The following is a 144,179-nucleotide window of genomic DNA, read 5'->3' on the forward strand; positions in this document are numbered from 1 at the left end:
TATGTGTTCTTCCCAGGTAGGAGTTGCTGTTAACAGATCATCTATGTAGACTGTGATTTTATTAATTAAGGCTGGTCCTAAAACATGGCACATCACACGTACGAAGGCACAAACAGAGATATTAAGTCCGAAAGGTACCACACGGTATTGGTAACAAACTCCTTCGTACAAGAAAGCTGAGTACTTCCTTGAACTTTCCGCTAGTGGCAAATTCCAATATCCACACGTGATGTCCATAGAAGTTAAGAATTTTACACCCCGGAACTTTTGCAATAACTCGTCCATGTTCTGCGGTCTATCACTTTCCCTAACCACTATTTCATTCAACCAACGAGCGTCCAAAACCAATCTGACACTCCCGTCTCTTTTTGGTACAACAACAAGAGGATTATTGTACTCACTGATCGCTTTTTCAATCACACCGCACTCTAGCATTCTCTGTATCTCCTTTCGAACTGCCTCCTTCCTAGCTACATGTATTTGGTATGGCTTCCTGAAAAACACTTGGCCAGGTTTCACCTTTAATTGACATTCATAACCTTTGACCACGCCAGGTCGATTTGAAAATACCATACATAGGTAGGAATGATCATAAAAATAAAATAAGAGAAATCAGAGCTCGAACAGAAAGGTTTAGGTGTTCGTTTTTCCCGCGCGCTGTTCGGGAGTGGAATGGTAGAGAGATAGTATGATTGTGGTTCGATGAACCCTCTGCCAAGCACTTAAATGTGAATTGCAGAGTAGTCATGTAGATGTAGATGTAGATGTATGATGCCTTTTTAAAACCTGTCTCAGTTCTTCCTTCTGATTAGCTGAAATTTTATCGATTTCCTGCAATTTAGCTTCTATCTTGTCCAAATTAATTGCTTCTTCTTCTTCTGTGTTTAGCTTACTTTTACTAAGATTAGCACCTTCGTCCCAATATCTCCTATTTTTCAGAACTCGTATAAACAGCTCCCAAGTTTCATCATTAGTTACTACATGTTTATCAGTAAAATGTACCGTAATTACTCCGGTTATTGGCAAGACCAATTTTAACTGGCTTCTTTCAAAGTCAACAACACTCTGATATTTCGACTAGAAATCTATGCCAATTAAAACCTCAATACTGAGATTGTTTACAATTAAGCATGGATGATCAATTAAATTACCATTAATGTTAAAGGGCAGCAAAGCCTCTTGTTTTACCGTTTTTGACACCTTGCCAGTAGCACCAATTATTCTTAGTCCTGATACCCTCATTACGGTGAGCTTGTCTTTACTAGGTAATGCATCAAAGAAGGACTCAAATATCGCACTCACCTCACTTCCACTGTCTAAGAGACAACGTACATTGATACCCAACATATTCACTATTATTATAGGGTGGCTTATTCTAGGTTGTACAGGTGGTTCCTCAAACTCATCCAATAGTTCCTTTTGGATTTGTCTCCAACTAAAGTGATCGACATCTGTCTTCATTACATTTAGGTCAAAGTGTGTAGGGGTTTCCTGAACTACATTTTCAGCTGCCTTTTCCAGTCGGTCTATTAATTTCGAATCGAAACACCGCACGACTTCATCGCATTTAGTTTGCTGAACATGACCCAAATTACTGTAGTCTGAGCAATTCTTCGACTCCATACCGCACATAACACTAGTTACAGCTAAACCACTTTCACTATTATCGTCGGTTTCCTTCTCCAGTGACAACTGGTCACAGCTATTGGGTTCATCGACCACCAACAGGCTATCCTCTACATTCTCACTTACCTCCTGTCCTAAATCTATTAGTACAGTATCAACATCCTGCACAGGCACTTTAGATAAGAGCACATCATCCTCATCGTAAATATAAGCATGAATTTCTTCTGCTTCTTCACCTGACAATTCAGTATTTTGTAGCTCTTCCCTACCGTTACACTGCTGCGCCTTCTCTTTCTCTTCCCACTTAGAAAGCGTCTCTAACACGGTATCTATCAAATACTTTGAGTGGTTTAATATTTCTGTAGTATCATTGGATGCTACCGACCCATCATCCGAATCCTCAGTTTGAGTATTCTGATCTGTCATACTAATTACTGTAATTACTGGCTTAGGAAAAGCAACCGCCTGGTGAGCGCCAGTATCCTCAAAGACGGGAACTAGTTTTCCAGCCTCTGCCTACTACTGTTACCTTTATTTGCATAATAGTTAACTGGCACAGCATTGCTTTCAACACTGTTGTTTACTTGCATAATTTTGTTCAGAACAAAATTACTATCATTTGGATGCCATTGTTGGTTCTGATAATTATTTCTCCAATTCCTACCTCTCTTACGAGGCGAACACCTACTGTTCTGCTGTTTACATTGCCATTCTGCTCGTTCTTAAAATTACTACTAGTGTTATTACCATTTCTGTTATTACGTGCTTGCTCCTCATTGGCAGCAACACGCTCTACCCGTTCCAAATACTCAATGAAACGATCAAGATTGTCTCTAGGGGCAGATATAATTCTAGTTTGCCAATACCATGGTAGTTTGGCTTCAAGACCTAGTATTATCATTTCAGGTTACAGCTTTTCCGCCAAATGTGACAAACGTGAAATCCATGACCTAGCAAACTCTTTAATAGATTCCTTGCCTGCATTGAAGCGTTTTCCACTCCAAAATTCTCTCAACACTTCATTTTGCTTATTGCTGGACCAATACTCATTAATGAAAGCTGTTTTAAAGTCCGCTAATATTTTACATTTCAACATAACATCAGCTGACCAACGCATGGCGTCACCTGCTAAATGGCTTCTGATAAACGAGATTTTCTCTCGTTCAGACCAAGTTGGTGGAATCACATCTTCAAAATCGTTCCAGAAATCTAGCGGGTGGATATTTTTATCTGGAATGAACCGCAAGAACTGCTGACATCCGATAAATGCGGCGTTTGCAGCTACAACTTGTTGTATACTACCATTACCAGAAGTTACTGAAGCTACTTTACTCTCAATGTTAGCAATGTTAGTACTAATACTTTCTACTCTCATTTCAACATTATCTACTCTTTGCACAATATGAGTAGTATCAGTTTTGATTGCATCTACTTCCGCTTGACATATGTTTACTTTTATATTAACATCTTTAAACCTATCTGAGCACAGTTCAGATTCCGCCTCGATCTTTTCTGTTAACTTGTGCTCCAGCTTCGCATCTTCCATTTCGAAGTCTTTGCGAACCTCAGCAACTTCGGATTTTACTGTTTTATACATTTCAGAAAACTGTTGAGCAACCTTTTTCTTAATATCCTCATGATTGTAATCAATTTTATAATTCAAACTGTCCAGATCCTCTTTCAACTTATTGCAACCAGCCTTGAAGGTATTGTCCATTACCTCCAATCGTTTATTAAAATTAGTTTGGCTGGCCACAATCTCATACTTTAATTCAGCATTACTGCTTTTGACCTCAGTTATTTCAGACTTTAATTCAGCTGTCATTTTAGCATTACTGGTAGCTATTGATTGTAATATAACATTTAAATCAATAGCCCCAGTATCCCTGGGTTGCTCACTAGCTGGTTTTCTATCACACTCAGGTGACGAAAAACTAGCCCCAATACCAGAATCATCAAAACGAAATGAAACATCTGATTGATCAGTCATATCTAACTTATCCTTTTTAAACTCTACCACCTCTGATGACTGTTTCGTTTTTAACTCATCAGATAAACTATCATCCAATAAATTAACAAATTCTGATTTTTGCTTTACTACAGGGGTCTCTATTATCGAATCATTGCGTCTTTTCACACTACTGTCAGGAGACAATACTTCATATTTCACTTTAACATTACTATTTTCATGCATATTTACACTTGAACCGTTGTCTGGATTTACAGTTCCCTCAACAGACATAGGTTCTGATTTAAGTTTAACCTCAGTTTCTTCTGGCGGTTCCATCGTCGACAGTCTTTTAGAGCAGGTTAGTAAAAATTTTAACAGCTTTTCACTTAACTTACTTCCTTCTGCACGACGTATGGCGTTGCCGGCGCGGCGTACCAGGATTACTGATGCGACGCGGCGCATTGAATTGCAGACGGCACTTCGACGGCTGCTGTGTGTTTGCGTGGCCCGCAACTGCCGGCACGGCTCCGGCGGACGACTGTGGTGAGGCGAAACTGGCTTCTCGCAATGTCGGCAGCGCCGCTAGACTCAGTGCCAGCTCTGTCAATCCAGATGCGTTGTTAATCCAATTGCGTCGTCCACATGCACACGTAACACTATCACTGTTCTATCACTCAGTTGTGTGTCGCATTTCACTCCCGAATCCGAATATTTAAAAATCACTTTCACTTTTACTCAGTTTGATTCCCGGCCGATGCACCATATGTGGGGCGGCGGGTGGAATAATAGAATATACGTTCTGTATTTATGCTGTTTGCTTTTCTCAACACTGGCTCTCTAACTACAATATTGGCAACCAGAAAGTGATTAGCAAAACGTGAAGCCTGTAATTAGAATTCCTAGTGCCCACTGTATAATATACAGAAGAATGGAAAAGAAAATTGAGAGTGCGCTAGGTGACGATCAGTTTGGCTTTAGGAAAAGTAAAGGGACGAGAGAGGCAATTCTGACGTTACGGCTAATAATGGAAGGAAGGCTAAAGAAAAATCAATACACTTTCATAGGATTTGTCGACCTGGAAAAAGCGTTCAACAGTATAAAATGGAGCAAGCTGTTCGAGATTCTGAAAAAAGTAGGGGTAAGCAATAGGGAGAGACGGGTCATATACAATATGTACAACAACCAAGAGGGAATAATAAGAGTGGACGATCAGGAACGAAGTGCTCGTATTAAGAAGGGTGTAAGACAAGGCTGTAGCCTTTCGCCCCTACTCTTCAATCTGTACATCGAGGAAGCAATGATGGAAATAAAAGAATGGTTCAGGAGTGGAATTAAAATACAAGGTGAAAGGATATCAATGATACGATTCGCTGATGACATTGTTATCCTGAGTGAAAGTGAAGAAGAATTAAATGATCTGCTGAATGGAATGAACAGTCTAATGAGTACACAGTATGGTTTGAGAGTAAATCGGAGAAAGTCGAAGGTAATGAGAAGTAGTAGAAATCAGAACAGCGAGAAACTTAACATCAGGATTGATGGTCACGAAGTCAATGAAGTTAAGGAATTCTGCTACCTAGGCAGTAAAATAACCAATGACGGACGGAGCAAGGAGGACATCAAAAGCAGACTCGCTATGGCAAAAAAGGAATTTCTGGCCGAGAGAAGTCTACTAATATCAAATACCGGTCTTAATTTGAGGAAGAAATTTCTGAGGATGTACGTCTGGAGTACAGCATTGTATGGTAGTGAAACATGGACTGTGGGAAAACCAGAACAGAAGAGAATCGAAGCATTTGAGATGTGGTGCTATAGACGAATGTTGAAAATTAGGTGGACTGATAAGGTAAGGAATGAGGAGGTTCTACGCAGAATCGGAGAGGAAAGGAATATGGGGAAAACACTGATAAGGAGAAGGGGCAGGATGATAGGACATCTGCTAAGACATGAGGGAATGACTTCCATGGTACTAGAGGGAGCTGTAGAGGGCAAAAACTGTAGAGGAAGACAGAGATTGGAATACGTCAAACAAATAATTGAGGACGTAGGTTGCAAGTGCTACTCTGAGATGAAGAGGTTAGCGCAGGAAAGGAATTCGTGGCGGGCCGCATCAAACCAGTCAGTAGACTGATGACCAAAAAAAAAGTGCCCACTTCAATTGAGAAATACATTTATAGCTACAGCTTATAGCTCTGAGGAATTAGGAGATTGTCTGAGATTCATAATCAAAAACCATTCTCTCTAAAATGTTCACTGTAGATAGATCATTAAAGTCATCCCAGAATTAACACTTCACTCGAAAACGATTTCATGGTTATGCGTCTGCCGAGTAACTTATTACGGCATCCGAGGCTGTTTATATCAACGATACCGACGCGACGCGACTCTCAGCACAGGTGGTGCGCTAATCAGCGTCTGGAGAGAACTGGGGCCTTCCTTTTCTCGCCCAGCGTTCTTACATATAAAGCCACGGGGCGGACGACTAAGGGAACACCTGATCAAATCTGCTCTCCCGACTAGCCGCTGGGCTAGTAATGCACCACCTTAAGTTATCGAATAAATAATTGCTTCCTTTGCTGATGGCCAATGAAGCTTTCAATTTAATTGTGCAATCAGCACACAAGTAAGTAATCATAATAAAAGTGTGACGTGGCTAAGTCGAATATTTTGGGCGAGAGAATTAATTTAATTACACTACATGCAGTAGACGAGCTCTGAACTTTCTCTTTGGAGATACGGTATAGCTATAGTTTTATAGTTATTCTATTGAAACTTCTCACATTTTTATGATTATAGCGGATCTCCCTTCTACTTAAATTCAAACATCCTAGCTTTACTTATTCGCCTACTTAATCTATCTTGCTTCCTTAATTTCTAAGACAAAAACCAGAAAATCATGAGTTTCATCTAAAATTTTAATTTGTGAGATCCAGAATACTGTTTCTACTAAATTACTATGCAAAAGGAATGTAAATATAATTTTTTAAGTTTCTAGCTCTTTTCTGTTGCGCCAATGATTTTTACAGAAAAACATCCAAATTTCGAAAATGGTTAAAGTTACTGAACTGATATCCAACACATATTGATTTTGTATTACTCCTGACATGCTAGAAACGTTTCAGGTTATTTACTTCATTTTAAAGTATTGCGCAACATTTATGACGTCAGAGCTAGTTACAGCGGACTGGCTGGCACACAATGGAAAGATTGATGTGAATTTTATAAGGCGTGAGTAGGCTGCTTCCCTACAAGTTCAGTATCGGCTTCGGTCTGCGGTGACCATCTTCAGGTGGTTTCCAAAATAAAGTAGGTGTTCCATCTTTAGTTGGTGTCTGCCCATATACACGCAGTTATTTAGCTACAGGCTGCATTATACGTCAATAAATGGGAGTGCGGACGCTCACCGGGGTTTGTGATCTATATGTATGAAAACGTGTGTCGAAATATCATGTGGAACGAACAGCAGCAACTCTTGCAGAGCACAAAGGCCACAATTCATTGCTTCAGCAAGGCGTGTATCGTAAAGCGGAAAATTTTAAAGTGATTCGATCTCCAGTCTTATTTTATATTCAAATGGAACTTTTCTGGACCTGAATTCCTTATCAAAGAAGTCTTTGAAAGGAATTTATAACCCTCCTACCTCTCCGACTAATTAGGCTGTTCTATATGCCCGTGTACGTTAAAGTCCCTAATCTGAGGGGAAAAGTCATCTACTCCGAAGAATAACGCAAAACCGAAAGAAGTAGATGAAGTTATAAGTGAAACGCCACTGTTCATTACTTTATCAATTACGATTAGAAACAAAGTACGGTTAACTTTATATATTTTTATTACGTTAGCTAATTTTTACTTAACAGTAGCTGATGGAAAATTTGGAATAAAGGTTTTCAAAGTATGTATTAATGAAAATAACCAACAGTCGCCAGTTCCTCACGGGAGAGAGAATAATTAAATTGAAACTGAACGTTATACTCGTAAGCAATCTTACGAAAGAATAGTTACCGGCGTCATTACGGAGAATCAGTACCTAGCGCACATTTTCAATTACTTCACACCACACATGTCACAGTAGTCAGATAATAATCAAATAGCAAACACATACAACATATTATATTAATGTTCAAACATCAATTAATGTAAGATTGTTTACTGGCTGTGGACAGAAATTTTTTGTTACATTACTTACCGTAATACTGACTGTCGTAATTGTAGAAAGCAGAAAGATTGTTTTAATTTACTCATTGGTAAGGACTATAATTTGCCTAGCAGTTACTCTGATATATCTTTGTAATATAAGCTATAAATTGTGCCACAACCTGTAAATTAGAAGCTGTGCCTTGACAGTGAAATTCAGTGTCCAAGTTACATAAAGTATTACTACCAATTCTTTATTATCAGAGTTACTCTATTTTAAGCAAATGAATTAATAGTGGCTTTTGCATCATTTTTTTTGACATTATACATACTACGGCCAAAGATTTCATTATTACGTAATTGTCCAAAGTTGGGAAAATTATGTTTTGTTTTAATCTTATAAATTAATGTTCACTTTATTTTCAGTTCATTTTCTGATTATCTCGGTTCGTACAAAGGGATGGATGGATACTACTTGGATAAAGACTTAGGAAAATTATTTACGTGACAATATGCACGAAAACAATGTTATTTGAGCAATAAATTTCCAGCTACGCTGGTCTGTCTATTACGCTTCTAGTTATAAAAAGTCTAGATCTTACTTGACATTATGATGCCGTTGGTTTGTCGAGCGGCTTCATTTAGCGATAAAATAGGGCGCGGGTTGATCATCTTGCCGTACCATAGCCAAGAACAGGGGCCAAAGGTACTCTTAATGTTTACTGTATTACTCTTGCTGTATTTGTGCTGTGCCCAATAAATGCCATACGCATAGCTTGCCCATATTAAACATCCTCCAAAACAACCATTTCAGTTTACACTGCTCCGCACTTCGGAAACAGACTTTTTATCTCCGCACTTTTGCATAGCCACACAACCAACGACAACAACCATCTGCTCGCGACTCCGAACAGCTACATTTTTGGCGCGCTCTCACGCCCAGCGATAATGCATTTACAATTTATTATACTCTTTGACAATAGCTGTTCTCTGACTAGGCCAGCTACTTACAAAATGTTAACATTACACACGTATTCTCTTTCCCAAATAACAAATAGCATTTCTAACTTGACAACATATTTATAAAAATAATATTCAGTACAATTAATAAAACAGACTTCGTAAAACACGTAGAAAATGTATGTTCACCCAAAGAGTTGTGGTGTTAGAAATTTTAAAACACCATGTATACTCCGCCAGCAACCTTACACTGTGTAGTAGAGGGTACGAGTGGTGGTCACTTCTCGAGACGAATGGAAGTGTAAGTAGTATGTTGTTCGACTCTTCTTGCAATATATGCAATGTAATTGCATTAGTAAAACTCTCGGTCATACACAACGCCCCTCTTTTAACTTTAGCCACGGGAGTTTGTTGAGCATCTCTGTAAACCTATCGTGTCCAGTAAACGACCCATGACGAAATGTGGTGGTCATCTTTGGATCTTCTCTATCCCTTCTACTAATCCAACATGGTAAGAGCTGAGACTAATGGGCAGTACTCTAGAATCGGTTGCTTCCTCTGTGGGTCCACAGCCTCTACGCTATTTATCAATGATAAAACCATTTTAAATATTCGCCGCAGGCTACGGTGTTAGGGGTGTTTTGAAGGTACTTCTTTCGTAATGGATAACACCTTCTTAAGATTCTTCCAATTAATCTCAGGCTGGCATTTTCTTTTCCTACTATTAGCCCGTTCCGGATGGTAGCTCCTGTGTATTTTACGGTCGTTACTGTTTCTAGTGATTTACCAGGCGTAATCGAATACTAGCTCATCTCCTCGCCTAGCAATGTGGAAACGTTACATTTATCTTATTATTTTCAGGGTTAACTGCCATTTCTTGTACCATTCTTCCAGCTTTGGAAGGTATTCCTGCAGTTCGATAAAGTCTTTTGGAATTGGAACCTTGTTATAGACTACAGAGTCGTCTGTGACCAACCTCATTGAACTTCCAACCTTATTCACTAGATTCTCGTATTTAGTAAACAGTAAAGAAGGTTGTATACCTGGAAGAATCCTGGCGATACTAAAAGGTATCAGATAGATTATATAATGGTAAGACAGAGATTTAGGAACCAGGTTTTAAACTGTAAGACATTTCCAGGGGCAGATGTGGATTCTGACCACAATCTATTGGTTATGAACTGCAGATTGAAACTGAAGAAACTGCAAAAAGGTGGGAATCTAAGGCGATGGGACCTGGATAAACTGAAAAAACCAGAGGTTGCAGAGAGTTTGAGGGAGAGCATAAGGGAACAATTGACAGGAATGGGGGAAAGAAACACAGTAGAAGAAGAATGGGTAGCTTTGAGGGATGAAGTAGTAAAGGCAGCAGAGGATCAAATAGGTAAAAAGACGAGGGCTAGTAGAAATCCTTGGGTAACAGAAGAAATATTGAATTTAATTGATGAAAGGAGAAAATATAAAAAATGCAGTAAATGAAGCAGGCAAAAAGGAATACAAACGTCTCAAAAATGAGATCGACAGGAAGTGCAAAATGGCTAAGCAGGGATGGCTGGAGGACAAATGTAAGGATGTAGAGGCTTGTCTCACTAGGGGTAAGATAGATACTGCCTACAGGAAAATTAAAGAGACCTTTGGAGAGAAGAGAACCACTTGTATGAATATCAAGAGCTCAGATGGCAACCCAGTTCTAAGCAAAGAAGGGAAGGCAGAAAGGTGGAAGGAGTATATAGAGGGTTTATACAAGGGCGATGTACTTGAGGACAATATTATGGAAATGGAAGAGGATGTAGATGAAGACGAAATGGGAGATAAGATACTGCGTCAAGAGTTTGACAGAGCACTGAATGACCTGAGTCGAAACAAGGCCCCGGGAGTAGACAACATTCCATTAGAACTACTGATGGCCAGTCATGACAAAACTCTACCATCTGTTGAGCAAGATGTATGAGACAGGCGAAATACCTTCAGACTTCAAGAAGAATATAATAATTCCAATCCCAAAGAAAGCAGGTGTTGACAGATGTGAAAATTACCGAACTATCAGTTTAATAAGTCACAGCTGCAAAATACTAACGCGAATTCTTTACAGACGAATGGAAAAACTGGTAGAAGCGGACCTCGGGGAAGATCAGTTTGGATTCCGTAGAAATGTTGGAACACGTGAGGCAATACTAACCTTACGACTTATCTTAGAAGAAAGATTAAGAAAAGGCAAACCTACGTTTCTAGCATTTGTAGACTTAGAGAAAGCTTTTGACAATGTTAACTGGAATACTCTCTTTCAAATTCTGAAGGTGGCAGGTATAAAATACAGGGAGCGAAAGGCTATTTACAATTTGTACAGAAATCAGATGGCAGTTATAAGAGTCGAGGGGCATGAAAGGGAGGCAGTGGTTGGGAAAGGAGTGAGACAGGGTTGTAGCCTCTCCCCGATGTTATTCAATCTGTATATTGAGCAAGCAGTAAAGGAAACAAAAGAAAAATTCGGAGTAGGTATTAAAATTCATGGAGAAGAAGTAAAAACTTTGGGGTTCGCCGATGACATTGTAATTCTGTCAGAGACAGCAAAGGACTTGGAAGAGCAGTTGAACGGAATGGACAGTGTCTTGAAAGGAGGATATAAGATGAATATCAACAAAAGCAAAACGAGGATAATGGAATGTAGTCAAATTAAATCGGGTGATGCTGATGGAATTAGATTAGGAAATGAAACACTTAAAGTAGTAAAGGAGTTTTGCTATTTAGGGAGTAAAATAAATGATGATGGTCGAAGTAGAGAGGATATAAAATGTAGACTGGCAATGGCAAGGAAATCGTTTCTGAAGAAGAGAAATTTGTTAACATCGAGTATAGATTTAAGTGTCGGGAAGTCGTTTCTGAAAGCATTTGTATGGAGTGTAGCCATGTATGGAAGTGAAACATGGACGACAACTAGTTTGGACAAGAAGAGAATAGAAGCTTTCGAAATGTGGTGCTACAGAAGAATGCTGAAGATAAGGTGGGTAGATCACGTAACTAATGAGGAGGTATTGAATAGGATTGGGGGGAAGAGAAGTTTGTGGCACAACTTGACTAGAAGAAGGGATCGGTTGGTAGGGCATGTTTTGAGGCATCAAGGGATTACAAATTTAGCATTGGAGGGCAGCATGGAGGGGAAAAATCGTAGAGGGAGACCAAGAGATGAATACACTAAGCAGTTTCAGAAGGATGTAGGTTGCAGTAGGTACTGGGAAATGAAGAAGCTTGCACAGGATAGAGTAGCATGGAGAGCTGCATCAAACCAGTCTCAGAACTGAAGACCATTACAACAAAGGATTCCCAAGCGGATTAGTGTCGAGGTCCAGTGTGCTGGCGGGCCGGTGGATGGTTTTTAAGGCGGTTTTCCGTCTGCCTCGGTGAATGCGGGCTGTTCCTCTTATCCCGCCTCAGTTACACTATGTCGGGGATTGCTGCACAAACACTGTCCCATGTACATGTACACCGTAATTACTCTACCACCCAAAGATTTGGGGTTACACTCGTCTGGTATGAGACGTTCTCGGAGAGGGGTCCACTTAGGTGTGGAGCGGCGGTGGGGCGAGTGGAGTGCTGTGGCCTGTTGTGGGGTTGTGAACCACTGAGAGCTACGGCGGGACGAAGCCTCTCCGTCGTTTCTAGGTCCCTGGTTCAAAACACACACACACACACACACACACACACACAGTACAAACAGTAAGGCCCTATAATACTGTCTTGGGGTACTCTAGGCAATATCTTTCCATCTACCGGTTTCATCCTTTTAACCGCAATGTATTACGACTGGTTGGTCTGTTTATCCAATGCTTTGTAATCTCGTGTTTTGTTTACTAAAGGAAAGTTCAGAATTGTATCGAATACCTTCCTTAAGTCAAAGATCATGGCAACTACAGAACGCCTTTGTCTACGGCGCTCTGGTTTCTTAGACAAAGATTTTTACTTACAGAATACATGTTGATTCTTATAGAGCAGAATTTCGTTCTTCAGAAACGTCATACTGTGAGAGCAAACATCATGTTCCATATTTCTTAAACAGACTGAAGTCGGCGATATAGGCCTATAATTGTATCCACCATTCGTTGTCTGCCTGTGTGCTGTGCAGTTGCACTCAGTGAGTTAGTGTTTATGTGGCAATATGCGCTTTTAATTTTGAGACTTTGATTGTTATTATCGCTTTCGCATCCATATGAAAGACACAGAAGCTAGTTTTTGTTTCCTTGCATGTGTTTCTGTCGCGTAGGTAGTGTAGATTTAGACTGCCTGCAGCGCCACAATCGAGTAGTTTGCACATTTACAGCAACCAGTTGATAGCCTCAGCCCGTTGTCTGCCAGAGTGCTCTGCAGTTGTGTTCAGTGATTTACTGTTTACATAGCAGCTTGAGCTTTTACCCTCAGAAAGCCATAGTCGAATAATTTCTCTTTTGAATTGGTCTATTTGTACTTTTACAGTTACTCCTCACGGCGTTGTTGATGTTTTTATACTATTATACAATTTTTAGACAGTACGGTTCGAATAGAGACTGTGTTTGTTGTGAGGGACACAGGAATTGTCTTCTGGCTGTAAAGAGCAGTTGGCGGTATTAGCCACAGTCAAAAGACTTCTGGATACTGCCGAAATCTGCGCCGGCCGGAGTGGCCGTGCGGTTCTAGACGCTACAGTCTGGAACAGAGCGACCGCTACGGTCGCATGTTCGAATCCTGCCTCGGGCATGGATGTTTGTGACGTCCTTAGGTTAGTTAGGTTTCAGTAGTTGTAAGTTCTAGGCGACTGATGACCTCAGAAGTTAAGTCGCGTAGTGCTCAGAGCCATTTGAACCATTTGAACCGAAATCTGCAACGACAACAGGGCGCCGGTGACGAAACCTGCGACACCCCTGATGCCTTTGGAGTCTCCCGGTGCCCTGTTGTCGCTGCGTCTTGTGATATGCAACACCTCAGCAGTTTGTGTTCAGTTGAAATTGAGTTCATGACAATGGTGCTTCACGTGTCACTGGCGAGAAGGCGTAAGAAGGAATGGGTCGCATTACTGGCTTATTACTCTGCAGCCATTGTTGATAATACTTCTGAACTGCCACTGGTTGCCTCTCCTGAAGGGCCAGCGGCATACTGTTCTGCACAGTACGGAGAAGTGCACAGGGCGGTAGCCATTGGGAGCTCTAACGTTAAGTGGGTGATGGAGCCCCTTAGGGAAACAGCGTGCAGAAATCCAGCGTGCAATCGGTATGTTCGCTGGGGGTCTCGTCCATGGCGTGGAGGAGTCTCTGCTTGCGGTTGTCGAACGCACTGGGTGCAATCGCCTGCACTAAAGACTCCGGCCATCCTTGCTTCTTTTCGACAGATGGCTGATTTGCTAAAAGCAAGTACCATTGTACGTGAGGCTGAGCGGACTATTTGTAGCATCGTACCCACGGTTGATCGTGGTCTTTTGGTTTGGAACGCAGTGGAAGACCTAAACCAGAGGTTTAGACATCTCTGCGGTGATATCGGATTCGAATTTCGATAGTTTAGTATAGTTGGTATCATAGTATCATAATGAAATTGGTTTCTACTAACGAGTTGATAGTTCAATAATCTACCTACCTCTGCACCGGAGTGCTTAAGAATTTCCAATTCTTCAAAAAGATTTAGCTTTCTTCCTTTGGGGGGGGGGGGGGGGGGGGCGGGGCGGCGTGGATTCCACGTCTGGGGCCGGAGGCCACAAGATTTCAGCTGCTCAGCGAAAGCCGAATGACGTTTAATCTGTCCTTGCTTGTTAAGTAAATTTCAGTAAATCTTGTTCGACATTTCCTACCAGTGTAGTCCACATATGAAGCTTCACTCAATTCTATAAACCCCGGAGGCAGAGGATCTGTCTTTCGTAAGTAGTTAATTGTGGATGTAGTATGCTGGACCTCATTTGTGGATGAAAAGACGACTTACACACCTTATTTTCTAAATAGCTTTGCGAGGTCATGCATTATAATTCCTACAAAAGGGGTTTTGAAAAACCTGTTGCAAGAGGGTAAAATATCTAGTGGAAATTTAGATTCATCGGGATTGGTAAGACTGGCTGAGGGGAAGTTTTTGATACGGTGGATCATTGATTTGAAACAGCTCATCTTGTGACGATATGAGTGACAAGAAGAGGAGTGAATGATGGAATCGCTTGTTGTAGGTTTGCGAATGATGTCAGAGCTGACACTACCTCCCTCTAGTCGTAATTGGAGATGTAAATGATTGAGAATCTTGTTGTCATCTATTAGCTTGTGAGTGAAGGCAGTGTCAGGGTGTAGCGAATTAAAACCTGCAACTAGCCTCGGTACATCCTCCACAGTACCATCAAAAATAATAAAAATGACGTCGACGTAACGCTTATAGAAAAGGATCAGCTTGGATCTATCTGCACCGTTCTTAAAATAACCACATTATAAATGATTAGCAAAAACATCGGCAATGAAGATGACCCTTTATATTGGTTAAAAAACTGACTATTAAAGGAAAAATAATTATATGAAGTGATTAATTTAAGAAGTGAAACGGTTCCAATGACCTTTTCCACAATGAGCTGTTTTCGGCAAGGATAATAGTCTCACTAATGCGGATTTTTGTATGTAGAGTTTTAATATCCAAAGACAATAGGAAACAGTCGGAAGGAAAGATTTTGTCACACAATGGATGAAGCAGTACTTTCCTGTTACGAATCGCAAATTTTTCTTAAAAAACAACATGTTATTTCAACAACTGTAATCAGTATTCAGAAATCTGTTCTCCTGGTTTTCCTATCCAATTGGAAAGTTGGTGAATCGGGTAGGCTGGTTTATGAGTGTTTCACAAGTAGTGTAGTGGCTTTAGGGATCGTGACATCTTTCCAGGCCTCGAGACAAGTTTTTAACTCTTTAGTATATGCCTCAGTTGGGTCACCTTCTATTCCTTGAATGTTATTATCTTAAAAAAAAAGTAGAGTATTTTAGATTTTTTTATAAAGAACAACTGAAGGATTACCCTTATCAACACGTACTACCATTACGTGATCCGATTTTAGCTAATCATTGATGGTACTGAGTGCAAGATATTGCTTATTTTTAGAACTATTGCGAGTAGCCTTTTGGATTAATTGTCTTGCTCTACACGTTATTTTTATTTCTCAGGCCTTACTGCAAAGGGTGACATCAAGCGCGATTTTCAAGTCCGCAGGGGCATTTTTGCCTATAGTGGTCTTATTATTAAGTCTCGGTTGCATGCAATAGTTTAAATATTTATTCAATAGCTACATTTCTTGTGTACTGAACTCTGTCTTAGTTAGGTTTACCACCCGTTCGGCAAGGGGAAAATGTTGTGCTGTACTGGCATGTTGCTTCTTAGTGCTGTGGTACCCAATTTATAGTAGTTTATGCAACCTCTGAGCATGTGTCTGAGGTATCGATTGGCTAGCTTCCCGTAAAACATAATTAAGAATTATAAGTAATTTATCTGAAGGATCACAAGCTAACATCTTTACAGCAATAAATAGGCCTTGCACAACAAAAGATTAAGTTTTTCTCTTCTTTATAAAGCTGCTGGATTTCACTGGAAATAAGGGTCCTACTACATTTCACTAAGTCTTCTTCATTTCACTGGGGCACTTATCCTTGCTTATATACAAATGTTCACGAATTTATACAGGTAGTTAACTCCCATGGATGTACCGTTTGTTCAGTTGTATATTCACATAAGTCTTCATTATTTTTAGCTAATATTTTCATATTATTGTCACAGACAGCTTGGATGCCAGACAAGATAAATTCAAGTAAAACTGGTTCTATTTCATACTGGGCGCCTGGTACAGTAACAGGTTGGGAATTACTTGAAATATTCTTGGTTGGAAATGTTTTTTATCTTTTTGTTAGGAATGACGCATCTCTGCCTTGTGGGGAACCTTCAGATTAACCTAGGGGTGTAAAATACCATTGTGAGGCATAGGTACATTAAAAAGGGACGGATAGGGGTGTGTGTATTGTGCATTGTACTGGGGACCAACAAACGACGCAGAGGCTTCGTCCCACCGTAGCCCTCAGTGGTTCAAAATCCCACAACAGGCCACAGCAGTCCACCCACCCCACTGCCGCCCCACACCGAACCCAGAGTTACTGTACGGTTCGGCCCCCAGTGGACTCCTCCCCGGGAACGTCACATACCAGACGACTGTATCCCCAAATGTTTGCACGTTAGAGTAATTATGATGTACTCCTAAATGGAAACGGTGTTTGCACAGCAATCGCCGACATAGTGTAATTGAGGCGGAATAAGTGGAACCAGCCCACATTCGCCAGGGCAGAGGGAAAACCGCCTTAAACACCACCCACAGGCAGGCACGCCGGACCTCGACACTAATCCGTAGGGCGGATTCGTGCCGGGAACCGGCACGCCTTCCCGCTCGGGAAGCAGCGCATTAGACCGCGCGCCTAGACGGGCTGGCTACGGATGGGGGTAGTATGAGGCAAAGTTCCATGCTGTGTGGCCGTCAACTACCAATGAGTGTGAACCTACGTGAGAAGTAATGTGCTGAGCCAGCATCAGTCCTTTTATGCCAGCATCTGACATTAAGATAAAAATTATAAGAAAACATCGTCCTATCGCCATTAGGCAAATAAAAGCATAAGTGATCTGAAACAGGGAATAAAATGCCAAAGTATAATTATAGTATCTTCTGGAAAGAGGAACTATGGAAAACCAAGGAAAATATTTAAAAGAGCCAACCGTGTTCTGGCGCAGACAACATGCAGTGTAAAGGAGACGAAATGAAAATATAATTCGATCAAGAAAACAAGACGCGTCTGATCTCGAAGCCGGCAACATAAACGTAGACCCATATAATATTAATAAACTGCAGGAGCTTCCAAGGGAGGGACCCGAATTAGTCTCGTTAATTGAAGGGTATAAGCCTCAGGTAGTGTTAGGAATAGAAAGGTGGTGGAAACCAGAAACGATTAGCAATGAAATCCTAAGTTTATATTTAAATATTTATCGTAAGGACAGGCTAGTCGCCAGTGATAGTGGCATTTTAATTGCAATAAGGAAGTCGATAATATTCAGCGATATTGTCACGGATCTCGAACGTGAATTAATCTGGTTGAAGTTAAGCATCATAAGGTCGGTCATAAACTGTAATCGGACTCTTTTTGTAGACCTCCTGCGTTTGGAGCTGTAGTGGTAGAGCGGTTCAGAGGGAACCCACAGTATATCATTAGTAATTTTCCAGATTTATTTTGAATTTTGTGATCGGGGGTGACCTCAACTTGCCAGATATAGACTGGGAAAATCGTGCTGTCAAAACTGGTGCCTGACACAGGGATTCATTTAGATTATTCTGACTGTCTTGGGCGAAAATTTCATTGAGGAGATAAAGAACCAATACGTGGAGTTAGCGTCTTAGACTTCCTAACGACAAACAGATCTGACCGCATCGAATCAGGCAACGCAGAGGAAGGTACTGCTAATCGTAAAACTGGGACAGAAACTGTGACTACGGGACTTACAAAGAATGTTACGACTGGTAGGACTATATTTTTTGCTTAGCAAGAGAGGCAGGATACAAATTGCAGAGTATTCAGCATCAAATATTCAATCATGAAGACGAAAATGTGAAGCTCAAATGTGCAAAAATTCAAAAACATGATTAAATATGCTTTAGAGAGATATGTTCCGACCAAAGTCTTAAGGGATGGGGACGACCCACCGTGGTTGGAAAACTGCTACGTAAACAACGAGAGTTGCGTCACAGATTCAATATAAGTCAAAATCTGGCTGACAAACAAAAGCTGAAAGAAGCGAAAATGCGCGTAAGGAGAGTAAAGAGAAACACGTTCAGTGATTCTGAAGGTAAAATTTCGTCAACCCATATGAGTAAAAGCCCTAAGAGGTTCTGGTCTTGCGTAAAATTTGTGAGAGGTTAGAAATCCTCTATTCATTACTCAGTGACCACACTGGGACAGAAACGGAAGATGACAGAGAGAAGGCTAACATACTGAATTCGATCTCCCGGAATCATTTCACCGCGGAAAATCGTTACACGGTACCTCATTTCAATTTTTGTAAGAACGTCGAAATAACAGATACTGAGATAGCCGATCGGGCATAGAAAAGCAACTACGATCACTTAGTAGTCGAAAGGCATCAGTACCAGATGAGACTCCTGTAAGATTGTACAACTGGAAAAAAAAGGCACAGGTCACTGCCTTTCTCAAGAAAGGGTCGCAGGACAGATGCGCATAATTATAAGCCTATATCGATGACGTCAACATGTTTTATGCTTACGTATTGTGACATTTCTAGAGAACGAAAATCTCATCTCTGAAAATCAACGTGGATTCCGCAAAGAGAGATGTTGCGAAACTCAGCTCGCTCTGTTGCTCCATGAGATCCGCAGTGCTACAGACAACGACGCTCAGGTTGATGCCGTGTTCCTTGACTTTAGGAAGTCATTTAATACCGTCCCGCATTGCAGTTTTGTGAAAAAGACACGAGCTTATCGATTATCGGACCAGATATGCGACTGGATACAAGACGTCCTTACACACGGAGATCAACGCGTCGCTTAAACGATACAAAATCGATAGTTGTAAAGGGAATTTCCGCAGTACCAGGAGGAAGCGTGATAGGCCGTTTCTGTTTACAGTATAGGTAAAATATCTAGCAGAAGGCGACGGAAGCTCTATAAGACTGTTCGCAGATGATACGGCTATGAATGTAGCAACGGCAGAGGCAGTATCAGTTTATAGAAGGACCTGCGGGAGATTTATTAATGGTGCAGGCTCTGGCAGTTGACCGTGAACGTAAGTAAATGTAACATATTTCGCGTGCTTATGGAAAGAGATCCACTACTGCAGAACTACACTATTGCTGACAAATTTCTTGAAACATAATCAGCAGGAAGATATGTGGAACTAGCTATCATACGCGACCTTAAGTGGAATGACTATTTAAAGGAAATTGTAGAAAAAGCAAATGCGAGACTGTGCTTCGTAGGAAGTAGCTTAACTCATCCACGAAGCAAATGGCTTCAAAGGCGTTTGTTGGAAGGATTCCTGAGTATTGTTTATCAATCTGGGATCGAAATCAGGCAGGATTGATAGGAGACATAGAGAACATGACTCGCAGAGAGCTACGTTTCGTCACGGGATCGATCGATTGGCGTGAGAGCGTTACAGATAAGCTAAATAATCTACAGTGGCAGACGCTCTAAGACAGGCATTATATTTTGCGGAGTGGTTTACAACTGAAATTTCGAGGGACAACTTTGCGGGCAGAATAGGACAATATATTACTTCCTCCCACCATTTTTTTTTTTTTTTTTTTTTTTTTTTTTTTTTGTCATCAGTCTACTGACTGGTTTGATGCGGCTCGCCACGAATTCCTTTCCTGTGCTAACCTCTTCATCTCAGAGTAGCACTTGCAACCTACGTCCTCAATTATTTGCTTGACGTATTCCAATCTCTGCTTCCATTATTAGCCGTAACGTCAGAATTGCCTCTCTCGTCCCTTTGCTTTTCCTAAAGCCAAACTGATCGTCACCTAGCGCATTCTCAATTTTCTTTTCCATTCTTCTGTATATTATTCTTATAAGCAGCTTCGATACATGAGCTGTGAAGCTGATTGTGCGATAATTCTCGCACTTGTCAGCTCTTGCCGTCTTCGGAATTGTGTGGATGATGCTTTTCCGAAAGTCAGATGGTATATCGCCAGACTCATATATTCTACACACCAACGTGAATAGTCGTTTTGTTGCCACTTCCCCCAATGATTTTAGAAATTCTGATGGAATGTTATCTTTCCCTTCTGCCTTATTTGACCGTAAGTCCCCCAAAGCTCTTTTAAATTCCGATTCTAATACTGGATCCCCTATCTCTTCTAAATCGACTCCTGTTTCTTCTTCTATCACATCAGACAAATCTTCACCCTCATAGAGGCTTCCAATGTATTCTTTCCACCTATCTGCTCTCTCCTCTGCATTTAACAGTGGAATTCCCGTTGCACTCTTAATGTTACCACCGTTGCTTTTAATGTCACCAAAGGTTGTTTTGACTTTACTGTATGCTGAGTCTGTCCTTCCGACTATCATATCTTTTTCGATGTCTTCACATTTTTCCTGCAGCCATTTCGTCTTAGCTTCCCTGCACTTCCTATTTATTTCATTCCTCAGCGACTTGTATTTCTGTATTCCTGATTTTTCCGGAACATGTTTGTACTTCCTCCTTTCATCAATCAACTGAAGTATTTCTTCTGTTACCCATGGTTTCTTCGCAGCTACCTTATTTGTACCTTTGTTTTCCCTCCCAACTTCTGTGATGGCCCATTTTAGAGATATCCATTCCTCTTCAGTTGTTCTGCCTACTGCGCTATTCCTTATTGCTGTATCTATAGCGTTAGAGAACTTCAAACGTATCTCGAAATTCCTTAGTACTTCCGTATCCCACTTCTTTGGGTATTGATTCTTCCTGACTAATGTCTTGAACTTCAGCCTACTCTTCATCACTACTATATTGTGATCTGAGTCTATATCTGCTTCTGGGTACGCCTTACAATCCGGTATCTGATTTCGGAATCTCTGTCTGACCATGATGTAATCTAATTGAAATCTTCCCGTATCTCCCGGCCTTTTCCAAGTATACCTCCTCCTCTTGTGATTCTTGAACAGGGTATTGGCTATTACTAGCTGAAACTTGTTACAGAACTCAATTAGTCTTTCTCCTCTTTCATTCCTTGTCCCAAGCCCATATTCTCCTGTAACCTTTTCTTCTACTCCTTCCCCTACAACTGCATTCCAGTCGCCCCCCTTTACATACTGCATTACCCTTTCAATATCCTCATACACTTTCTCTATCTGTTCATCTTCAGCTTGCGACGTCGGCATGTATACCTGAACTATCGTTGTCGGTGTTGATCTGCTGTCGATTCTGATTAGAACAACCCGGTCACTGAACTGTTCACAGTAACACACCCTCTGCCCTACCTTCCTATTCATAACGAATCCTACACCTGTTATACCATTTTCTGCTGCTGTTGATATTACCCGATACTCATGTGACCAGAAATCCTTGTCTTTCTTCCACTTCACTTCACTGACCCCTACTATATCTAGATTGAGCCTTTGCATTTCCCTTTTCAGATTTTCTAGTTTCCCTACCACGTTCAAGCTTCTGACATTCCACGCCCCGACTCGTAGAACGTTATCCTTTCGTAGATTATTCAATCTGTTTACCATGGTAACCTCCCCCTTGGCAGTCCCCTCCCGGAGATCCGAATGGGAGACTACTCCGGAATCTTTTGCCAATGGAGAGATCATCATGACACTTCTTCAATTACAGGCCACATGTCCTGTGGATACACGTTACGTGTCTTTAATGCAGTGGTTTCCATTGCCTTCTGCATCCTCATGTCGTTGATCATTGCTGATTCTTCCGCCTTTAGGGGCAATTTCCCACCCCTAGGACAAGAGAGTGCCCTGAACCTCTATCCGCTCCTCCGCCCTCTTTGACAAGGCCGTTGGCAGAATGAGGGTGACTTCTTATGCCGGAAGTCTTCGGCCGCCAATGCCGATTATTTATCAAAATTTAGGCAGGGGCGGGGATGGAACCCGGGACCGAAGGCGTTTTGATTATGAATCAAAGACGCTACCCTTTTTTTTTTTTGCATTTTGTTCGTTGTGTTTGGTCGTTGCGGACGTCACATGACATCCAGTCAAGTTGGTTTTTTTTTTATCCTTCCACTCAGTTTTTTATTACAGAGGCCAACCAGCTCTCTGACTGAACACGCTGAGCTACCGTGCCAGCTACCCCTAGACCACGGGTATCCACCTGCCCACCTACATCTCACGAAAGGATCACGAAGAGAAAATTCCATATATTAAAGCTAATGCAAAGGCTTAATGACAATCATTTTTCCCACACGCCATTCACGAGTGGAACAGGGCAACTGGGATCAGTTAGCAGTACCAGAAATACCCTCCGCCACACATCGTCCGGTGACTTGCGGTGTATGATGTAGATATAAATCATTTCGACGATCCTTCTTGAAAAGGGGACTCCCCCGTGTTTTCGCAACCGTTAGTTCTTCCAGCGACCTACGAAACAGTGTTGGTAGAAGGGGAGAAAGTTCTTTCGCATAACCTCTTTATGCTTTGACAAGTACCTCATCCAGTCCAGATGACTTTTCATTACTGGCCGATTTTATTCCCCAATCATTTTTTTCCTTTATATAATAATTTATTATGACAAGGTCACCTAATAATTAGTTTCACATAACCGCTTTCGATAGTTTATTCTCGTCTTCATATGTGATTAATTTACTAAGAGCTTCGTCACGATTTGTAAAAATTCTAGTTAAACATACATATGATAAAGCTGTTACTCGATCACATCTGATGATGGGTGTAAGTTACCGAAACTGGTTAGGTGATAGTGTAGTTAATATAGGAGACGTTGTAATAATAAATTATTATATAAAGTTTCGTACTGTCGCATACTTCCATTTGATAATATGTCAGTTCTTAGAAAAAAAAAATTATCTCAATACCTATCACTCATGCGTTCGTGAGGTTGTTGTAGGGAGGAAATATATTAAGATCTTCTGCAACGAAAAGGTGAATACACTGATCTGAAAAACCTTTTTCCCACTTGCCATGGATAGTTTGGTTACTTTTTTTTTTACCGGTAAACTTCTTAATACGTTTTCGAACAAAGAAAATCGCTATGTAGAGCAATCTGTATAATAGAGATTATAGTAAATTTGCATTTGAAGTGCTGTACAATAGAGCACGCTATGTCGTCAAACTTGACAGGACACTGCTGCCTGTGTACAATGTTCATTCTCTCAATATTCCTCCAAAGGGGCAATTCAAGCTTAAACGGCAGACACATTGTCACTTTACGGCGAGAAGGGATGACAGCACTGGAGGTTACCTTTTCTTTTGCAGTACACCACAGAGACTTCATTCGAACACCCAGCTCCTAGTACGAGCAAGAAAACGTTGAATATCTATCTCGTGTTGTTGCCAGTGGTCAATAACAAACTATGGTTCACAAGTAATTTTAATTTTACTAACTGTATGAGGTATGCGTTATATGCGCTGCCTGCAATAGGCAAGGCATAGGAGAGTCTCTGACCAGAGAGCAGCATGTAGTTAGTTGTTGCTTGTCGTTAGTCTTCTGTGGTCTGCGTGAGTCGGCAGTAGTCTGCGTGAGTCGGCAGTAGTCGGTAGGAGTCTGCGCGTGTCTGCGCTTGTGTGCAGTCTGCTCTGGTCGGGAATCTGGAGGATGAATATTATTGTAGAAGGTAAAGAAGCAGCCTTGCGCATATCTAGTAATGTATGTTAACTATCATCCAATTTCTTTTAAAAAATGCCCCAATAACAATTTTTATAATATAATTATTTTTTTAAAAAAAGCATTCATTTCAATTTAAAAAATATATCCAATTGATAATTATTACTTTCATGAATCACAAAGCATAGGCCAGCATTGCACAGAGCTGTGCCGAAAATTTTTTAAGGTAAGAGCAGATATATTCGCAGTTTTTATTGAGGTAAGAATTTTTGCTTTTTTTATTCAGAATACAGGGCCGAGGCGCAGCGCTGCTGTCGTCATAAAATTTACCAGGTTACTGAATCTTTTTTTATTATTTTGGTGTTTAGGAATTTTTCTATTTCGAACTTAACATTAAATGCGAAAAGAATTTTGTGGGAACATTAAATGTGAATGCATTTCTGACAGAGGCTATAAATGGGAGGCAATTTTGTTCAGAGCTTACAATATTAAAAAAATTCACTTAATAATTATTTCTGTGGGGAGTTTATTCATGGTTCATTTTTAATTAATAATTTTGTGGGGAGGTTACTCATGGTTCATTTTCATTTTTATAATTTTGTGGGAAGGTTACACTTGGCGACCCTGCCAGGATCGTATTTCTTTCTGAATCTTCTGATAAGTAGTCATATATCTGCTCTTATGTACTTAAATGTAGTTTGCATCTGGTGCAACGCATTTACTAATTTGTCACTCTTTCTTTCACAGATCATCAGCAATTTGTTGCTCTTTGTTGTAACTGTGTTTGTTGCATTTTGCCCTGTCCTTGTTTCATTTGTGCTTAATTCTGATTTGTGAAAAATGCCGCGAAAAACTGGTAATGGTACATCGCAATGTGCAATGAATGAAATAGCCAATCCTAATATTTTGACTGATAATACTGGCGACACTCAGTGTCTTAATGATAGTCCTGCATTTACAGACAATCAGTGCCTACCGACCACTAGTAATGATTTTAATGCTAATGATGAGCAAACAAATTCAATTGTGTCCTCTGTTAATTTAACGACAATTGAAGACGCGGGACGTTCTGTTACAATGAACGTTACCCAGTTTAACACACCCTATTTGCAAAATTTGAATTGTGAACAGATAAATTTTTCTAACGAAAATGAACAGTGTACTCAAAGTACGGCAGATTTATTTGATTTGGCACAAGAATTAAATAATAGACATGCAGCTACAACTAAATTACTTAGAGACGAAATTAGTGCAGTCAGTAAACAATGCTCTGAAAAAGCAACACAGTTATGCGACGAGTTTAAATTAGTGTCAGCAGAACTTTCACGCACACTAGATGCAAAAGTAGACGCGAAATTTGACCAACAGAACAGTCAAATTGACGAACGTTTTAATCACCACCTACAAAACAGTGAAACGCGTTACCGTAAATTCATACAGGAACAGAATAAAGTAAAACGACAAGTCATAGAAACAATTACCGCACAGAGACAGGAAGATAAACGTAAATTGTTTACGAAAGCAAAACCATACGTAGACAACAATATTGCTACAGTATCAGACGAAATTAATACTATCAAACAGTTGTACACCGAGTTGCATGATGAGATTTCCGATCTTAAATCAAAAACAGACATACACACAGTAGACTTTCAGACAGTGACTGACAGACTTGAATAATTAGAACTAATATAGGATCCCGATGTCATCAAAGCGGACGTTAAAAAATTCAACAAAACCACACGTAAAATACAAAAACAGATTAATGCTTGTGACACTAAAAACGATGATCAGGTAAAAATACTGACTGAAAAATATGATGAATTGGCCAGTCGTATGGACGTTATTGAAAGTAATAATGACAGCAAATCAGACGATACTTCACCGACTTCGTTTAATCAAACACCTGAATTCCAAAATTTACAGCAGACGATCAGTGAGATAGATTCGTCCAATAATACATTACGTAGAAAATTGTCAACTTTACAGCAGGAAGTGACAGAGATGAAAAATGTTTCAGTCAATAACACGTCACAGCATACAGCACATTCCGAACATTTGTCACACTCACACTGCCAGTATAACTTAGGTAATTTACAGAGACCACGCGACTTAGAATCCGAAGTGACACAGACAAACAGATTCTTATGCAATCCTGAACCTGTTCACACATTCAGAGACGATAATGTTGATTATAAGCAATTTTTATCCGTAAAAAAAACTAAGGTATTTAAAAGTGACAGAGCACAGGTATACGCTTTGAACTGAATACGTCGATTTATTTTTGTACTTTCACCGCCATTGCATGTAATGCAAAAACTAGAATTGGGTTTGATACAATAACTTGCTTTTGAATTTTCACCGGCATTGCCTGTAACGCAGAAGCTAAAATTTATTTGTAGCGCGTAAAAGACCTCAGGGGATTCATTACGCTTTAATGAATATGTGCCGTAGCGTGCACAGGGCCCCGAGCTGTAGTAGTGCTATTTCATCTTTAGTTTTCTGCACTGCTGCCTTCTCTTCTACTATCCTTTGTATCTATCAAGACAGCTCTTCAACTATCAATCTATCTAGGATTAAGAATTAGTAAAGAAAACCTGATACGACAAATTTTACTGAAAGTGACAATTTTCATTAGACACTCCCGGAATGAAAAGAAATAACAGCGTAATTTTAATAACAGTCAAAATTCTAATCATCAGTATGTACAAAATTTTCAGCAGTCGCAAACACATTTTGGTAACAATAGAGTTTTTTTCCCAATAACAGCAACAAAACCAGCCGGTTAGCTTACCTAATCAACAATGTAATGTACAAGGTCAACCAAGCTTTAATGTTTCACCGCCTACACGTATAGCGTCAGCTCCAACAAATAGTAACGCACAGCAACAAGGGAATCAGTACGTACAGAAAACACACCACTTCAATTCCTATCGCAATGCACCGTATAGAAATGACTATCATGAAGACGTAAAAGTAATGAGCACAATTTTCAGCGTACGTTTAACAACAGTCGGTCTTATCAGCAGCAAAATCATCCACAACAACATATTATCATGAAGGAACCAGACAGTAGATATCATCCCGAACGTAATACGTCAGGACGAAATAACAGAACAGTACAGATAGTGGAAATGCCACAGCATCCTCCCGTAAATAATAGCACGTCAGATAGAATTTGACCAGATACAGTACAGGTTGCATCTTTCAACAACGTAAGCACTACTTTTGACACGCAGAATGTTGTTCACGAAAATGTTATTACTTTTGACGACATCCGATACACACTTTTTCATTAAAAGACAGAATCATAACGTATGTAGACGACATTCTTATTGCAGAAGCTAACTGGTCTGAACACAATCTGATTCTTGAACAACTGTTACGAACTTTTCGTGCACAAGGACTCACAGTTAATCTCAGTAAATCGCACTTTGGTAAAAATTCTATAAAATTTCTTGGACATGTAATTTCAGCAGAGGGCATTACGCCTGACCCAGAAAAACTTCAAGCTTTACGTGACATTACTGTTCCTACGACGAAGAAACAACTACGCAGTTTTTGGGTTTAATTAACTTTTTTCGTAAATTTATTCATTACTCTGCTTTAGACACCCCTAGATTATGTCAATTGACAGGTAAAAACACTATTTGGTCCTGGGATAAGCAAGCACATTCTGAATTTATGAACCTGAAACATGCTTTGTTGAATGCACCACTTTTATCGCACCCAGATCTTACTAGAAATTTTTCCATTGCCACCGACAGTTCTAACACCGCTGTAGGCGTACACATTTTTCAGGAAATTGAAGAAGATGGCACTACAGTAATTAAAAACATAGCCTTTGCGAGTCGCATTCTGTCAACTGCTGAACGCAATTATTCTGTTACAGAACTTGAAACATTATGTGTTGTATGGGCATTTACGAGATTTCGGCATTTCCTTTATGGAAGACATACGAACGTTTACACGGACCATAGAGCGGTACAGTTTTTACTTTCCGCTAAATTTACACACGACAGATTAAGCGGATGGAAACTTTATTTACAGGAATTTAATTTTACAATTGTTCACATTCCCGGTACACAAAATGTTGTAGCAGACGCACTGTCCCGTTCTCTCAGCAACAATCAGCAAGACATCGCAACCAACTTCTGCAAAGCAAATTTCAGCGTCATGTACATTCAACAAGTTGCATTTGCGAATTTCATTTCGTCGTCATTACAAGACATAGCACAAGAGCAGAGTAAGGACAACGTATTGAAATAAATTAAACACCTTTGGCAAGATAGGAATAATGTTACCATTAGAAACCATTACACTGTACGCAATGAAATTCTGTTTCGCCGCTCTCACCCTAACAGCAACAATTGGTTATTATGCATTCCTGACGAGCTTGTTAACAAATTAATCTGGAATACTCATTTAAGTCACGCACATCAGGGAGCCAGAAAATGTTTTCTTATACTGAGACAGAACAGTTATTTTACCAACATGGAGAAACGTATTCGACGAGTTTTAGCGTCATGTAAAATCTGCCAGAAAGCTAAGTCAGATACGACTTCACATATACCTCCATTACATCCCATTGTACCTGTTAAATTGAGACACATGGCCGCTGTAGACATTTTTGGTCCGATTACCCGAACTAATAGAGGTTTTTGCTACATCTTTGTCGCTGTTGAACTCACTTCAAAATTTGTTACCTTCACTCCGTTACGCAAAGCTACTGCTAAAACTGTTTCGAAAGCATTTGTAAAACATTTTCTATTTCATGTAGGGCATGTATTGAAAGTAATTTCCGACAATGGATCACAGTTTCGATCTGCTATATGGACACGTATGTTACGAGCTAGAAACATTTATCCGATCTACACTCCTGGAAATGGAAAAAAGAACACATTGACACCGGTGTGTCAGACCCACCATACTTGCTCCGGACACTGCGAGAGGGCTGTACAAGCAATGATCACACGCACGGCACAGCGGACACACCAGGAACCGCGGTGTTGGCCGTCGAATGGCGCTAGCTGCGCAGCATTTGTGCACCGCCGCCGTCAGTGTCAGCCAGTTTGCCGTGGCATACGGAGCTCCATCGTAGTCTTTAACACTGGTAGCATGCCGCGACAGCGTGGACGTGAACCGTATGTGCAGTTGACGGACTTTGAGCGAGGGCGTATAGTGGGCATGCGGGAGGCCGGGTGGACGTACCGCCGAATTGCTCAACACGTGGGACGTGAGGTCTCCACAGTACATCGATGCTGTCGCCAGTGGTCGGCGGAAGGTGCACGTGCCCGTCGACCTGGGACCGGACCGCAGCGACGCACGGATGCACGCCAAGACCGTAGGATCCTACGCAGTGCCGTAGGGGACCGCACCGCCACTTCCCAGCAAATTAGGGACACTGTTGCTCCTGGGGTATCGGCGAGGACCATTCGCAACCGTCTCCATGAAGCTGGGCTACGGTCACGCACACCGTTAGGCCGTCTTCCGCTCACGCTCCAACATCGTGCAGCCCGCCTCCAGTGGTGTCGCGACGGGCGTGAATGGAGGGACGAATGGAGACGTGTCGTCTTCAGCGATGAGAGTCGCTTCTGCCTTGGTGCCAATGATGGTCGTATGCGTGTTTGGCGCCGTGCAGGTGAGCGCCACAATCAGGACTGCATACGACCGAGGCACACAGGGCCAACACCCGGCATCATGGTGTGGGGAGCGATCTCCTACACTGGCCGTACACCACTGGTGATCGTCGAGGGGACACTGAATAGTGCACGGTACATCCAAACCGTCATCGAACCCATCGTTCTACCATTCCTAGACCGGCAAGGGAACTTGCTGTTCCAACAGGACAATGCACGTCTGCATGTATCCCGTGCCACCCAACGTGCTCTAGAAGGTGTAAGGCAACTACCCTGGCAGCAAGATCTCCGGATCTGTCCCCCATTGAGCATGTTTGGGACTGGATGAAGCGTCGTCTCACGCGGTCTGCACGTCCAGCACGAACGCTGGTCCAACTGAGGGGCCAGGTGGAAATGGCATGGCAAGCCGTTCCACAGGACTACATCCAGCATCTCTACGATCGTCTCCATGGGAGAATAGCAGCCTGCATTGCTGCGAAAGGTGGATATACACTGTACTAGTGCCGGCATTGTGCATGCTCTGTTGCCTGTGTCTATGTGCCTATGGTTCTGTCAGTGTGATCATGTGATGTATCTGACCCCAGGAATGTGTCAATAAAGTTTCCCCTTCCTAGGACAATGAATTCACGGTGTTCTTATTTCAATTTCCAGGAGTGTATATATCCAGGTACCATGCTTCTTCGAACCCTTGTGAACGATTAATGAAAGAAATTGGTAAACTGTGTAGAATATACTGCCATAAAAAACATATTGATTGGGACACACACACATTCTCATTCCAGAATGTAATTAATTCCATACCAAATGAATCTATTATGCTATCTCCGTCTGTTATACTGAAAAATGTTGAACCACCAAACAAAATTAAAGAATTAGTAATCTTTCCTACATCTCGTCGACTACGATACCATGAAATAATTGACATTGCGCTGAACAATATCAAACGTGCCGCAGAGCGCCGGAGAAGACAGCAAAAACAGGTTTCTACACGCCGTGACTTTCACATTGGACAGAAGATATTAGTACGCACACATTATTTGTCTAATAGAGGAAAAAGTAGATGTAGTAAATTTGAGCTTCTGTATGCAGGTCCATATCGAATTCGCAGCATTCCTCACCCCAATGTAGTACACGTCGAAACTCTGAGAACCAGAAAAACAAAAGGGAATCACCATATCTCCAACATCAAACCCTTTATTGAATGAACATACTTTATGATTTATCACACTGTAATGCTAATTCCTGATTTTTTTATGACCACTTATGCAATTATATTCACATGAACACTTACTGATGATTATCGTATATTTTCTTGGCAAGTGCCCGGCAAGGTAAGGTTAGCAGGTCGCTTTTGTTGTCGTTACACATCAGACTGTGCACATTTTCCATTTCTTATGTATGTATGATTGTTTTACTGTTTTGTTTGTATGCACTATGAAATATTTAAGATATAACAAACACCAGTTGACTTTGACATTTTACCTTATGATATCTCAACATCGTGACTATTTTTACATTTTTTTTTCTTTTTGCTGCTACATTGTGATACTCTGTGTACATTTTTGCATCTGAACACTGTCTATGTTTTTTGACATATTACGTTTTCTGTCATGCTATGCTGTAGGCTCAATTATATCGCTATAAACCAACTTTTATTTAGTGGGTATATGATTTAATTGCAAGATATTAATCATTGTTCTTCATTTTCAGAAAGAAATAACGTGTAAAGGAAATAAATTAAACAGAAATGGGAAATTCACCTTCGGAATGAACGAAAGAAGATGCAATACCTCGTCACGAAGAGTAAATGGATCAGAATTAACAAGCATTAACAAGAACATACTATACACATCGTATGATAGCAGTCTTAACTAATTTTTTCTTTCAGAATACGAGACGATTGATGCAGACTGTCAGACAGAACTACATGTCTTAGTTATGAATAGTTGTATAATGAAGTGACTTTTTTGCAGATGATAATGAATGGTGATGAATAATGATGAAAAATATAGTGATATGGATAATGAAGTTTTTCTTTACAGGTGATGATAATAATGGAGTTATGGTGATATGGATAAGGAAGTTTTTCTTTGCAGGTGAAAATAATGATGAAGTTTATATATTTACTTTTAGTTAAGAAATGCTATGTAGTTATGTAGGTATTTGTTGCAGTTCGTTCTGACAGTATGTCTTATGTCGCTTGGTATGATGACTGAAGGTTTTGGAAAAGACAGCTAGAGAACATATATATTTAACACACATTTCATTACCTGTTAATTCGAAGTTCACTACTTTTCAGCATAATATGCGTTTCTTCTTTCAGCTTATTAATCCATTTTGTATTTTTTGCAGGAGAAATTATTCATGAAATTAATGTGCTATAAGCAGTTGGTCATTAAACCTGTGTCATTCATGAATGTGATCACATATACTCTATTTGTTTCATAACCTTGCTACAGCTGACTCATGACGAATGACGTTACACATCTTCATTTGCAGCAATAAGTCAAATGCAAATATTATTATGCCCCAACAATTAATTATCGATCCCAACGCAATGCATTGCTAGCACAAAAAAATGTATTACCAGTCCCAAATAATGCTACCAATTTAAAAGAGTTATGAGTAATACTGAATAATGTTTTCTAATCACAGACTTTGAGTAATAGGTACAGAGTGTTACATTTTAATTATGTCTTATGTCACTTGAATGATGAGTTCTGAGTAATAGTGAATGATATTTTGTAATAATACATGCATGCTCTACACTCATTAACTCCTGTTTTGAATGATGACTTCTGATGATTTGTAACTGGCCACTGAGTGCCAATAATTATTTTTAAATATGTCGTATGTCACTTGAATGATGAAAAATTTTTTGCAATATTCAATACTTGCTGGCCAACGAACGCCCCTGTTTCTTATATTTTAAATTTATATTATGTCACTTACATGCTATATATATGAATACCAGTAGCTTGATGCTACACTCATTAGCTCCTGTTTTGACTGATGACTTCTGATGGTTTGTAACTGGCCAATGAGTGCCAATAACTATTTTTTAAATATGGCATATGTCACTTGAATGATGAAAAATGTATTGTAATATTCAATACTTGCTGACCAACGAATGCCACTGTGTCTTATATTTTAAATTTATATTATGTCACTTACATGCTATATATATGAATACCAGTAGCTTGATGCTACACTCATTAACTACTGTTTTGAATGATGGCTTCTGATGGTTTGTAACTGGTCAATGAGTGCCAATGTTCTCTGTAAACAGATTACTTATGAACATTATTCTGTAATACTTCATACATGGTACAGAAATGTTCAGTAACTGGGCGATGAGTGCCACGAATTACTCAAATTAGTTGTTAGACTAGTGTAATTATCAATGATGACTGGCAAAGACTTAATGTCCTTCACCTTCTGACCTAATTACCAGAAATTGCTACAATATCCGTTTGTCCCATCTATCCTCATGCTCATGGAGCACTATATTTGGTTTTTGCACTAATTCTACGTTGGTGTATCTTACAAGAACGTGGTGTTGACACGACCTGTTGTCCACCACCTTCAGCGATGGAGAGGTTATTATGGTCCCACTGTTTGGTGTACCTAATGTACTACCAAAATGATAACATGGAATATTACTACGACATTTCAGTGTCTTGGCTACACTGATTAATACTTCAGGGAAAAGAACTTCAGAATGTCTCACTTGGTGTTGTACTTCTGTAGAAAGATATGGACTTTCAGTGCAGCTGCGTGCAACCTAATGTGCTACAACCATGATGCAATCCTTCCCTTTCCTATCCTAGTTCTTGTAAAATAGTAAAAAAAACTGCAGTGCGAGTGCACTTTTGTCATTTGTTAATATGATTTGTACTCATTGCGTATACATTTTGTGATTTCCTGATATGTTCTGTACTACAGTGTGTGTGCACTTTTGCCATTTGTTAATATGTTTTGTACTCATTGTGTATACATTTTGTCATTGCTTGATATGTTCTGTACTCAGTGCATGTGCACTATATTTTATTTCATGTTCTGCACTTATATATATGTATATATTCTGTGATTGTAAACTTAGTTCATTAAGAAAAATTTGTTGCTCATGGCAAGTCCAATTGACTCACCATCGCTGCCAAATTTTTGCCCCCCCCCCCCCCTCCCCAGTGGAGGGTTATGTAAGAGGTATGCGCTATATGCGCTGCCTGCAATAGGCAAGGCATAGGAGAGTCTCTGACCAGAGAGCAGTATGTAGTTAGTTGTTGCTTGTCGTTAGTCTTCTGCAGTCTGCGTGAGTCGGCAGTAGTCTGCGTGAGTCGGCAGTAGTCGGTAGGAGTCTGCGCGTGTCTGCGCTTGTGTACAGTCTGCTCTGGTCGGGACTCTGGAGGATGAATATGATTGTAGAAGGTAAAGAAGCAGCCTTGCGCATATCTAGTAATGTATGTTAACTGTCATCCAATTTCTTTTAAAAAATGCTCCAATAACAATTTTTATAATATAAAGTAATTTTTTTAAAAAAAAAGCATTCATTTCAATTTAAAGAATATATCCAATGGATAATTATTACTCTCATGAATCACAAAGCATAGGCTAGCATTGCACGGAGCTGTGCCGAAAAATTTTTAGGTAAGAGCAGATATATTCGCAGTTTTTATTGAGGTAAGAATTTTTGCTTTTTTTATTCAGAACACAGGGCCGAGGCGCAGCGCTGCTGTCGTCATAAAATTTACCAGGTTACTGAATTTTTTTTTTTATTATTTTGGTGTTTAGGAATTTTTCTGTTTCGAACTTAACATTAAATGAGAAAAGAATTTTGTGGGAACATTAAATGTGAATGCATTTCTGCACAGAGATTATAAATGGGAGGCAATTTTGTTCAGAGCTTACAATATTAAAAAAATTCATTTAATTATTATTTCCGTGGGGAGTTTATTCATGGTTCATTTTTAATTAATAATTTTGTGGGGAGGTTATTCATGGTTCATTTTCATTTTTATATTTTTGTGGGGAGGTTACATAACTAAGAGCCTCAGTTGCACCGTTTACCTAGAATTTACGTAGGTTTCAGTCGGGATAACCCGACCTTCTTCATAATGAAAGAAACTACCCTTTGTCCATAGCGGACATAGTCAAGCTAAAACTACAAGTGCGTAAATTATCGTCAGACTGTAAAAACTTACCTGAAACCGCCTCGGCCCCACTTCGCTGTTTCAGATAAGTTTTTACAGTCTGACGATAATTTACGCACTTGTAGTTGTAGCTTGACTATGTCCGCTATGGACAAAGGGTAGTTTCTTTCATTGTGAAGAAGGTCGGGTTATCCCGACTGAAACCTAGGTAAGTTCTAAGTGAACAGTGTAACTGAGGCTGTTGGTTAGTAAAATTAAAATTAATATTCATACTGTTGCTGACAGGTCCGAGAAATGTTGAAAATATTTAATACGAGAACTATACAAGAGAACCACGCACTGCATTTTTGGTGGCGAATGGAACGAATGTGTCTAATCAGACAGCATGTGACCGTCCTCTCACAATTAATTAGGAATTTAGACGTTCATTATGGAAAACAGTACAATTGACCCAGCACTCTGGTGCGCAAAGAACGTATGCAGAGAAATATCTCGAGTGGAAATTATACCTGTGGCGTCAGTTTCCCTTCACTGACGAATGCACAATTTATCTGAAGAGTAGCAAGGCACGTCCTCTTAAATGACACGCGGCTAAGACGTTGCGGAGTGATTCAGTACACATGATATAGTTTCAGTAGCATACGGCTTTATGCAACACCTCATGACAGAATACTAACAAGTACACGGCCACTACCACCTGTGAGATTGCCATTACTGCACCTCTGTTTTTGGAGAACAAATGTAGTTTCTCTGAGATGCGGAAACGCGTGATTAGAACAGTGAGACTGATTTTTCTCGCTTTGAATGCGCAGGGCAGCAGTCGCGGTTCTCATTCAGAGCTGGCCAGAGTCGTTAAGAAACATCGTTAAAGTGGTCCCGTAATATGTGTTCGGCCACGTGCGCGAATAATATTTAACGTTAGCGTGAGTGTAGGGAATGTCGTCCTAAAATGGAAGATTTCTGAGTGGAAGTTATAACTAGAATTACCTGGCGTGGTTTCATTATTCTGATTTCATAACTGTTGAATAGAAAGGCATTAATAAATCAGTAGTAGCAATTTAGTCTGTTATACTTTCTGAACTTCACTTTGTTGTATCTAAATGTTTTTAATTAATCAATGATTTATCACGTCAAAAAGGAGAGATATTGTTCTCAGTTAAGTGAGGGAGGGGGAGTCATAAACCCTGCAGTCGAAGTGGCTTCGCTCTTCATTATGCTACAGAGACACTAGTTATTATTCCATCATTAGTTGTGGTATGAAACCGCGTGCTACGGAATATATTTTCGTGTCCACCAACGCACTGCCAAAGGCCTTAAGCAGCTGTCACCTAAGCAGATTCAATGCATGTAACCAGTAGTGGATATTAAAATATTTCTTAAAACCAGTAGGAGTATTTGTTTTCCTAGACGCTGTTTTATTCGTTTGTTGATATTTCTTTCGTGTCTTCCACAGACAGAAGTCATATAGCTTTTTCGTCCGTTTACGTTAGAGGGAACGCAAAGAATAAGGGGACTCACGATGGAGAGTTGCATCGGTGTTGTCGTTTTTTCCCGGCCACTCATCTTTGTCTGACCGGGAGCATTCTCGTTGTGGATGATTGGCAAGAATGCAAGCCATGTTCTTACTTTCTTTCGAAGTTGCTCCGATACCATCGTATCCAGACTTGAAGGAAACAATACTGGATTTGTATGATAACTTGAGTCATACTTAGTAGGTAGGCAAGTCCCTTCATAAGGTCTTCAGTTTCTTTTGATCAGTTTTGTTTTCCTCGACCCTGATAATAAAGAAGTCTCCTCTCGACTGGACTGTAGTGTGATTTCTGGAACATGTACACTGGTGGCCACGAAATGTGGAAAGCCATATAGGTGGTACGTAACAAAAGTCAAATTGTCGGGAAGTATTCTACATGCTTAGACTTGCTAATGATTAATATTCAGCACAACCACACAAAATAGCCAGGACTAATACCATATACATTCTTTGCACGGGGAAAGATTACGCAGGAGGTTATCATTCTGAGAGAGAATTTGAAGATGGTTGGTTGCTCATCAGAAGATGAGTCATATCTATGTGGGAAGAAATACCTGTCGGAAACCGACAGCTGGAAGCTTGTGATCGAGACTTCATTTCCACTATATTGCTGTTTCGTGAATTTGAAATCGATGTGTTCAGGAAGGCCATATAAACGACCATCTGCTCGATGCACCCGAGCTGAGAGTGATATTACTCAGCCGTGCAGGTCTGTACAGCCACGTCACATACCAGCAGTCAGGAAATTGACTTATTAACAGCAAGACACGTATCCGTACCGACAGTGCCACGATTCCTAGAGCACCACAACCAGTAGTGCGACCTTTCTCCCTTGACGCCGCGCGGAACGAGGCACGTCGAGAATTATACGCCCAACGACAACACTGGACACAAGAGTGGAATGAAGTTTTCTTTAAGGCGATTCCCGGTTCTGGGTACAGCATCTTGATGGACATATTGCAGGTGGAGCCCCAGAGGAGATCGAACGTTGCCATATTGCTTTCGTCATCGTCATACAGGCCCTGTTATCCATTTTATAGTGCGTTAACCCCTGATTTTGAGCTCATATTCTGACAACATTGCATAACGAATGTCGATACGTGATACATTGCTGGAATCGTGCAACCGTCTACTTTTATTTAGTGTATAAATGTTACAGCTTAATTGAAATATCGACGTCATACGCGGTAATATTTAAGAGAAGCCATGCTTTTCCTAGGTTTTTTCGGCGAGTCTCAACTTTAAGCTCGCATAAAAATCAATTGCCGTTGTGCACTGTTTAAAGGTACAACCTTGTCCTATTTACATGTGGATTTTCGTTATTTTCTGAGTGCTCATTTCATCTCTATAATGTCAAACGCAAGACTCTGCGATTGAGTTTATCATTGTAGCTATTGCGACGGAGAAGGCACTGGTAACATATCATGTTGGAGGTGAATACAGACATAGAGAGCGTTTTTGATTCTAACGGACAGGTCGCTATGTTAGGAACGTGGAGAGAAGCAGCCTGTCGGGTGAAGGCAGTTTGTGACTTGAGGAAACAACTTGCAATGGATGAAAATATTCAGACTGCCTGCAGTGGTCTGGATTGCTCGGCATCCTGTTTTTAGAATGGACTATATTAAAACAATGACAGAAATGAATTCACTTTTTCGGCAAATCTGTTGTTGGAACCAGAATGTCGTGCGAGTTCTGTAAACTACAAACCGTGGCGGAGTGTAAGTCGCCAAATGTTACGTGACCGTTGGTGTCTTCTGTCCGAATAGGAAATCGTTTCAAAGAATTACAATTCACCTTGTTTCTTGTTGCTAAGCGACACTTGTTTCTCTGACGAGGCGATAGTATTCTGAATCCGGTACCCGCTACTGTTCGGAGAGCCAAAATCAGGATCTTCCGAGGCTTTCTTCAACCACAAACATTGGTGTTCATGTGACAACTCACATCTAAAACTATGGAACATTCCTCAGAAAAAGCAATTATCCTGAAGTCGCCAACAATCACACAAAGAATCACTGAATTGCTCAAAATAATGGGTCATTCTGTTTCGAAAGTAAAGTACATATTTTGGCCATTCCGTGCTCTGCAGCGGCAACAACATCGAGGAATAAAAAAAGATTTATGTTATCTCAGCTTTTCATTGTTGATTGTCTTATGTGTATTTGACGAGTACTTTGTACGATACGTACATTGTATGCACACGTCATACTCGTCTTAACAGAATGGGAAGCAAAAAGTGTGTATGTGACATATGCATACTTAACATGCACAGCCTGCAAATAGTAAATAAGAATATACAAAATATACGATACTACAGAGTCGAAGAGGAGCAATGGTTGTACACATTCACAGAGACAGTTTCACGCTCTCACTGTTTTCATGCCCCTGTACGGCAAATCAAAAGAGAGAAAAAGTTTATTAAAATGTATTATTACTTTCACTCATTACACTGAATGACCTTTCAAAAAATAGAATGAAGAATTGATGTACTCGGATGAAACTGGGAGAAGCAAACAGACATTAACTGGGGCACATCATAGTAAATGATCACTTTTTAAGGTGCAGTTATCACGCTGGAGAGCACCTGCAAGTGATCGTAACAGAGCAAGGATAAACAGTAGGCTCAATTTCTAAAGTATTGAGAGCAAATCAAAACTGGTCAATTCCTCTCCAAATACGACAGAACTGCTTCTAACGTATCAATTTATTAACGCAAAGAAACGAAAGTTCTCTGAACCAGAGATTTTTGTCTCATGTAGAATAACGGAAGGTACTGAAAATTCCCTGTCGCGTAAGAATGATTCAGTTTTTAAAAAATGGTTCAAATGGCTCTGAGCACTATGCGATTTAACTTCTGAGGTCATCAGTCGCCTAGAACGTAGAAATACTTAAACCTAACTAACCTAAGGACATCACACACATCCATGTTCGAGGCAGGATTCGAACCTGCGACCGTAGCGATCGCTCGGCTCCAGACTGTAGCGCCTAGAACCGCACGGCCACTCCGGCCGGCTTTCAGTTTTTAGATACTATTTTGATATCGTATGTACTTTAATACAAGACGCTATTATATGTGAAATATATGAATAGAGACCTTCCCGTGTATCATAAACAGTCGCACATATTCTAGCTATCGTACTGTTCAAAGCAGCAACGTTAGCTGTGGTTCACTCAGTTGACTAGCGGAACGCAGTCACCACTGGTCAAATGGATTGTATCGGGCTGTCATGTAAAGGACTTACGGTATAAACGGGGTACAGAGAGGCACTGTGATAAATGAAAAATGAAGTGAAACGATCGTGTGGCAGTGATGGCGGGGTGGCCCCATTGGGTTAAGTTCGGCTTCCGATTTGCATGTTTTATTTTAAGTGACGCCACATTAAGTGACTTGCATGTCGGTGAGGATGAAATGGTGATGAAGACAACACAAGGAACAGTCCACGAGCGGAGCAAATCTCCAACCGGATGGGAACCGAACCCCGGCCCGCTGTATGATAAGTAACCACGTCACCACTCAGCTAAGCTGGCGCACACTGGCGTAGAAACTCTGATACACACGCTGGTGTCGGAGACGCTAGCTGTGACGGACTTGGCCGCCGTCGTTGCAGAGCCAGGGTAATCATGTCGCTTGCGCGAGAGGGCGTAAATTAACTTTATATCACTTTTGTCACTATATATCTCCTCTAAATTTAATTATTGGAATCAATTATGTAAATTAATTAGTTAACTGATAATTAAAATCTCTTCTTGAGTGAGGCTTCTTCAAAGTCAGCGTGGCTCTAAGACAAATAGCCAGTTTTAATGTTACCTTGATCATTTGCTACAGAAATTGTCTGCTTCGAAATTTTCTGTAATGATGTGTTTCCGTGTATACAATGTTTCGCAATGTAGTTTCTTGCTGTGTTCTTTTGTGTGAGTTCACGTGGTCGCTCGTTGGCATGTATTTTGTAAATTTGAAAATTTGTTACGATAAAATCTCTTATGTGCTTGTGACTTTCTGGAGAGTATATTCCTGCTAAATTCGCGATTTTAGGTACCACGCGGTGGCTATTGAGTCCCAAGTACATAGTCTTCTTAGAAAGTGATTAATTGACCTAGAATCCGTGCCGATTTAACGAAAAAAGAATGCTCATTAATATACCGCCGGTATTTATGGGTATTTATAATTTCGAAGAATTTTTATTCTAACTGTGGGAAACTGAGGACTTCGTGGCAGATGTGATTAGAAAGTGACAGAGTCTGAAAGGTCTCCTTAGGCGCTGCTTGACAAAAAGACTGAAGCATCCAGAAGAGCGAAAATGTAAGTTCGTACATGTATGCTCCACGGGCGGGTACGGAAATGATTAGAATTGCAATCTCTGTGATAGGTGGAACGGCCGTCAGAGTGAATTAGTGTTTTCCGTGTTTAGTATTGTTACCAAGCTTGGTAGCATATACACTGAAGTGACATAAGTCGTGGGATATGTACTGCTGCGGCTGGTCCCGGCGAGAGGTTCTAGTCCTCCCTCGGGCATGGATGTGTGTGTTTGTCCTTAGGATAATTTAGGTTCAGTAGTGTGTCAGCTTAGGGACTGATGACCTTAGCACATTTTGATATCTCCTACTATTGTGTCGGGCCTCCTTTTTTCCTGGCGTAGCACTGCAACTCGTCATGACATGGATTCAGCAAGTTCACAGGAGAGCTTCAGTGAAGTTTGGAAGGTAGGAGACGAAGTACATGCGGAAGCAAACGTCTGAACATGGGTCGCTGAGTCGGCAGTCGGCTTTTGGCTGTGGAGCGGTGCGGTACGTCCCGGCCGCTCAGTGTCGCGTTTCCGGGTGTGTTGTTGTTTACCGCGTCACCGCGCTAGTGTTGAGTGTCATAGTTACGTTCCTGACATCCGATGGCTCTTTCTTATCGGAATGCCACGATCAAGCTGCAGTTTGACACAACGCACTCTCGATCCAAGGCCCACGAAGTGGAGAGATTTTTACGCGACGTAATACATGTTGACCCGAAAGAGCTGTTGGGTATCCGCTTATCTATCGTCTCCAGCGTTGTTTACCTTAAGTTCACTGACGATGAGGTCTGTGACAACCTTCTCAGACGATCGACGGAAGGTTATAGGTTCTGCCACTCTGACGGAAACGTGGGTGTGGAACACTCGAACGTGCTGAACTGGGAATACAAAATGTGCGCGTGTTTGAACTACCATTTGAATTTCCAGCAGATTTGGTCACCCTTGCTCTTCAACCCAATGACACAGTCCTCGGCCATACGGTCGAAAAATGGAAGACCTTCGAAAGACGACAAGAGGAAGGGTGCGGAAGGTCCGTAACGGGGTGCGGAAGGTCCGTATTGAACAGCACCGCCATATACCTCCGTATCTCACGATCGCTGGTTGCCGGGCGATAATTATTAACGACGGTCAGCCGAGGATCTGCTCCGAATGTGGACAGATAGGACATGTGCGTACCGAACGCCTGCAACGCCGTCTCGTGCAGACGCCCTCAGCCGATCAGATTCGACCGGCGGTAGGGAAATCTCTGCCGATTACGTATGTTGCGGCGGCGAGATAAGTGACGCCAGCTGTTTATGACGACCCTTCTATATTGGTGGAGGTGTTGGAGGGCCCTGCAACAGTTCTTGAGGAGCCCCCTGCGTCTTCCAGCGCCGATGCCTCTGTCGCCCTCTCGTCGATCCCAGGCGCATCACTACAATGACAAGTCGACGGTGCGCTGGAAGTTGAAGAACAGGACGACGCGTCCACCCCCCTGCTCTGTGCCGGACACAGAGGCGAGTCAGCGTAAACAGAAATCGCCGAAGCGCCATAAGAAACGGCGCATAACGACCGATGCAGTAGAACGGTCCGAGGAAGCAACGATGGATGATGTGGTGCGTCAGCCGATAAACCGATCCGGCACCGTCTATACTAACGTATCACACGGTCTGCTGTCTTCTCAAGCTACCGGTGGGTCCGCGGAAGATCAAAGCAGATCCTCCCTCCGGTGAGGCACCCACGACTACGTCTTCCTCTCGCGATCCGGTGGTATCGACCACCCTGGGAGGCTGAGCGCAGGAGATGGAGATGCAGGATGCATTTCAAAACCCTGACGATACACCGATGTCGTTGGTAACATCTACGTTGACGGCGACATATGCTTAGGCCAGCATGACCCACACCCGTCGCTTCCTGTCTCTACGCCCTGACGACGCTCCATCTGTAATATCAAGGACAGCCCCCATGGTTTGATGGAACAGGCATAGCGCCTCGCCACGATCAATGTCAACGGCACTACTTCTCCTCTCAAAACCCGTATGGTGCAGGATACGTTACGAGCTGTGGATCTGGGTGTTGTTTTCCTTCAAGTTCGATCAGGACTGTTTAACGATACCTACCGATATGACGCCTACACTATGCTTTCAGATGTGGGCGGAGGAAGTACGAATATTCTGCTGAGCGAAGGGATTATGGCAACTGATGTATCCTATTTACCGTCGGCCCGGGGGGTCGCACTCACGGTTGGTACAGTTCGTCTGTTGAATCTGTATGCTCCTTCCAGCACCGACAGAAGTAGAGAACGCCGCAGCTTTATTGCCGAAGGCGTAGCTGTACTCTTCCAGGGCAATTCCGACCACTTGCTAGTAGGCGGAGATTTTAATTGTGTGGTCAGACCATCCGACCAGATGCTGCACTGTACCACCTGCCCAGCACTTCAGAAACTTGTGAAGGATTTGGCTTTGTCAGACACATGGGTGATACAACACGGAGACCGAAAGGCCTACACCTACTTTACTAGTCATTTCGCCAGCCATTTGGATCGAATTTACGTCAAACGCGGCCTGCGATCTCCAGTTGTCGGCGCTGAGATGTAGCCGGCAGCGTTCGCGGACCACCTAGGGTATTTGTGTACTCTCACCCTCCCCCGCCAGTGCGTCGGACGAAGCAGAGGTCCGTGGCGCCTCACTGTGGCCCTTCTTGATGAGGTAAATTGTAGATGTGAAATTGGGTCCACATGGAGCAGATGCCACTGATCATTACCCGCCTATGGTTCCATACTTCAACGGTGGTTACTGTGTGTCAAGCCCGCCTTGTGCCGAGCATTAGCCAGCTGATAGAGCCCGCCGGTATAACGCGACCACTGATTTGTACTACGCTGCACTCCGCGAACTGGCTGTGCAACCTTCGTCGCCCGAACGACAATCCACAGAACACCATTTCAAGGTACAATTGCTACGTATCAACGCCGTAACTCTTGCGGGTGTGTGGGTGCGGGCGAGGACAACTGATGATGTTAGAGGAGAACGACCTTCCCTCCACCACACCATTCAAGATAGGAGAAGACGCAAGAGGCAACTCATTACAGATGTCGAGACGGAGGATGGACGACGAGCTGAAAAGCAGATGGACATCGTTCGAGCGTTCACACAGTCATATACACTTCTTTACGAGCGAGAGTACAACATGGACGTAGGTGTCAGGGAAGTCCCATCCGACCTACCCGTCTCTCGGACCCCGCAGGATGATGTCACCCTCTTGTTGGAGATGACTTTGGAAGAATTACGAGAGGCTAAATTATGCGGTGCTCCCAACAAAGCGACAGGCCTTGACGGTCTCCCTCTTGAATTTTAAAAAAGATTTTTTGATCTTATGGGACCAGTGTGGGCCAGGATGTATAGAGAACTCCTGAAAACCGATTTTCAAGTACCCTCTGAATTCAGTGAGGGCCTCCTGATTCCGGTGCCCGGAGGAGGCTGTCGCCCACTTGCTTTTCGACCAGTGACAATGCTAAGCACCGGCTACAATCTGTTGACCCGCATCCGCATCCTCAGTGAGAGCCTCAGATCTACGGCAATGGCGGCCACTCACACTGATCAAACCAGCCTCGGAGGCAACACTAATGTGTTTACGACTTTGAGCACGTATAGAGACGTGGTGGCGCTGATGCAGACATGCCGTCTCCAGGGCGCTCTTGTTGCGCTGGATTCTGACCACGCCTTCGATCGCTTCGAACATAGTTTTCGGCGTGCAGTTATGGCACACATCGGTATCCCATGCATGACAACATCTGTTTTGCTTCGTTTGATCCATGGGGGGGTCACGAGAATTATGGTAAACGGCTATTTGTCCTCCCCCGCCCGTATCAACAGGTCCGTCAGTCAGGGTTGTCCTCTTTCTGCCATGTTATTCGCCATTGTCCTCAAACCCACTGTTCACGGACTGCGGAGACGCTCTGTGACCTTTCGATGTAACGCATACGCCCGGAATGGTGACGCAATACGAATGGCTCTTCCCTGACTCCAACAATATGGTGCGTTGGTGTGACCAACCTCCGGAAATCACGCTATATACAGGTGGGACGAGACATGCCTGTAGAACTGTATGTACCCCTGACAAAAGTATCAATGCTCTAATGTTTAGGCATATCGCTGCATCGACTAGTAGAACCTTCGGAGGCCTTTGTGTATCGTAAGGTATTACGACGACTCCGCATAAAGGCTCGCCTCAACAAATTTAGATCGTTGGACATTTCGCAACGCGCTAGTACATCAATGTGTACATGGCTTCTCAACTTAAGCATTACGCCCACGTACTACCGATGGCTTCCAAGATACAGGCAGTGTTCGGACACGTGGTCAACGCTGGTGCAGTTTCTGAGATCCGTTTTGTCACTCTTACTTTACCCTTCCACAAAGGAGGTGATGGACTCACTCACGTCAGGCACAGAGCGTTGGCTCTGTACCATCGCTCAGTGCGGCAACTCTGGGTTTCACCAACAGACAGTCTTCCTGGCCTCCTGATAGCAGAGGTGGCCCCACACACGCTGCGCCCACCCGTACCCGTTGGACATTTATCGCCCTCACTATCACATATTAGGACGCTTTTCGTGTAGCACAGCTATATGTTGGGGGTTATACCGGAGACACGAAACCCGACAGCGAACATTTATTGTAGTGTTCTCCAACTCTGGAAACCGGCTAACGACATTGTACGACGCCACCCCACGGGCGACTGGAGGCGGGTTTGGCGAACTATCGACACGCCTTTCCTGCACACGTTAGTGCGGTCGACGTGGTATGTGGTCACTAACGAGAAATTTCCGACCCGACGAAGATTACATGCCATTCACCTAACTGACGACTTCATGTGCCGCCGTTGCGCCACGGTAGATGCGAACGAACAATGAACTGTGACCCGCAAGCGAGTGCTGGAAACTGATCCGCCAGATACTGGCTTTCCTTCTACGCCGCCCCTATGTTTCGACTGTGCTGCTGGTCCTCTTTCATCCCGACGCTGTCTATTTCTCGATGACCCGGATGAAAGCGGTCAATTGGGCACAAGGAACAGCGGTAACTACATGTACCGCAGCGGCGAAAAGGATGTCCTCGATCTATGGCACTACATGATCTACGAGTTCCTGGTCTTAACAAACAAAACGCAATACCGGAACCTTTTTGCTAACTATTTGGTGTCATCATTCATGGAACCGCCACCCAGCTGGGGTGTGCCGGGTGTGACAAGAAGCTTTCTTGCAGACATGATATTTCCACGATTACCCTACGGTGACAGAAAAAGTCTCTGACTGTGTGCAGAATGAGAAACTGGTAAAGCATTTCAGTTTATCGGTAGAAGACAGTGCAGCAGTGTAATGTAATTTACATAATTCAACCAGAATAGGTAAAAAACAATGAAAGAATCCATAAATAGAGAGCTTTATAGTTTCATGTAAGGAAATGGATAAAGATATAGTAAAGAAAAAAATGAACAGGTACTAAATGATTCTAGGTCTACAAACAGAATATCAAATAGACACATTTGACTTAGAAATCCCTTAAGCTCTCTTTGGGAGCCAATGTTAAATGTAGATGGAAGGAGAGATATAATGCAGGAACAGATAGTAAGTTTATACGATGGAAATGATCCGTTGATTAGCATGACACTAGAAGCATACGATCTCACAGAAGCAATCAGTGGTCTAATAATGCGAGCATAGTATGACAGAATATTGGATAATGTTAACACAAATAAGTTTCCAGGACTATGTCAGTTATCTTCAGAACACTTATAGTTTAAGCAACTAATAACCATTTGATTTGCTGAAAATTGACTTGAATTATATCATCAGATTGGAGCAAAGACTTTGGAAGGCTCATTCAATTTCTTAGTAAATACATTGGTCGCACGATAAGCTCAGCTGTTCGAATAGTGTGTTCTACGGTGCTACCAAGACCAACGGTACACCACTCTGTTTACAAGGATACAATATCATAATAAAGAATACTTTTCACTATGAGTTCAGAAATTGTGTGACGTGGTGGGATCACCGATGGACAATATACACCCCCCCATGTGCGTCAGCAGACAGTTGATTCTAACAACTCATTACAGTGGCTGAGGAGAGGCGCGGCAATTAGTGCCATGGACTCGCGTTTGGAAGGAATGGGGTCCAAATCAACTCAGCCGAATTACTTTTTATGCTTTTCATTTTTCGATTAAGGCGATATACAAAACCTTCACCCGTCTATATTTGGAATGTCGTATTTTCTAGACATCTGGAGGTTTTTTAATTTTACATTTCATATTGAACAGTCCCTCCACCACGTCGTACAAAGAACAGTCCCTCTACCACGTCGTACAAAGATGGACTTACAGAGGCTATGGCGAAATAAGATTGATAAGAATATGGCCAATTTCCTTTCTCACCTTTATCCAATCCGAGATAGTTTTCCCGAGATTGTTTTCTGTCTGTAATAACCATTCAAATGGTTAAAATGGCTCTGAGCAGTATGGGACTTAACATCTGTGGTCATCAGTCCCCTAGAACTTAGAACTACTTAAACCTAACTAACCTAAGGACATCACACACATCCATGCCCAAGGCAGGATTCGAACCTGCGACCGTAGCGGTCACGCGGTTCCATACTGAAGCGCCTAGAACAGCACGGTCACACCGGCCAGCTCTGTAATAACCGTGTTAGACTCTAATCTTCCATACTTCTTCAAGTATTCCAGTGACGTTGCTAATTTTCAAGAATATAATACATATTCGAAAAACCCCTGTCGTATCAATATGTGCTCTTTTACATCATCAGTCTCAGTTTGCGCGCTAGCTGCTCATTATGTCTCCACAAAACGTATTTGTTTCTCTACATATAATCTTTATACTGGAGTTCCGTTGTGTGATCTCACTCTCCCCCTCTAGAGGCCAGTAGACTTACATCTCTTCCTGTTATTAACAGAATTATCCTACTTGAAGGTGTCTTAAACAGCAGAAATAAAAACAAAGTAGCCGTATACTGGTTGTCATATTTGTACCGTCCTAACCTGTTCTGCTTGTGTGCTCTTGTAACAGAGATTCCTTCTACGTTTCTGATTTTCTTTGCATATACATCCAATTTAGGTCTTTATTAGTTCAAATAAAATTTCGTTTCATCTCTTTACCATTGATTTCGATGACTTCTCACTAGTTTTTCCGTAATCTTTCATTCACTTCTAACTTCTGCTTGACTGTGATGGAAAAATAAACAGCTGCTCATTTCTCGGCTGGCGACAGTTCGCACTAGGCAGTCGCGTGAGCATAGGATACCCTACTTTTCCCCTGCGTTCCCGACTCAATAGCATGTTGGAATTTTGTGCCATGTGGCGTAAACATGACAACTAATCGATTCCGCATTTGTATTATCTCGGTCCCATATAGCTCAGCCGCTGCACGAAAGCCAGCGATCGAACATATATATATGAAGCAATGCTACTACCGTATGAACAGAATATAACTAACTACAAAACGGGAAACGAGACATCGAAACATAGTATCAGTATAAATAGTGAAATTTTTATATGTTTCTTGTTTCCTTTCTCTCGTAAGCATTGGTAGGATGTCCCAAGCTAAAGACACTCACTCGTCACTTAAACATAAAAAGCACAACTGTCTTCAGAAAGGGGATTCCACCACATGAATGATTTAGGTAAACAACGGGAAACCTGAATGTGGATGACTGTATTAGGATTAAATCCTCCATCCGCTTCATGTGAGTCGAGTGAGCTGACCAATGCGCCACCTCCCTCCGTGACCTTACTGGCCAACATTTTGGGGTGTTGGATCACAAAAAATTAACAGAATTTTATGCTCGTGTGCAAACTACAAAACCGAGATTAATTCTTCTTCTTCCTTTTCTCTTCTAGTGGTCTGAACTCCCTCTTCCCGTTTCCCCTCAGGAATCGTGGAAACACTTGGTTCGAGAACCGTGTAAGCAAGTTGTACTATGTGCAAAAGACTTGGAGACACCGGTAGGTATCAGACAGATTAAATATTGGTGAGACAGAGATTTGGAAACTATATTCTGAATTGAAAACATTTCCAATAACATATATGGAACTGCATCTTAGAACCGAAGAAACTGCACAATGGTAGGAACTTAATGAGACGTGGATCATTTAAAGATTCGCGAGGATTTGAGAGATTTAAAAGGAGCATTAGTCAACGATTCACTGTAACAATTGAAAGGTACACAATAGGAGGTGGATGGATAGCTTTAGGAGATGAAATAACGAGCGCAGTAGAGGACAAACAGGTAAAAAGACAAGGTCCAATGAAAATCCTTGGATAACACACGATTTCTTAAATTTAACTGACGAAAGGAGAAAATATTTTTAAAAAGCAATAAATGGTGAGGAAAAAGCGATTGCGGAGTATAAAAATGAGGCTGACAGAGAATGTAAAATGTATGAGTAGGCTTGGATAGAGGCAAATACAAGGCTGTAGAAGTATGCGTAGCAAGGAGAAAAACAGATGCTTCCTATGTGAAAATTGGGGAATACTTTGCAGAAAAACGAAGCAGCTATACGGATGTCAAGAGCTCAGATGGCAGGTAATTACTGGGCAAAGAAGGGAAAGCTGAAAGATGAAAGGTATATACAGAAGAGCTATAAAAGGGAGGTACTTGGAAGAACGGTTGAACGGAATGGTTAGCGTCTCGCAACGAAGTTATCAAATTAACATAATGAACAGTAAAACAAAGATAATTTGAAGTAGTTGTAAGTCAGACGACGCTTATGAAATTACACTAGGAAACGAGAAACTAACAGTTGTAAACTAGTTTCGCTATTTAAGTAGCAAAATAGATTGTGACGGCCGAAGTAGGGATTATATACAAAGCAGATTGGCAGTAGTAACGAAAATATTTTTGAAAATGGGCAATCTTTTAACATCGAATATAAATTTGTTAGGAAGTTTTTCTCTGGGGTGTACCTGGATGTGTTACGTGAACGTTAAACTGCTCAGCGAAGAGAAGAAAAGAAGCTGGTGAAATGTGGTGCAACAGAATAATGTTGAAGATTCGATACTTAGCTCGAGTAACTAATACAGAGCTATTGAATCGAAGTGAAAGAAAAGGAAGTTCTGGTAGAACTTCACTAAGAAAATGGTTTGGTTGATAGCACACACGTCCTGAGGGTGTGGGGGAAGATTAATATTGTCGAGGCAGACGAAGGCTTGAATGCAGTAAGCAGGTTGCTACAGTTATGCAGGGATGAAGAGTCTAGAACGGGGCAGGTCAGTGTGGAGAATTGCATTAGAATAGTCTTTGAACTGAACAACAAAATAACTACAGTTGTAAATTTTAAGTTTTTATGTAGATGTTCCTTAGAGTTGGGTTTTTACAGTCCGTAAATGGCGAAATAAGAGTAACTGAAGTTGTTATATGAAGCTTTTCAAAAGTTACATTTCCAACGAGGGAGGACTTGTCACACGTGATTACAGTTGTAATTTGACACACTCCTGAATGCTACTTTCTCTGTGTAGCAACAGAGTTTCCGAGTATTTAACGCTTATGTACGTAATACCACCATGAAATAAAATCTCTAAATGTATTAAATCTTCCAAACAAGCACATTAGACTGCATATTGGAAAGAGCACTGTGGCTTTATAAGAAACTTTACCATGAAACAACAAATGTACTTGGCCTCCTTGTGTATGTGTATATAGTCATTCTGGATTCTTAAGCTGTGTGTCCTTGGTTGCATAAAATATAGTTAACAAAATCCGCCATAAAAACACAGTTACATGTTTGACATATTTTGCTACTGTTGTCATATTCTGAATGTGTGTCTATTTTTTCCCCTCTGTAACTATAGCGGTGGATATTATTAGAATGTGTCGTAACTTCGCTATTACAATCGTCTGTTGCAGCTTTTTCGACTATTACTTAAGTCAATAATAATTGCAGCATGTCATTTACAGCACCGGTATTTTCAGTCAATATTACAGTAAGAAAATTACGCTTACTTACTGTTGTAGAAGGTTTCGTTCATTACAAAAAATAGTGTGTTAGTTCCACATTTTGTAGCTTTAGTGGGGTCTTTTAAGCACTGTTTCGCAATGTTTTGCTGTTTCTTGATTGACTACACAAAGTCCTGCCTTCTTTAGTGCACTTTTTCTGCTACTGCATTGGTAACTGGCGGCGGTTACTTATGCCACAAATTAGGACTGCCATAGTTAGTTGTCAAGGGCTACTATTTTGTATCTGTGTTTTGGTCCAGTATCCGATTTTTCACGAGGTGTTAAACAATGTAGAACGGTCGTTCAAGAAAAAATTGGCCTGTGTAGTAAAAGAAGTGTAATGAAACTATAATTGAATTTAGTTGACCCCTAGTAAATTAGATTACAAAATGAGACCCGTTGGGCAGAAAATAACTGCCGATGGCTGAAGTAGAGAGAAAGTAAAATCTAAATAGACAATAGCAAGATAAGTATTTCTCGGTAAGAGAAATTTGCTAACATCGGATACAAATGTAAATATTAGGAACTGTATTCTGAAGGTATTCGTTAAAAGTGTAATTTTGTAAGGAAATACAACATGGAGAATAAATTATTTAGGCTACAGGAGAAAAGAAGCGTTTTATAGGTGGTACTCCGGAAGTATGCTGAAAATTGTATGAGTAAGACGGATAAATAATTAGTAGGTACTGAATCGAATTTAGGAGAAAAAGAATATATGGTACCATTTATCTAAAAGGAAACATCGTAAGGAATTAATCAATTGTCAGTTTGTTAATGGATGGAATTGGGTGAAATGAGGTAAAAACTGGAATCCAAGGTATGAATTCAGTAAGGAGTTTCGAAGGGATGTATGTTTCTGTAGCTGCACAGAGATGAAGAGGCTATAAAGGGATAGAATAGCGTCAAGAGCTGCGTCAAACCAGAGGGACTGAAGACCGCAGATTAACATTAAATGTTCTCTCTGTGTGGTAGTTTCTTGAAGCGCAGGGTGACGTTCGCTTCTCAGGCAAAGCCGTTGAGAACAGAGCGGGATTTGGCCGAGTAGAGAGACAATCTACCCAGGTGGTGACGGGGGCGGGGATGAGGGAGAATAAGCTGAGAGAACAGGAACGGATGGACAGCTTGTCAAGGGGGTGGAGCTGCTGGCGAGCGGAATCACGACGAGGCATTTGGCCCTGGACTTTCCCCATTACCACCTGAAGGATTAGAGACTTCGCTATATGTTGTGAACCACAAGAGTGAACCTCGCGTTGAGGTAAGAAAGTAATACTATGTCGGATGAACAAAAATTGATTTGCGCATGTTCCAGCAAACCTGCAAAAAATACGAGTAACTTAAATTGGCAATGAAGTATTTTCAGCGTCACTTAGAAGACGACTGTACAATGAAAGTTAAGAGAGCTATAACTGATTATGTAAATAAAAGACTGCAGAAAAAATTTAAAAAATTGTTTTCAGATCCATATAACAACAATAATAAACGATGTGTTCAACGATAGGGGAGCCTGGTACCTGTTAGCACTGACTGCGTTTTTCAGGACGTCAAATACTTTCTGTGCCAGAACACAGAAACCAAGTAGGCAATTCCTAATTTCAGCCCATTATGAAGACTGTCTTTTTAACAGAGACTTCTGGGTGCAATATCTTAAAGATTTAATACATACACTTAATGTGAAAAGCCACGTTTATTTACGTGTTACTGTTTGAAATACCGAGCACATCTTTTATAAAATACATATTTTATCAGTACCATCAGGCATAGGACAAAGTTTAAGGCCCGGAAATGACCAGTGGGGTGAGGTGTCCACTTACCACTTCGAAATGTTGACTCTACGTCAGTTTTCACGTACGAAAGTTGGTCCTAAAACTTTCATTAGCAGTTTCATAGTTAAAGTTACGTAATTAATTTTGTTTATTTGGAGGTACATGTTTACAGTTACGGAAGAAACTGCAATCTCTGCGTCAGAGTACCGTAATACGCAGTTTCTGGAGCCAAAAAAAACTGACGAAGCCGAGTGATACATTCGAGTATCTGTCGGTAAACCATTTCCGCATTAGAAGGAGAGAACGCTGCAACAAACCATGTTGAGCTGTTGTAGGTGTATGGTAGCAATGCATCGCCATACGAGGGACGTTCAATAAGTAACGCAACACTTTTTTCTGATAACAGGTTGTTTTTTACTCAGAATAGATACACCATATTACTCCCCACGCGTTTGGCTACAAAACCCTATTTTCAACATAATCTCCGTTCAATGCTAGTCATTACGCCACCTTACTGGGAGTGCATGTATGGCCGCATGGTACCACTCTACTGGTCGACATAGGCATCAATATATTGCTGCTTCAATAACCTTCCCATCATACATGTACTGCTTCTCACGGAGTGCATCCTTCATTGGGCCAAACAGATGGAAGTCGAAAGATGTGAGATCTTGGCCTTAGGGTGGATGAGGGAGAACAGTCAAATGAAATTCTTTGAGTTCGTCTCAGGTGCGCATACTTGTCTGAGCCCTTCTTTTTTTCAAGGAGAAGGAAAAGTCCATTTGAATTTTCGCAGAGACGAACACTCTGATGTGGGTAGCGCAGTATACTTCAGAGTTGTTCGTTCCACCGTGAGGGCGGAAATCAACCAGAATAACCTCTTCTTAGTTCCAGAAGACCATCGCCATGACTTTAATGGCTGAGGGTGCGGTTTTGAACTTTTGCTTCAGAGAAGAGGTTGTGTGGCGCCACTCCGTGAATTGCGGTTTTGTTTTCGGTTCGAAGTTATGAACCCATGTTTTGTCGCCCGTAACGATATTCAACAAAAAATTGTCACGATCAGCGACGTAACTCGCAAGCAGTTCCGCACACGTGGTACATTCGAAACGCCCGAACTTAGGCAGCAGCGAGTATGTTGCAGTTGTGTATGGCCAATCCAGAAAATTTCTGCAGCTGCCTAGTCACCATGGATGTGTTCTGAGTGTATCATTCCGATTTCGAGATGAAGGAGCAAGCGGATTGGGGAAACAAGTGGATTCATCACCGCCGAAAGAGGGGAGACACAAACATGAGTGGGCAAGATGATGCAGTCTGTGTTTTGGGACTGCCACGGTACGATGCAAATAGATTATGCTCGTTGGTGACCAGCTGTCTTAGCAGCTTACTGCAGAAATCTTGTGGTGGTATTTTCAAGACGAAGCCTTGCCGGAAGTTTTCCAAGGGGGTAGTTTTGCCCCACGACAACGTCCTAGCTCACTCTGCACAGACCGTGCGAGGTGGCGAAGTGGTCAGCACACTGACCTAGCATACAGAAGGAAGGCAGTTCAAATCACAATCAGGGCATCCGTTTTTCTGTAATTTTCCTAAACTGCTCGAGACAAATGCTGGAAAGGTTTATTCAAAACTGGCACGGCAGATTTCCTTCGCCATACTTTCGTCATCCGAGCACGAGCTCCGTCTCTAATGACAGCGGCGTCGACGGGACGGTAAACTCTAATCTTCGTTATTCATTCTCAGTCAGACTCCTGACATGATACTCACTGATATCTTCCACTTTCCGCGGATGAAGAAACCACTGCATGGAAAACATTTCCAGAATGACGAAGATATGATTTTCGATGTGGGGCGTTTCCTGAACAGCCAAAATGCAGACTTGTACAACCAAGGCCGCCTCCGTGTCATTTGTGGTAGATGGGTGGTTAAAATAACCCATGTGGAGGAACTGAACCGAAATAGGGAGAAAATATATGGTATAATCAGACTAAAGGAAGGGATCGGTTGACAAGACACATCAGAAAGCCTAAATGAATCGTCAGTTTACTAAGTAACAGTCCTGGACGGCAGCGGCACCTTATTTATACTTTACCATTTGGCGGATGTGAGCTACTAAACAACAGCTCGAGGTTTAAAGTAGTTCACAGTCTTCCGGAGATCAGGTGAGACACCATAACATTATGTGAGTGAGGGACACTGGGCACCACTCGGAAATTAGGAATATTTGAGGTGTTATGTTCGTAGACTCCTTTGAGACTGAAGCACTAACGTTTCTGCTAGTGGATTTCAAAGCAATATAATGCACTTTTAACTGAGTTTAATTCACTTTATGTTCGATGTAAGTAAAGCTGTTGCTTTACGAAATTTCACATTTATGCACTACACAAGTGTATAACAGTTTTCAAGAGTACTGCTAATACTTGCTCATGCACATGCACACTTAAGTGTACTTTGAAAGTCTCGTGTGTATAATTAGTCCTCCACACATAACCACTGCATAATTATTGTGTGACCACTGTTAATACATTTGTCTTCCATGAATGACTAAACACCTTCTTTCAGTGTTTAGCCTTACATTTAACGTCCTTGATCACTATAGATCAAATTCGCTGCCATTATTATTTAATTACAATATTTGCTAGACTTACAACAGTTTTGAGCACTTGACGCACAACTCATTCAATCAGTGATGTTGTGGGTCATAAATCACTGTTTGTCAAAGCCCGAGGGCAACTTACGTGACGTGCAATTATAGGTTGCATATTTGACTTAGCAGTCATTAGTTTCTTCGAAAAGCAATGCATTTATTACTGGGTTGAGAGCTTGCAAAATGGTACTGTATTTTGGGTCTTTTCAGGCCTATTTCTTTGTCAATAAGGTGCAGAGCGCGTACTGCGAAGTGTTCTGCAAATGTGGCGGCGTATTTTCGTTTTTTTTGTCCCGGACATGTGACAATATTGTACATTACAAGTCACAGTACAATTACAGTCGCAACAATACATGTAGAGCATTGCAATGAAAATACTCAACCGCGCGACCCCTACGGCCGCAGGTTCGAATCCTGCCTCAGGCATGGATGTGTGTGGTGTCCTTGGATTAGTTAGGTTTAAGTAGTTCTAAGTTCTAGGGGACTGATGATCTCAGAAGTTAAGTCTCATAGTGCTCAGAGCCATTTTAACCATTTGAAAACACTCAAAGTGTTTGCTTTAATTTACAAATGAGGGACATGGTGAACTGTTGCAAGGGCAGAACAGTCATAGCTATAGATATCTGCCAACTGCTTCAGGTGTCTCGTGCATTGCATACCTTGATTTGCTCCTGCAGACAGCAAACCAAATTCAAGTACGACACAGGTGTCGAATTAAACTGTCAGGGACCCTAAAATCCACATTAAGTACACCCTATGTGATCAAAACTATGCGGTCATCTGGCTAAAAACGACTTACAAGTTCGTGGTGACCTCCATCGGTAATGCTGGAATTCAATATGGCTACGGTCGCAGGTTCGAATCCTGCCTCGGGCATGGATGTTTGTGATGTCCTTAGGTTACTTAGGTTTAACTAGTTCTAAGTTCTAGGGGACTAATGACCTCAGCAGTTGAGTCCCATAGTGCTCAGAGCAATTTTGAACCAATTCAATATGGTGTTGGTCCAGCCTTAGCCTTGACAACAACTTCCACTCTCGCAGGAATACGTTGAATCAGGTGCTGGAAGGTGTCTTGGGGAATGGCAGCCCATTACTCAAGGACTGCTGCACTGAGGAGAGTTATCGATGTCGGTTGGTGAGTCCTGGCACAAAGTCGGCGTTCCAAAACATCCAAAAGGTGTTCTATAGGATTCAGGTCAGAACTGTGTGCAGGCCAGTCCATTACAGGGATGTTATTGTCGTGTAACCACTCCACCATAGACCATGCATTATGAACAGGTGCTCGATCGTGTGAAGTCTTATGGGACTTAACTGCTAAGGTCATCAGTCCCTAAGCTTACACACTCCTTAACCTAAATTATCCTAAGGGCAAACACACACATCCATGCCCGAGGGAGGACTCGAACCTCCGCCGGGATTAGCCGCACTACTCGATAGTGTTGAAAGAAACAATCGCCATCCCCGAATTGCTCTTCAACAGTGGGAAGCAAGAAGGTGCTTAAAAAATCAATGTAGGCCTGTGCTGCGATAGTGCCACGCAAAACAACAAGGGGTGCAAGCCCCCTCCACGAAAAACACGACCATACCATAACACCACCGTCTCCGAATTTTACTGTTGGCAATACCCACCCTGCCATCGGATCGCGACATTGTGTACCGTTTTTCCACTGTGTTCAGTCGTTTGGGGTGATGTATGGCTTATGAGCAGCCGCTCAACCATGAGGTCCAAGTTTTCTCACCTCCCGCCTGTCATGGTACTTGCAGTGGATCCTTGTGCAGGTTGGAATTCCTGTGTGATGACCTGGATAGATGTCTATTACACATTACGAACATCTTCAACAGTCCGCGGTCTCTGTCAGTCAGCAGACTAGGTCGGCCTGCAAGCTTTTGTGCTGTACGTGTCCCTTCACGTTTCCAGTTCACTAGTACATCGGAAACAGTGGACCTAGTGATGTTTAGAAGTGTGCAAATGTCGCGTATAGTCGTATGATACGAGTGACACCCAATCACCTGACCACCTTCGAAGTCCGTTAGTTCCACGGAGCGCACCATCCTGCTCTCTCACGATGTATAATGACTACCGACGTAGCTGATATGGAGTACCTGGCAGTAGGTGGCAGCACAATGCACATAATATGAAAAACGTATGTTTCTAGGGTTGTCTGGATAATTTTGATCACATAGTGTACCTGCAATAACGCTATATACGAATTACATCTGAAATACAAATTATAAGTTAAACATGAAAATAATAGTTAAATCTGCTAGAGCCTCGAAACTCGAAGATTATGGAATGAGGCATTGTGACTGAGTTCCAGTGTTGTCCTGGAGCCACAGCCACCTACGTTGCACCAAAATTAGGGCATTGTGATGGTTGAATTAAACTGGGTTCGAACGCGTGTGATATGATGGGTGAGACACTCGGCAGAAAAGGGCGTCGGAAGCTGTTTGCTGAGCCGGGCCGTCCCTCGCTTTATTGCAGCCAGGTAAGCTCACTGGACAAAGCCCTACAGAAATCATTACACGCATTTGATACCGTGTATTTCCGCCTTAGACTTGATAACCGTTTGGATTAGGTCATGACGTGAGTACACAAGGTTGTGCACGTACGTCACGTTCAGGTTAAGCCACCAGCTGAGGATCTGATCGTGGAATATCATCAAACTGCGCGGGTGATAATACATACATCAAAAAAGTTTTGCATCACCTCAGTTCCCAGAACTCCTAGAGATAGACTTTGACTGTCGATATTGTATCACAGACACTGTCCCTTTGACTATTCAGAGATGTCACTAAACCTGCCCAAACCTGAGCAGCGCCCTGTTCGACTGAGGGGATCCGACAGTCGATCAGTGCCAGTCATTCCATTAGGAAGGAGGTACACGGTTCGTGTTGTCTCTAGTTCTACCATGCCTAGACGGTCAGTACCACTGTTCGATCGCATCCGCATTGTTAGTTTGTTACAGGAAGGGGATCTCAACAAGGGAAGTGTCCAGTCGTCTCGGAGTGAACCAAAGCGTTTTTGTTCGGACGTGGAGGAGATACAGAGAGACAGGGACTGTAGATGACATGCTCGCTCAGGCCGCTCAAGGGCTACTACTGCAGTGGAAGACCGCTACCTACGGATTATGACTCGGAGGAACATTGACAGCAATACCATAACGCTGAATAATGCCTTTCATGCAGCCACAGGAGGTTGTGTTACGACTCAAACTGTGCGCAATAGGCTGCATGATGCGCAACTTCACTTCCGAAGTCCATCTTTGCAACCACGACACCATGCAGATCGGCCCAACAACATGCCGAATGGACCACTCAGGTTTGGCATCACGTTCTCTTCACCGATGAGTGTCGCATATACCTTCAACCAGAGAATCGTCGGAGACGTTTTTGGGGGCAACCCGGTCAGACTGAACAACTAAGGTGTGTCACCTTAGACACACTGTCCAACGAGTGCAGCAAGGTGGAGGTTCCCTGCTGTTTTCGGGTGGCATTATGTGGGACCGACGTACGCCGCTGGTGGTCATGGAAGGCACCGTAACGGCTGTACAATACAAGACTGCCATCCTCCGACCGATTGTGAAAACATATCGACAGCATATTCGCGAGACATTCGTCTTCATGGACGATCATGGACGACAGTTTGCGCCCACATCGTGCACATCCTGTGAATGACTTCCTTCAGGATAACGACATCTCTCGGCTGGAGTGCCAACCCTATCGAACATGCCTGGGATAGTTTGAAAAGGCTGTTTATCGGCGACGTGATCCACCAACCACTTTGAAGGATCTACGCCGAATCGCCGTTGAGGAGTGGGACAATCTGGACCAACAGTGCCTTGCTGAACTTGTGGATAGTATGGCACGACGAATACAGGCATACATCAGTGCAAGAGTATGTGCTACTGGGTATTAGAGGTACCGGTGTGTACAGCAATCTGGACCACTACCTCTGAAGGTCTCGCAATGTGTGGTTTTCATGAGCAATAGAAATGGTGGAAATAATGTTTATGTTGATCTCTACTCCAATTTTCTGTACTGGTTCCGGTAGTCTCGGAACCGGGGTGATGCAAAACTTTTTTTGCTGTGTGTACTTGGTTTTACACGCTGTCCCTAAATGTCCTACAGTTTCTAAGAGTTTCAAGTCAGGTGACTTTGCAGGGCAATCGAGATGTAATATGGCGGCGAAATGTTCTAATAACGAGTCACTTATTTCTCCAGTCTGATGAACTTTTCTGTTGCCGACTCGAGAAGCAGGGGCAACAATGGCATGCACGTCATGCAGAAGTTGACTGAAAGGCAAAACCTGATAATTTTGAATGTTCAGAAAAACCTACTGGTTCATTTTAGTGCTCAGTTAAGGGAGCCGGTCAAATTGATGGTAAGGGTAACATCCCAAAGACATCATAGCTCCACCTCCGGCTTGAACATGACATGGCATACATTCAGGATGAAATACTTCATTTGGTCTGCGATGCACTAGACAGCGTGTGTCCTTTGAATATAGGGAAAAACTTGATTCGCGTGGCCACATTACATTCCGCCAGTCAGGTACTGTCAAAGTTCGACGTTAGACCATTGGAAACGCGCAGCTTCCTGTGTCTACGTGAGCCATGGCCTCATTGGATGAAGCTCCCGTCGCAGTGTCAGGATCTTTCTCGGATCTCATTTCTGACGTCGTGTTTCGTAAATGAGCTAACTTGTTTGTCAAACTTGCCCTTATATAGCCACGGACGTGTCAAACAAGCTCGTACACGTACCAACTTAGTTCGCCAATTTAACTTTACTTTAGAAGCAGACGCTCATTGTGTATGCTGTATTTTGATACTAGTGAAAATGGATACAGAAGCAGGTAAAACATTTCTAACAGTGACTCTGGTACAAATAAGAAGAAGAAAACAAGAAACTGGTCATGGGAATGGTTTGAAAAGAGAAATATACACACGAAAACCTATTGAAGTAAATTTTACTCTCCAGAACCTAATGATAACATCAATATTCTGCGGATGTACAACGAAACTTCTAATAACTTCTTTAGTGTTTCTTCGTCGCCCTACTAAAAAATACAAGTATGCTGAAATTAATTCTCTTGTACTTTTTCATCTACGTCTACGTACATACTCCACAAGTCATGGTATGATGCGTGGCGGAGGGTACCTTGTACCACTACTAGTTATTTACTTTCATTTTCCCCTCGCAAAAAGAGCAAGGGAAAAACGACTGCCTACATACCTCTGTACCAGCCCTGCTCTCTCTAATATTTGTGCCCGTTGCGCGAAACGTACCTTGGCGGCAGTAGAATCGTTCTGCAGTCAGCCTCAAATGGCATTTCTTTGAATTTTCTGAATAGTGTTCCTCGAAAAGAACGTCGTCTTCCCTTCAGTGATTCGCATTTCATTTTCGTGAGCACCTCCGCAATACTTGGGTGCTGTTCGATCCTACCGGTGACAAATCTGGCAGCCTGCCTCTGAACAGCTTCAAGTTCTTCCTTTAATCCGACCTAGTGCGGCTCCCAAACACTCGAACAGAAATCAATAATGGGTCGTATTAGTGTCCTCCATGCTGCCTCCTTCACACGTGAACCACACTTTTCTAAAATTCTCCCAGTAAACCGTAGTCGACCATTCAACAACTCTACTACAATCCCTACATGCACATTCCATTTCATATTGCTTTGCAACGTTACACCTATATATTTAATCGACGTGACTGTCGCACAGCACACTATACTCGAAATTTATAGGTTTTTTTCCTGCTCATCTTCATTAACTTATATTTTTCGAGCTGCCATTCATCCGTAACAACTAGAAATTCTATCTAAGTCATTTGCATCCTCCTACAGTCACTCAATGTCGCCCCTTCCCATCCACCACAGCGTTATCAGGAAACAGCTGCAACCTGCTACTTACCCTGTCCGCCACATCATTTATGTGTGTAGAAAATAACAGTGGCCCTATCACAATCCTGGGCCACTCCTGGCGATGCCTTTATCTCTGATGAACGCTCGCCGTCGAGGACAATATTAGTTACAAAGCCTTCGAACCACTCACATACCTCGGCACGTATTCTGTATGCTTGTACCTCCTTGAACAGTCGGAATCGTGGCACCGTGTCAATGATATACGGAAATCTAGGAATATGGAATCTTCTCTTGCCCTTGGTCCTCTAATGACCACAATGTAGGAGCTCAAATGGCTCTGAGCACTATGCGACTTAACTTCTGAGGTCATCAGTCGCGTAGAACTTAGAACTTAGAACATAAGGACATCACACACATCCATGCCCGAGGCAGGATTCGAACCTGCGTCCGTAGCGGTCGCTTGGCTCCAGACTATAGCGTCTAGAACCACACGGCCACTCCGGCCGGCCCAACGGAGGAGCATATAGCCCACATCGCCCTTGGAAGTACCGGGGAACTTAGATTCTTTTATTTCGTTGCACTCCCTCTTGTATGGTATGCGTAGGACATTAATTTTCTTCCTGCGTAATACATGGTTGGGAGGGTGCAACATCGCTAACATTTTGGTCACTGTCAGTACTATTTTGTTTTTATCATTGATCATAGTTTCCATAGTAGTGGAAACTGACGATACAGTGAGACAAATTGCAATCTATTTTTCACTAAAGATACCTGGGGAAACATTGACACACACAACGTCTGCCATTGTAATGCATACGTGCATTCCCTTCACGTGTTTAAGCCAAGTATTACGCACATTTATGCAATCGGAAATGCTCAGTAGCAGCCAGGATAATGTACATTCGACAATTAAGCGTCAGCAAGGAGCATTAGTGATGAAATTATAGGAGGCAAGGTTGTGCAACCCTAGTAGGGACAAGATCCGACTATTCGGGAGTAGGATCTTACAATCTGAGACAGTGTTACGAGACAAACTTCCGTCACATTGTCCGCAAAAGTGATGTCAGATCCACCTAGCAACAGCGATCTGAACGCCCATTGGCTGAAAGTTTGGTGTGTGTGTGTAGGAAACGAGAAAAGTGTCCTTATTGGCTAAGGGAGAAAGGGGGGGTCTCTCTTGTGGATCGGGAAGACAGGGCGAGTTAGTCGCGAGGCGCCACTCAAAAAGCTCGGTCGAGTAACCGGTAACCGGGGGCGGCATCAAAAGAACGGCCGCGAGTAAATATTCCAGCTGTGAAACATGACATAAAGTGAAGGTCTGTGAATGCCATGTCTCGTGGCCAGTGTTTATCACGATTATGGGAAGTCAGAAAGGTGTTAGTGTGTTGTAAAGGGTTGAATAACAGCGTAGCCAAGAGCCGCCATATTGGAAATTCTGTGAAGTGTGTGTCAAAGTATTTTCTTTATTAAAACGAGTATAGTACAAATCGTTGTTGACTTTTAACAACAACATCACCTACATTGAATCTGGCGCCTGAGCGCTACTACTGTGCGACGAGGGACGGAATACCGAAGCAGCAAGACAACAGGTTAGTGATACAGAAACCAGAGAAGTAAGGCAAGTCGCTTCCTTCTCGTTACAATGCCACTGATGGCGTTGTACCATCCTGTCAAATTTTTCGTCAATCAAAATTTCTGGCGCGCAGGGTAGCCTCCCTCGGGCATGTGTGTGTGTGTGTGTGTGTGTGTGTGTGTGTGTGTGTGTGTGTGTGTGTTTTGTCCTTAGTTAAAGTTAGAGTGCAAACCTAGGGACAGATGACCCCAGCAGTTTGGTCCCATAGGAACTTACCACAAATTTCCAAAATTTCTGGGAAATACATCACAGCACTTTACACGATCAAATATTAGACAAACATACTAAAATTTGACAGATTGTTTGGTCTTTTAAGCGGGCCTTTACACCATTGTTTGACCGAGCGAGGTTGCGCCGTGTTTAGCACACTGGACTCGCATTCGGGAGGACGATGGTTCAATCCCTAAATTGCTCCAGGACAATGCCGGGATGGTTCCTTTGAAAGGCACGACCGACTTCCTTCCCCATCCTTCCCTAATCCGATGAGATCGATGACCTCGCTGTTTGGTCTCTTCCCCCAAACAACCCAACCCGGCCATTGCTTGTAGGCAAGTTGAACAGTCCACTGTGAAACAAATCCAACAACTTTACAGTAGAGATCTGGAAACTGGGGGTTTCGCTCGCTCGTACCCGCTCGGCCGCTCCGCGCACGGTTATGGCTTCCCCGAGGACGGACGTTCGAAGCGGGCTCTGGTCGAAGGAGGCTCCTTGGCTTGGGGAAGGCAGAAGCCGGCCGGTCTTGCTCGCTCGCCGCGCTGCTGCTGCCGCCAGTGTGTGTCGGCAGGCTGGGGTCGGTCCACCACCTGATGGGACCACACTCACTTGTCAGATCAGTTTGTTTACGCTGTAGAACTATACTCCTGGGTGGCAGTTTCTAATCGTGACATCATTCTGATCCATAAGACAAAAAGCTCGCTTTATGCAATAACGAAATTTTGGAAACAAATTGGAATTTCACAGGAAAACTATGTATCTACCAACTTTTGTCGGTGTCATAATGTAAAATCAGGTTACTGCTTTTAATGACACCATCTGCCCTATTGGTTCAAATGTACTTATGCGAACTTGACGACCTAACAAATTAGAAATTTAACAAGAACAAAACTCTCTCCAAATTATTCGCTTTGGCGTAATTACAATGAATCGATTCGTTTCGGATCAAGTTCGCTTTTTCAGTCAGAGATAACGTTCCAAACCGCACTATTTTTTTTTTTTTTTTTTTGTTCTAGCTTATCAGAACCTGATATTTCATCACATATTTGACCCACACTATTTAACGTCTAATCTCTGTCGGAATCAAATATTGTCTCCAGGTGTTACTATTCTGTGCAACGCTGGAGTTTCGACTTTCTCATCTGCGAGACGGAGTCAGCGATGATTCAGTACTCGTAGTACTTACGGTTAACAGATGATAATACGGCCGTTGTAGTCTTGTTCCAAAATGCCTGTGACATGAAAGTGGGTTTTTACAATTAAGCGCAATTTTCATTTGCTGAACATGCAGCGAGTCTACAGTAATTTAAACGTATGCACCTTTATATCTTCGAGTCCTACATTGCAACGGCTTTTTGATTTGTGCTCCCATAACAAAACAATCTGAACTGCTGGGAAATTCTCGCCTTCTATCATTCCTGTTGCATCTCTGATTGGCTCTAAAAATGTCTGGAGTTCTTTTGCAATGTTTCCGTAATCTGTAAGTTTTTCAGAGACACCCCTCTCCGGATGTAATTCCATGACTTTGTCGTAGTGCTTTAGTACATAGTGTAGCATTTTAAACAAGCTGTTACACTTACTCTACGTTTCTTGCTTAAAGATTGTCTACATCGAATTCATGTCACCAGTTTTCTTCATGAAACGGTCACTATATTTACCATCGTGGGGAAAAAAAAAACCGCAGCTCGTGATCTCGTGGTCGCGTTCTCGCTTCCCGAGCACAGAGTTCCGGATCGATTCCCGGCGGGGTCATGGATTTTCACCTGCCTCCAAATGACTGGGTGTTTGTGTTGTCCTCATCACTTTATCATCCTTCACGCAAGTGGCGAGACTGGGCTGAGAAAAGGTTGGGAATTTGTACGGGCGGTGATAACCGCGCAGTTGAGCGCCCAACAATCCAAACATCATCATCATCATCATCATCATCATCATCGTCATCATGGAAAAACTACTCCAAGCTCATTTATTAAGTAATTGTCATGCAGCATGTGTTTCAGCACTACGTTAAAAACATGTGCAATGCATGCGTAATGCTCAAAGTACTGCAGTGACTTGCGTACATTAGTGCCTTCGTCAATGGCAAATTAAAGAAAAGATGTTCACAGAAATTATATACATTGTTACTCTGTTCTTATCAGCTTCGCAAGCAGAGTAGCCTTATTTGAATGCAATTTTGTGTGGTACTCATCAGAGATCTTAATTGTCCGGCCAGTAACGCGAGCCAAACCGTTCGATACGTCGCTCCAGACCGACTAGACAGCTCGAATCAGATTGCTTCTTAGAGCACTTTTGGCAGAACATCGTGATTTCAAATTTTATTTTTAAATCTCTTATTATGAAATGTTGTAAAAATGCGATCTGAAATAAGTGGATTAAAGCTTTCTATGGAGAGTGTATTCCGCATGACAGACGAGCCTGACTACACTTTGTCAAATATTAATAAGAAAATCTGACGTATCTGGAGAGTTGTTTCCTGTGTCAGCAGCCAATCACATTATTGTTATGATACGATACTGCTGTGCAATGCATGGCCGAAAGAACTTTGCATCGTACCTCTGAAGAACACAAGCTCTGCAATATCGTATTTAGAAGCGAGGGCTAGGCAAGTGACTTTCAATTAAAATGCTTCCCAAGTAACAGAATATGCGTAATGGGTGTACGAGTGCAGGTTGTAGACACAGGATTGACGACATATGGAAGTTTGGATCTGGCCGTGAAGTGTGCTCAGGTAACGTAATGGTAAGATGACAGCTCGCGGTAAGCGGGATATCTAGGTTCGAGTCCCGGTCCGGCACAAATTTTCGTTGTCCTCATTCGCAACTGTGAATAAATTTCACGTGTGTTAGATTATTCTCCTACTAAATAGGAACAATTTCTCGCGGAACTGGTACTCACCGTACATCTTGGGAATTAATCTTATGGCTCCATTGCCAGAAATATTATACTAGTTGTCATTTTTTCACTATGCGATCGCGGCGTGACTTACAGTTAAAATTCCGAGAGCGTATGTTAAAACATGTGTTGACCCCTACCTACTTCCTTAAATTCCTTAACAACTTTTTGGAAGAAACTGATGTTGTTGCCGTGGGTAATCCCTTGTCACCCTTAGTGCCCAATTAATTTATGGAAGAGTTCGAGGTAAAGGCACTGCAACCTGCTTATTTGAATCCCATAGTACTCGTATTTCCGAGATATGTTGGTGACACGTTTGTAGTGGGGCCACACTGTGAAGATAACTAGAAGAATTTTTTAAGCACCTAAATTCCGTCCACTGAAAACCCCAGTTTATAATGGAAATCGAAAAAGAGGAATGCATTCCAGTTTTGAATCTTTTGGTTCATAGTTAAGATGACAGCACCTGGGGACACGTGGTTTATCGGAAGCCGACTCACAAGGACTTGCAATACATGCAAACCGCAGCCATCATTCCCAAGAATCAATGTTCTCATAACCTTGGTTCACAGAGCATATATTATTGATGGTGACAGTAGTGTGCAGGTTGAAAGTCTACATTTATAGGAAGTTTTTGGAGCAAATGGGTATCCAAGACACCTGATATTTGTGGCGCTGCGGATAAAATATTAGGTGAACGTAAGAAAAGAGGAAGAAGATATCGAAAGATTTAAATGTGTGTCTTTCCTAGCATATCTGAGAAGCCTGTCTTCAAAAATGGGGTAGTTCTTCACCAAACGCAAAGTGAAGGGATTTTTTGCCATTCACAGAAGACAGCAGCACCTTCCGGTTCCGTCAAAGGTGAACTGAAGCTTCGGAAGGCTCGGGTTACATGGTTCCTTGCAAGTCCGCCTTTCGAACATCGCACTGATGATTCGTACAATCCATGAAAGATGTACGGAACATCGTAGGTACACCTGGCTCTTACAGTCCACTAAATCGGCTGTGACAGGACATTACATCGCCGCCGGTCACTCAAAGCGTTATGAAGATGCCGAAATTTCAGCCTCGATTTCATCTTTTCGGAAGCCGTTGTAATTAGTTTGGAGAAGAATTTAACTAACAGATACAGCGTATTCAGTTTGGACAAACCGTGAAAACCGGAGATTTCTTTAATAAACTTGTAAAGACGTCGCTACTGTGCAGCTCATAATATGCGGCAAAATCCCAGCATGGATAGACAGCGCAGCCACAGATTCAATATATACATACTTCATTGCCGCCTATCAGTTCCTCTGCCCCATGTGCATCTGTGGCTGTATAACCACGCGGGTTTAAAAGGACGGAGCGAGTGCTGTATCTTCACTCTGTCGACTCACACTAAGGTGGTCGTAATGCATTCGCGCAAGTGTTAGGAAACGAAATATAATATTTAGTGGATCAGCAGTTGAAGAGTTTTTTGTTCAGGACAGTTGAAGACAACGGCAGAACTGACAGGTAAAAAATAAACAGAAGAATAAAAATTGCATGTAATACCAACGTAAATTAACTAAAGTTTTAAAAGTACGTTTCCCGATATGTGAAACGGAAAGTTTAAAGTAAGCAGCTTGATACATGGGCATTTAATGGATGTTGTAAGGTACTGGGAGAGAAATGGGTAAAATTATAGTCACTAAAATCTATCTTTCTGATATCAGCTCTAAATAAGAGTTACAGATCTGTTACCACTCCGATAGTGTGTACATGAATTGCTTCAATACCTGGCACCAGGCGTATCTTTTGGGATCCGAAATACGAGGGTATAGTTTTAAAAAATAGTGATCCACAGCCTTGCTGTCTATTTCCTTAAGGCATTTTTACTGTCAACAACTAATGTGTTTGTTCCATTTCCTGCTCTTCGCAGTCCCTCGTGTGAACTATGTGACGAGGTGAAACCTTTTGAACTTGTAACCCCGATACTGTCGTGGTGTTACTCTCGTTTACGAGCTTTAACATGAGATTTACATTTATGGTGAACCACCGCGATTCGATGACAGAAACTGAAAATTATAAGTCATTGTACTTTCAAATACAATTATACAGCAACGTAGCTCTCCTGCAGACAATATTCCCAAGTAGGAGGAAGAACACTCAACGTTAGTGCACTAAGCTCGTAGAGATTCACAGATTGTTGAGACGATGGTCTTGCCTGGAGGGGACAGCATGGAATGCGTTGCTCATTTAACTTCCGGACTTCGAGCGGGCCTGCCGGCGCAGAGCGGGGTGAACTACTTTTATGGTGGTCGCTCCCAGTTTGATGGCTCGTCAGCTTAGTTCAGTCGCTCGTTGTGCCTCCAGATAACACGTCGATTCCTAAACGAGGGCAAGAAGACTGCAGTAAACGTGACGTCATTCTGCATCGTCCCGTGCTATTAAGCACTTAGATCATAGCGGCAGCTATTGCTACGAACTTCCACAGTTCATGGAGCATGAATATCGTCTTTATCTTTTGTACTTACACGTATTCCTAATTCTGCTGTCTTCCTAGATAAAACCGTTTTATCTCTTCTCGTGACACAAACTTCATGTCATTTTAAAAGTTTATTGTTTGCAATATTCATGTTGGTGACGAAATCTGGCTACTGGGACTAGACCAGTGGGACATGGTACTTAGGGAAAGGCAGCGTTAGGTGTGGACGGGGCCTTACTCAGTTACCATTGGTTGCTCAGGTTTTTTTAAAATCGCATACACTTTATTTGGAACCAATTGTGTATAAGGGTGACAACAAGGAACGATTATCAAATTTGACTATTAAGACAATATGTAATTAAAAATTCGTCCGCAGCTCGTGGTCGTGCGGGTAGCGTTCTCGCTTCCCGCGCCCGGGTTCCCGGGTTCGATTCCCGGCGGGGTCAGGGATTTTCTCTGCCTCGTGATGACTGGGTGTTGTGTGATGTCCTTAGGTTAGTTAGGTTTAAGTAGTTCTAAGTTCTAGGTGACTGATGACCATAGATGTTAAGTCCCATAGTGCTCAGAGCCATTTGAACCTTTTTTTGAATTAAAAATTCCTTGGACAAATTGCATTCACGGCTGAAGGCCTTTTGACCAGATATTCAAATTATTTGTCAGCTGAAGGCCCCAATAGTAATAACAAAAACCAATTTGACAGCTGAAGGCCTAGATAGCAAATTCTTACTAAAATATTATAAGAAAGGACAATCATATTAAGAGACAATGTCTAATTAAAAATTCTTAAGACAAGTTGCATTCACAGCTGAAGGCTTTATTGACAAGAAATTCAAATTATTTGATGGCTGAAGGCCCCAATAGTAATTACTCAAAAACAATTTGACAGATGAATGCCTAGACAGCAAATTCTTACTAAGATATTATAAAAAAAGGGACAATCATACCAAGAGACAACATCTAATTAAAAATTCTCAAGACAAATTGCATTCACTGCTGAAGGACTTACTGACAATCATCATAATCTGACCAAATCAAGAGAGAAGTAGGCCTCAGACAGTGCTCCTAGAATCGGCCTGGGAAAGATGGTCAACTTCATAACCAATGAGACAGGCAACCAAAAGTTGAATTCACTTAACCGGATGGCAAATCAAACTAGTGATGGTTTAAAAGCAGACCAACACTCTTGCAGAATCTACCTAATGTTTGATAACCAATAGAACGATGGAATAACCCAGACAAGACGGAACTGGCGGACAGCACTGCGTCTTAAAAATATGGTGTTTAGAACATCCAGAAGCAGAAAGTACCACTACGACCAAAGTAGTCCAAAACAAACAACATATCCGGACCACAATCAAGGAGGCTGTCGAACTACACGCCTTACCAGACAGCAGCGGCAAGGCGAGGAATGGTACACTGCCGTGAATATACTCTCAAATGGTTCATTTGGCTCTGAGCACTATGGGACTGAGGTCATCAGTCCCCTAGAACTTAGAACTACTTAAACCTAACTAACCTAAGGACATTACACTCATCCATGCCCGAAGCAGGATTCGAACCTGCGACCATACACGACGCCTCCAGGACAGGTGACTGGGGCTTTAGCGGCCACTAGGCAGAAAAATACCGTTAGTTGAACTTCATCAATAAAAACAAGGAATTCAATGATTAATAATAAAAGGTGGAGGACGGCTAATTAATTTCGCCATCTCTAAACACTCCAGTCGTTGCTCTTCGTCTTAGCGACCCTGCGAGCAGCAACGCGCGAACAAATGGCGTGGCCTCAAAATAGTGGAGGCTTCACTACTGGTTTAATGTTCACTCAACTCAAACGTCCTGTGTCTGGTGGAGAACGAGGTTGTCGCCCTCGCAACTACAGCCCCTCTATCCGGCAGTGCCTGCGTGCCGCCAGCGGTCCCCGCATGTCCGCGCACTGTCGGACCACATTGTTGCCCTGTCCCAACCGAACTCCCGACACACCCGACCCAGAAAACACTTAACGTCCTTCCAAAGATCGTACCACGGTACTAAATATCGATAAACTCTGCCACTTGCGGACAGACAACGCTAGCAAACGAAGTGGCGCCGGTAAACACAAGAAGAAAACGAGACGCCACTATCCCTATTACACGATGCCAACCTACCAACGGCACCAACGCGAGCCACACACACCTCAACCAGTGCATAAAATTTTGTTCTTATACTGTATGATCAAAAGGTAAGTGCAATTTGGAGAGCATAATCATTGAGAGAAAGAAAAGAACAATAGCTAAGTTTTTAATTGACAGGTTGAACCCTTCGATATTTTATTAACTTGCTGAATGGTACAAATGGACAGTAAAGCGGAACAGCATTTGAACCATTTAAACTTCCAGAGGACCGGAAAAGTGATACTTATCACAAAATCTGCTATAAGCCACAGAAGAGCGTATAAAAAAATGGTTCAAATGGCTCTGAGCACTATGGGACTTAACATCTGTGGTCATCAGTCCCCTAGAACTTAGAACTACTTAAACCTAACTAACCTAGGGACATCACACACATCCATGCCCGAGGCAGGATTCGAACCTGCGACCGTAGCAGTCGCGCGGTTCCGGACTGAGCGCCTAGAACCGAAGAGCGTACATTTGTATCAACATCTGTACTCCGCAAACCACGTTACGGTGTTTGACGGAGGTTACTTCACGTACAATTCTTACTTCTCCCTTTTCCTCTTCCACTCGCGAATGATGCGCTGCAAGAACGGTTATTGGTAAGCGTCTGCGTGATCTCCAATGTCTATGATTTTACCTTCATGGTCTTTTCGCAAGATGTACGTAAGAAGAAACAATATATTGGTTGACTCTTCTAGGAATGTAAGCTCTTGGATCTTTAATAGTAAACCGCACCGATACAAAATGACTCTCTCAGAGTGTCGGTTACTGGAGTTGGCTGAACTTCTATATGACAGTTTCGTGTTTAGTAAATGAATCTACAACGAAAAGTAGTGCTCTTCTTTGGATCTTCTTAATTTTCTTTATCAGTCCCATCTAATACAGACCCCGGACTGCCAGGATGACGAGCAATATTCAATTGTTGGTCTAACGAGGGTTTTGTAAGCTGCCTCCTTTGTGGGTAGACCACGTTTCCTGAGGATTCATCCAATGAATCTTAGTCTGGCATGTGACTTACCCGCGATTAGTTTTATGAGGTATTTTCACTTAAGTTGCTTCGTACAGGTACTCTGCATATTTTATGGATGTGACAGCTTCCAGATGTTGTTCTGAAACCGTGTAACAATACAATAATGGTTCTTCGAAGATATTTAAGCCCAATATATAATATTTGTTTATACTGGGGGTCAGCTGCCAATTCGTGCACTAATCATCGAACCTTTATGGGTCTTCCTGCATTTTGCTACAAATTTGTAATCTCGGGAAGTCCGTCTTTATTCGATGGTTGCAGGACCTCCTTTGCTCATTACAAAATGTCGAATGAAAACACCTTCAGCTGTCTAGATTTACAGTTGTTATTTTATTGAGCAACCTGTTTCAATGCTACATTAAGCCTTTTTGAGGCCCCTGACCGGCATGTAGGAAGAATCCCAATTCTGGTCCAGTCAAAATAGGGGCTTGCATTCAGTGACTGGTATCAGTAGATTTTTGACACGGCGATCCGTTCGATCATCACTTGGTGAAGCGATCGCTATGACAAAAATCTACGTATACTAGACACTGAATGCTGGCTCCCATTTTGACTGGATCGAAGTTGGGATTCTTCTTACACGCCGCTCAGGGGTCCTGAAGATGGCGTACTGTAGCACTGTAGCGGATTGCTCAATAAAATAGAAACTATAAATTTAGACGGCTAAAGGTGTTTTGTTTCGACGTATTACAAATTTCTAGCGTCGAGACCTCTGTTTATTCCGCAACAGCTCCATCAGCGAAAATCCTCATCGAACGTCCTAGATTATCCTCTAGGCCATTTGTATACAGTGTGAGTCACTTAAGACGTAACACACCTTTTATTTCGTAAACAGTTACACATATCAAAACGCGGTTTTCCGCAAATGTTAGAGCATCGAGAGGAACGTATGTTTTTGTTTGGTTAATGTTTTTAATGCTGGTATCGACTGAGATGCTGAAGTAGGTATGTTTTTTTTTATTTAAATAGAACCGTATACTTTTATAACTGGATTCGAAGACAATTACAGCGATATAGCGTTTGTTAATGTTGACGTTGAAGTCTATCTTCAAAATAATTAGAGAATTATCCTACAATTTTCGGAGCAAACACTACCAAGCATGCGTCTCGGATCAGGCTGCGAAGTTGTATACCGTAAGGAAGGCCTGCGCTACGAGAATAAAGCTGTATATCTCCTTCAACCATTTTACTACCTAGATGCAGGTTCACCTACGAATATTGCATATGGAAATACGACATAAGCTACAATACAGCATATCACAAAGGGCAAAAAAAAAAAAAATTTTCACATTTGTGTATCCTCCCAGATTTGCGGGAGCTGAAACAGAGAACTCAGCTGTTCATTCTTCAAAAATAAGGAGGTCTTACGCGCTGCAAAAAGCGACTACTGTATTAAATATCTAATTGAAGAAAGAAGATATGATTTATCTTTTCCTGTACGTGGCTGTGTGTTTCTTAGAGGTAAAATACATGCTGTCGGACAACTGTCTCTTTACGCACAGCTTTAAATTATATCATGTGGGATACATTAGTTTAAGTAAATGTTTTGTTAAGAGCACTTTGGTGACCATCTGTACTCCGAAAAATAAATATTCTTAACTAAACGTCGTTTCATGTTGAACTTAAGCGCATAAATGACAGTGATCAGCTATGTGCAATGCACGCTGTCGGGTTATTTGACACCGCAGTGCAGTTTCGTACACAAGTAAATGAAATAAACAATTTACTAACAATGATATGGTAACCTCCCAAATCACATAAGATAAATTTGGTCATCCAAAAAAACTTTATCCTTTGTTTGTGCATGTATTCAATCTGTTAAGCATGAACTGAGAGGTACATTTACAGATGTAATTATAGTAGGTGATTCGACGACGCATATCGTCTGGTGTATTTGGGGCTTCGTCATAGCCTGCATCTTTGTGTGTTCGCCAACGAAAGAAATCGAGAAGAGTTAAATCAGGGGACCAGGCAAGCCATTTGATAACAGAATTTCATTCTTTCCAACTTCCAGTTAAGTTCTCATCCAGTGTTTTCGTTGCAAAACGGAACGAGTGAGGTGGAAAAACATCGTGTTGTAGCAACATACACTGTCGAATTTCCAGGGGTACCTCTTCAAGAAGAACCGGCAGAATGTTCCTCAGAAATGTGCATACGCATGTACATTTAGAACGCCTAAGATGATGTAAGATGCCACAATGTAATTTCCTATCATTCCAAAATATACGTTTACGCTCCACGACCGTTGATGTGGCACCTGACGAAGCCAGAGTCGATTTACGGCTGCCCTGTAGCGTATGCTATCCAAATTTACATTATTATGGTTAGCAGATGTTGCTTCATCGGTAAAGGGCGAACTTTGGGAAAACGTAGGGTCATCTCTCAGTTGCTGTAGGACAAACCAACAAAATTCGGTACGATGTTCGAAATAACGGTCATCGGATGCCCGATGTAGCGACATATGACAGGGATGGAAATTCTGTCGATGTAGGATGCGAATGACACTCGTCTGGCTGACTCCATGTTCCTTGTCAATATATCACGTATCATTGTGCGGACTAATTAGCGTCGTAGCCACAACAACTTCGTGTTCTCTGTCAGTTACAGTCTTCTTTCTTGTCCTGTTTTGGGATTCAAGCAGCCTGTCCGCGCTAGCGTCTTAATAATTCGTGCAACTGCCTGGTGCGTCGGACATTGGCGATCCGGATGGATAACCATATACCGCTGTACTATTTTCACGAATTTCTTTTACATTTTCCATACGAAAGTAGTATATTCAACTTCTCCTCATTAATATACATGTCTGCATGCAACGAATCTTGAAGCAGAAATGTGCGGCCTGCAGTGCAGACAAGTAAACAGGAAAATGTGTCAACATTCTGACACAGCGTAGCACGAGAGATCTGCTTAGCGGTGTCTGCACCACTAATGTCCATTCGGGCCACAGTGTTCCCAAATTCTAGGACATTTCTCGGGCGCCGGCCGGGGTGGCCGAGAGGTTCTAGGCGCTACAGTTTGGAGCCACGCGACCGCTACGGTCGCAGGTTCGAATCTTGCCTCGGGCATGGATGTGTGTGATGTCCTTACGTTAGTTAGGTTTAAGTAGTTCTAAGTTCTAGGGGACTGATGACCTTAGAAGTTAAGTCCCATAGTACTCAGAGCCATTTTTTTTGACGTTTCTCGAAGTTTCTGCGACAGGTTTCAACGTTCAACATTAACAAAAGCTATATCACTGTAACCGTTTCTCAAGAGCTGTCAAATGCAGTTATAAAAAGTGTACGGTTCCATAAAAAAAACAAAAAAAACCCTTATACTCGCTTTAATATTTCTTCAGATATCAAAGCTAAAAACATTAACCAAACAAGAAAACAATAATCCATAGCTCTCGACGCTCTAACATTTGCCGGAAACCACGATTCGTTATGTGTAACCGTTCACGAAACTAAAGGGGGGTTACGTCTTACGTGACTCATCCTATATACGTTGTGGAAATTAATGGTCCAATAAAATTCCCCTGGGATACGCCCGAAGTTACTTATATGTCTGAAGACTTCACTCCGTTGAGAATGACATGCTATGTTTGCTAGAAACCACTGAGTACATTCCCATAGCTGGTCCTATATCCCGTGGGCTCGTATTCTGAATCGGGGGTGTCAGTTTGTGAACCTCATCATCATCTAACAGCCACTTGAAACAAACTGTGGAATGTCTAGGATAATGGCAGTAGGGAAGTGTCACGTATATTGACCATGGAAACACGATGATATGAACGTGCATTTGTTGGCTCTCTCGTGATTATATTATATAAGGACGCCTGCGTGGTGGTACTCGACTGGGAGTTAACTGGTTCGACTCCTGGAGGTGGATGAGACGTTCAGTGCCAGTATTTGACAGGCAGGGGCGGAAAGATGGTGTCATAAAGTTACTGATCAGCAATCTTTACGACGATGTCTTGAATTAAATTTCAAACCTTTCCACAAAGTGCCATGAAGTGAGGGCATGTGATGCTGTTGATGGAGATCCGTCCGTCGGATGGGAACGTTAATCTAGGCGACCCCCTTAGCGGTATTCGAGAGGAGCTGGCTATGAGCTAGAACGGAGTTTCACTCTCGTCACCATCATGCAACACAAATACACGCAATACATTCTTTCATTGCATTCACCTACAATTCACAAACATATAACCCAGACCAGTAGCCGGCTGGTCGCTGAATCCTGCAAGTCGCTGAATCCTGCTTCGCTGGCTGACTGCAGGCACAGCGCTGCAGACGCAGAACTCCACCGCGCCAGCGAACTCGTTACGTAAGCCCGCCGCCCTGATTCCGCACCAGCGGGGTGTTCTCGACCGTGCCGTATCTGTTGTGGCCCCTGGCGACGCCCTGCTACCTCACGGTGGGGTATGCCCACTCGTGTACACGCCCGACACGCAATAGTGGACGACGGTTTGTGCGCAAGGAGAGCGATTCGCCGCCCCCTGGGCAGGAATCAGCCATGATGCTGCAGGTGATCTGGTGCTGACCGCTACACCGTGTCATTAAGTACGGGAGAGACATAGTACGTAGAGGCACTGCTCTGCCGTCGCCTCAAACCGGTGACTGCTACTGGCGGGTCCTTATCTGAAACAGCCCCGTCATCCTGGCTGGGATGCAAGATTCAGAATAATTTTATGAAAAGAATGACCAACAAATATAGTCTGCAATGGGGCCGTTATTGTGCATAAGTGCCATCACTTCTGCTGCTATGTAAGTGTGTCAGCTTTCGTAGCCGTTGTCACTGCAAAAATTTTCTGGGTTGTGAGCAGTGTCATATTTATTCAAACAATGGACGTATCGACCCCTCTGCTGGGAAATTTTTAAGGGTCTCGTGGTGTCCACTGTAGATGGGGCAGACCCGTGTCCTTATAAAGGAGGGTTTTTCGCACTTGTGTTAAAGAAGTGGGATTATAAGGTAATAATACTGGGCTACCATTGGAAGACCATCGTCACTGGATAGCAAAAGTTTTCCCGCCATATTGCTCAACAAGAGGGCTATTTACTAAAACTCCTGTGGCTACCATTAATGGGCCAACATTATTGGCCAGAAAAGGATTGTTCCCACACTTATGCTGGAGAAGAGTTACTGTTTAAAATTCGTTCTGCTGTGTTTGGTGGGCCCATATCGTTGTCTAGAAGCGAAACGGCAGAGCATGAGAGAGGGAATGCTCATCCAAAATGTTAAGGTCCGGCATCGTGGTTCCCCTCCGTCAAGGAAGTGAATACGCAGTCGCGACATGCGAGCAAATCAAACAACACTCTAGAAGCTACTTCTGCGGAGAAAAAAAGAATTTGGATAAACATTTCTCCTCTCTTGCTCTGGCCGTTTCACTTCTAGCCAATCATATGGGCCCACTAATAGCAGCAGGAGGAATTTTAAACAATAATCCTTCTCCAGCATAACTATGAGAAAAATTCCTTTTTGATCTATGAAGTTGGCCCACTAGTGGTAACGACTGGAGTCCTAGCCAATAATCCCCTCCTTCGGCACTAGTTTGGGAAAACTTCTCTTACTATCCAGTAACGATGGTCCACCAGTGGCAGCTCAATGTTGTTACCCAATAATGCGACTTCTCCAGCACGTGTGAGGGAAAACTCTCCTCTATAAGAGAAGGCGACACTGGTTTCTGACAGTGCCCAGTCTACCGTGAACACCATAAATCCAGAAAAAGATTCCAATAGCAGGTTCGAAACGTCTATTGTTTGTAGAAATATGGTGCGTCCTAAGAATGCAGAAGATTTTAACTTCCCTACTGCTACCGTCAGTACGGAAATCTGTCTCGCCACTTACTACACTAGTTTGCAGAGACAGTTCGCTGTTTTAGCAAGCTAACCTGTCAAGCAAAACTGCATCGGTCTTATTGAATTATTACAGTGACAACATGCCCTATTCGCCAGTTTCAGCGCTGCTGCAATACGCCGAGTTTCACAACGGTATGTGGTCGTTACGCCACAAAGTGAGCAGGCCGCTAAAGAAGTCATTTCCATTGGCCGGACACAGAGGTCAAATTTCTTCTCTTGGAGCACTTGGGCACCCACATGTCTTGTGAAACGTGGTCGTTACCGAGCTGGCTTGCCACTTTGCACTTCATCGTTCATACTTCTTTGACCACTGGTTCAAATGGCCCTGAGCACTATGGGACATAACTTCTGAGGTCATCAGTCCCCTAGAACTTTGAACTACTTATACCTAACTAACCTAAGGACATCACACACGTCCATGCCCAAGGCAGGATTCGAAGCTGTGACCGTAGCGGTCGCGCGGTTCCAGACTGAAGCGCCTAGAACTGCTCGGCCACAAGGGCTGGCGTTTGACCACTCTGGAACCGTTTACAACACTTAACCGTCTTGTCATATGAAGATGCATCGTTGCCGTGCACTCCTAGTAACTCAGCAAGGATTGTGGTAATGTTGTTCCCTTCAAACGCAGAAAGACAATAACCACACAATACTGACTTTGTCAATGGGCTGCATTTTTTCCTTTGTGTGTGTGTGTGTGTGTGTGTGTGTGTGTGTGTGTATGTGTATGTGTGTGGGTGTGTTTGTGTGTGTGTGTGTATGTTAGTGTGTGTTTGTACTACAGTGACGTGCTATGACGCTGTGATTTCAGTGTGCAGCCAACGGGACTGCAGATGTTTGTCTGCAGACAAACAAAAGAAAAAAGAACAAACTTAATTTTTTCGAAGTGATAATTAAAAGTTCATTAATTCCTGTGATACATCTGCTTACAGCTACACAGTATTCTATTCATTTAAGTACCTTCTAACAATAGGCAAGCACCATTTCTAATCTTACGGGTTTTTTTCCCTCCCCCCTCCCCTCTGTGGATTCTTATAGTATAATTATATTCCGTTTCACTAAGACTGTTTTATTCGGTGAGTAAAATCCTTAATTAAGTGTACATATTCCTTTGATTTTGAAGACATACTTTACTGATGCCTCTTCCTGGCCTGTCTCACACTCGTTTTATGTCGGACCACGTGCGTTTTCCTTACCAAACCGCTAGTTAGGTATTCGGTTTCTACTCCATATAGCTTCGATACGTAGAATTTCCCGTGCGAAATTTGTTGAAAAACTTACATTAAAAAATATTGTTTCTCTTCGTCAGCGGCTAAGTGAATCTTTTGTTTAACGTTATACATATGACCTTGAAAAAGACCTCCTAGTTTTATTCTGTTATGTTTCGCTGTAACACGTAATGATAGTAATGGAGGTCTCCAGGCCTATTGTTTCAATTATTTATGTAGAAGTTTGCTACAACTGGGCTTAATCAACAGTGTATCACCACCCATTCTCCACATCGTAGGTTCTATTTGTGGTTCTATTTTAAGTGGGCTGTTGCCCAAATACACAAATTCGTTACAGAAAATATGATTTCAGAGTCTGAGTATTTAATTTAGTATAACATTAGGAAATCAAGGCAGCCTACCTAAGCAGACTGACATGTCCAGCTGCTTCACTATCCCACTCTGTTCATTAAAAAAGTCTGTAGAATGTTTGATGTAAGATTTATATCTGCGAAAATGACGTCATAGTAACGTAAACCAAGCAATCATTCAAAAGGTGGACGTCAAATAATAGGTATTAGCGGAACATTTACTTTGTGTGCTTTAGATCATGCTGTGATTAGTGCAAGATATGGCATTTCGACTTGAACATAAATAAAATGTACTCTACACGACAGACGAAGCAATCCATTAGTATTCGATTACAGTACTGAAACTAAACCAAATAACGAAAGAATTCTGTACAATACGTAGAAGTGAACGTTCTTCTTCTTCTTTTGCTACCGCCTTTGTCCGGCAGTTTTCGCAGAGTCGGCGTGGTTACAATCGGATTTGGCAAGGTTAATTTGAAGAGGTAGCCGGACGCTCTTCCTGCCGCAACCTCATACCATCCAGAATGGAATCAATGTACTTCAGCTGTCTGCATCTAGTGTAAATAATTAAAGAGTGCGAACGTGTTTCAAAAGGCTACTAGTCGTGTAACTGAGGCGGGAAGTGGGGACCAGTCCGGTATTCACCTAACGGGATGTGGAAAACCGCCTAGAAACCAAATCCAGGTTGGCCGTCACACCGGCCCTCTTCGGTAATTCGCCGGGCGGATTCGACCCGGGGCTCGCGCGCCTACCCGACTCCAGGAAACAGCGCATTAGCGCTCTCAGTTAACCTGGCGGGTGTCGAAGTAAACTTTCCGAGAGACCAAAATTGGAATGAGCACAGAAAATTAAATGTAGGAAAAGTAAATGCCAGGTTGAGAGTCATTGGATGAATCTCAACTAAATGTAATACGTCCACATAGGTGACGGATTTTAAAGTTTTGGTCTAGGGCCCACACATAAGTTATGTGAATAGAAGAGAGAGAGAAGATCCAACGAAGGAGACCACGATTCGGCACCGGATCGTTTAGTAATCGTTAGGGCACTACAGAGATGCTCAACAATACTCTTTTTCATATTTTACAAACATTTATGCCTCGTGGGGACCCTTACTTTTGAAACATCGATACCGTACGTTGCAAGAAGAGTTAGACACTTTATAGCTTCCTCCACGAACTGACTATGCCCAGCAACTCAGAGGTGTTAGAGCTCATGTGAAGGATTATGGGTGGTCGTTCTTCTCACGCGATCGCTGGTGGTTTCAAACGTTCTACTCATCCCTTCATTGAAGATAATTTATTACTAATTTCCTATGAATGAATTATAACATCCATTCCCCATAATAAAAGTCCAAAAAAAGACAAAAGTTCAAAAATGTTCGACACATGGCGCTTCATCTGATCAGAATAGCAACAATTAGCATAACAAAGGAAGACAAAGCAAAGATGATGTTCTTTACAGGAAATGCTCAATATGTCCACCATCATTCCTCAACAATAGTTGTAGTCGAGGAATAGTGTTGTGAACAGCACTGTAAACTATGTCCGGATTTATGGTGAGGCACTGGCGTCGGATGTTGTCTTTCAGCATCCCTAGAGATTTCGGTCGATCACGATACGCTTGCGGCTTCAGGTAACCCCAAAGCCAATAATCGCACGGACTGAGGTCTGGGGACCTGGGAGGCCAAGCATGACTAAAGTGGCGGCTGAGCACACGATCATCACCAAACGAGGCGCGCAAGGGATCTTTTACGCGTCTAGCAATATGGGGTGTTTTTTTTTTTTTTTTGCTTGTAATAAAACCCCATGTAATTCCAAGCGTGTGTGTCAATTTTTACCTCTATGTACATTATTCCGTGGTTTATTAAGTTTTCAAATTTATACTGACTTTTTGATCACCCCGTACGTACGTAGCTATACTACAGTGAAAATAATAAAAAAGTGGTGACAGATAAAGATCTGTTAATAGCGTAATCACGAAAGTAGATCGTATTCTACGTTATACACGGTCCAGTCAGATTAATATGACCACCGCCTATGATCGTTGTCAACGTTTAAGAACCACTCAGAGATGGCAGCTGGCAGGCTACATAAAGCGTGTCGGGGTGACGTGGATAACAGTGCAGTAGTTGTCGTACTGCGGAAACGCAGCGATTTATGTGACGTCCATATGGGCATGAGCATTAGCTTTCGGATCAAGAGTGGAAGCTTTTCCGAAACGGCTACGTTTGCAAACTGTTCGCGTGCTGTCGTGGTTAAAGTATACCGCACATAGCGAAATGGCGCTTTCCAAAGCTGTAGTCAAAGCATCTGTGGTACACCACGAGCCGTAACAACAAGGGTGAACGGCGGCGCTGGAGGTTTCTACGGGTAAAATTTTTGAAATTTGTGGTAAGGTCTTAGGGGACCAAACTGCTGAGGTCATCGGTCCCTAAGCTTACACACTATTTAATCTAACTTAAACTAACTTACGCTAAGGACGACACACACACTCCCATGCCCGACGGAGGACTCGAACCTCCGACGCGGGGAGCCGCGCGGACTGTCACAAGAAGCCTCAGACCGCGCGGCTACTCCGCGTGGCATTTGTACGGGTGAACAGACTTGGAACTGTTGAGCAACTGACCACCTAGACGTACCATGGGGCTGGCCGGAGCGGCCGAGCGGTTCTAGGCGCTACAGTCTGGAACCGCGTGACTGCTACGGTCGCAGGTTCGAATCCTGCCTCGGACATGGATGTGTGTGATGTCCTTAGGTTAGTTAGGTTTAAGTAGTTCTACGTTCTAAGGGACTGATGACCTCAGAAGTTAGGTCCCATAGTGCTCAGAGCCATTTGAACCATTTTTGTACCATGGTGCTACCAACAATGCCACCTCCACGACAGTATAGCGAACGTTGCTGCATAGGGACCTCCCAGCGCGCACCTGGTTCATACGCCTGTGCCGACTGCAACACGCCCGTACCGCCCTTACCGCCACAGGTGCTCTTTTGAGATGAACCACGTTTTATGCTCCATAGGACACATGGCCTTTGACGTGTACGGTGTGAAATGTCTGAGAGCAAACATCCAGTAACAATCTGCGGAATGATCCAGGCCGGAAGATGGACGTTACGGCCTGGCAAATGTTTCTGTGGCTTTGCCTGGATTGTCTCATTGTTCTGGAAGGCGTAATGGATCTACAGAAGTATGCATCTACCCTACGTGCATTTTGTGTTTCCTCAGCACGATGGTCTCTACCGGTTGGACAGTGCTACATGTCGCAAAGTTCGTGTACGTGTGTGCTTCGAAGAGCACCAGTATGAGTTTACTGTACTCCCCAGGCCATAAGACTCCCCTGATCTAAATCCAGTCGAGAATCCGTGGGATCACCTCAATCGGTCTGTTCGCGCCATGGATCCTCAACCAAGAAACCTAGCTCAGCAAGCCACGGTACCGTTGTCAGCATGGCTCCACATCACTGTTAGTATCTTCCAGGCAATCTCGTTGACTCACATCCTGTTCAATTGTCAGTGGTCCGGGCTGGAAAATGTGGTTATTAACACTTTTGACAAGATGGTCACATTAATAAGACTGGACGCTGTATAAATTGAACAGCTATTGAGTGTAATGGTGTACAATACAGAAACTATACGTTAATTCATGTGATCTTGTCTCTAAGAATGCTGTACAGGTTTGTGTAGAAAATTGTTGAATTTCTTTTTGATCTCCCTAGGAGGAACGTTGTGTAGAAGAGAAGGAAGGAAAGAAGATAAGGTTTAAGGTCGCGCCGACAGCGACGTCATTGGAAACGGAGCAGAAGCTCGGACTGTTTGATAGATAGGGAAGGAAATAGGCCATGTCACTGCAGAGGAGTGGTTTATGGACGTCGCGGAAAATCTAAATCTGGACGGATAGGTGCGTAATTGAACTTTCTCCCGAAAGCGAGTACAGTGTGCTAACCAGTTCGCCACCTCACTCTGTCGCAGAAAAAGAGATTGTTATCGAGTACTGCGACGATCAGCAGGGCGTCCGAGGAGAATGGTCGATATTCAGGAATATGACAGGAACGCTCATTTAAGCAACGCGTTTAAAGCACATATGTATTTAGGGTAGCGCACACACATGCGTCTTACCCACTCGAGCTCTTTGACATTTTCTTCTAGCCCATCCTACCTCGTTTCTTTCAACTTCTTTCTGCCATTAAACTAGCCCGTTGAACGCTCAGTTGTCCATGGTGTATTGTGAGTCAAGTAGTGCGCCGCACTGAGGAAGTATCAGAGAGAAGCGTTGGTTAATTGTGTTTGTACACGCACCTGCTAAAATGCCACACATCTGTACTAATAAATAATACGCAGATATGGTGTATGTTTACGGCCTCTGCAATGATAATACTCCTGTTTTTGTTGTAGAATACCGTCGGCACTTTCCGACGCGTGAAATTACTGATCGTAGAGTGTTAAGCAACTTTTTTAGCATATTGCGTAGAACAAGTATTCTTCCAAGTTTCCAATTTTCTTCTGAAACTGAGTTCAGCAATCTGTGTAGGAATAGCGACACATTGTTGAAGTGGTGCAACGTAGTCCCACTACCAGCATCTGGCGACATTCTGCGTGCATCAGTGCCCCACGAACGTATGTATGGAGAACAGTAGTTATATCATTTAACATAGAGCGTTTCCTCAATCTTCACATTGTCGAAAATGCCACACGACTTGTATTTTGTCACTGCTTAAATGAGAACAGTTATTGCTTCCGTTAATACTGCTCAATGATGTAGCCGGTCGCGGTGGCCGTGAGCTTCTAGGCGCTGCAGTCCGGAACCGCGGGACTGCTGCGGTCGCAGGTTCGAACCTTGCCTCGGGCATGGATGTGTGTGATGTCCTTAGGGTAGTTAGGTTTAAGTAGTTCTAAGTTCTAGGGAATTAAGACTTAAGATGTTAAGCCCCATAGTGCTCGGAGCCATTTGAACTCAATGATGCAGCCACGTATACACGGAGTGAAATCAACAACGTACATAATAATCGACGGTCGCAGTAAAATGCACAAGCTATAGTGGAAACCAGTGTAGTTGTTCGATCAATGTTTCTGCAGTATGATTGATAGTATGTTCATAGTTCCAGTCATTTTAAAAGAGCGAGTGAAGGTATAGAATTACTTGCACTTTTTTTAGAAAATACGTCCTTTGAATGGCTTGACGAGGTTCGTTTGGCCACGTGGACTGCAATAGACTTCCAATATGACGGAGCCCCTCCACATTTTACTAGACTAGAAGTGTGAGGAACAGTTCAACCGGAGTTAAATGGCCACCAGGGTCGCCAAACCTTACGCCATTAGAATTTAGTTTACGGAGTTGGATAGTCGGAGATGAATTTGCTAGAAGAACTACTTGGTCATTCCATTGACGGTGTTTCCCTCATTAGGGAACATGCAGAGAGAAACAACACAAAATATTCTCCGAAGGGTGCACAAATCCATTGAAGTTGACTGTGGGATGTTCCAACATTTATTGTGAACTGTACAACAGGTATAATGTGTCGTGCACGATAACGCTTTGAGGCGAATATGTTAAAAATAAATATTTTTCAATAGGTACTTTGTGAAACGCATGTCGTAATGTTTTAACTGCAGTATAGGGGTTTATGTGTGAACCTGCCAAAGGATTGAATAATACAGAAAATAAATAAAAATATTTGTTAAACGTGTTGTATCTCGGAAACCATTCGGAAAAGCGGATAAGCCCATATTATCGTTCCTGTCTTATTTCTGAGTACAGATAATTCTTATTAGGATATCCTATAGAACCGTCAACAACTAAGAACCTCAGCAGTTGTGCAACACTAACAAGAAACTGTGGTTCAGACTCAGTTATCCATTGGCATTGGTATAATACGAAACGTACCTGCATGCGAATGATTTAGTGTATGAGAGGTATCAAGATGACAAAATAGGAGTTAATGTTAGGGAAGGGAAAATCATATTATTCGTGCAGCTGAGCGACCGATAGTCATTTCATCGTTTTACTTACTGAGTTAACTCATTCAGAGTTCCGCTGTACTGATCTCACAAAGGCTAATCGGGACCGCCCGCCCGCTATGATCCTCAGCTAGTGACGTCATTTGGATGTGTTGCGGAGGGGCGTTGGGCAAGCACAGCGCCCTCTCTGCCGTTGTCAGCTTTGCAGACCTTGAAGCCGTTACTCATAGTTTGAGTAGCGTCCGAGTAGCTCCTAAAGCGTCATCATCAGGCGGAGTGCACCCCATTCCTCCCCTCCTACCGCGGGAATTGAACCCGGGTTCTCTGCATGGCAGTCAGCCGCTGTGGTCACTCAGCTACGGAGGACTACTGTGTTCATTTACTTCACTTTCCCTGTACGGGCGAGAACTTCTCACTTTCTCTAGAATTCTGCACCTATAATGGTCTGGTCACTGCACAAAAATAGATCTTTCGCTGCGCACACAAACCCTATCCGTTGGCACACGAGCAAATGTGTTTCTCCACATTGTCACTGGTCAAATTCAGAGTAGCCCCACATAATGTTTACTTTGTGTTTTGCAACTCCTGTTCTTAACCTATTAGATGTTCTCCATGTGCTATACTGTAGCTGCTGCTCTTGTGCGATTTCCTCTTCGGGATGCAGGTTTGTATTTTGCAAACAGAAACATTACCTCAGAAAAATAATGGCTAACGGAGAAATCTACCATTATTTCATGCAGGGCGATGCAAGAGCATGGACAGACAAAGCGGGTTTGACAGTATTACAGACATATTTCATAGTATCCAAAACCAAAATACTGGCAAGAAGTCTTAATTTAGGGCAGCCTCTCTGCAAAGCGAAATTAGTATACATAAAAAAGTAAACTCGCCTCTTTGGTGCGACTGGTTACGTAGGAATTTTTGTGCAATTCGTTGAACCACTGCTGAAGCCCGCCCACAATAGAGGTGACTCACTCATGGCAGAGTGCGTTGTGACAAACGGATGTGATTGTTTCGCTGGGCTGGCAGAAGTTACTCGAAGCGGCTGTAGGCTCTGCAGTCTCTCCTCTGCCGAAAGGGGTGACTCACGACGCACGACGCTGCAGACGGAGCTTACTGAGTGCTTGCTATTCCGGCATCAGCCTCTCACTTAAAACCTTTTCTTGAAATACTGAATACAGAACTTAATGAAATTAATTTATATGTATTTAATTTTTACATAGTGTTTATCAAAAATGGCTCTGAGCACTATGGGACTTAACGTCTGTGGTCACCAGTCCCCTAGAACTTAGAACTACTTAAACCTAACTAACCTAAGGACATCACACACATTCATGCCCGAGGCAGGATTCGAACCTGCGACCGTAGCCGCCGCACGGTTCCAAACTGAAGCGCCTAGAACCGCACGGCCACAGCCACCTGTATCCACCAGCTACCCAATCCTGAAAAAACAGAAGTATGCGCATCCAACCTGCATAAAAGAGGAGTCTCAAGGCAGCTGGAAATAGAATGGTGAGGGATTAGACTACAACAATGCATTAAGCCAAAATATTTACTTTTGACGTACACTGTCATTCAAAAAACAGTGCACTGATTTTAGAGGAGAAATATGTTCAAGAAACAATATTACACATTAAACAACTGTTTCAACATGAGGAGTGCAACCTGAAGTTCTTTGATCACCAGCATTGGGACTCAGTTTTGTAACCGGAGAATAGTGGGAGGCTTCTAGCCACCCAAAATAAGTAGAGGGCGCTTTAAATGACACTGCCAGGATTGTAACCGGATGCCTGGCCTCAAAATTTACCAACTTTCCTCCGTAACACCACCAGATATAACACACAGAGTAGCCAGTGAAATAAGGGGAATAAGCAGCAAATCGATCCACGACACTTAATGTGCACCTCAAACCTCACCGTCTCAAGCAAGAGCTATATCCAAGGGACTACGCCACTAGAAAGACGACCTGAGACCCGGCGGGATCATATGTATTACAATCCTGATAGTGTCATTTAAAGCGACGTCGGTGAGCTCAAATAAATGTCCATATTGGAATAGGATTAACACTTGTCCGATTAGATAGGCGAGTACGATGTGGTAACCTGTACGCATACTGCTATCGATCAAACTGTAGGTACCACTAGGTCGAACCATGTAGATTTCGCAAGTGCAAATCAACTCACTGTTATTATGCATTTTCACATGGCTGATGTTTGGATGTCGTCTCTTTGTAATCTTTTCTGTAAGGAAAGAAGATCCAGCGAACAGTTACAGATTTTCTTTTAAATTTGTTCTCAGGCCGGCCTCCGTATAAGGGCCAAAGAAAAACTGTAGCTGTTCGGTGGATCTTCCCACAAAAATGCATTATTGGCATATTCAGAATAACGAATAAAAGCATCAGAATAACGAGATGGGAGGGGGAGTGTGGGACGGCGTTAACCGCGCGCGCAATATGGTCTCGTCAACAACAGCTAAGCGTTTCCATACTGAACACGTTACTCGCAACCCCACTGGGGCCATGCAGTTCGCGTTGCTAGTTGGTAATAGTTTTACCACTTAAGATTCATGCTGCTGTGATATAGTACTGTCTTCCAGTTTATAACTCTCCATACCAGGCGTAGAAGTATGAAACCGGAATTTCCCTATGGTTGGTGATAGCCGTCAGTGTAGGGCCCGTGAGGCCGAGTCTGCAGCGCCCATCTGCTCCCTATAACGGCTGACGACGGATGTCAACACACATTAACTCAAGTTCCACACGTCGGTATCTGATTCACACCGGTAAACACGTCGAGTATGAACTACGATTTGCGGGCAGATTTGGGTTTCTATTATCATTTGAGGATAACTGCTGCAAAATCACATCGAATGCTTGTCGAAGCTTTCGGCGAATATGCGCTGGCGAAAACACAATGTTTCGAGTGGTTCAAAAAATTCAAAACTGGTGAATCTGACGTGAGAGACGAAAACGCTGGAAACCACCGAAAAAGTTCGAAGCCAACGAATTGCAGGCATTATCGTATGAAAATGATACTCACACTCAATAGGAACTAGCGGAACGATTTAATGTGAAGCAGGAAGCCGTTTCTCTTCGATTTAAAGGTATGGGAAAGGTGCAGAAAGTGGGAAAATGGGTCCCGCATGAACTGAATGAAGGACAGCAAGCAAATCGAAAGACCACTAGTGAAATGCTGCTCGCAAGATAGAAAAGAAAGTCGTTTCTCCATCGAATTGTGATAGATGATGACCAATGGATATATTTTGAGAATCCTAAGCGTCGTAAGTCATGGGTGAAACCCGGCAAACCATCGACATCCACTGCAAGACCAAATCGCTTAGGAAAGAAGACAATGCTCTGCGTTTGGTGGGATCAGAAGGGTGTAATCTACTATGAGCTGCTAAAACTTGGTGAAATCGTTAACACTGATCGCTACCAGCAGCAAATGGTCGATTTAAATTGAGCATTATGTGAAAAACGACCGAAATATAGAAAAAGGCAATACGAAGTCATATTGCTCCATGATAAACGCCCCATTGCAGGCAGCAAAACGGTCAGAGAAGCGGTCGAGGCATTCAGTTGGGAAATACCAGTGCTTGTGGCTTGTTCTCCAGACTTGGCGCCGTCCGATTATGATCTGTTTGCTTCACAGGGACACGCTCTCGCTGAACAACGCTTCAATTCGTATGAAAATGGCTTGCTGACTGGTTCTCTTCAGAAGAAGAACTGTTTTTTTGGGTCGCACTCATAGCCTGCGAGAGAGGTGGGAGAAATGTATAAAAAGCAGTGGAGATTATTGTGAATAAAATGTTGTTTATCAGTTTCAAACAACAGATGTATAATTATTGCATTCAGATTTCGGATTCATACTCCTACACGTAGTAAAAGCAATGGTCAGTGAAACGCACTTCACAGTATCCACTGTGATTCGCGGTTAATTGCAGTATGCTATAAGGAAGGAATTTTTAAATAATTCATGTGAAATTAAATAAAAATTTTCAAGTACCAACCGCTTAAACCGTTTACAGTAGTGTATATAGCACATAAATAGTACTTCGGCATTTCTATAAAAGTGAGATAAAGAGTTTTTCTAGTAAAACACTGAAAGTCATTAAGCATAACCGTGAAACACAATATATAGCTTCGCACACTGAAGGAAGCTGATGATTTGTTCAAATGGCTCTGAGCACTACGGGACTTAACTGCTCAGGGCATCAGTCCCCTAGAACTTAGAACTACTTAAACCTAACGAACCTAAGGACATCACACACAGACTGTAGCGCCTAGAAACGCTCGGCCACTCCGGCCGGCTGATGATTTGTGAGTGAGGTTAAACACAATTTAATTTCCATCCTAGACTTTCATTTGTACTGTAATAGATGGAAGATCCGTTAGAAATGTGTATGATTTCGATGTTTCCTTGTACTTTAATTTCCTTTCGAACTTCCTTAACCTATTTTCTCTTATTTTTAAGACGTAAGTGATGCACAAAATTGCTTCCTTTCTTTGCTTTGATTTGTGGCACTTTTCCCTCTAACGATTTACGAATTACCACTGTATTGAACATGTAACTATTTGTTGCTACATAATGCTTGATTAATCCCTAATCATTTCAGTCTTAGGGCGGAAATTTGAAAATTCTGTGACCTGTTGTTGTGCCCGCCGTCAGAGAAATAAGATGGAAACTGCAGTTTGTTTCGGTTTAGAAGATCGGTGGGCTCCGCCTTCCGCGCTTCGTCTTCAACGAATCAGAAGACTGAAAATATCAGTCGTTCGCCATCCGCTACTTTAGCATGAACTAAGTGAAAGAAAACAGCGGTAAGTTTATATCAAATCCAGAATCTCCTATGTGGTCAACAGAAATTTGGGGCAGCTGACCATATTGAGTGATACGAGCGGTATCTCTTTTGCCTGTGGGTTTATAAATCAATCTATTCTTGATATTCTAATACTACTGGAGGTGACATATATTAGGCGCTCCAGCAAAATAAGCACCTGGTAAGCATATTCTTCGGCGTTTAAAACGTACATCATACCTAATTTTATCTGTTACAGGACTGGGTATTCTTGGCCGTCTCTGTATTACGTCTGCGGTCAACCCAGGCAGAGCCTTAATGGTTTCTCCTTGATGGAAGGACCGGAAAGGGATGTACTCAGTGTCGTGACGATATCTGGGGAGCTACTTGAATGAGGAGGAGTGCCTCCTACATCTGTGAAACTGACAACGACCGGGAAAGGGGTGTGCTGACCCCACGACCCTCCGTAAGGCAACCAAATGACGCCATTGGCCAGTGGCTAAGGATGGCAGGGCGTCCGGTAAGCACTGATTCGTCCGTCTGTCACCAGAGCGCTGGAGCTTCGGTTTTATGACAGAGTCGTTTTGTCAGTATACAGAGAGTATATTGTCAGTATGGAGACAGGAGAAAAGATTCCTCAAGCTAAAGGTATTTCTCAGTGGACTGCTTTCAGTTATGCGCAACAGTGATAAATGCATTGTAAACTACGTATTAATCGTGGAAAATTTCCCATTTTTTCGCCAGTTTCAGCCTCTTTATATCATCTCTCTAGTTGACATACAAGTCGCTGAAATAATTTGGTGCAATGCGTTTTAATTCTCATCTAATAAAACAGTATGTATTGCTTTGAATCACGATCGTTCCTTTTCCAATGCGCCTGATTTGAAACTGAGGTGCACCGTTCTCTCATTTTTTCGACTAGTTTCCTATGCATCTTACTTAGTATAAAATTAGGTTTGCTGCCTGACGTAAATATGAGCCCTTAAAGTATTGAACATAATTGATGTGTTTGAACGGAAATAAGTAAGTAAATGTAAATGTCGTGTGACTAGGGCCTCCCGGCGGGTAGACGGTTCGCCGGGTGCAAGACTTTCGATTTGACGCCACTTCGGCGACTTGCGCGTCGATGGGGATGAAACGGAAATAACTAGGTTAAGATTATTCGTACGTGCTGCAATGTTAAAAACACTTAGTTTTGTCTCGTTTGGATTCCGGTTTCACTGTATGGGTATATATATAACTTCAAAAATTTTGGGCCTCGTACATCACGAGGATATTAGATTTACCTCGGAGAAATGTGGCGCAAACTTCGTTAATAGCTTGTTTGCGGAGGAAAATGGTTCAAATGGCTCTGAGCACTATGGGACTTAACTTCTAAGGTCATCAGTCCCCTAGAACTTAGAACTACTTAAACCTAACTAACCTAAGGACATCACACATCCATGCCCGAGGCAGGATTCGAACCTGCGACCGTAGCGGTCGCGCGGTTCCAGACTGTAGCGCCTTTAACCGCTTGGCCACCCCGGCCGGCTTGCGGAGGAAAGAGAGCCCCATTTCCCTCTAGACGAAAGGCTAATAGTGATCGAGTATGCATACTGGCTTCGATCGCTGCCAGAGTCCATGATATTTCCCATACCGTTAAGATATATACAACCTCGAGAATACAATTAAAAAACGACAATATGAGCGGAGAATGACGTTGGCTCTGAGCACTATGGGTCTTAACTTCTGAGGTCATCAGTCCGCTAGAACTTAGAACTACTTAAACCTAACTAACCTAATGACATCACACACATCCATGCCCGAGGCAGGATTCGAACCTGCGACCGTAGCGGTCGCGCGGTTCCAGACTCAAGCACCTAGAACCGCTCGGCCACTCCGGCCGGCAGAGAATGACTTTACGGATGTAGATACTCCAGATACGAATGTATTGCCACGGTACTGGATGAAAGTCTGACGGGGTTAATGATGAAGGTGATATAAAAAGACATTGTGTCTTGGCGAAACCCATGATCACAAAGCCTACTACCGTAGTTGTAACCTGTTTCGGCTTCTTTAGCAAATAATAGTCACGTCATATTTCTTCCCTATTTTGACAGAGGCATTGCTTAAAAATAACGGAAACCGGTAATCACTCAAAAACGTACGTTCTTATCCTCTTGGTGAATAAGTGTTTTGTTGTTGATCAGGTTCTTGATGATTTTACATCTGAGAGAACACAATAAACTATTTACACAAGACTACATTAATTATCTTAAGAGATCATAGAAGTAGTATACACTGCGTAATCCAGGCAGATGGACACCCTTTGCAGCTCCATGTAATGGCCGTAGTGCAGTACAAGGTAAGCTTGTTAGCAGTTTTTTGTATATGCCCAAATGGATCGTTGTGTATGTACGTGTACCTACACGTACATTTTGATAATTCCTTATGACACTTTGTATTCATTTTGTAAATATTACTTACTTTTTAAAGCCACAAGTAAATAAAAAACAATGGAGCACGATCGTGCACTCTTCGTTGATGACCTACTTGTCTTCATGTACAATAAAAGGCTGAGTAGGCAATCATTTCACTCTGCCTCTGAGATGCAGTTACTGAGGTAACAGCGTAGTTGATTGTATCTGTAAGAATATATTCGTCTGGGAAGATAATCTATACTGAAACGAGCAGGACTGGATGGATAGCAGATCAAGATGAAAAATTTGGCACGTAAACAGAGAAATACACTGGTGCCAAAGACATTTTCTCCTTCCTTTCCTCACTGCCCAACCTGTGGGTCTTCTGTATGACGTTGTACAGTAACTCGTGTGTTTACTCTGGAGGACGGGGTTCCGTGCATTGCGGTGGTACAACTGCGACAGCAGCCGCCGATCAATCAGGCCGTCCGGCCCTCAGGGAGGCTGGATGTGGCCAGGAGCCGAGGACTGCAGCTCACAGCAGGGCAGGGGGCGCGGCGATGCATCTCAGTCCTGCTGGCAGCTCAGCTGTTCCCTTGGCTCTAGAGACAAACCCAGTTCTACCATCGTGAAAACGAAATTAATTTCTTCATTTAACTATTTTCAAACCCGTGGAAGTACTCTCGAGAAAATGGAACAATCAGTATGTCGAATATGCAGCATTAATTAGCTTATTTGATGATGGCGCTGGATAGTGACTCACACAGGAGACAGATTTACTTAACCATTGACTTGCGGTCGTAAGTAAACTCAAAATTTTTACATTTGCTGAAGGATATCGCATCTAAGGAACAGAGGCCAGATTCACCAAGACAGGAATTTTTACACTCGATCTAGAGTTCTTAGTGAAGATAGGAAGTCGTGAAATATTTGGTTTCAAAAAGTGGCTAGCATAAAGCACATTCATATAGGCATAGCCGGCCGCGGTGGTCTAGCGGTTCTAGGCGCTCAGTCCGGAACCGCGCGACTGCTACGGTCGCAGGTTGGAATCCTGCCTCGGGCATGGATGTGTGTGATGTCCTTAGGTTAGTTAGGTTTAAGTAGTTCTAAGTTCTAGGGGACTGATGACCACAGATGTTAAGTCCGATAGTGCTCAGAGCCATATAGGCATATGAGATGATGCGCAACAAATATTGCAGTTTTGTGAGTTGCTTATGTTTATTGACAGAGAACTCTTTTTATGGAACTGTCCTAACTAGTTTCAGCCACACTGGCCACATTCAGATACTAGCAGTGCATTTAGTGAACAAATGTTTATTCGTTGTCAATATTTATACGTTAAATGTCACTCTTAGCGTCTGAAGATTGGCAATGAGGCTGAAACCGGTTGCGATTGCTTCATAAAAACTGACTGTGCGAACAGATAAAGAAAAACTATAAAAAGCCGATATCCTTCTTTTTAAAGGAAATGCTGTTTTTCCAAAGTGTTGTAGTTTATCCTGCCCCTTCAATATTTACTGATATTTGGGGAACAAAACCGCAAATTGTTATTCAGACAAATCTTTACTTAAAGTACTTTTGATATGGTTTAACTTTGACCAATTCCTCTGAAGTGCCTCTCTCAGGCAACACTTAAGTAACAGACTGTTCTATAACAAGTTGTAATACTGAATCTAATTTTTGCAATAATCTGGGTGTCCTTATCTCAAATACACCTCAAAAAATACTGTAAAAGCTTTCCCTCCGCACGTCAAACTGTTCCTTTAACTTGTTGCTGAGCAGTAGTATTACCTACTTTCTCACTTAGCTTCCGCATAGTTTCTTTTATATAAATTTTTTCATCTGTTAATCTTCGTATGACCTTAGGAATGTCATGATAAGCGGTTTTCAATTCCAAAATTTCGGTTATTAGGGCATCCTGTGGCGATGACAATTTTCTTAGCTTAGATGACGTTTCATCCCGCTGACAGAATATTTTATCTTGCTGTAATGACAAGTGTGACAAAATGATTTTCATCATTGCCTATGAACACCGATATAATACCACAAACGGATCCTGAATAGAACTAGTTGATGAAATAATTTCTTCGCTCTCAGCCTGCGACTATATTTCGCATGTCAAGTGTCAATAATTTCGACCGCTGATTCAGTGAATCCGCTAGCTTCTGCTATGATTTTACATCATTATGTTCTTCACATTCCATTTTTATAGATTTTGCTGTCATTGCCGTAACACAAACAGGGATGAAAAATGTTCAAAAGTGTGTGAAATCTTATGGGACTTAACTGCTAAGGTCATCAGTCACACTACTTAACCTAAATTATCCTATGGACAAACACACACACCCATTTCCGATGGAGGACTCGAACCTCCGCCGGGACCAACTGGGATGAAATTATCAAATTACGTATTCCAATTGAATAACAGCAATCAAATAATAATAATGCAAAATTTGAACTTTTCAGTCAGAAGACATTACTCTAATGAAACAATGTAACTTCACCATGCCATGTTGCACAAATACTACACAGAGTCAGTCATCTTACGTAAATTACCTCTGTAAATATTGGAATTAAGAACCAACAAATTAAAATTTTCAAACTTTGAACAAAAAATGGTCCATGAACTGTTAATTCGACCGCTTTGGCAAGGAAAATAAGTAATGGTGTTCCCACCTCATACATTGTATCATAAAGAACACAAATAGTTTCAAAAAATTTATTTCACTTCATTTGTCCATCTTAAAATAGTTGAAAACATTTTATAATGTTAATTACTTTTAATACGCCCTATTCTTCTTTGGCTTCGGCGCTTTTTCGTCAGTATTTTACCGTTTATATCCAGAACATGTACAGAGACGAAAAAATGAACAGGGAAGAAGAACGTGTAACCTTCCGCTGGACACGTTGGAAAAGTTGCTTGACATGATGCTTGGGGTCTTTCAATACCCCAGTTCATGTTAATGGAGCAGTTTGTCTATTGTTGGCTTTTGTCATCATTTCTTTGTTGTAGCATCAAATTGTTGTATTCCACATTGATTTTGTTATCACTGGATCGTATAAATCAAATGAAAATTGCTTTTTTTATGATTTATGGGAAAATTTCAACATTCTATAGTCTCCAACGTTTTGTTTTACATTGCGTTTCTTCTCTCTCTTCTTTTTTTTACGATTGAAATATTTCTTTTATTTCTCAGTTAATGTTATTTCTATGGTGATAAAAAAAATTGAAAAGGAAAATTTCAATACAATGATATATCTGTTAGTCTTACTGTGCTGATAAATGGTCATGGCAACACAGCACACCTACTCATTTTTATCATATTCGTAGCATATCACAGTCTGTCTGCAATGGTAACTGCATTCAAATTTTCCATAGTTATTACAAATTGTTTTAATATTTTTCTCTAGGGTTCTTGCACAAGCGGAACACATTTTTTTCTTGTTGGTGGGTTGGTTATTCAAACGTGCACTGTGTCCTTTCGGCTCTTGGTCATATATAAGTCCAAAAAGACCACATTTTGCCCCCTTTTGAACGCTCCTCCTATGAAGTTGTCTTCTGTTGATGTAAGGATGTACAGACCGTCGTCCTAACTATAACAGAAACTGCCGCCTCTTATGGTTTTTAGATAGGCTTTGTGGGTGATAACACAAGTATGTAATAATTGCAGCAATCCCAGCAATGTCGATCAAATTGTACAATGTACAAGACGTCAACGCTTGGTGTTGCGTTTCACGCTGTAGGTGTCCACAAGTTGATCCAGGGTGTCAACACCCCCCCTTTTGTTCGTTGTAATGCTCTATTACTTCTGGCTTCTTTTCATCGTCTACTACAGTTGTTGATTAGTGGGGGAAGGAAACAAGTATAACTTCTGACGATTTTTTTTATACATATGGTGCTAGTGATATGGAATGAAAAAATCGAAAAAACAGATGAATTTACTTATCTTGAACGATGTGGCTGCATCTCCTTAGGAATTTCAATCTTGTTTTTCCTTAGAGTGCCAACATAGGTGGTTTTCACTGTGAGAAATTCCTTCACTATGGGCATGTCACTGAAAAAATTGTCAGCCGCCTCATTGCGGCCTTTGTTGAACCATTTTGCAGTTCGATCTTTTCTGACCCTGGAAGCTTCGAAGATTTCACTCTGCTGACCTGGTTGTTTTCCCCAGTAAATCTGTCCATTCAGTGGACATGCATTTCTAGAATCGCAAGCCCACCATACTTTTATACTATATTCAGCAGGCTTGCTTTTCATGTATTGTCGACATGGACACTTCCCTCTAAATTCAACAACCTCTTCATCAACAGGTATGTCCGAACCTGGGCTGTATATGGAAAAAAGCCGTGACATGATCATTTCCCACATGTCTGCGAATGCAGCTAATTTATCATGAATCGTGCGATCTGCCTTATTTCCTTATTGTCAAATCTGAGAAAACGTCTGATAAATTATTACCCTAAAAACAGGCCTAACATTTTCCTCGTTCCACTGTTTACTCATTTCCTTCTGCCCTGATGTGTAGATTCCAAAGATCTAAGTAAACCAATGTAGATCTCTAACTCTTTCCCATATAGTTCCTTCCACATCTCAAGTATACTATTACGATAATCTTCATTCCACTTGTTGTACACTTGCCTAACCTCTCTGTTAGTTTCTTTTACCGGTGACATATAGTATTGTAAGTAGGCTGTTTAGATTTTTATATTGGTAACGCCACGTAGCGCTCTGTATGAAAATCACTGGCTGTGGTGTGTGCAGTCTGTGGCTGGTTAGCATTGTTGTAATATTCGCTAGTGTAGTGTTGGGCAGTTGGATGTGAACAGCGTGTAGCGTTGCGCAGTTGGAGGTGAGCTGCCAGCAGTGCTGGATGTGGGGAGAGAGATGGCGGAATTTTGAGAGCGGACGATCTGGACGTGTGTCCATCAGAAAGAGTAAATTTGTGATATTGGATATCATGGACTGATATATATATTATGACTTGAACACTATTAAGGTAAATACGTTGTTTGTTCTCTATCAAAATTTTTCATTTGCCTATCAGTAGTTAGTGCCTTCAGTAGTATGAATCTTTTATTTAGCTTGCAGTAGTGGCGCTCGCTGAATTGCAGTACTTCGAGTAACGAAGATTTTTGTGAGGTAAGTGATTTGTGAAAGGTAATTAGGAGCTTTAGGGCTTCTTTTGTTAAACAAGGGGGTGCCTCGTTTGGACCAGGTTTATCACGGATCATATTATGAGGTGGAGTTTCGCATGTAGTTGAGGCTCTCTGCACCAAATCATTCCATTTTTCCAGTGAAATAGTTTTTCATAGTGTTGTCGTTATTACATCATCATCACAATGAATGACGTAATATTCATTTTCTTCCTCTTCTTCTGCCATTACGTCACTGCCTTCCTCCTCTTCACTATCTGAAGGCAAGAATCCATCATCATCCAGGTCAAAGATACCTTTGTTATCGACATCGGCATCGTCCCACAACTGAAGAAGAATTTTGTCGAGCTCTCAAGCCCGAACAAGTTTTCCATCAACCCTAAACCAAAAAATAACCCTACATATAAATTTTAATCTACGTTCTCAGACAATAGTTTTCCCTACAATTTCTACAATTTCCATAATTCACGATCTACTTACGCCGTAATGAACAAACCTTTCTTTGTATTTAGGAACACCCACACACATGAAAAACTGTAATATCTGAAAACAAATATTGTTCCATCAACTGCTTTCGGCACATAAACAATGCTGTATGAAACTCAAGAAATGTACTTTCATTTTAATAAGTTCAGCCAACTGTAGCCATTTGCTGGCAACACCGAGACTGTTAAATCAGCTGGGGTCTTTGAAGACCCCAAGTGTCTAATTCCGTTGATTTTTAACCAAAGTAATTATAAATTAAAGAAATAATTAATGGCGTATATGCACAGTGGTCATTTAGATGACAACTAGAAGAGAGATGTCATGGACCATGATCATTGCGAGATTAGTAAGGAATGAAATGCAAAAAGTATAAACGGTATGGGCGTCTCAAAAGAACCCCATGTACTTAGCGGAGGGGTACTGATGTAATGACATAAAATTGGTGTAAAATGTTCCTTTAAAACGGCGGGCAGTGTAATACATCACCTCTGTTCCGCAGTATGTGTTCCGTTATTTTAAATTTGTACATGAGAGTAGAAGTGTTTTTGAAAAAGAGGATACATCATATCTCCGTTAAGAAAAGGAAATATGTAATCATAAAATCGGCAAGAAGGTACTGTTTTTCTTACAGCTTAACACCATTCTTACTCTTAGGAAGTTACTTTCATTCTCTTACAAGAATTAGCTTCAGGCCAAGCAGTCGTCGTTGGAAAGCACCGAGCATGGGAATTCGGAAGCATGTTAGTGTTAACGTTAATGCAAAAAGTTGGTTTTGCATTATAATAGTAATCGCAATTAGACTTTGTCAAAAACATAGGGCCTTGAGGTTATATAGCTATCTTATCCTATACACACAATGCATATGCACTGCAGTAACATCAGAGTGAAAGACTGTGATTATACTAATTTATCCACTTTTTCTTTTCACTTTAATATTTCTGTGTTTTTTTCCTTTCCGAGGTGGATATAGGGAGAGGGGCGGATAGAATTGTGGGGCTGGAGGAAGGTTTCGTTCAAGAGGTAAGTGTCGACCTTTGGGAGAGGGCGTTCATGAGTAGGTATTTGTTGGTGCGGAAGGAGTGGATGTTCTTGAAGAGGATGCGCCTATATCCACCGCACTGACGCTCCTGGTCCTCGAGTCCAGGATGGAGTCGCGAATGGTCACCTTAAGCATATCCCCATCCAGCCACAAACCCTCCTCAATGACCCCACCGAACACCTTACCCTCAGCGTCTTCTTCTCCTCCCTCACCATTACCTGCGCCACCATCTATTTTCGCTCCACTGCTACTCTTCCTTATGACCTCATCTCCCGCACTGACCGCACGTTCTCCACCTTTGTAACTGCTGCCGACATCAACATCCATAGTCGCTCCCCTGCTGCCCTTCGGCGGTGGCATCAGTTCCTCTCCATCATCCAATGTAACCATGTTCCCCTTCCCCAGCACACCTGGCCCAAAGCGATACCACCACCAATGTTGTCATTGCCTCCGACAACCTCCTTGGGCATTTCGCCATCACCGTCCTTGACCCCAAGGGTAGCTACCACCTCTCCATCCTTTTCACCATCAAGTATGCTCACCACCCCCCTCTGACTCCTCACCCTGCAACCCCTCCCAAGGTCGTCCATGACTACCATCGTGCCAACTGAGATGCCTACTGGGAATCCATCGCCACCCAGGTCGAAAGCCACCCTCCTACCTAACACCATCCTGCTGACATCATCTACACCTCATCCTTCCTTCCAAAGGTAATTACTGATGCTGTGGAGGCCCATGTTCCTACTAAAACCATCCACCTCCACCGTCCCACTCGCCCTCTGTGGGCTGTCCTCCTCCTCCACGAATCCCACCGCCTCTATCGCTGCTTCCTGCACACTCATGACAGGGATACACTCCAACACCACCGGAAAATACAGCGACACATACAGAACCTTATTACAGCAATGAAACGTTTGGACTGGCGCCAGACCTGCACATGACTCAACTTCACCCTCCCTATAAACTCCTTCAAGTACTGGTCCACCTTCCATCGCCTTACTGGTTCCCATTCTGCACCCTATTACCCCCTTCCCCATAACGACCGCCCTCTTCCTGACAACCTCAGTAAGGCCAACCACTTCGCTTCTCACCTTTCCGAGGTCTTCTCCATCCCTGATGACCCCCATTTTGATTATTCTCTTTTCCCCACCTTCATGGAATACGCCAATACTTTGGTTGCTCCAATTGCTCCTAGTCTCCAATACGTGGGGCAGTTGCCCCCCTCTGACATCAACACTCCAATCACAGCACAAGACATTAAACTTATCCTCCAATCCAAACGCAACATGGCCCCTGGTCGTGACTCTGTCACCTGCCACCACCTTAGAGAAAGCCCCTTCTCCTTCCTGACTGTCCTTGCCCACTTCTATAATGTCATTCTCTCTACCGGCTTCTACCCTGAACTGTGGAAGACTTCCTGCATCCTCTTATTCCTCAAACCCAACAAACCCCCTTCTGTCGCCTCTTCCTATCGTCCCACTTGCCTCACCTCCATCTTCAGTAAGGTCTTCGAATCTATCATCTCCCATCATATCCATCAGCACCTTAACCAACACCAGCTTCTCCCCCTTACCCAGTGTGGCTCCCAACCCTCCTTCTCCACCGAATACCAAATCCTTAACCTCATTCACCTTTCCTCCCTCCAGCTTAACTCCCATTATTCCACCATTTTTGTTTCCCTTGATCTCCAAAATACCTATGACCATGTATGGCATCCCAGTCTCCTCTTTAAACTCCAAACCTACGCCCTGCCTATCAATTTTGTCTGCCTGGTCGCTTCCTTCCTCTCATGCCGTCCTTCTTATGTCACCCAACACAATACCAAATCCCTCATCTTTTATCCCACTGCTGACGTCCCCCAGGGCTCCGTCCTCTCCCCTCTCCTTTAACTCTTGTCTATGGCTGATATGCCCAAGCCCCCTCACCTGTCCACCTTCTCCAATATGCTGATGACACCGCCTTCCTGGCTGTCTATCCTACCCTTCAATGGTCCCAACACACCCTCCAAACTTTACCAGTTCACCACTTGGTGTAACCAGTGGTTCTTTCATCTCAACTCCTCCAAAACCCAGGCAATCATCATAGGCTGCACCACCTGCTCCTTCCATCTCCATGATTTCTACCTCACCCCTTATGGTCATCCCATCCAGCTCACCCCCACCCTGAGATACATTGGCCTCACCCTCGACTGTCACCTCACGTGGACCCTTCACCTCCTGACCACTCAGCAGAAAGCTCATTCCCGCCTCTGCCTCCTGAAACTCCTGTCTGGCCGGACATGGGGATTGCATCCTTCCACCATCCTCCACACCTACAAATCCCTCATCCATCCTATCCTCTGTTATGCCAGCATTGCCTGGACCTCTGCACCCCCCTGCTTTTAAAAGGCCCTCCAAATCCTCGAACGCCACGCACTCTGTCTTGCCTTTTGTATCCACCATCCTTCCCACACACGGCTCCTGTATGACCTCTTCCCCTTTCCCCACCTCCTCCTTTTCCTCCAACATCTCTGCATCTTTTACACTGTCTGCAGGCTTGATCCCCCCACCCCCTGGTTTCCTCTATCTGCTCCACCCCCTGCCCACTCCTGCGCCTCTATCACTGTATCCCTCCCTCTCTCCACCTCCACACCATCTCCCTCATCAGGGCAATTTCCAGCACCTACCCATCCCAGATGTTGAACTTCGCCATGACTTACACCCTTCCATTCAACTGTAACTTGGCCTTGCTCCCTCCCCTCCCCAGGGTCCTCCCTTTTCCTCTCCCCTCCTCCCAGAGCGGATTTTCTTCCTTCCCCCCCCCCCCCCTGAGACCCTGCACCCCCTCCTCAACTGTGTCCCTCCCATGTCCTTCCCTCCCTAGCCCTCTTCGACATGCCCCCACCCATCTCCCCCCTCTCCTGCCACCTCTCTCCCTTCTCCCTCATCTCCATGCCCCTGACATATCCTGTGTTTTTCTCATCATCATCAGTGTGCTACTTCAGTGTTGTGTTTGGTGCTGTTCTCTTGTGCATTACGAGCTGTGATTTTAATTGTGTACAGGACTTGAACATAGTGTTACTGTCAGTGATTGTTATGTGCTACACTGACCCTTGACACTTTTATGCTGCAGTCATACTGCACCTTGTGTTCTTTTAATTGTCCCAGTGTGTGGTTTTTGTGCTCAATACTTTTTAAGGTTTTTGTCTCCGTTTTATGCTCGCCTTCCTTTTTGTCTGTCTCGTCCATTATGTTCCCCTGTTTTATGTTTTGGTTCGCCATATTTTCTCTTTTGTAATTTTAAATGTTTTCTGTTGTATGCTTATTGTCTTTTGGCTGAAAAGCAGCGCAAAAGCTGCTGCCAGCCCGCCCCAGATGGGGAATTGAAATTCAATAAAGAAAAGAAAAAAGTCTCTGCACCACTCCTCTCTGGAGGCTATTCTGACATAGCTGGCGTAATGAATGTTGCATCTTTTGCAGAGAAGATGGGGATAACTTTAATATATGGTGAGGCCGCAAGAAAGTTTGACTCTACTGTTGCTCTTTATGCCGAACGTTTTGCTGATAGGCCACAATCCCAAGGAACTGTTCCTCATGTTGTACAATAGTTTACTGTCGAAAGAAGCGTGAAGCTTCAGAAATGAACTCGTAGAGCAACTGTAGGGGGAACGTCAATAATAAAATTGCTGTACAACTCCAATGGCTCATAATCCACATGCAGATGTATATGACATATAGCAGCATTCTGGAATTGCTCATGCAGATGTTTTGGTGACACTACACCGCCAAAAATATCATTCCTACCATATCTCCATGCCTAAATAACTCCGTGGGAATAATTTTCAGCCGCAGATGTGATTTTGCAATTGAGCGTTCAAGCAAACACAGAGACACAAAATTCCTTTGTCAGGCAATGTACACTGACAAGTCAACATTTATGAAGCACGGCGAAGTTAACGGCATAATATGCATTTTCTTCGTCAGTTTTTATTTTTTTCCGTCTCAGTTGCATGAATATACAATTTATTGGTGCAGTTATTATCGGTTTCAGGCTAACTCGCCCATTCTCAATGCACACACATAAGAACTACAAAGTACATGTCACACAGAAATATTTGTGTATACTGTAGAATGCATGCAGTATATGCAACTGAGATGGAAAAAATAAAATTTCATCAAAATTTCCTCAATACTATACAGTTACGGATCAACCATCCCGAAGTAGTATGTTTCGAATCAGGATATAACATGCATTATTAGAGTGTGGGACATCTGCAGTGGATACGTGTGATTTCTTGTCGGCTTCCCTAGTCTGTTAGCGTTTGGTGTGATATCTTAGGCGTCAAGCTAATCGGCGCCCTTGTTGTGGAAGGCAGACTGAATGGGTAAAGATATTATAAGTTTTGCAATGGGAGCTCCTCATTTTGTTACAAGATACACCCGTCGTTGTGCGACAGAACATGTGATTGTGATATGATGGTTGTCCAGCACATTACTCCGCTGGACCCAAAGAAGCCGTGAATCGCGATTACAGTGGTAGCTGGATCAGTAGAGTGGTACTCGACCTTAGGTCGTCAGAATTTTTCTTGTGGGCTTATATGGAGGACATAGAGTATGGAGAAGTACCAACTACTTGACAGAACATGACAGAACGTATCGGAAATACTTGCACAAACACTCAACCAGTCATACTTTTAAATTGCATACATGAATTCTACGCTCGAAATAATGAGTGTATCTAAATGGAAGGTCGTCGGTTTGTGCGTTTATTGTGAATTACTGTTATGGTGAGAGGCACAGGGACTCACACAAACCAGGTACCTCAGTGGTGGGAGGCAAGGTGACCCACCAAATTAAGCATCACAAACGGCGAGAGCTAAGTGAACTCGATGTTAAGCATGCTTGTGGGGCGGCGGGTGGAAATTTCTATTGTTACCGTTCTCAACACAGGCTCTCTAACTTCAATGTTGGCAACCAGAAAGTGATTAGCAAAATCGTGATGCCTGTAATTAAAGTTCACTGTGCCCACTCTGATGGAGAAATAAAGTTATTGATCATTGCAGTTTATTACGCTGAGGATTTAGGCTGATGTCTGGGATTCATAGAAAATGCAGTTTACTATAACAATTTTCACTACATTCTGAAAACTATGAAGCGTAAAGTTCCAGACAAAAGTTTACCCAAGCAATGCTACTTATCAGCTCTTGTACTATCAGAGCTGTTCAGAGTCTATTGCACGGATCTTGTTATTTCTAGATAACGGAACTCTTTAGTAATCGATATCGATGTAAATGTTCAAAGTGAATGAAATTTGAAGTTAATACTCATCAAACGCCACGCTGGTAATGGTGGAAAGTATGTCCTGCGGCGACACGTAAAAATACGACATATGCAAACTGAGAATAAATCACGCAGGTCGTTCCGCAATTAACACTTTACCACAACACGAACTCATTGTTACGTGCATACCGAGTTACATAATACAACATCCACGGCTGTACCTTGCAACCTTTACTTTACTTTTAAGGTGTTGCGCAATATTCGTGACGTCATAGTTAGTTATAGTGAACTAGACTGGAACACAATGGAAAGCATATGAACTCTATATGGCGTGAGTTGGCTGCTTCCCTACATGCTAATGGGAACAAAAAACTATTATATCCGTGTCGTTGTTCCTGGGTCAAGCTAAACGTATTTTCTAACCAGACACTAAAATGGCTGACCATATTGTACTGAACAATCAAATTTGCAATACTAAAGTAAATTTCGAACATAAATCACAACCGTTAGACCTTACAGTTGTACTGAACAATAAAATTTGCAACACTAAAGTAAATTTCGAACATAAATCCCAACCGTTAGACCTCTCAGTTTTACGTTTACATCGCAAAGGACACGTAGAATAGAATGCGTAGGTTGTTAATCGCAAAAAAGAGACACACTTGATATTTTTCAGTTACAGTATTATCTACCACCAATGGAAAACAATTATAGCTTGGGTAAATGATATGTATTTTTTGGCGTAGAATACGAGTATGCCATAAAAGTCATTTTAAAATACTAAGTTGTCTCGCCCACGCAGTAAGGGTAGTTAGGTGGCGGCCAATTGTAGCACAGACAGATGTCCCCTTTACTAATATTAACTTTTCACCCAGAACATTTTTCATACGACGCATCGTTTAGAGGATATTTACTTGAAACCAACACCCTATATAGCTTGCATGTAGAAGCATGAGAGACTAGCGCAGTCTCCGCTTGCCGCCGCCGCCGCTGCTGGCGCCACGTGTGACGGCTGCCGCATATGAGCAACCCTGAGCCTGTGCAGGAAGCCGAGCAGCGCTGTGCCACGTAGGCTGCCTGCCCTGCTGCGCTGCCGCGTTTTGCTGGCCCCACCCGCCCCGGCACGGCCCGGAGTGGAGTGGCTCTCTGCCGGCAGTCCGCTGGCGGCCCTCGCTGAGTGCTGAGTGCGGCAGCAGCTGCGACTGCGGGTTGGCTCGCGCAGCGTTGCTGCCAGCGCAGCAAAGCTTAGCGAGTCACGCTGAAGAGGTTTGCTCCCAGCCGCGGCTTCCATCCAACGTGAACGTATACAGTCGTAAGAGAAGCATCTACAGCGTTTACAGATATGTTTGCCTTGTCATCTCAGTCCATGTATACACTACTGGCGATTAAAATTGCTACACCAAGAAGAAATGCAGATGATACATGGGTATTCATGGGACAAATATATTATACTAGAAATGACATGTGATTACATTTTCACCCAATTTGGGTGCATAGATCCCGAGAAATCAGTAACCAGAAACCTTAATAACGGCCTAGATACGCCTGGGCATTGAGTCAAACAGAGCTTGGATGGCGTGTACAGGTACAGCTGCCCATGCAGCTTCAACACGATACCACAGTTCACCAAGAGTAGTGACTGGCGTATTGTGACGAACCAGTTGGTCGGCCACCATTGACCAGACGTTTTCAATTGGTGAGAGATCTGAAGGATGTGCTGGCCAGGGCAACATCGAACATTTTCTGTATCCAGAATGTCCCGTACAGGACCTGCAACATGCGGTCGTGCATTATCCTTCTGAAATGTAGGGTTTCACAGGGATCGAATGAAGGGTAGAGCCACGGGTTGTAACACATCTGAAATGTACTGTTCAAAGTGCCGTCAATGCGAACAAGAGGTGACCGACACGTGTAACCAATGGCACGCCATACCATAACGCTGGGTGATACGCCTGTATGGCGATGAAAATACATGCTTCCAATGTGCGTTCACCGCGATGTCGCCAAACACGGATGCGACCAACAAGATGCTGTATACAGAACCTGGATTCATCCTAAAAAATCACGTTTAGCCGTTCGCGCACCCAGGTTCGTCGTTGAGTGCACCATCGCAGGCGCTCCTGTCTGTGATGCAGCGTCAAGAGTAACCGCAGCCATGGTCTCCGAACTGATAGTCCATGCTGCTGCAAACGTCGTCGAACTGTTCGTGCAGATGGTTGTTGTCTTGCAAACGCCCCCATCTGTTGACTCAGGGATCGAGACGTGGCTGCACGATCCGTTACAGCCATGCGAATAAGATGCCTGTCATCTCGACTGCTAGTGATACGAGGCCGTTGGGATCCAGCACGGCGTTCCGTATTACCCTCATGAACCCACCGATTCCATATTCTGCGGATATTCACTGGATATCGACCATCGAAAGCAGCAGTGTCGCGATACGGTAAACCGCAATCGCGATAGGCTACAATCTGACCTTCTTCAAAGTCGCAAACGTGATGGTACGCATTTCTCCTCCTTACACGAGGCATCATAACAACGTTTCACCAGGCAACGCTGGTCAACTGCTGTTTGTGTATGAGAAATCGGTTGGAAACTTTCATCATGTCGACACGTTGTAGGTGTCGCCTCCGGCGCAAACCTTGTGTGAATGCTCTGAAAAGCTAATCATTTGCATATCACAGCATCTTCTTCCTGTCCGTTAAATTTCGCGGCAGTAACACGTCAGCTTCGTGGTGTAGCAATTTGAAAGGCCAGTAGTGTAGAATGGATGCCTGGAAGATCGCTGGTAATTTTGGTCTCATCTGTACATAAGGAAAGGGTGCAGGGGTGTGTTGGGCGGCCAGTGAGCCGGTGCCAGGTATCGGCAGGAGCCGCATGCCGCCTGGCGCCGACAGCAGGCAGCCGATAGCGGCCGGCCGCGGGCGCCGCCCGCCGACCATCGAGTTGCAGCAGCAGCACTGGCGCGCTTATCTCGGCACGGACCTTGTCAGTGGCGCTGACGGGCCTACTCAGCTCGCCGCTGAGCCGCCGTTTCCTACGGGCGGCGTGGACGTCACCGTCGCGAATTAAACGTAGAGGCAGTCAGTTCTCACGCCACTCCGTGAGAGACAGCGGCCTACACACCCTGTATCAGTCTGGAGTATCTGCAGAGGAGAAGACATCACCATCTTCTGCAGACAGTTTCAGATATTGACACTGTTTTGTCCGTTTCTTGGACAACTTGGTACTTCCATAAATTATAAGGATGATACGGAGCTAATCTGTTCACGCGTTATGTAGGCACGATTTATTTCTGTGTATGAATGGCTACTTACTATTCGTTTACAGATTATGAACATTATGTTATTAGACGAAATACAGCATCTATTACTCTTCGTATAACTTTGTTTTGGCCAAGACACTTTTCCAGCTTTCGTAGTTCACTTGACGTACTACATTTATATAAGTTGTGTAGGTTAACTGCCTTCTTTAGCAAGAGTAATGAAAGTCTTATTCCGACCAGACGCGTTTCGCTTTACTTTAGTGTCTACAGTGGTCACTGTAACAGTATGGCTTTTTTCCTCTAACAAATTTTGCTTGTTTTGATCATTAACATTTCTCATGCTTTACTTTTTACTGTAAACAGTTTTTCTTCTTTTCACTACTCACGGTTTTTTGTTGTTTATACCATTGTTATTCGTCTCCCACGTGTATGTGTTGAGTATCGGCATTTGCGCACAGCACTTGCGCTGCACTTTTACACTCCTGTGGACAGTCCTCTCGTTATTTTGCGTGTTTTGTTTTGCTATTGCGGGATGCATTCGTGTTTAGTTTGTTTTGATAGTGGTGGAAGCATCTGCTATCGCTCTGTTACCGTATACATTTTCCGACAAGTAAGAGAGAGACAGAGACAGGGAGAAAGATGTTTTTAGTGTAAAGCACTTCTTTTATGTTTCTGAAAAAATAGAGCAAAGAACAAAAAGTGTTTTACAGAAGGAAAAAATATATTGTACAGGAAAAACATCTCTCTCTCTCTCTCTCTCTCTCTCTCTCTCTCTCTCTCTCTCTTTGACACGCACGCACGCACGCTCGCGCACGCACACACACACACACACACACACACACACACACACACACACACACAAATGAAAATAGATCAATAAAGGATTCTAAAAATGTACTGTCTCTCTTTCTCTTTCTGTTTCTCTCTCTCTCTCTCTCTATCAAACGCACGCACACACATACACACACACACACACACACACACACACACACACACACACAAACACACACACACGTACACGTACACGTACACGTACACGCTATATCCCTCCCTCTCCCTCCCTCCCTCTCTTTCTCTCTCTTCCTCGTCGGGACATAAAACACTAACAGAGCGATAACGGACGCCTTCGCCACTATCAAAAGATACAAAGGACGAACGCCTACCGCAACAGTAAAACAAAACACGAAAAATGACGAGAGGGCAGTCCATAGACGTGTGAATGTGAAAAGTGCAGTAAAGGGGCTGCATGCAAACGCACATACTCAACACAAGCACGTGGACGACGAAGAAGAATAGAATAAAAACTGCTTATAGTAATAAGAGACCATGCTATCGGTTAATAATCAAAACAAACAAAATTGTGAGAGAATAACCACATTGTTACAGTGACTACTGAAGATGTTTAAAGGGAAACGCTTCTATTCTGAATAACAGTTTGGTTACAGTTGCTAAAGATGGCAATTAACTTATATAACTTGTGTTTAAAGCCTTCTCAGTGTACGGTTTTTATTGACTGCATTTGAATGCTGTTGCTGCATCTTGTTCTGTAGTTTGTAGCTCTTTTATTCGGCCTTTATCAGCGTAACACAGACACTTTTATGTTTATGTTTGTTCCGTATTTCAGCCTCAAGACACACAAATGATATCAACACTGATTTTGGCTTAAGAGGTTCTTCTAATAATAAAACAAACAAATTCTGGGTGTAAACGATAGCTGTTTATGGCTCAAATGGCTCTGAGCACTATGGGACTTAACATCTGAGGTCATCAGTGCACCAGAACTTAGAACTACTTAAACTTAACTAACCTAAGGTCATCACACACATCCATGCCCGAGGGATAACTGTTTACAATGTACCACAGTGAGGATAGGGCGTCTAGACGAACAAATTGATGTAGGACTCCTGCAGTGTATCAAGTCTGGAAAGTACTTAAAACTGGTCCACAAAAACTACCATGGCGACAGTGCATGCATTCTCTCGCCCCCTTTGTTTAGTATTAGTCCCTGAGGAGAAATAAATAGAGCCTTTCTTTTAGGAAATTTAATGTAGTTTAATTTTGTATCGGAATACGTGTTCGCCTGAAGCTACTGTCTTAGAGTTTTTCAAAGAGAACACAAAACGTGACCATCAAATGGATCCCCACCTCAAGACTAAACCCCCCTCCCCGCCACCCCACCTTTCAGGATTTCTAGTCTTTTGCTTATGGCACTTCCTTCTACAACTCTAAAAAATTTACGACTCTACGAATTATTTTCCACATTCTACTTTATTTCGTTACCTTTATTAATTTAAGCTTTGCCGTAAGGGTAATCAAAGCAAAAATACTTTTTTAAAATACAAGTAATGCAATTTCATAGTAAGAGGACCATACAGACAAAATGATTTAATTATTAAATTTATGTTGTTAAAATTCGCTGCTCCCGCGTGTCCGGTTAAGATTAGGAAGATACGTTTTATGGTACACATACGACGAATTTAATTACATTTTTATGGAAATTCAGTTGCAGTAGTGAAGAGAATATATCACAGCTAAAGTTGCACTGCCCCGGTAGTTTTATTTCCCCTGATGATCGCCACTTTTGATTGTGACCGAAACATTATGTAGTCTCCAACCTAAGAAGAATGTTTTGAAAATTATCTTCAATCGAAATTACAAGGGGGGGGGGGGGGGTAGCTATTACCGCGACACATTAGCACACACGGAACAGTTGTGTGGAGTCGGACTTCAGCAGTGAATTTCGATGGTGTACATGAATTGTCCCTAAAGGACGTCGTATTTTGATATTTGAGGATTCTAGGACTTACGCAACAGCCGATGACCATCACAGTGCCTTATATACAGGGTGTCAATTGTGGTGTCACCGCCAGACACCACACTTGCTAGGTGGTAGCCTTTAAATCGGCCGCGGTCCGGTAGTATAAGTCGGACCCGCGTGTCGCCACTGTCAGTGATTGCAGACCGAGCGCCGCCACACGGCAGGTCTAGAGAGACTTCCTAGCACTCGCCCCAGTTGTACAGCCGACTTTGCTAGCGATGGTTCACTAACAAATTACGCTCTCATTTGCCGAGACGATAAATAGCATAGCCTTGAGCTACGTCATTTGCTACGACCTAGCAAGGCGCCGTTATCAATTGCTATTTATCTTGTGATGCATGTACCGTCAGACCGATGTTCACCAATTGTGGATTAAAGTTAAGTATTCCAGCAGCTACGTACGTTATTGGCTATATTAATTATCTTGTCCAGTTCCAGACCTCGCGCCAGCCTGCGTGAGCTTAAACGCGTGCCTTTCGGCTACCCGTCACTGTGGATTGGCTGTCTTGCCAGTCCACAACATCAATAATCAGAGTTCCAGTTTCAGAACACTGCAGAAAGAGAACCAATTCTGAGAATGACGTCAAATTTGGACAGCGTATTACTGAAGAAGGGAAACGTCATGAGACGAAAAAATTTAACGAAAGTTTTACGAAGAGATAAGGCGGTAAACGTCTTAAAGCAAATGCGGTCGCCTACAGATGCCACATGAATCACAATTCGACTGCTATGGTTTGAGTTGCACATTAAACCATCCATACTATTGAATGTCCATGACTGTTAAAGTTCGACAATCAGCAGTTGTGGCACTGCTAGGAAAGTCTAGAAACCACAGAAAGGTCGTACCACATCGGTTTTTAACTGTTCTGGACCCAAAAAACGCACAAAAACTAAGTTAAACCGGTTTTTAATTGTCCTGGAGCCTAAAACCGCATAAAAAACAAAATTACATCGATTTCTAATTGTAATAAGACTGGGGCAAGACATATGCAATATGCTGTCCATCTTTTTCTGCCATAAATTGAAATCGAGAAACAACATGTTCTACAGTAGAACGGAGTGTCTCAGCGGTGACATAGAGAATGTTAATTTTAAATTAACAACAGCCTCAGTTTCAATCTTTACCCTTATTTTTACATTGCAACTGAGGCTGTTGTTAATTTAAACGCAATATTTATACAGTTGCTGACAGGGCCGTGAAATGTTGAAAAAATTAACCTTCAGAATACTTTGCACAATGAGTGCCTTCAGTTCTGGTACGTTGGTAACTGGAGCAATGAACACTACGTCTTTCAGATAACCCCACAGCCAGAAGTCGCACGGATTAAGATCAAGTGATATCGACGGCCAGGCTGTAGGGATATAACGCCAGATAATTCTAGTACTTCTGAGATGCACCTGCAGGAGTCGCTTCACTGGCTGTTCAACGGGCGGAGGAGCGCTGTGTTGCATAAAAATATTACTTCCCAAACACCCACACTGTTGAAGGACTGGAATGACGTTCGTACGCGAAAAAGTCTCCTCGTATTAACAGTGACGGTACAGGTAATAAGATCTGCAAGACTAATATCGAAAAAACACGGCCCTACAATGCCGTCAACCCCCACCACACGGTTACCTTTGCAGAATGAATTGGTACCGGTTGATGTGTGTGCGAATTTTTAGTTGTCCATATTCTGCAATTCTGCATATTGACCAGTCCTTGGAGATGAAATGGGCTTCGTCTGTACAAAGAATGTTCCATGACAATTTATTGTCAACTTTTGTCCACTTCCATACGAGCAAGAAATTCCAGAGCTAATGTTTTTCTTGTTGGCAGGTCATCAGGAAGCAATTCCTGAACATGGGTGATTTTGTATAGACAGCAATTCGGGATGTTTCGTAAGATTTCATCCACCGTGCTTGCAGGCAAGTCCTACGTTCGGGCAATTTACCGCGCTCCGTATATTTACACACCACCGTTCTACTCCTCCTGCCATGCTGTGGCCACATCTTTGACAGACGTTAGTTCAACTGTTTTCCACTCTCCACCACAATGGACCTCAAAAGAACTAGTCTTTTTCAACTTCGTGATTATTTCCCCCAGACCCTTAGCAGACATCGGACCAATGCCTTTTTTCACATCCTTGAGTGTAGGGAGCTTCTGGAGGGATTCTGGCGCACAGTCACCTTTATTGTGAAAGAAATTTACCAGCAGCGCACGATCCTTCGTGGAGACAGAAAATTTGGGTGTCTCGGAGAAACTGAGAAACAGCAGTGTGTCATGCCATCTATTTGTCAAATTTTTGTTTTTTGTTTCATGGCATTTCATCCTGCGTCAATAATAATCTGTTCAAATTTGACGTCATTCTGAGAAGTGGTTCTCTTTCTACAGCGTTTTGAGTCTGGAACCCGGGGTTCTCTCGCCACTGTGTTGTGCAGTCTGCTGTGTTTTCTTTCCAGTGTTAGACTGACATGTTGAATTATATAGGGTGTCAGGGGGTACAAGAGCAAATATTTCTACTGATGACTGAGGTCAGTCTACTGAACAACATTAAGTCAGCATTTACTGCTTTTCCTAATTAATACATTGAAGCGCCGAAGAAACTGGTGTAGGATTGCGTATTCAAATACTGAGATATGTAAACGGCATAATACGGCATTGCGGTCGCCAACGTCTATATAAGGCAAGTGTCTGGCGCAATTGTTAGATCGGTTATTGCTGCTACAGTGGCAGTTTGTCAAGATTTAAATGAGTCTGAACGTAGTGTTACAGTCGACGCACGGAAAGTCTGTACTGACAGGTGTGGTTCACTTCATGGCACAGTTACCGCCATGCAGAAAACATCAGGTAGTATATTTTGTGATGTGTTAGTGATGTGTTTGCGGGAAACCTGTTAGACACTGAGGAAAAACAACTCACACACTGAAGTGGGTACATATTACGGTACCACTGATGATAACATGCACCTGTGTTCCCAACACCGTGTATGTATAATGGCTGCACTTCCGTACTAACGATTGGTGTGAGACCTTGCTGCAAGTGCGTAGTCATTTGAATGACTGTCGTGTAACATAGTTTACTTGTGTGAAGAATAAATATTTGTTCTCACAGTGTCCTGGATCCAGTTACTACTGCCGTGGTTACTGAGTAGGCGCACATATTTTGCACAATTTTGTATTATAGGTTCTTTAAAGATGGTCATCAGACTTTTTTAATTCTTGACAGTGATTTTACTTGTTATTTGGCTTAAATGAAAAGATCATTTGAAAACCCGCATATTATAGTAATTCAATACCAAAGTGTTGATGATAAATGGATTCACTATTTAATTCATTTTTATTAATTTCGACCCGTTCATGGATAGATAAATGGCAGGGAGTGGCTCACACTTATTAAAATAATCAAGTAATTTCTTAAATAAATAATGTTTGTTAATACATTACTCTTGTTTGGCACGCTTGACAATGGCTTAGTGTGTAAGGTCTGTTCTGATTCTTTTACTCGACCGTGAATATCTCTTTAAATGTAAACTGCTTTTATCAGACTTTGAAAATATTTAATCAACGATGAAAGTGTTCGTACTGGAATATTTATGTGCATTTAATGAACACGGAATCCTTCGCCATATCAAGGCGCAGTAAAGCTGAGGATGACTTTTGACACAGAATGAAACGAATATTAAGTAATATCACACACAAACAACAAATTTACAATGGGACCTACATTAAACCAGTTACTGTATGCAACAATATGCGAATGCGCTTAATGTGATTACGTGTCTACAAATTATAAATGACAACGTAGTTGTGCCGTATAAATCTGCCGTAGTCGCAGAAAATCGCCAGCCTCGGCTCGCTTCTAAAACGGAAAGGCGCCATTTGCTTCACAAGAACGATTGAGGGACTTAATTCTACATTTGTTTCTGCGTCTGCATCCTACAGTCGATACAACCATTCATAGTACTTTATTTTAATTGATACTTTATTTATTTATTTATTTATTTATTACGTTCCCCCTGAATCACGAGGCAAAAGGACGCACCTGCAGGAGTGCATTCGCCCTAAAGCACCTCTTATTCTCTGGTTACAAGTGATGTTCGCATACAGTGCAAGGTACACAAATTTAAGTATGCCGGGTGCATCATGTACATTTCAATGGTCGCAGCAGTTGCTGCACGCATAGGTAGTCATGTATTCTCTGGTGCGGTTAAGACCTGTTACGTTACCAGTCCATCTCGCAACATGCTGTTGACAGTTTATTAGCAGTCCCGTGTGTGTGTGAAAATCATCAGAGCAACAAAATACTACATGCAGTATTCAGAAGAAACTATCTACTTACATCCATAATAGGTAAAATAATCTTAAAGGTATTATATCTGTTTATACAAATACATCCATAATAGGTAAAATAATCTTAAAGCTATTATATCTGTTTATACAAATACAATTATTTTTGGTTGAGTGTCTTATTGGACAGAACTTGTTGCTTTAAGATTGCTTCTTGATTACAGATTTCCATTCTTAGTACGGCGGGTCTTCGTTCAATGTTCATACAAACAACATGTATAGAATAATAATGCAGAGGTAATTTTTTTTTCTAGTATTTTTTTGCTACGCAAACGTTGTTTCACATCGATATTATTGTTCGCTGTTTCATATCAGCTACTTGACTTTGTTCACACGCTGCGTTGTTAATTTAAACTTATCTTCACTGCTTTCCTAGGTCATGCCTCGTGTGAATGAAGAGCAGTGGATAACTATTCTACAATATCTTGTTCCGTGAAGACATGGAATGAGACTTCAGACGGCAACGTTCTGGCATCGCTCCACGATTAATCCAGGTGAGAGCCCGTCGCATTCCGAGAACATTTCGTTCTTTGAAATCTCTTCCTAAAGACCTCCAAATGTAGAGTTGTCTTCAGTGCTTATGCGTTGCGACCACTGGTCCAACAGTTTAGGTGTTTCTAATTTGCGATGAACGAAAAACGCCAATGCAGTTTCACATACACTGTCCCATCGCAATTATAGACTATCTTGCGAGGTACAAAGAATGGTTTTAACGTTTTACACAAATGTTTCAGCGCGATTACAATCACTGTGATGTACGAAAATGTCCCTTCACCCTCCCTTTCACATTAGTCTTCTGCTTTTACCCATATTTTAAACATATTACAAATTCCAATTTACATTCATTTACAAATATTTACAAATTTTATAGATTTCTCGATCAATCTTTCTTTTAGCAAATGATGTCACCTGAAACTAGAAAGATTAGACACGACATCTCGATAACATCAGCGGAAAAGCTCAAGCGCATATATACTAATAGATAAACGTCTTACGAAACAAATTTTAGTTCAAACATACAGAGATTTCGCGTTTTGTTTGTGTGCAGTTTGTGTATATGGCCTTGGCTTGACGTCATCAGAATTTATTCTACATGACGTGTACCTAATCTGCTTCAAGCGTGAAGTGTTTCTCGTTTAGGGTACACGTCTATCAGTCATAGATTGGCACCGGTCGACGGCACAGTTTGTCAGTTTCACTGTGTCATTAATATTTTTTGAATGGCTTATGCGTAGATATCGTTATAACATTTGCGTTAATATCCCTTTCTGATATAGGGTGAAGATCAAACCTCTTCTGTCCCCCTTTCTCTACTGTCTCCTGAAGGCTGGTTCTGCTGAAAATGAAATTTCTAATGCTATCTACATTTCCTACTGAAGAGGTGTGCAGTATGTATACTTCACTGCATTTTGTTTACTTACCCGTTACAGATAAACATATTACTTAGAATCAAATACTCTCAGATCTCTGTGTCCATAAGGTCCAGTGATTATTTGTTGTCTGGTTTTCTATTACGTATGCACCAGGATGCGACATATTAACAATTACCTATGGGACTTCGTATAGCAGACGCCACTTTGCATTACACTGCTTCATTGTAGGAAATCTGTGGTGAGTACGCTACAGTACCTGCATGCCTTCTTTAAATTCTTGTCTTCTCTCTCTTGCATTAGCGTAAAACCGGTTACTGTAACTAGCATTCTGTTCTAGCTTCGTAAAACCTTCCCTAATCTTTTCATTATACGACACCTGTTAGTTTGTAAATTTCGGCAACGGGTTGGCCCATTCATTAGGTTTCTTGCGGTTGTACATTAGTTCTTGAGGAATGTAATTAGTGTCATATATGCTGAGATTATTGTGCACGTCTTCAAAAAGAGTTAAATACCTTACCCAATTAGAATGTTATGTAGGTATATATGTCTTCATTAATCTGTTCGGTTCCTGAAAATCCGTCTATGGGATTAGATTGAGGGCTATGTTTCAATATAAAAATGCTCTTAATATCAAAAGAAGTAGTACGTGGCGTTGTAGATTAAACTGACTTTGGTTTTCCCACGTGACGAATGTAATCACATGAAAGTCGTCTGATGATAGTGTCTGCAGTCGCAGATTTTATGGTGTAAAGCTTAACATGATTAGAAAATATGTCATAAAAGGCTAATACATAATTTACACAGCTGCTGCTGGTCGAACGGGGTCCACTTATGTCTGTACTAACGTTTCCCATAGGTTTACTGAGTTTAAGGAACGTAAATCTGTCTTTGACGATGAATTCTGTAGTTTAGCTTTTGACATGATACACAAGTTTTGAGTATGTTGTGAGACTTTCTCCTGATGTTAGTAAAATAACAGTATGTTCTGAGTTTTACTTGACACTTCTTCGTTCCATGTCCCTAAACTGACTGTGTATGTCATATTAATTTGTGTTCTGAATACTTGGGTATATATACACACCAGTTAGAGCCATTTGGATGTCGTGATTCTTCAATTTCTCCAGGCATATTTTATGACGAAATAAATCTCGGGTGAACAGCCTGGTATGAGGGTGCATAGGACACAATATTTCGGCAATCGACCACGTTGCCATCATCATGTGCGCTGATGTACTGACCGGCGGTGGGCCGACGCCAGGTATATATAGGACAATCCCCCTCCCCCTCCTCCCTCAGGCGCTTCCTATGAGTCGGTGCGGTCCGCGCCCCACGCGCTGTCCAGGTACAGCATCTGTTCTCCCGCCGTCTGGGCGCTGCGTCCTAGGTCTTCTCGTTCAGAAGGGTCTGACGGCACCGCTCTCGTTATTCTTCCGTCCTCCCCCGAAGTCGGTACGCTCTGGGAAATATCCTATTTCTTCATAATCTGGGTGATCGCTGGTTCCCACGCCTTGCTAAGGATGTAATGTGTATCACGCTCATACCAGGCTGTTCACCCGAGATTTATTTCGTCATTTGGATGTCAATAATAGAATAACAAATCTTGATATATTCTACACTCCTGGAAATTGAAATAAGAACACCGTGAATTCATTGTCCCAGGAAGGGGAAACTTTATTGACACATTCCTGGGGTCAGATACATCACATGATCACCCTGACAGAACCACAGGTACATAGACACAGGCAACAGAGCATGCACAATGTCGGCACTAGTACAGTGTATATCCACCTTTCGCAGCAATGCAGGTTGCTATTCTCCCATGGAGACGATCGTAGAGATGCTGGATGTAGTCCTGTGGAACGGCTTGCCATGCCATTTCCACCTGGCGCCTCAGTTGGACCAGCGTTCGTGCTGGACGTGCAGACCGCGTGAGACGACGCTTCATCCAGTCCCAAACATGCTCAATGGGGGACAGATCGGGAGATCTTGCTGGCCAGGGTAGTTGACTTACACCTTCTAGAGCACAATGGGTGGCACGGGATACATGCGGACGTGCATTGTCCTGTTGGAACAGCAAGTTCCCTTGCCGGTCTAGGAATGGTAGAACGATGGGTTCGATGACGGTTTGGATGTACCGTGCACTATTCAGTGTCCCCTCGACGATCACCAGTGGTGTACGGCCAGCGTAGGAGATCGCTCCCCACACCATGATGCCGGGTGTTGGCCCTGTGTGCCTCGGTCGTATGCAGTCCTGATTGTGGCGCTCACCTGCACGGCGCCAAACACGCATACGACCATCATTGGCACCAAGGCAGAAGCGACTCTCATCGCTGAAGCCGACACGTCTCCATTCGTCCCTCCATTCACGCCTGTCGCGACACCACTGGAGGCGGGCTGCACGATGTTGGGGCGTGAGCGGAAGACGGCCTAACGGTGTGCGGGACCGTAGCCCAGCTTCATGGAGACGGTTGCGAATGGTCCTCGCCGATACCCCAGGAGCAACAGTGTCCCTAATTTGCTGGGAAGTGGCGGTGCGGTCCCCTACGGCACTGCATACGTTCCTACGGTCTTGGCGTGCATCCGTGCGTCGCTGCGGTCCGGTCCCAGGTCGACGGGCACGTGCACCTTCCGCCGACCACTGGCGACAACATCGATGTACTGTGGAGACCTCACGCCCCACGTGTTGAGCAATTCGGCGGTACGTCCACCCGGCCTCCCGCATGCCCACTATACGCCCTCGCTCAAAGTCCGTCAACTGCACATACGGTTCACGTCCACGCTGTCGCGGCATGCTACCAGTGTTAAAGACTGCGATGGAGCTCCGTATGCCACAGCAAACTGGATGACACTGACGGCGGCGGTGCACAAATGCTGCGCAGCTAGCGCCATTCGACGGCCAACACCGCGGTTCCTGGTGTGTCCGCTGTGCCGTGCGTGTGATCATTGCTTGTACAGCCCTCTCGCAGTGTCCGGAGCAAGTATGGTGGGTCTGACACACCGGTGTCAATGTGTTCTTTTTTCCATTTTCAGGAGTGTATAATGGCAAGACAGTGGATAATTGATTAGTCAGCAAGGTCCTTACTTTTGTAAATCTCCCATGTTTTTACACACATCATTGTAGTACCGGTAATATTGTTTATCCTGTATTGAAAGTACTCTGTAGTCGTTTTCATGTTCTAGATCAGTGTTACAGTCATTCAAACCTAGTGGAAGACCAGACAGCGTCAGCAATGATGTCCTTTCCTTTAATAAACAATCTCAAATGAGTAATTCTGCATAGACGAAGCTCATGTCAATGGTAGAAAAAGAGTTAACATCTAAAAATTATTCCAGTTGTTTCTCTAAGTTGTTTGGCTTTGTGCGCACTGGTAATATAATCTCATTTATAGCTTGGGTATCTAACACCAATTTATCACCAGTCTAATGTGTGCGTTAGGCTTCGTTACAACAAATAACGGACTACGATAAGGAGATGTAAAAGGTTCTATAATCTTTCACTGCATCATCCGTTTGATTTGACGCCACACCGTAGGTCGGTGAGATAAAGGAACATTCTAAGGCTTATGAAAGAAAATCTGGTGAAGCCTGACTTGAATTTTGTAAATATACGTCTTAATGGCACCCGGTCATTCTACAAAAATCTTTACATAACATATCTAACCCTGTTATATAATTAGCAACTAGATTTTGGACCACGAGGAATGGCCATTGTACTGTTCAGTTACCTGCCTTAATGGTCAATAAAACTTATTTCGTAGCCTTACTTGGCTATTTCCTACGGCAGTCAAAATCTTACGGAAGCTCAGGCAATAGTTCTCATACTATCATTTTCTTATAAAAGTTGTGCCATAAAATAATCACAGCAGCTCCTGTATCCAAGACAATACTGACTGGAATACCTCCTACTATCCTAGTAGTTGTAGCTAAAACTCTTTCATTGGCCAATGAACGACATTGTGTGTTTTCCTCCAGCAGTTCATTGGATAAATGCTCATCGTTATTATAGACCACGAACAATAGTGAGTGTTGCTTAAAATTAGTTACAATATCGCCATTGTATTGTCCTTCTGTGGGTGTATTAAACAATGATTCAATACCGAAGTCGTCCCCCAAACTTTCATCAGCCTCGACCTCAGTGGTGAGTATCTTTAGTTTGATCGAAGATGTATTCGTTGCTGGTGAAAGTTTAGTTTTCCTGATACTTCAATTATCTTCACGTTCGGGTTGTGCCGATTACAATGTCCAATATGTTGCGGTTTTTGTGGTTCAGCATCGTGACTTACCAGTTTTGGTTTTGCATTCGGCACTTGCCACAGACGTGTTTTACACGTTCCTGTTTTGGTGATGGATCAGTGTTTTGCTACTTATTTCCGTAAGTAGTGTTCCTGTTTTGTTGTTGTTTGTGTCTTGGCTGATAGTTGTTTTTGTTCATATTCCAGTTCCAATTGTTTCCGTTTCTATGTTACCATTATTGTTTCGCCACCTCTTGTTTGGGTTACTGCCTGAGGTATATGTGATGATACTCGTGTTAGAATGTGTCTGCTGGATTTCGGAAGCAGGCTGTGGGTTCTATCGTGCTATGTAACCGAACGCAGCTGGCACGCCAGGAATGTGTTGGATAACCTGTGTGTCTTGCATGCCACTCAAGTAATGATTGTGGTTGTTGTTTTGCCACACGCACCGTTGATCTTCATAAAGCAAATCAACTGAATCCAGCACTGTTAGAAAGTATTCCACTTCGTTTCCCGGAAAGTACAGTAGTTTCTCTTTGATATTGGCTGTTAGTCTAGCTTTTAGTACGCGGAGCATATCACGGGCGGCAACGTGTTCGTCAAGAAAAGGTGTCATATTTAGGTATTTCTCAAAATATCTTCGTAAATTACCATATTTGGCATTGAAAAGCTATGGTTCCATGATCTCTTTCCTGAGACCCTCTCGAACAGTTTGAGACCAAAATTGGGCCACGAAAGCTTTTTCGAATTCTTCATAGTTTTCGCATATGTCGCCTTCGTTACCTTCCTCGGCTTCATTATATGCTCAGACAGCTGCGTCTCCCTGGATACAACCTACTACATAGTCCGCCCCGGTAGCTGAATGGTGCCGGCACGGTAGCTCAGCGTGTTCGGTCAGAGACCTGGCTGGTTTCTGTAATAAAAAAAAACTGAGAGAATGTTTCTACAACGAACTTCAATGGTTATCATCTGACGTCCGCTGCGACCAAATACAATGAATAAAATAGAAAAAAATTCGTCAGCGTGGCGGACTGCCGTCCTAAAGGGCCCGGGTTCGGTTCCCGGCTGGGTTGGGGATTTTCTCCGATCAGGGACTGGGTGTTGTGTTTCCTTCATCATCATTTCATCCCCATCTGGCGCGCAGGTCGCCCAATGTGGCGTCGAATGTAGTAAGACCTGCACCAAGGCGGCCGGACCTGCCCCGTAAGTGGCCTCCCGGCCAATTACGTCAAACGCTCATTTCCATTTATTCCTACTACATATAAAATTCTTTTCCATTCACTCCATGATCTGGGGAACACGTTTCTGAATGATTTGAGAAAAATCACAGGGTGTACACTACATTTTTCTGGAATAATCGGTTGAAATTTGCAATGTTTGATTTGGCTTTCTTCTTCTTTAGCACCGTGATATCTCTTCCCTTCACTGTCATTATTGCAGTGCTCACCTACTGAACGCGAGGGAAGGTATTGTCCATAGATATCATGATTGTAATTTGGTGATGCGTATGCTGGTAAGTTTCTTTGACAATACGGTGTGTATGGTGTGTACATGGAATACGTGTCATACCTGTATGGATTATCATTTCCATATTAAACATTTTGACAGTGACCGTTAGTTCAGTCCGGGTTATTATTATTATTATCGTATGCATCAATTACCGTGATACACATTTAGCAAAACAAAGAAATATATATAAAAATGAACATATGAAATTATATATAGTACACAAGTTTTAAAACGGCTCAGACTACACTCGGATGTTGATTGACTCGATCCATCGGAGTGCCTCGTGGGATGCTTGAGGGAGCTTCTCAATGCCACCAGGAAAGAGTCTGATTGGAGAGTCATTCACAATATGGCTCATTGTTTGGGTGTCACCGCAGTCACACACTCACACACACTGTCACTTGAAAAGCCCCACTTGTGCAAGTTGTATTTGCACCTATCCTCTTCGGTCCGATATCTGTTTAACTGCACCCACACCTCCCTTAGTTGGTGGAAGCCTGGAACTGGAACTGTTGGATTGTTTACAAGTTCGTGGTTTCGGGTTCTTGTAGCTTGCTACTCACGTTTCCACTCTGCGTCCTGGTCGAATCCTGTGGATAGTATTTGGACTCCCATTTCACATGTTGGTCTTCTAGATTTGAGGCGTTTTCTGGGCTGTGATAGCAAATCGTCATGAAGTCCGGGTGCACATAGTCATTAAATTATTTTTGCTGTGCTGCGCTACTTTATGCTGCATTAGCTATGATGTGTTTATTATTTTTAACAAATTCAGTCACGGTGTCATGCTAAAGTGTACGTAATTTTTCATCTATACATTGATCGAAGTATTGCTCTTCTCGTCAATCCAATTGTGAAATTCTACGTTTATGTTTGCGAAATGGTTGTCTGTGTCTAACTGAAGCTTGTCTGTTAATTGTTTGGTCAATGTGTCTACTTTTTCTTCAATTTGTGAAACCCTCGTGGTTGTTGAATCATGTACTGACGGGCAAGACTTCACTCGAGTCGCAACAGCTTCGATCGTGGCGTCTTAACTGTTTGACTTCACTCTGAATGATTTTTACGTCCTTGGTTGGTCTTTCCTGTTTTTGTAAATTTAGTTCGGAAAATTTTTGATCAAGTTCAGTCACCTGTACGCTCAGTCTTGCGTTTATTTCGTTTATCGTTTCGTATAAAGTGTCGTTACTGGTTTTTAGTGTTATCAGATCGGTCTTAATCTCGTCATGTCCCGTTTTTAGTACTGTCATATCGGTTTGTACGTCTGTTCGTAGTCGCTGTCGTTTTTACTTTTGATCATATGATATTGTATTGATGTCGTACCTGCGCCACTGTCTTTTTCGTTTTCGGTCATTTGTTTGATTATAATACTAACCATATTAGCAATATTTGCCGATTTAAACTGCTCTGCCCCTGCCACGCCATCTGACATGGCATCATGATGCTTTGGACTGTCTTTTAATAATTGAATATTGATTGGCACGTCAACAAAACTACCGTCACTAGACATTTCAACTATTGATTGCTCATTAACAAGACATAATTCGGTCATTTTGTACAATAGTGTAAGTCTATAGTTGTAGTAGGCTGTTCGGTAAAACAAATTGCAGTTCGCGATTTTGAGCAAAAGTGATTGCTTTAATTTCGGAAAATTTACATCGAAGCTACCAAGCAAACTACAACTACAGAATGCGCTTGAACTATGGTGCTAAGCTAGAAATGTGGTATCTTGGTTTGGATATTATTTTTTCAAAGCAGATTCCGGGTTTCATCACAATTTCCATTAAATTGCTTTCCAGTTGGGTTGTTACAATTTTTTAAATGTTAATAGCTCCTCATTTGTGTTCTCATCGTCCATACAATAAAGAAACGTAATATAGTACATACAATAACTGGTCGAGACGCGAAGAGGTCACATTAATTTATTTATTTTTATTAATTGTGACAGGATTGCGCATGGATAATTGTCAGGAAGCGAACCACACTTATTACAATAATCAAGTAATTTCTTAAATAAATAATAATTGTTAATACGTTACTCTTGTTTGGTGCGCTTGACAGGGGCTTTGTGTGTAGGGTCTGTTCTGATGCTTTTATCGTCCGTCGATACTTCTTCAAATTAAGAATTCTCTTATCGGACTTCGAAAACATGGCTCGCACTGGACTATTTATCTACGTTTAATGAGCACGGAACCTTTCACCATGTCAAGACGCAGTATAGCTGAGGGTGACTTTCGACATAAAATGAAAGAAATATTAAGTAATATCACTCACAAACAATAAATTTACAATGAGGCTTATATTAAATCAATTTCTGTATGCAACAATATGCACGTCTGCCTAGTATGATTGTGCCTCTACAAAGTACAAATGATAATGGAGGTGTGTCGTATAAATATGCAGTAGTCGCAGAAAAGTGCCCGTTTTGGCTCTCTTCTAAAACAAAGAAGTACCGTACGCTTCACAAAAACGATTGGGAGACTAAATTCTACTTTGTATCTGCGGCTGTACCCTATAGTCGATACAAACGTTTAGAGTACTTAATTATTACTGATTACTTACTACTTAATTTTTATGTATATATTTATTTATTACGTTTCAAATATTTTGTATGTAAAATCCGTTCTGTCTGCAGATGTACCTTTTTTTAGTTCGTGAGAGTGGTTTTACATATTATTTGGCTTACATGAAAAGTTGCTTTGGAAACTCAGTGTAGTCGCATTCTGTAATAACTCAGTGTTGATGATAAATGGGTAAACTAGTAAAGGGTGTCGTTAATTCTAAATCAGCCAATCAGATTTCTGTTAATAAACTGAACTTCTTGTATGGATTATGTTATATTGATGCATGAACAGTGGTCCATGTGTGTGAACCAATCAGCAACCACTCGCACACGCCACAATGCTAACTGTAACCTATCAAATGCAAACATACTTCTACAAGTATATCACTTGACCATAGTAGACATCGCCAGAGTTTTTCCTGTCAGGATGAGAACATAGGAAGAAATTCGTCACTGAAATTCACTGAGAGGTTCCTGCAAGTGAATTTTTTTCTGACTCATAAGCCGCTATCATGCTCATCCGCCATAGCGTAAATGGTCGTAGTAGCTTACTACATGAGCCTACGATGCCTTATAGCGACGACGCATGTCCACGGTTGATATCTCACTCCGTTCAGTATTTTGAGGTGTGCGAATGGGTCACAATAACAGCTTGCGTCCGTAGTAATTTCGTAGGATTTAGTGGCCTGAGTCAGTTTCCATTTGTTTTTTTTTTTGGGCTGCAGACGCGGTAACATTTCGATCACTATCAAAAGTGGCCATCAGGGTATTTAAATCTACTGGAATGACAGAAGTCTAAATCCGAAATGTTACCGAGAGAGTTGGGCAGTGTTTAGCATAGTAAACCCATATTTGAGGGTTTGGGACTCAGGCGGTTTCAGGCAAGGACAGTACGCCTTCCCTTAAGGTCTTGGTGGAAGAGTAAAGACATGGCTCAAGTTTTTACCGTCACTGCATCATCATGATAAGGTCCTGCGTTCCAGGTTTTCCGCAGGACTGTGGAGATGAGGAGATTCCGCTTCTCCTCGTGTAATGAGGTCTACAGTCGTTCATTCCATTTTTGGGAATTGGAATCAGCCCTGTCTGCGGCCAGAGTCAATGTTCGAGGACCGGATCAGATTCATTATACCATGCTCCGTCCTGAAGCCAAAGGCCAGATGCTAATTTGCTTCAGTCAGATCTGGTTTGACGGACAGTACTCTACGACACAGAAGAAGGCAATATTAATTCATTATGCATACCAGAATAGAGCGCATGGTCAGACACCGTCTAGGATGGCTTCTCGAATGCTGGGCTTTCCTTTACCGCTCCCTGGTGCAACCGTTCTGCCTCTGCGAAATTAATTGTACTGGAGGCGGAGATACAGGATTCCTTATGTCGGAACCATATGGTTGGTGTGTTTTTTGACGTCGTAAACGCTAAGACACAACTTGGAGGAACAACGTCTCCGAAAACATTAAGAATGGGGACTCGGTAGACATCTGTCAGTTCTGATCCAATCCTTCTTTGGGAACTAGTTCTTTCGATACCAGACTGCTAATGTCTTTTCTAATTCCTGATGTTCGGGAGAATGAAATCTGTCAAGGAAGTGTCCTCAGTGTCACATTGTTTGCAGCTGCTATCAATTGCATCTCCTCCACAGTCTTTTTGTGGATGTATTCATAGTCTTCTACTCCTTCTCAGATCTTACAACGACAACGAGGCTACTACAGGTGACCGTTAGGAGGCTGGAAGCTTCGTTCTATAAAACTGGTTTTTGGTTCCCTACAGAGAAGGCTAGATGTATCAATTATAACCGTTTTCGTCAAAGTTTTCATCAACCAGAGCTCCCAGTGATGGACAATATTTTACATTATGAGGACAATGTGCGCTCTTTGGGCCAACTATTTAACTTGAAATAAACCTTGCTCCCGCATCTGAAAGATCTGCGAACGATGGGCTTCAAATCATTGAATATTTTGAATGCGACTGTGGAAAGGCTGCAGTTTCATAGGGTTAGATTCCGGCAGTGTTGTTCATTGATCAGCTTGTATTTATTGCCTCAAGATGTTAGACGCTGTCCACTATGAATGCGAGCGGATAGCCACTGGAGCCTTTCGGACCAGCCCATTTCAGAGTCTGTTTGCAGAGGCTTGTTAACCACCACTCTGAATTTGGCAGTGCATCCTTCTGGCTCGACAGCCCTGAAAATCATAGTGTGCCTCAGTTATTGGCATGTCGTACAGCAGTCTACCCTAACTTTGAGGGGCTATTAAAGAATCGGCTCTACGTGCTCCGTACTACTGTCTCAAGGATCTGGTTATATCAGACCGCCGAATACACAGGTAGGGGTGGAGCAAGTTGCCTCCTTGACGTCTTCAGAGATCCGAAATGATTTTAAGCTTGACGCAGAACAAGAAAGGTGTAATTCTGAGTACACCTTTAAACAACTTTATTTTCTTCAATTTTAAGTTCGAATCAGAGGTTTATCGCTATTTGTGTGGATGAATCCCAGCAAGAGAATGCACCCGGTTGTTGAGCTGTTTTCCCTGAGAGAGGTTTACTTTCTGGAACAGTTTACAAATTATGACGCGGTGTTAAATGACATTATGGCTGCACTGAAGTGGATTCACAGGCATTACTATACAAGATTTCTCGTCTGTTCTCATTCGATCACTGAGGTACAAACGACCACCAAATATGTATGGCAGGCGAATTGATTCAACTGATCGATGATTCCTTATAGCGGTTCCAACGCCTTGGTAAGGAGGTGGCCTTTTCTGGGTACCTGGACACAACGGGATACAGGGAAACAACGTAGGCGACATAGCAGCCAAAGAAGCATGTCGGGATGTGTTGTACACTGATTGCTGTCCACTTGCTCACCGTCATCCCATTACCTGACAGACGAATCATGAGTCAGTGGGAAGTTGATTAGTTGGAGGTGGCGGAAAACAAACTGCGGCCACTCAAATCGGCCACGCAAGCATGACGGACATCATGCCAACCTTACCGATGGAAGGGAGTGCTGCTCGCCAGTCAGCGCGTAGGGGGTAGTCCTTTAATTCATGATTTTCTCCTCCTACAGATGGATCAACCACTCTATAAAGTTTGGGGCGCGCCACTTTCGGTTCAGCAAGTATTGGCTGCGTGTGTCTTGTTTAATGACATCAGGGCAGCTCGGTTTGGCTAGACACTGACACCAGTGTTACACGAGTTGTGAAATTTTGTCAGTTGTCGGGCCTCATTACACAAATTCTGAGGAGGAGAGTGGAATTTAATGCATTATAAACTACTCTGCATGTGGGAACATCCAATGTCTGATTCCACCCCCCCCCCCCCCCCGCCCTGCTTCCCGGCCCCCACACGTGAATGGCATAATGACCTCAGGGCGATGATTACCATGATTTTGAGCACCCGGCATCCAAAATCATCCTCATCCAAATTTAGATTTTCCGTGGTTTCCCTAAAACCCTCAGCAAATGCCGGGATGGTTGTTTTGAAAGATCACGGCCTTCTCCATCTCTGAAACAATTTCAGCTTGTGCTCACCCTGTAATGATCTCGAGGTAGAGGGGCGTTAGACGCTAACCGCTATTCTTTCTTCCTTGATGTATTGTGGTCCCTACTGCAAATTATAATTTCTAAAAAAAGAGCATAATTAAATTCGTCATGGGTGTCTCATAAAACGAACAGAACTCGTGGGAGCAGCTATAACCTACAAAAGAATCTCCATCCCGTTACAGTCAGGTTTAAACCGTACAGGGTAACCATCGATTCTGTAGAAGACCATGGTCATGTATATAGTACCAACTATCCTGTGGAGTGCCATGTATATTTCTCCAAAAAGCCTACAGCATTAACCCTCAATGCAGACTCTCTCCCTGCCTCGCTCCCAGGGTACTTAGTCGACAACCGGGGACATGGGCTGACGTTACTAAATTCTTGCACAGTTCCACGTTTCGCGGCTTCCCGTTTCTGGCATGACGCGTCAATATTTACGCTGCATGTTGTTATCTTCAAATCAGACCGACTCCACACAGAATCGCAGCTCTGCACCGACTGCCGCCTACCTTTCGACCTCGACTCTTCGCTGCCATCTGAGGCTTCTGCGCCCTCTGCTGGATAAGGTGTCGCAGGGCCAGCGACTGACGAGGAGTCTGAGACTTGGCCGAAAGCTGCCACACTTTCATAGGGACTGCTTCCTAAAAGTAGGAGGGAAGCTGCAGCCGACCCAGGTATTTACGTTTGGGAATCACTAGTGGTGGGACCGCGAAGAAAACTTAAGGGAAATCTTTTTGAACAACGCTACAGTACGGAAATCATACTGTTTTAGCGATATTTGTGACTGCAATTCTGCACTAGATCTGCAAAGACTGCATCTCATATGGATCGAAAATTCAACTAACTTACGAATCAACTGCGACTAAGACTTGCAGAAGAAGTTCGGACTATAAGTGATGGAAACGCAGAGGAGACCTCTGAATGATCAGACATCCACAACTTCCATCTGTAGACAAATTCGAGCCTTGGAATTTTCCTGCGTGTGCGCGTATCCGGAAAATAGGGACATTCATCGATTCGCTTTACATCTGGCTGAACTGAGGATTAGGAACGGAATGAGACGGAGTCTCAGCGCCGACTGTGTTATTACTGGAGGGGTGCGGCTGCCGAGCTAAGCCACGCTAAGCCGCGCCGTCAGTAGAGGACTGAGTGTCGCTCCGTACTTGTGAGGGGGGTGAGGTAGGGCTGTGCGTAGAGGGAGGTGCAGCCGTGCCGCCTCAAACAGCTGCCGTCACTAAGAGAGAGCTTGCGTCCCGAAAAACAGCGAAGAACTGCAAACATGTGGCACGGTGAACGCTGGATGGTGTTAGATTTTCAAAGAATTCGCCATCATCTAGGCTTTCTTTACTACTGTGATATCTGTTGAAGAACATGAATCTCACCTAGGAATGTTCCAGAAAAGCGCGGAATAAGACGAATTCAACGGTATTCATAAGTATATGAGAATGCGTAAATGTAAGAGTAAATCAAAAAGATATCAATCAAATGTTGGAACTTACAGTGTAGAGCACATCACGTCACAGTATAGACCTTTTCTTTGCTGTTAGTTCATCGACTCCGTCCCATACGGGCAGGAGGTACAATTTACCTTCTTCGCCACATAAGAAAAATGGCTCTGAGCACTATGGGACTTAACATCAATGGTCATCAGTCCCCTAGAACTTAGAACTACTTAAACCTAACTAACCTAAGGACATCACACAAAACCCAGTCATCACGAGGCAGAGAAAATCCCTGATCCCGCCACATAAGAGCAAATTAAAAAAAAAAAAGGTTAATATAAAAGCTGGACATGGCGGTTGACGAGATAAACGTTTTGTACAATAAAAAGACAGATCGTGAGATGCATAAGTTAAAATATGAAAGGTTGATTTGGTCCTTAATTCAGACACAGATAAATAGGATATGGGTGTAGGAAACGAATATGTAGCAACAGATTTACATAAGGCAAACCGGAAAGGCCGACGAATTGACTGATAAATATTGTTACATAGATGAGTGAAGGGGTGAGTGGATGTAAATTACCACGGATAAAAGTTCCATGGAAAGGTAGTATTTAAAAGTAGTGCATTTGGGGGGTGTTTGTGTGGGTGCATATTTAGAGGAGAGATGGGGGAAGGGTAGTGAGGGATGCAATTTCGAAGAAATACTTAGGGAATGTGTAGAGAGAAATGGATGGGAAACGAACCCTGCCGCTGGAAAATATATTCCAGATAAATGATTTCTAATACGAGACAACCTAGAAACAATGTGGAAAGCTTCTAGTTTATCGTGTTTGTTTACATTTACAAACAAGCTAATGTTCAGTAGCTAATTGGATTAATTAAGTTTCGGACGTTAATAATAAAGCAGGTAAATCATACACGGTCCAGTCACATTAATGTGATAATCACCTCAGTTGAACATGAAAGTGCAATAACCACTTACAGATGGCTGGCGGCGGCACTAGTAGTGGAGTGTATATAAAGACTGTTAGGGGGACGCGGAAAATACTGCAGTAGTTATCGTAATGCCGAAAAGAAGCGACTGACCTCAAGTACAAACGGCTTTCAGACCAAGGGCGGAATCATTTCCGAAACGGCTATGCCCGTAAACTGCTCGCGTGCCGCCATGCATGGCAAAATGGCGCTATCCAGAACCGGTTCCAGGACAACTGTGGTGCAAAAAAATGGTTCAAATGGCTCTGAGCACTATGGGACTTAACATCTATGGGCATCAGTCCCCTAGTACTTAGAACTTGTAACGTCCCCTTAGAAAAATTGTACATGACTGTGCTTAAACTGACACACAATATTTTTTAGCGCAACGGAATCTGACTTTCAATAGTCCATACAAGAGAATGTCCCAGACTAAATTAACCTATACGTTTCACAAATCACTTACCTCACAAAAATCTTCGTTACTCGAACTACTGCAATACAGCGAGCGCCACTACTGCCAGCTAAATAAAAGATTCAAACTACTGAAGGCACTAACTACTGATAGGCATAGTTAGCAAAAGAAAGATTTTGATAGAGAACAAACAATTTGTTTACCTTAATAGCGTTCAAAAGTCATAATATATACAGCAGTTCATGACATCCAGACTTACAAATTTCAAAACTCCGCCATTTCTCTCCCCACATCCACCGCTGCTGGCGGCTCACCTCCAACTGCGCAACTCTACGCGCTGTTAACAGCTGACAGACCAACACTACAACAACGAATATTACAGCAATGCCACCCAGCCACAGACTGCACACAGCACAGCCCGTGATTTTCATACAGAGCGCTACTTGGCGTTACCAATATAAAAGCCTAAACAGCGTACTTACAAACTACTTAAACCTAACTAACCTAAGGGCAGCACACAACACCCAGTCATCACGAGGCAGAGAAAATCCCTGACCCCGCCGGGAATCTAACCCGGAAACCCGGGCGTGGGAATCGAGAACGCTACCGCACGACCACGAGCTGCGGACTAACTGTGGTGCAACACAGGCCGTAGATGACAGGGGTGAACGACGGCTACGGAGATGTGTGTGGACGAATAGACGTGCAGCTGCTCAGAAACTGACTATGCGGATGAACAAAAGGCTACCAACAGTGCCTCCTCTCCTCAAACACCGTTCAGCCAACGTAGCTGCGGATGAGTTCCCGTAGCAAGTCGCTGGTTTATACACCAGTGCTGACTGCTGCTCATCGGCGACGAAGACTGGAATTCGCACGCCAGTACCGTATCTGGACGTCCACTGCGTGCCGACAGGTGGTCTTTCCAGACGAATGACCTTTTATGCTCCATCGGCATGCAACGTCTGAACGCAAACACACTGCAACAATCGTCGAAAGCGTCCATGCTGGAGGAGGCAGCGTTACAATCTGGGAAATATTTTTGTGGCATTCCCTCGGTGAACCGTGATTCTGGAAGGCACACAAGTAGGCATGAGCCGTGGTCGGCTCGCGTTATTGCCGTTTTTCCTTTTGGGCATTTTGTCACCCTCAGTGAACGAGTTGCTCACTTGCCTCCGTCAGTGGCAGCAGCAGCGTTTATCGATACTAGTACTGCTGTAACTTCTTTGGTGTGGCAGTTACTCGTATATTTCTGTGTCGTGGTCTGTGTGGCAGTTGGTCCGTCGCGGCTGAGCAGGGAGGAAGTCTCTGCGGCGTGTAATCAGGCCGGGGCCGCTGGCGGCGTGCACGTGCGGTCAGAGTTGTGTGGCACTACCTGCGAGAACTGCTATGTTCGTCGCCCACAGCCATACTGGAGTTGAGTAATCAGTGAACTTGTCATGAAAGCTTAACCTTATCCGCTCTGTCCTGCGAAACCACATTTCAATGGATCCTTGTGGAGCATGTCCACCCGTACATGCAGCTTGTTTCTGCTAAGCACGGTGGCATATAACAGCAGAACAATGCAACGTGTCATAGTTGGTGTCCACACGTGATTCGAAGAGTATCAAGATGAGTTTACCGTACTCCCCTGGCAATCAAACTCTCCAGATTTAAACCCAATCGAGAATCTGAGTAATCCTCTTCCTACGCGGCTCGCATCGGTCAGCGCTACAGAAAGGTGGTTATTCTGATTTCTGTCAGGTGGTCGCATGAATGTGAGTGAACAATGTTATTGCGTTATTACCTTGTAACGAGCGACTGGAGACTACTGGTGCCTCATGACAAAATTCTTAAAAAAATCCTTGCAAACGTCTGAAATTTGGACCCACCAGCAAAACCGAGCTTGTTAATGCACGGCTTCTGTGGTAAGGGAAGGCAAGCCTGCCACGGATGCAATACGGGTCGCGGATTAGTGCCGAGAGCTAGTGTGCCGGCCAGCGTGGATGTCGTTGTTAGGCTGTTTCCCAAATCGATCACAGTAAATATCGGGCTGTCAGTTACGTCCCGGCTCAGATACACACGAAAACATTTAAAAAACTCTCCCGTAGTTGAACCTGAGAGTTACCCCAGACGCTGTCACATGGATTACACAATTTCCGTCCCAGGTAGGTCGGTGACAACTGGAAGGGCACTCGGCCACCAACTGTCACTAAAGTTGTCACATCCCTATAAAGAAAAAAAAGAATCTCCAAAATGTAGTCGCTGATTTACACCTTGTATAAATTTTGCCACAGTCATACAACACTGGTACATGTTATATTATAACAGCCGCAATTTCCTAGCGAAAATAAGTCTAAGACGTCGTTCGGTAACAAGTCAGGGAGGCATCACAAGTATGCAGCCATCGGACCACTGTTATCCATGTGGGCCACCATTGATGTGCCAGCATTGTTAACTAAGGTATATGAAAATTTGAAGCCAAGCATTGCCGAATCAATTTTTTCTCTAGATGAGAGAGCTAGTTATTACTGATGTGATTCAGTAAATAATATCTCTTCACACTGTAAACAGTCTTCTCATTTCACAGTTTTACAATACTAACAAAAACATCAGTTCTGTAATTTCAAGTAAAAAATTACTTATCCTTGAGGACATTGCACCATATTTGATCACGGATCGATATGTAGCGTCCAATCGCAACTCCGATATTACAGAAACTGTGACCCATCTAATCTTAAAAGGGCGCGCATGGTGATGCTAGAGGGAAGACAGACAGACACTGGAAGAAGACAGAAAGTCAGTAGACGAAGAAGACGTTGAGAGAGAAAGAAAGAGAGAGAGAGAGAGAGAGAGAGAGAGAGAGAGAGCGACCGTAGAATAAGTTCTCCATCGCCTAGATAAGAGGTTGAGCCATAGTGCAACTAGCCGTACGTAGAGCCGTTGTGTGTGTGTGTGTGTGTGTGTGTGTGTGTGTGTGTGTAGTGGCCTGTGTGGACAGGCGGTTGGATGTGTCGGTGGGGTCCTGCCAAGCTGACTGGAGTATGTGGTGTCGCAGTGTCAGCAAGCGGCGAGTGTTGGCTTGGCTCGGTTCCAAAAGTGGATCGCACTTTCAGCAAAGTAGTTTCTGTTTGCTTCCCATTGAAGGCACCATTCCAGAGATAGCTTGTAGAACAAGTTATTGGCTCTAGTGTGTGCAACGCGTTCAGCTTTAGACGGGTCTTGTGGTGTGGACAATATGACAATGGTATTCCAGGACTAAAGAGTAATGACGCAGTCAAAGTTTTACGTTTGGTAAGCACTTATCCATTTTAAAACTTCACTGTAAAGCAGACCTATGTGAAGCTCGCAATATTGGCTATCTAATTTAGTTCGACTGAGTGTGTAGTAACGCGTAAATTTAAACAGTGTTGTATGCCAAGCAGTTAAGGCGCGGTTTATTCATATTTAAATTTATCAGTTGAATATGCCTAGCTTCTAATTAAACAATTATTTTGGGTGATGTAATTACCTTTCTTCCAATTGCACTAAATAATTGAGGTGCTGTTTTCGCTTTTATTATTAAAATTTGTCGGTTGGTTTGACAGTTATCTTACCTAGCATCTTCTCTACTCAGGTAACGTTTTTGAGTAAATTAAAGGCGCCGAAAACTGATGTTACTAAGAGCCACAATATTTTATTCATGTCGCATTGTTATAATAAGTACTTAACCGCTGTTGTGTTGCAGGAGCTGTTATTACTATGTGCGAATACTTTCTTGATGTGAGGCCAAACTAACAACCATAGACGCGGCATGTACAAGTGGTATCAGCCGATCCCCCATTCTAAAGTTAATGTACCATATAATCAGAGTTCCTTTGGAAACGAGGAACTTGATGCTCAAGAGATTGGCCTACTTCTCATTGCATTGCTTACTTTCCGAGTGATTTAATTTGTTGGTGGTTTTGGACATTTGTTTTCTAAAAATGTATTGTAGAATTTACCTAGGGAAATTTAAAAAATGATAAAAGGTTTGTATGTTTTGAAGTTGGTGTTTTAATCTACAGAAAATTTATTTAAATTTGTTTGTTGTAGCATAAGGTCTTGCATACCTGTAAATTTAACCAGTCATAGTTTTGGAAGTAAAAGAAAGCTTTACCTACAGTCCAATGTATGTCAGTAATCGTGAATATGCAATATACAAGCCTTTGGGTATTTAGTACATTAAATAATTTTTTTTAATAGTGCTTAATATTTCTTGTCCCAGCACCTCTCCGAACCCACAAGCTTGGCACTAACAGTTTGGTCCAAAATTGATATGCCTGATTAAAACTTTGTGGAATAATTTAAAACCGGCCGGTGTGGCCGAGCGGTTCTAGGCGCTTCAGTCTGGAACCACGCGACCGCTACGGTTGCAGGTTCGAATCTGGCCTCGGGCATGGATATGTGTGATGTCCTTAGGTTAGGTAGGTTTAAGAAGTTCTAAGTTCTAGGGGACTAATCACCTCATATTTTAAGTCACATAGTGCTCAGAGCCATTTAAGCCATTTTGAATAATTTAAATTGTAATGTTTTTCTAAACTACGCGACCAATACCTTCATGGACTTGTGTTTATTTGCATTATGAATCTGGTTTTCAGTAACTTGATTTGTAATATTTAGCGCCAGCCCAGCGTTATCTACTTAACACGCATGACGACCAGTGCCTGCCGGCTGTCTTGTACAGTATATTTTTGGTTAGCGTGCTCGTAATACAATCACAATCACATGCTGCTTGTTGATGAAACTTATACTGTGAAAGGATGTTACACGTAATTGCGACCTTTGGCTAGCGACGTATTTTCATTTTAGCCGTAATCGAAGTAGTGGCTTCTTACTGATCTGCATGCCGCTGATTTCTTGCTGTACTGTGCATTACTTTGTATTTCTTGATTGAGCTGACAATGTGAACAGGAAAACAGGCGCAGCGTCTTGCTGAAACAGCCAACAAAAATTAACACAATCCCATGGTCCAGTATCAAGAAATACGAAACTACACACGTGAAAAGTGTAACAGAAATAGAAAAGTGTCAGACTGATGCCAGGAGTGTTACCTGAAGATGTCTGGTTCTCGTGGAAGGTCTGAAACTTTGAAACAAGTGAACAAGGTAGTCACACTATATGCGGGCAATCCACCTTGTTATTGACAGATGCACTCGTTCCAACTTAATTCTACCCGCTTACTCGGTAAATTGTATACTGTATACGTAATCGTTGCCTTTCTTATCGTTTATAATTTACGTAAGGTTTACAACTAGTTATTGTTTCAGATTCCACTTGTGAGACAGCTAGGCTGCAGCAGAACCCCGGCCACTCGCCATCATCGATTTCATCCATATTTGTAGTGCATGCCGGGCTTGTCCAGAAATGAAAGTGACGCAAGTGGGAGCTTCATATGGCTAAACGTTTAAAAGAAATAGCATTTGCAGCTCGTATCGGGCAATACATGACCCATTTACGTTGACTTAATATCCAGGCAGTAGTTAGCACAGCGGAAAGAATACAGAACCTTAAGCGGAGGGTCGTGGGTTCGAGTCCCAAGACATATTGTTTTCTCTTTTCATTTTCAATTATTACTTTACTTGCATTGCAAACAAATCGAAATACCGCTCGATATATTGTATTTATTAATGTTTTCGTAAAAGGCATGCGAAGGAAACGCGAAGGAAAATTTAGGATTGCAAATAAATTTAGAAGTTAGGATTTCCCTCAGACACACTCCGTGGTGGAACGCTGCGATTTTAGATTTTACCTTCAGTTGAAGAATTTGATGAAAAAGACTCAAAACTGCTCTTACCGAAGGAGAAAAGGAAATCGCATCGCTGGAAGACTGGATCAAAATTTATTTCACTGTATACCACCAGCTATCCTCGCCAATTTTTGGCAAAATGATGCATTTCCCACGGTTTTCTGCTGAACTGTCTGAAGAGAGAGAACCAGTTATGAGCGTACACTGTTCTGTTTTTCCGTATAAAATTTAAAACAACGATGTAATTGGACAGTTCTAACATTTATAACGTTTGCAAGATGCCGAGAAAATTACTGATGCCCCTACTTTTACGACGAAGAATTGTAAAATAATGAAAGCAGTTTTATACAAAAAGTTCTCTTGTAAGCCTTAAAATCCTTCCCTGCAAATTTATTTGCAATCCCAAATTTTCTCTTGCCTTTCCTTTTCACGTCTTTGATGAAAATCTTAATAAACACAGTACATTAAGCGTTATTTTGATTTTTGCAGCAAAAGTAACATAAAAATTGAAAATGAAAAAAAGAACGCAAAGTTAGTGCATATGGACTCGAACCCACGACCCTTGGCTACCGTTTTGCACTCATCCCGTTGCACTAACCGCTGCCTGCATGCTAAGATAACATAAACCGCTCGTGCCAAAACCGCTTTTTTTCTAAGCGTTTGACCATCTGCATCACTTTCGTTCCTGCCCAAGCCCTGCGTATGCCAGAAAACTGGACGATGTCGCTGACGAGGAGCAGGCGCAGTCCCCTTATAAGTCGTGAAGTTTCTCCAGGTATCGTTGACAGTTATTTTTAATTTCGTCAATAAGGGACATGTATGGTTAACGATAGAGTAAAATAACCCTATTTTATGTGATTTCCAAATGTTTTTATTAACTTGAACGGTAATGTCGCTGCCAGCGGGTACTCTGGGGCAGACGTGAGTCTCTGCCGTGTCTGCCGACGGCCTCGTGGCAGTTACTGTGTTCGTGGATACGTGTTACTGTTCTCTATAAGAATATTCCATAGAGCGCGCGCTTTTTTGACAGCTCGTGGCGATTTAAAAGCATGTGTCAGAACGTTCTCACTAGCTCTTCAGGAAGAGTTTCTGAGAATTTTGGAAAGCAGGAGAGAGCTACTGGGAGAAATGTACCTGTAAGTACATGGCACGATTCAAGCTTACCTAGCTTAGTCGATAAGAGCTTTCCCCGCGAAAGCCAGAATATTGATACTAGTCAGGCAGGGCACAAAGCTCTGCCAGGAATTTTTGAAACGACGTACGTTCTGTAACAGACTGAAATTTCACGTCACAGTCCCTTAGGGCAGACTGTTCAGCTGTAGTGCTTGCAGTCCGGCACTCAGGTGGGCAGGAGTGGCAAAGCAGTAGGCCGCAGCTTGCTCCGCCGCATTGCCCCGACAGAGTGTGCTTGGGCAGGGTTGGCCGTGTTATTCGCGTTTGCGCAGGACGTGTGATATAAGGTCACGTGAGAGGGATGGGGCGTCTGTGCCCCAGTGGGCAGTGTTGGAACAACCTGCCCTACACAGTGGCTAAGCCTATTCCAGATTGCCAGTCCTGCACGGGATCCAAGAGAGCTTCTGTCAAGATTTGGCAATACGAGAGACCTAGCAGAAGTTGTGAGGGCGGGTGGTGAATTTAGCATATACAGCCCCTTCGGTAGTGGCAGTGCTCCTGAAACGCGAAGCACCGGATTCGAGGCCCCAACCCAGATAGATTGTTGTCGTTCTGTTTACAGCGTACGGGAAAGTATCCCAATCATTCTTAAACTGTGACAGAACTGATGTAACAGGATTCGAACCTGCGACCGTAGCGGTCGCTCGGCTCCAGACTGTAGCGCCTAGAACCGCACGGCCACTCCGGCCGGCTCGGTGGGGGGCCTAGGTTCTCCTACATTCAGTATGCTGGGCTTGCTCTACGTCTCTGAGTGGTTTCACTTCAGTATTATTCTCCTGTAGACAAAATTGAAATAAATTTACAAACAGTATGGTTCTCTGTTATCGACCAGAGATTCAAGATCAGATTTGTATTGCCTGTGAAGTTACATAAAAATGTAAGCAGCAGTAAAATAATCAACTATGTCACACGTTAATTTGGTTCTCACGCTGCATGTTTCCGAATGAATCTTCCCTCATCAGGTAACTAACAGATTCGGGAAAATGCTGGATTTGTGAGCTTGTAAACTACACGTAATTGATTTGTCTATAGTCAGATGAATTTCTGTGTATAAATTTTTGTGTCAAGAGGAGTGAGAATTTGAATTTCAACTCTTATAGGAATGAAAGTGATACTAAACTAATCAAAATGCGTAGCTTACAGCGATACTGCCTACTATCTCTATAAATATGAGTTTTATGTTTCGTTTTCGTGCCATCTCTAACAGCGAATACTACATATTGATTTGAACTTGTAGCGAATCTCTTGAATCTATATAGAACTAAAGAAAATAGCGTAATCCCATCATAGCCAGCCCCAAGCACGGTCGAGAAACGAGGTGGGGGGGGGGGGGGGGTGGAGAGTAACAACTGCTTAAAAATCTGGTCCAGATGGTAGTATTAGTATCTTGTGAGAATCACTTGCCAGGGCGCGGTAAAGACTGCAACTACAAGGGCTGGATAAACATAAATGAGAAGCATTATTTTTCTCTGAAATGATTTCGTTGACGTAGGGAGGTGCAGTGCATAGGACGCTGCCCTTTAACACACGGTTTCCTCTTTCGGTAGAAGGATACACCGCTTTGTTAAGTTTGTTGTGTGTCACTTTCGGTTTCACATATTTTGACTGCTTGTGTGTTATTACTGACATCTGACCAGCCCCCGGTTTGGTTAGAGATTTGCCCAACATCCTCGCCAGCATTGACAATTGTTACATGGATTGTGAAATTTTGTGCTGTCGGGCATCATACCTAAAATCATAACCCCCGCCCCACGATATTGGCAAACTAACTTTACCTCAGACCGCTGATGACGTTGAGAGCCACGCATCCAAAATCATCTTCATTTTCATCGCATTCCTAATGACGTCGGCTGAAGTCCACGTCCATCCATCTAGATATATAGATTTTCCGTGTTTACCCTAAGTCACTCCAGGCAAATACCTTGATGGTTCCTTTGAAATGAAATGAAATGTCGTGTGGCTAGGGCCTCCCGTCTTGTAGACCGTTCGCCTGGTGCAGGTCTTTCGATTTGACGCCACTTCGGCGACCTGCGCGTCGATGGGGATGAAATGATGATGATTAGGACAACACAACACCCAGTCCCTGAGCTGAGAAAGTCTCCGACCAAGCCGGGAATCGAACCAGGGCCCTTAGGATTGACAGTCTGTCACGCTGACCACTCAGCTACCGAGGGCGGACCTCCTTTGAAATGTCGCTGCGGACCTCCTGCCCCATTCTTAAGGAAAAAATCCCAGCTTGAGCACTGTGTTAATGACCTCAATGTCGACGGGACTTTAAACCCTAGTTGTCTTTCCACCCTTCTTGCCATATTGTTTCTCTTTCGCAACTATAATTCCCGTAATTGAATTCATAGCAGACGTCTCATAAAACGCATCCAAACCGTGGCCAGAGATGCAGCATCGTTAGCACTTCTCAAAAGAAGCCTCACCCTGTCATATTTTCAGCATACAGTGTAACAAGGGTCAGTAGTAGACCATGGTCCTGTATATATTGTCAAATATCCTGTGGGGTATCATGCATGTTTGTCCAAACATCTGACCACGCTAACAATGAGTCTCAATGCAAACTTACATTTGCCAAGCTCTGACGGTACTTAGTGGGCAGTCAACTACATGGGCTGACTTGTTAACTCCGTGCACAATTTAAAGTTTTGCGGCTTCCCGTTTTTGGCATCACCGTGTCAGCACGTCAGCTGGATGCTGCTATCTCCAAATCCGACCCACTCTACACAACGACCAGCCCTCGAACTGGAATTATCGCTGCCGTTTGACTCCAGCACGCTTCTCTCGGAGCCGGTTTTGCAACGCCAGCGACTGGCAAGGATGCGGAAGCTTGGAGGTACGCCTGCACAGTTGCATACGGACGATCTCCTAAAACTTCATATGTTCTACGCATCTGCGTATCACACGATCAGGCCTACCCACGAACACTCGGCCGGGGCTGTGCAGCGGCGCAGTCTGCTACAGTCTGCTCGCCCCCTCCCACCCACCTGTGTCCGTGAGTGGCGAGATGCGCGCGGCAGGCGCTAGAGTTGAGACTGTGCGACTGTGGCGTGAATACTTCAGCATGTAGCGGAATGTGCATTGCAGCAAAAATTGCAGGCAGACCTTTGTGCCACAACAAATAAAAAAGGGTTTTCCAATGTATTACTGAAAGCAAAGCTACTTACGGTGCAGAAATATGGCCACTTACGAATATAAGAAGGGCAGTGTAATCTAATTTTATGAGAAGAAGCCTGCAAGTCATCCGAGAATACCAGATTAAAACATCTACAGTCGTGGAAAAATGCAATGAAATTATTCAGATACGTGTACCACTGTTGTAAATGAATGTTGGAGTGAAGAGTCGCATGGCAATAGTGTGGTGCGAGGAAGTCACAAATAAAGTCACACACGCGAGATGTTACCATCGAAAAAAGCCTGACGTCAAATATGGTGCAATGAAAGAGAAAGAAAGCCAGAGTACTGAAGGATGATTGGCCTGTAACGTGAACGATGAAGACGGTACTACGTTCTACGGAATGTTATAATGTGATTTTATCTGCTGCATCAGTGACAATCATTTACTGTAATTGAACTCCAATTTTAAGTTATTGTTATTGGTAAATAACAAGTCAGTCAAAATCAATTTATGTGCTGAAATGTGCCTTATTAAGGCATTCAAAACCTCTTCCTCGTTTCTGCCAACTGTATTGATTTCCCATAGATCAGTCTAATCGTTGTGTTTACTACTCGTTCAGTTCCCGGAGTTAGTGTGACGAACGTAAATCGAAGAGGACACTGATTAGATACTTTACTTCATGTTTTATTTTGTTTGTCTCTTTTTTGCTTTATCGTGGTTTGGTTATTGGTTTGCACCTAATGAAGTCATATGTAACAAAAATCTGCCAGTTCCATCCGTCCTAGAGTCGATGTACACATTGGATGTTTGTTAAGGAAGAAGTTTTGGGATTAATAATCTTTGTTATCATTATTCTAAATGCTGCATTTCTATTCTGGCGAGCATGATGTCTGTGAATCTCTTTGGCTCCTTATTGTCCGATTGTCGTCATACAAATGTCATATATGTCTGCAATAATAACGTTATTCTAATAACGAACTTATCTTTGCGTTTGTATTTTAGGTGGAAGGCTCATGGTTGCAAACGGCACGGACTGGACCAAATATATTTATTTTTACTTGTTATAATTTTCGATTCTAATGATGTTTCTCTGTTTTGAAATGTATGATTTATTTCAGTGCAATAGGCACATTTACTTGTGGTCATTACCAGTGGCTGTAATTATTAAATAAACGACCCGCGCCACGAAAGGTGTCGGTGGCCACAGCCCTCCGCAGGGGCAGTGCGGCAACCCGCAGCGCGCGGTCGCTACGCCGCCGACGCGACGCGGGTAACCGTTTCAAAAGCCGCCGCAGAAATCAATGGCGGCCATTACGCGCTCATTACAGGCCACCGCGAGCAGCGCGCCCCGCTGTCAAATAAATCATCTCCCCCCCGCCAGCATGACTGTGGCAACACACAGGCTGTTCTGTCCCTGCGGTCGCAACTGGCCGGGGTTCAAAGAGCGATGCTGCTTTCTCCGAAAGACGCATTAGAAACAATGCACGAATACGTAGCTGTGATTTAAAAATACTCTGAGGGCTTGTGAAAAGGATTTGTTATTTTACTGTAAGCCTTTTAGACACCAACTACAATGCATGTCATAGCAAAAAGTTATCTGATATTTTCCAACGGAACCATCAGTTTCACTGTTGGTTTGACAAATCTATTTCATACGCAGTTTACGCCTTTATGTAGAGGGACATCCTAAAGAATACAACGAAGTGAAAGATGACCAATGATTCCAACAATATTGGAAGGGAGATCCACGAGGTTCAATTTAGAGTCCCCTCCTATTATTTGCATAAAACTAGTTTTAAGTGTAATTTCATTAGCAGGAATGAAAAATAATATATTAAATTCCGTCCAGCGCGCCATTTACGAACTTGTAAATGGTCAGCATCTAGCCATCAACTGAAACTAATCATACATGCATATCCATACACATAATTTAGATCGGGTTGGCTCTGAGCACTATGGGACTTAACATCTGTGGTCATCAGTCCCCTAGAACTTAGAACTACTTAAACCTAAGTAACCTAAGAACATTACACACATCCATGCCCGAGGCAGGATTCGAACCAGCGACCGTAGCGGTCACGCGGTTCCAGACTGAAGCTCCTAGAACCGCACGGCCACACCAGTCGGCATTTAGATAAGAAAAGTTGTTCAGTTCATTAGTGGAACATCCATCAACTATTGTTTTTCTTGACTTCTGAGAATAAGTTCCAGAAAGTGGGCGTTTATAGCGTTCTATAGCAGCCCAAATGATAACGTTATTGTCCTGAGATACGTCAAAATTGGTTACAACAGTTGTTGCTGTGGATCCTACACTCAAGAGATCGTGCCGTATAATAAGCGGCTACAGAATTCTGACGCGAAAATAAGGTAATATATAAAATGAACAGCAAAAGCTGCTCTCGACCGCAAAAAAGGTAATCTTCTGACCTAGATTTCGGCACTGCTATGAGGACCTTCATCACAAACGAAACTCTCAATTTGGCCTATAACATAATTAAAAAACTACAGGCAAGAAAAAATTTATTAACTGTAAGTACTAGCTAGTAGTACAAAAAAGAAAGCGTACTTACATGTCACGTATAAACTAAAAATAAAGAGATGAGGCTTTAGTCAAAAAATTTGTAAAACAAAATACATGAAGGCAAGCCACTATGGGCTGCTCATATGCGTCGAGCTACGGTGGCGTGAGAATAACGCGTATGCAATTGTGGGCAGGTGAGCATTACACAAAGAATGCTATCTAGTAGCGGCAAATGCAGACAAACTACTTGACATTCAGAATGTAGACAGATGTTGCTATGAACATTATTTTGTACGTGAGGTAAAAAAATAATTATTTTATCTATCAGCAGCAGACATGGTAACAAATTGTCTACATAAAAGTTTATAAAAACAGATTGGTCCGCAGCTCGTGGTCGTGCGGTAGCGTTCTTGCTTCCCGCGCCCGGGTTCCCGGGTTCGATTCCCGGTGGGGTCAGGGATTTTCTCTGCCTCGTGATGACTGGGTGTTGTGTGATGTCCTTAGGTTAGTTAGGTTTAAGTAGTTCTAAGTTCTAGGGGACTGATGACCACAGATGTTAAGTCCCATAGTGCTCAGAACCATTTTGATAAACAGTTTAAAGACTGAAAACGCCATTGTAGAAATACAAAGGTAGCTGAATAACACAGCAAGCAGAAAATAATGGTATAACATGAAATGCAGTTAATGCAAACTTTTAAAAAACAAAGCAGTTATGAGTCGACTTAGAAAAAATATTTCGGTAACTACACGAGGGAACACGAAATCAAATATCAAGTAACAGCTTTATGCCATTGAAGAAGCTTTTATTATGTAATTGTAGCTGCTCATTAAGAATGAGACCATCATTAGGAGAAAGATGTTTAAAAATTTATAATTCTTCGAGAACATCTAATCTACGGCTTTTCTTCTCAGTGAGCAAAATGCTGATATCGTGAACAGCATTGAGTGAGTGACCTGTAATCAGAAGGTGGTCAGCAAAAGACGAATTCTGAGTGATAGTGCCATTTTTTCTTAAAAGATGTTCCTTGTATCTGACTGTAAAGGCACATCCTGTTTGCCTGTGTGGCAAGAAAAGCAATGTGGCAAAAAATCTCACAGACACCAGAGTTTTTCAAAGGGGAAGAGGTTGATTTTAAATTGTGAATAAATTTTTTAAAGCTATTACTGGTTGAAAAGGCGACATTACAGTTATATTTATTACGAAGAAGGCGTTGAATCTGATAGAAAACTTCTTTTGGTAGGACTCAAATCTGAAAACGTACTCAGAATATAAAAAAGTATATAATTCTGTTATGGTCATTGCTTTCATCAAGGGATGCCTTTTTCTGCGACATCAGTCTATGACAGTGGCCATTAGCTCGATCTTCTTGCGCCATACTTCATGTGTTATCACCAATTTTCCCTTTTACAGGACTCTTTACTACAGTTAACGGTAATTTGCGGCTGGGGATGTTTGATACTGTACAAAAAATCTTCACGTATTATTGTTCTTCTTTATTAAT

Source organism: Schistocerca serialis, chromosome 6 (assembly GCF_023864345.2).
Source record: "Schistocerca serialis cubense isolate TAMUIC-IGC-003099 chromosome 6, iqSchSeri2.2, whole genome shotgun sequence".
Classification (NCBI taxonomy): Eukaryota; Metazoa; Arthropoda; class Insecta; order Orthoptera; family Acrididae; genus Schistocerca; species Schistocerca serialis.